Source organism: Camellia sinensis, chromosome 1 (assembly GCF_055761805.1).
Source record: "Camellia sinensis isolate YWXY chromosome 1, ASM5576180v1, whole genome shotgun sequence".
Classification (NCBI taxonomy): Eukaryota; Viridiplantae; Streptophyta; class Magnoliopsida; order Ericales; family Theaceae; genus Camellia; species Camellia sinensis.
Window position 1 is genome coordinate 243,678,447 of NC_138961.1, and position 126,406 is coordinate 243,804,852.

At 36.7% G+C, this 126,406-nt stretch overlaps 4 protein-coding genes, 1 long non-coding RNA gene, 1 other non-coding gene and 1 pseudogene across 14 annotated transcripts; all 7 read right to left on the reverse strand.

The window, feature by feature from the left end:
• Window positions 1-9,046: 9,046 nt before the first annotated feature.
• Window positions 9,047-13,378, reverse strand: LOC114293601 (WAT1-related protein At3g28050). Its single transcript, XM_082900214.1, has 7 exons — window positions 12,698-13,378; window positions 12,542-12,607; window positions 12,261-12,374; window positions 10,686-10,926; window positions 10,440-10,598; window positions 9,617-9,768; window positions 9,047-9,486 (listed from the first exon to the last, which is right to left on the reverse strand). Exons 1-7 carry the CDS (start codon window positions 12,889-12,891, stop codon window positions 9,330-9,332), a joined length of 1,083 nt encoding a protein of 360 aa, XP_082756340.1. The 5' UTR covers window positions 12,892-13,378; the 3' UTR covers window positions 9,047-9,329.
• Window positions 13,379-19,524: 6,146 nt separating this feature from the next.
• Window positions 19,525-22,004, reverse strand: LOC145804916 (uncharacterized). Of its 2 annotated transcripts, XR_014347615.1 has the most exons (3): window positions 19,956-22,004; window positions 19,802-19,866; window positions 19,525-19,712 (listed from the first exon to the last, which is right to left on the reverse strand). It is a non-coding gene; the product is annotated as an uncharacterized LOC145804916 (long non-coding RNA). The 2 variants fall into 2 exon arrangements; XR_014347613.1 differs by having other exon boundaries at window positions 19,525-19,866.
• Window positions 22,005-24,424: 2,420 nt separating this feature from the next.
• On the reverse strand, window positions 24,425-35,309 carry LOC114293603 (WAT1-related protein At3g28050). 4 transcript variants are annotated; one of them, XM_028237703.2, is made up of 10 exons: window positions 35,244-35,309; window positions 35,053-35,135; window positions 34,836-34,949; window positions 26,955-27,184; window positions 26,814-26,879; window positions 26,608-26,724; window positions 25,794-26,031; window positions 25,414-25,572; window positions 24,936-25,085; window positions 24,425-24,802 (listed from the first exon to the last, which is right to left on the reverse strand). In XM_028237703.2, exons 4-9 carry the CDS (start codon window positions 27,149-27,151, stop codon window positions 24,972-24,974), a joined length of 891 nt encoding a protein of 296 aa, XP_028093504.2. In that variant the 5' UTR covers window positions 27,152-27,184; window positions 34,836-34,949; window positions 35,053-35,135; window positions 35,244-35,309; the 3' UTR covers window positions 24,425-24,802; window positions 24,936-24,971. The 4 variants fall into 4 exon arrangements, with proteins under 4 accessions (XP_028093504.2, XP_028093503.2, XP_082756344.1 ...); XM_028237702.2 differs by having other exon boundaries at window positions 26,955-28,789; XM_082900218.1 differs by having other exon boundaries at window positions 26,814-26,876; window positions 26,955-29,261.
• LOC114286438 (mitochondrial carnitine/acylcarnitine carrier-like protein pseudogene) lies at window positions 31,158-33,164 on the reverse strand (annotated as a pseudogene). Its single transcript, XR_014347559.1, has one exon. The product of XR_014347559.1 is annotated as a mitochondrial carnitine/acylcarnitine carrier-like protein pseudogene (transcript).
• Window positions 35,310-35,603: 294 nt separating the features above from the next.
• On the reverse strand, window positions 35,604-37,628 carry LOC114293604 (uncharacterized). The gene is made up of 3 exons (XR_003640120.2): window positions 37,598-37,628; window positions 37,395-37,511; window positions 35,604-35,735 (listed from the first exon to the last, which is right to left on the reverse strand). It is a non-coding gene; the product is annotated as an uncharacterized LOC114293604 (transcript).
• A 12,835-nt stretch (window positions 37,629-50,463) lies between these two features.
• Window positions 50,464-52,979, reverse strand: LOC114293602 (WAT1-related protein At5g40240). Of its 2 annotated transcripts, none has more exons than XM_028237701.2 (7): window positions 52,688-52,979; window positions 52,539-52,601; window positions 52,327-52,443; window positions 51,794-52,025; window positions 51,436-51,594; window positions 50,948-51,099; window positions 50,464-50,818 (listed from the first exon to the last, which is right to left on the reverse strand). In XM_028237701.2, the coding sequence occupies exons 1-7, from the start codon at window positions 52,879-52,881 to the stop codon at window positions 50,674-50,676; spliced, it is 1,062 nt and encodes a 353-aa protein (XP_028093502.2). In that variant the 5' UTR covers window positions 52,882-52,979; the 3' UTR covers window positions 50,464-50,673. The 2 variants fall into 2 exon arrangements, with proteins under 2 accessions (XP_028093502.2, XP_028093498.2); XM_028237697.2 differs by having other exon boundaries at window positions 52,539-52,604; window positions 52,688-52,972.
• A 4,076-nt stretch (window positions 52,980-57,055) lies between these two features.
• Window positions 57,056-77,425, reverse strand: UVH3 (5'-3' exonuclease family protein). Of its 3 annotated transcripts, none has more exons than XM_082900220.1 (15): window positions 77,189-77,425; window positions 76,837-77,087; window positions 76,166-76,335; window positions 75,960-76,077; window positions 75,338-75,415; window positions 75,170-75,223; window positions 73,774-73,958; window positions 71,699-73,565; window positions 70,682-70,876; window positions 70,115-70,200; window positions 61,864-62,143; window positions 61,636-61,772; window positions 60,943-61,027; window positions 59,127-59,648; window positions 57,056-58,094 (listed from the first exon to the last, which is right to left on the reverse strand). In XM_082900220.1, exons 1-15 carry the CDS (start codon window positions 77,382-77,384, stop codon window positions 57,363-57,365), a joined length of 4,956 nt encoding a protein of 1,651 aa, XP_082756346.1. In that variant the 5' UTR covers window positions 77,385-77,425; the 3' UTR covers window positions 57,056-57,362. The 3 variants fall into 3 exon arrangements, with proteins under 3 accessions (XP_082756346.1, XP_082756347.1, XP_082756348.1); XM_082900221.1 differs by having other exon boundaries at window positions 76,166-76,330; window positions 77,189-77,327; XM_082900222.1 differs by lacking the exons at window positions 76,837-77,087; window positions 77,189-77,425 and having other exon boundaries at window positions 75,960-76,086; window positions 76,166-76,304.
• Between the last annotated feature and the right edge of the window lie 48,981 nt (window positions 77,426-126,406).

Consider the following 126,406-nt stretch of genomic DNA (forward strand, 5'->3'; position numbering starts at 1 on the left):
AAAATTGAGCATTTATTAACTTCTCCCAACCCCTAAGCCCTACCCTCATAATAATACTTTAATGCATTAAGAACAATCATAAAAAAAAATTTCTTTGACATCCAACACATATGAGTTCATTGAAAAGTCTCAACTCATATGATTATTTTCCCTCATAATAACACTTTAATGCATTAAGAACAAGTATAAAAAAAATTTCTTTGAAATCCAACACATATGAATTCTTTAAAAAGTTCCAACACATATGATTATTATTCCTCATAATTACACTTTAATGCATTAAGAACACGCATAAAAAAAAATTATTGAAAAGTCCAACGTATATGATTATTATCAAAATATTAAATTTTAATATAATATAATTAAAAAAAGACATTTAATTTCTTGAAAAGTCCAACACATATAATTATTATCAAAATATTAAACTTTAATATAATATAAAAAAAGAAAAAAAAAAAGACATTTAAAAATCACAATTCACATATATAGATAATTGTAAACACAATCCGTACATAGCACGAGTGATATGCTAATCTATACTATATATTAAGCAAAATGAGGTTTTTAACCGCAAGCCTTGTGAGAGCTCCAATCTCCTAATTTAAATTTCCCGATTTTTTGATTTTAAAAAAAAAAATCTTAGCATTTATTAACTTCTTCCAATTCCCAAGTCTTACCCTCATGATAACACTTTAATGCCTTAAGAACAAGCATAAAAAAATTTTTTGAAATCTAACACATATGAATTCCTTGAAAAGTCCCAACACATATGATTATTATCCCTCATAATAATACTTTAACGCATTAAGAACAAGTATAAAAAAAAATTCTTGAAAAGTCCAACACATATGATTATTATCAAAATATTAAACTTTAATATAATATAATAAAAAAAAGAAGACATTTAATTCCTTGAAAAGTCCAACACATATGATTATTATCAAAATATTAAACTTTAATATAATATAAAAAAGGAAAAAAAGAAGACATTTAAAAAAAAAAAAAAGAGGAAGAAAACATTTAAAAATCACAATTCACATATATAGATAATTGTAAACACAATATTCCTTGAAATTTTCAACATATCTATCTATCTGTATTATATTATCTATATCTATATCTATATCTATCTATATATTATATAAGAAAAATCTATATCTATCTATCTATATCTATACTATATATTAAGCAAAAGGAAATTTTTAACCCCCAAGGTCTGTGAGAGTTTCAATATCCCAATCAGAATCTAAATTTTTTATTTTAAAAAAAAAAAACTTAGCATTTATTGATTTGGTCAAAATCCTCTGATCAGCATTTATTAACTTTTTTCAATACACGTGTCTTTCCACATGCCTACATTTATTGATTTGGTCAAAATCCCTTGATCAGCATTTAAAATCCCCTCATACAAATAATTATAGATACAATCCGTGTATAGTTACTGCAGTATCCTTTTCAACTTCTCCCATACACTATGGTTAGTGATAAGATTGTTAAATTATTTTTATAAAAAATCTTAAAAAACATAATTTATATATTAAAAAAAATCTAAAACAAATATAGATATCTATAATTATCTCGTGCATAGCACGAGTGATAGGCTAGTATATATTAAGGAAAAAGGGGTTTCTAACCCCTAAGCCTTGTGAGAGTTTCAATATCTCAATCTAAATTTCTTGATTTTTTTATTTAAAAAAAAATTGAGCATTTATTAACTTCTCCCAACCCCCAAGCCTTACCGTCATAATAACACTTTAATACATTAAGAACAAGCATAAAAAAAATTCCTTAAAAAGTCCAACACATATGAATTCATTGAAAAGTCCCAACACATATGATTATTATCCCTCATAATAACACTTTAATGCATTAAGAACAAGCATAAAAAAAATTCCTTGAAAATTCCAATACATATGAATTCCTTGAAAAATCGAACACATATGATTATTATCAAAATATTAAACTTTAATATAATATAAAAAAAGAAAAAAAAGAAGAAGACATTAAAAAAAAGAAAGAAAGAGGGCATTTAAAAATCATAATTCACATATATAGGAATAATTGCGAAGGACATATGAATTTTTTGAAAAGTCCAACACATATGATTATTATCCCTCATAATAACACTTTAATGCATTGCCTTGTGGGAGCTCCAATATCCGAATCTAACTTTCCTGATTTTTTGATTTAAAAAAAAAACAATTATTAACTTCTCCCAACCCCCAAGCCTTACCCTCATAATAACACTTTAATACATTAAGAACAAGCATAAAAAATATTCCTTGAAAAGTCCCAACACATATGATTATTATCCCTCATAATAACACTTTAATGCATTAAGAACAAGTATAAAAAAAATTTCTTGAAAATTCCAACACATATGATTATTATCAAAAAATTAAACTTTAATATAATATAAAAAAAGAAAAAAAAGAAGACATTTAAAAAAGAAAAAGAAAAAAATTGCATTTAAAAATCACAATTCACATATATAGAAATAATTGTGAAGTACATATGGATTCCGAGAAAAGTCCAACACATATGATTGTTATCTCTCATAATAACACTTTAATGCGTTAAGAACAAGCATAAAAATTCGGTGGTGTTACATGCACCAATTAGTATACACATTAGTGTACCAACTAGTGTTATGATATTATTATTGAACACATTTATTATACAAGTTACAAATACCTAAAACCATACAAATGATACCACATCATCTGTTAGTACATTAGGCCTCGTTTGGAAACAGGCTATTTTAGTAATTTTTTGACTTTTTACGAAAAGATGTGCAAAAAAGTAGAGAGATGATGTGACTAGTTTTAGTTGACTTTTTGGCTAAAATAGCCACTCCCCAAACGAGGGATGTAATATAAAAGATGTGCAGAAAAGTAGAGAGATGATGCAATTAGTGTGTACATTAATTAGTACATATAGAATTATTCTAAAAAGTTTCTTAAAAAGTCCAACACATATAAATTTCTTGAAAAGTCCAGCACATATGAATTTCTTAAAAAGTCCAACACATATAATTATTATCAAAATATTAAACTTTAATATAATATAAAAAAATAAAAAGAAGAAAGAAGAAAACATTAAAAACAAAAAACAAAAAAAAGACAAAGTACTAAAACACAATTTGTACATAACACAGGTAATATGCTAGTATATAAATAAAATAAAATATTTCTTTTTTAACCTACAAAACAAAGAAATGCACAATTGAGGCATTCCTTGTCGGGATGGCAACCAGATGAGAAGACTTGTACAATCAACAGCGCTACCAACCCCCAGTGGGGGTCCGACCCCCAGTGAGCTGTCCAGCTCTCATTTGCTGGAAAAAAAAAAATTGTTTTTTTCGCCTAATCACAGGGCGCCACCTCACTGGGGTTGACCTCCAGTAGGTGTATGAGGCATTTCTGCTTGTACAATATATATATCTCATTATTATTAGTCTCCCTTTGTTAGAATCCCGAGAAAATGCTTGAGAATGTAACAATGGTGTTTCGTTTCCTTATTCTTTTACACAAATTTTATCCTTTATTCTTATACTAAAAGTTATATTCATATTACTCTCGTCTTCTTTTAAAAAATAAAAAACAAAAATTATTTTAAACTAAACATTTCACTTCATCACACTGATATATGTTATATTTACACATAACTAATTATTTTCGCATGATATATTTTTGTTCACAAATTGCATAGAATTAAGTAATTATTTTGGGATCACAACGAATTATATGCATATAATTTGTTCCACATAGATAGAATGAAATTTGTATTATTTTTTTGCAATAATTTTAAGTAATGTCTTGTTTAGGAACAAGTTATTTTAATATTTTTTTTAATTTTTTACAAAAAAAATTGTACAGAAAAATATAAAGAATTAAGTGAAAAGTCACTATAAAAGTCCAAAAGTCAAAAAAAATTCATAAAAAATTATTAAAATAATTTGTTTCCACGCTAGGCTTAATTTTTATTTTTCAATGGTCAGAAGGGTTCCGCAGTTGCCCTGTTACAAGTCAAGAACAATAATGGGTGGAGATGGCGGCAGCGTGGGAGTCCCGTGAACTCACGTTTAAGCAGACACTGTTTTAGGGCTGGGTTTTGAGACTAATGGGCTGGCCCAAGTCTTTTTTGGTGGAGCTTCAGCCTTTCTTTATGGGCTTCCTTTTGGACACAATTGCATTTTATTGCAAGTTCATGTTGCAAATCCTTCACTTTTTACCCCTTTTTATTTTGGTTTCAAGGAGTGATACACTCTCCTTTTCTTTTTTTCTTTTTTTTGGGTAAGCAGGAGTGATACACTCTGTTTAGCTTCAAGTTTTTTGAATTTTTTCAAAAAAACATTATAATGATATTTTTTAATTTTTTAAAAATTATTACGGTCTATGATGTTTTTTTTTTTTCAAAATTCCTGTTTTGTTAAGTTTTTAGAATCACTTTCTAAAAAATATTAAAAACTAATTCATTAAAAAAAAATCATTATTTTACTTTATTTTTTCCTTTTTTTTCAGGTGAAACTATTTTTTTTAAATTTAGAAATATTATTATAATTTTATATTGAGAGATTTATTTATAAATCCCTTTTAATAAATTTATATCCCAATAAACCCATATATTTATAATCATTAATACTGTACGTGGAGTGTAATTAACACAATTGAGGCATTCCTTGTTGGGATGGCAATCTGATGAGAAGACTTCTATGATGTATTTCATTATTAGCCGCCCATTGTTAGAACCCCGAGAAAATGCTTGAGAATGTAACAATGGTGTTTCGTGCCCTCATCCTTTTACACAAATTTTACTCTTTGTTCTTATATTAAAAGTTATATTCATAAGACTCGTGTTATTTTAAAAAAATAAAAAATAAAAACAAAAATTATTTTGAACTAAACATTTCACTTTTACCTCACTGATATAAGTCATATTTACACATAATTCATTATTTTAAGACAATGTATTTTTGTCCACAAATTGCATAGAATTGAATAATTATTTTCAAAACACAACGAGTTATATGCATATAATTTTTTTAGGTTTTTGTAATTGCCAATCTCATTTAACTTTCAGTTATAATTTTATTTGTTCTTTTGTTTCAGTGAGGATATGAGTATTTACATGCAAATTCAATCTAAATTATGCCTATGCAGAAGAGTTTGTGATTTTGATCCTTTCATATTTGCCACTTCGCTAACTATGTACAAGGATCGAGCTGGCCGATCAGCTCGTGGGGTTCTAGAGGGCAACGTCCTATGATAGGTCCGGGGCAATGCCCAGGCGGAGTCGAGAGGCAGCGCTCTCAAAGTCAAAGTTGTTTGACCACTTGAGCTGCGAATGGCATCATCCAATATTTTTGCAGAGAAGACTAAACTCTTTTTTGCCCTTGAGTAGTAGAGTCTTGGCTCGAGCGAGGGCACATGTTCTAGTGAGTTTGCTTGAGCGATGAGGTGGTCGCTCAAGCGGTATTCACGGCTTTATTTTTTTATAAAGTGCGCCATTTGCTATTTTTTGGTTAAGGTCATCTAAATTCTAGGAAAGCAAAGTTATCGAGGTTTTCTATATTAAAGGATATTTTTCTAAGTGTTTTTTTAATAATTTGAGAGTGATCAATGGATTTATGAATTTCATATTAACATCATCAAGTTTTTTTTTTTTTTTTAATTCACAAAAAAAAATGGTGCTTTTTGGTGAATTTCAAGAAATTTGGGCCTGAAGTTTTGGTAGATTTTGGAGTGGTTCATCGTCATGGGTTCGACATCGAAGTTGTGAATTCAGCGTTGGGTAAAATGGTTGTGAGGTGAAGACAGTGATAGAAGAAGTACATCGAGTTTGGTTCAATTCGAGCGTGGATTCGCTAGATAATTGAGAGTACTTTTATGTAATTCTTTTTTTTATTTTTTTAATGGATTATTTTGTGACTTTGGTCAATGGATTTTTATCACAATTGGAGGCACTCTAATTGTGATTTTTTTTGCGTTAAATCGTTATATCAATTTGTATTTGATTGTTCGATTAGAATTGTTATTTATTATTTAAAATTGAAACATAATCACAAATTAATATTTAAAAGATTTTAGATTTTTCAAATTTGTTCCACATGAATAAAATGTAATTTGCCATACTTTTCTGCAATAATTTAAAGTAGATTAATTTTCATTTTTCAATGGTCACAAGGGGTTCCGCATTTGCCCTGTTGAACAATAATGGCTGGGGTTGGTGGCAGCATGGGAGTCTAAAAGCAGATACTCTGTTAGGGCTGGGTTTTGAGACTACTGGGCGGGCTCAAGTCTGTATTTTGTGGAGCTCAGCTCTTCCTTATGGGCTTCGTGTTGGACACAATTGCATTTTATTGCAAATCCTTCACGTTTTACCTCTTGTGGGCCCTCAATTTTTATTTATTTTGGTTTTAAGGAAGCAATTTTATTTATACCCAAAAAAAATTATTAAGTAGTTTTAATTTCTCAGTATATTTTATTTAATTATTTAAGATTTTATGTTATTCTTACACTTTATAATTTTTCTTAAATTACCTTTTAAAGTGCATCCAAATAAAAATAAAGTTTCCGTGTTCGAACTCACAATGCCGGTTGGTTTAGATTTTCAGATACTAAACAAAGCAAATCTATTCGGATCTAAAAATCTAAACAATAACGACGTTAACCGATTCAATATGAATTGGACGATGACAAGGACGAGAATGATGTGAGCGCCAAGAATATCATATATGTTACGATCCCTACAGTGGATGATCCTGTCAAAGCTCCTCTGGTGGCCAAGGAGGTGGTCTAGGAAAGGGAGATATTGATTTGTTTTTTTGGATGGCATAAATTTTTTGGATTAAAATAGTTACAAAAATATAAAATAAATTAAAAAACTAATAAGACAAATGATTATTTTAGAAAGATAGTTAAAAGCTGATTTTTTAGCTTTTTTGGCTTTGTTTTTTTTTTAAAAAAAATATGTAAAAAATGTGAGAGATAATGTGACTTAAAATAAGTTAAAAACTGGAAGATGATTTTTATCCATCTTCCCAAAATAACTCAAAATATCACATTCAAATCATAATCATTTTAATTTTTTTCCACAAAAATTAAAAAATTTATCTCAAATGAGACTTTTTTAGTTTCAAATTTAAAAATTAAAAAAAAAAATCAAAAAACCAATTTACATCTTAAACGAAAGCTTTAGGGAATTTGTTCTTGTAAGTCTGGGCTATTAAACAAGTACTACTTTGTCTTCATCTATTAACCCCCAAATATGCTGAATATTATGTAAAAAAAAACAATATACAAAAATTAATAATTATATTTGATATTTATGTGAATATTTATCTATTTTTTATGGATTATTTTAAAAAATAATTTTTATTATTATTCTCATCCATCATTTAATTTTGTTCAAATTTTCTTCTATTCGCAAAGATAAACAAAAATGATATTGATGACAAGGACTTTTCTTAAGTGTGCAACTTACATCTTGCACTTACGCCTTTCTGTTTGCTGTCCTGTTTTATGTTTATACCTTCCACTTACACATTTTGTGTTGGTTGCATAATGTGTGCAACCTTAAGGGGTTGCACACCATAACAGCACCCTGATGACAGTGGTGAGTTTTGGTGGGGTGGTTTGGAATTGTAATGAGAAAGAAGAAGAAAAGAAAATAATTGAAACTTGGGGAAGATGAAGAATAATATATGTGATTAGGGTCTCGTTTGGAAAGTCAGCAATTTTAGTAGGATATTTTAATTTTTAGGATAAATTACAAATACACGTTTTGAGATTTGATTAAAATACGAATTATCCCTGTAGTTTTGAAAATTACATTCTACCCCTTGAGGTTTCTAATTTCGTAACAAATTGTCCATTTTATTAATAAATCATGAATTCAATTAACAATTTTTAATGATATTAGAAATATGTTTCAATTAATAATTTAGGTAATTTTATTATTGTATTAGAGAACAATTATGAATTTCATTTTTTTATTTAATTCTATTAAATAAAAAATTCTGACAATAGGGTATTTGTAATTTTCGAAATCACATGGGACAATCTGTACTTTAAGCAAACCTCATGGGGTGTATTTCTAATTTACCCTAATTTTTAGCTAATTTAGTAGGTTAAAATATTTGTGTTTGGGAAGATGGTTGAATTTTTTTTTTTGTAATTGAATGTAATGTTTGTGAGAGAAAAAAGTGAAATAATTATAAGTTTAATGTGACATTTTATCTTATTGGATATTTTAGCATATTTTATTTTTTTGTAAATTTTAGCCAAGAAAAAAGTTAATTTTTGGCTTCCCAAACATAGCCTAGGGTCGCATTTAAAAAAAAAAAAAACATAGGCTAGGGTGTGTCATGAAAAATAAATTATATATTTTATTTTGGAATTTAATATGTATTAACTTTATTAATAAATTTATATTAAGATATAACAAAAATTAAAATTTTAAAATTTTAATTGAAAATACCTAATGATGTTTTGGATATAAATGGAATGTCGTTCAAGGAGTGATGCACTTTTTTTTTTTCTTTTTTTTTGGGGGGGGGGGGGGGGGGGGGGGTAGGAGTGACACTCTGTTTAGTTTCAAGTTTTTTTTTTGTTTGAATTTTTTCAAAAAACACTATTACCGTCTATGATGCTTGTTTTTTTTTTTTAAAGTTCCTGTTTTGTTAAGTTTTTAGAATCACTTTCTAAAAAAATATTAAAAACAAATTTATTTTAAAAAAAAAACCTCATTATTTTACTATATTTTTTCCTTTTTTCTGGTGAAAAATAATTTTTTAAAATTTAGAAATATTTTTTGATATTTATTATTATCAAATTAATATATAGTTTTTTTTTTTTTTAAAAAAAAAAAGCTCTAAAAACTCAATTAAAGAAAATCATCCTTTGCAACTTTCTTCAAATGGAGGTGATTATAGAAATTAATACATAATTCTTTGTTTCCTATTCAGCACCTGAAGTTTATTTCGCATTTGAGAGTCAAAAGATGCTATGTTCTCAAAAACAACTTGCCCTAGAGACAAACAAACAAGATTGAAATTATTGAAGCAGCTCAACACAAAAATGACGTAATTTGAATTTCAGTATCTGCGAGACTGCGAGACAAATTGCTGAGAATTTCACATAATCAAGGATAAATTAAGCTATACATATATGACACATACATACACGATACATCCCCATATATACATAAAACCTTTTCTGACCGTAAATAGTGTCAGGCCGCCATTGTAGTCTGACGATCTAATGCATATTTTCCTCTTTCAATATGCGAGGATAGCTATGGCATCATTCTCATTCAACTCATCCGCTCTACATTTCTTGAGCTTTGTAACTTTGCAATAGAGGGACTTTCCGGTTAGGCGACCATTCCAAGTCGCCAGTTTCACTACCCTCGGCCATCTCTTCCTTTGCTTTTCCCCACATTACAGTATAAAACCCGACAGATATTATTGTTGCTCCAACAACACTGCAAAACAGGACAAGAAAATTTGCAAAATCAACATCTATATATATATGTACACACACGCCAACCCGTATATATGTTATTAGTCAAAATGAACACAATTGGAATAGATGGTTAGTCAGTCATGTAATACCTTCCAAGATAGAGAGTATCACTGAGGAAGATGACTCCCATGGCAACTGCAATAGCAATCGACAGTGGCTTGAACATTGCAACATAAACAGGACCCTTCACGCGTAGGACCCATGTGTGGACAGCATTGTTCAAGAACGACCCAAAGATTCCCTGAAAAAAACAGAAAAGCCTCATTTTAGAGCATCTCCAATGGAGCTCTCAAAACACTTGCCAAAGCTATAATTTAGCAATAGTGATAGAAAATGGGTCTCCAATGGCTTGCTATTTTACTTGCCAAAGACGGCATATGCCATATCTATTCTCAAATTTGGCAAGTAAAATAGCAATTGCTAAACATGCCACAACAGCAAGTATAAACATATTTGTGGCTCCAAATTTAGTTGAAAAAATAGAATTAAAACAGTAAAAAACCAAGTAATTTTTTAAATTTAATTTTTCAAATTGAATTACATTTAATTTTTTTTTCTAATTTTTTTCATTTTTTATATTTGTCTAGTCAGGAATAATATAAATATATAATTTTTTTTTACAAATAGTTAAAAAAAGGTCATAATAGACAAAAAAATAAATAAAAATAAAATCACAAAAAAACCTATATCCAAACAATACCTACAAACTTGGAGGAAAAGTTGGTTGAGAATTGCCAAATAGCAAGTGACTATTAGAGTACTATTTCTATAATTTGACAAAATAACACTATTCATTGTCAAATTATAGCAGTAGCAATAGTATTATAACAATAATCATTGGAGATGCTCTTAGACAGTATATCACCAAGGGCCCAGGATTCTCTCTCTACCCAGTGATCTCTTTCTACTTACCGAGCATATGATAGAGACCAATGCTATATCAGGTCTGATAATCCAAGCACTCATGTTTGGCTCAGCAATTACACCTACAATTGCTGCTAGGACGCTAACGCACAAGTTGTAGAAGAAGACTACAGTCAGTTCAGCTGGGTACACCTTCATGATTTGGGCCTGTTTCAATGTCACAAAATTTTAATTAAATTGAGCTTTTCTATGAGATTGATATGAAAAAAAAAAATTGTGTATAAAAGAATCTACCTGAACAATGTACCACATTGGAACCAAAATATACTCGGATGTGAGGAAAAGGCCACCAATGAGCCAGTTGGACTGCGGAGGTGATTGGAGGAGGGGCTGATTAAGTGAAATGGCAGGTGATGGATTCAATACAATAGGTGTGCCTTTGTAGAGAGTTACTAAAAATGCTCCTGAAATTGATACTACGGTGCCTATGATTTTAGCTTGACTGCTTGAGCTTCTCAGTGCTAGCTTTTCCATCCTATTTTAGGCCCACAAAAGTAAAATAACGTTTGTATAGATTTTCACATCTTAATATGTAACCACACTACAGTAATATACCTGTCACACAAAATACTATCACCTTTTCAAGATTAAAATTTTAGTACCCTTATATGAAGTGGATTATTATTATATGGTGATATCAAATGTTAATTATGATATAGTTTCACAGTTATATTAAAATTTTGATAAGTACTATATATCACTAGTTTATTGTTACTGTTTTATATTATAGCGTGCACGAAACCTAGTGATCAATTTTTTTTTCGGAGGCAAATCATTAAGAATAAAATGAAGACAAATAGGACTAGACTTTTCTTCACTTCATTAATCTATTTATAAATGGACAAGAGGGAGTTAATGGGTTGTGGACCCATTCTAGTCCCATTTTTATGATTCAAATCGTTTAATTTCTTGTGTCTATCCATTAGATTATTTATATAAAAATTTAAATTGATCAGATATTGATAACTTAATGTTTTGATTGCATTTTTTTTAATTTACAATCTATTCTCAAAATTATGCGAACCGTCTATTTTTATAAGATAAATTTGATTCAATCATACATACTGTTCTTTGATCATTTTGATTTTTTTTTTCATGATTGATTTACTTAGTAGACACCACAAAATAAACAAGATTGTGCCAGTCTCATTTTGACATAAGAAAAAGATTGGGATTTTTAAAAATCTCTTATAATTTTAGTCCCAATGACATAATAAATTACATGTCAATTTTAACTTAAATAATGCTATATATACCAATTAATATATGCATTAGTGTACTAGCAGATGATGTGACATCATTTGTATGGTTTTTAATATTTATAACTTGTATAATAAATATGGTTAAAATAATATCATAACACTAGTTGGTATACTAATGTGTACACTAATTGGTGCATGTAATATTACCGTTTTAATTTGTCATAAATTTAACGGTGGTGCTATATGCATCAATTAATGTACACACTAACTAGTATTATATCATTATTACTGACCCCACCTATTATATAAATTAAAAATACTCAAAATCTTTAAAATTATGTCTTAATATACTAATTAATACATATAGTATTAATCTAAATTTAATTACCCAAGACTCAACTATGGAATGCGAACGAGTATTTGTCGAGAAAAAATATCTTATTATTTATTATTTCTATTCCTATGATGGGAAACGACCGAAAAAAAACAGGTAGGAGCATAGCAATTAAACACATTACTGACATCACCATAATTTACTTTACAGGTTCAATTATGGAGTTGAGTTGTTCTCTAAAAAAATTGAACAAGGAGAAAGAGGAGATTAAACCTGAAAATGAGGGCAAGTATAAAAGTGAAAGCAGGGACGAGGTTGCTGATGGCTGAAGCAAGTGTGGGAGAGCTGTAATTGATCCCTGTATATCCCAATATCTGAGACGTACACCTGTACCCTCCTCCACCGAATCAAACCAAACCAAAAAATCCCTCTAATCAGAAAAATCAATGAATTGAATTGAATTGAATTGAATTTGATTAGTTTAGTTTAGATCAAAATTATTCAGTTGTATTATTATTAAGTAGTAGTATTAGTAATACATGTTCGTTTCTTACCCGATCAGCCCGAGAAGGAAGATTTTACATGCGATGGAGGAGTTGAGAGGAGGCAGCTCTGTTGATCTGCTAAAATTTAAAAGGAAAAAAACAATTAGACATTTGGATTGCCAGCGATTCTGATTTCTCAACACAATTAGCTAGAGAGAGAGAGACCTGCGAGAGAAGAAAGGGGAAGGGAGGAGGACAAGAGCAGCGACAGCATAAGCGTAGACGACGAAGACGTAACGGCTCATGCCATGGACGGTGGCTGCTTTGAATAAGGTGTTGAGACCGACGTTGATGCACTCCATCGTCACCATTGATGTAAATGGCAGCACATCCCTGTAACAATACTTTTCCCTTTCCATCTCTCTCTCTCTCTCTCCTGTTTCTTCCTCCGATTCTCTCACAATTATGTACTAAAAAATGCACTTAAATATGTCTCTGCGATCTCATCTTTTATGTGGCCTTTTACATTATGACGACATAATTTTAAAAATTTTAAATTTTTATAATTTATATAATAACAACAATGATAGAGATCACTAATTTTGGAGTTTTAAAAAGATCGCTAATCACATGGTACTCAATAAAAAAAAAAAATACAACATCAAGACCAAAATATCAAATCATTCATAATAAGGTCCACTATCACATCATTGGTGGTTCTCACTCATTTTCCATATAATAAATAGATTTGCAATTTTAAGATGATAATATTATAATATATATTAATATAATAATTATACGTATAATATCATTGTTGTATTATTGGTGTGTGCTGTTTCGTGTTTTCGACTATCAGACGGACGGCACTGTTGTTGGTGAGAGCTGAGTGCGACAACAATGCAGCGTCTCTCACTCTCTCTCTCTCTCTTACTCAACCCCTTTAATCAGAATTGGGATCCTCCCCTTGAGGCCCCTCCTTCATTCCCTCCTTGTAGGGGCCTTCGGGTCCACTTTGAGGCCTAGTTTTGATAATCTGAACCGTTCATATTTTTAGATTTATTCAGTATATCATACCTGTAAAAAATCAAGTTGATCGAATATCATAAAGTATGTGTTCGGAAAACTGTTTATTAAAAAATAGTTTGTAGTCCCAATTTTCTGAACGCATACTTTCTGATATCCAATCAACTTGATTTTTTACAGGTATAATATACTGAATAAATCTAAAAATATGAACGGTTCGGATTATCAAAACTAGGCCTCAAAGTGGACCCGAAGGCCCTTGCAAGGAGGGATCATGGTCTCCAACTTCCTTTTTCCTAAAGTCCAAAAAAAAAAAAAAAAAACTCTCCTTTTTCCGAACGTCACTATTATTAATTACACTGGCGATTCATCTCTTAAGGGTAGTACTTTAATTGTGTTCTAATAATATAAAAATAAAAAAAAAAACATATTTTAATTGAGTTCTAATAACATAAAAAAAAAAAAAAACACACCAAGTCAAAACTTCACATCAGATGGGGGTTCACACACACATTAAAGCTATTAGAACTCTTTTTTTAGAGCTCCCCAACATTGTTCTATTAATTAACACAACAATTATACATCTCCTAAACGAAGGAACTCTAATGGCATAAAAAATCAAAACAAAAAAATAAAAATAATAATACAAACATCACTATAACAGTGGGGCTTACCCCCAATTTGAGCTCCTAGAACTCTTTTATTAGAGTTCTAAAATATTTTTGTAATTAATAATCAAACAAGGAGAGGAGAGAGTTAATTTGCCAGCACCTTTGGTCATTATTATTTTTTGATCGGTAAAGAAAATCTTTACTGATGAAAGCATGCAAATAAGATATAGAATATCAATAAAGAGGAGTTTGGAGCTAATTGAAACTCCAAGTTCCAATTGGTAAGAAACCAACAAACAAAATAAGAACAAGAAAAGCATAACAGATCAGACTACACTCTGGTTCCATATAACTATAACTCAGCACCAAAACTGAACAAAACCAATCCAAACTAGCACTAAAGTTGAGAGCAGAACTGAACAGAAGCAGCCAAATAAAGCATCCAGAACAATGAATCAGCCAATGAAGCAGTCAGAACTGAAATTGAGGTCAACCAGAAACAGACCATCAAAGATGCACCCAAACAGCAGAGGAATTGTTCTACAAATCTATATGTAACAGTTGGTTAATGTAGCTGAAATCAACATCTAAGGTGCCTTTAGACTAATTGGAGCTCAAATCAACATCTAAGCACCTTTGGTCATTATGTGAATTTGTTTTCGTAATTTCTTTGGATCTCTCCCATTTTAAAACTAATTTTATATATTATATATGTAACTTGAGCCATAATTGAGGATTTGTTCTAGTACATTATAATTTTAAAATATTATTAATTAATGATACTGCATTCTTAAACTAAACTAAACTAAACTAAACACAGATAAAAATATTTATTATTTTGTAATTATTAATATGGACATCATCAAGGTAATAACATGAGTGACTCCACATAGTCCACATAAATAAATAAATAATATTATTAATTGACGATCCCATGTTTTTGAGCTAAACAAAACTTAGTTTTGAATTATGTAAGCAAACAACACAAACACAATCAAGCAAGTAATATATGGTATTGAATTATTATGTATATGTATAAATTAATATAAAGGGTGTAGGATTCACTTTATATTTACAATAATATTAGCTCCCTAAGTGTTATGTGATATATTCATAATTTAAAATCCACAATTCACTCAAATTGATATTGTGAACTAAAAATTAATAGGGGAAATTACAAAAAAAACTCCAGGGTTTCGCGTGTTTTTCAAATTAAACCCCATAGTTTTAATTTTAACAAATTAAACCCTGGAATTTCTTCCATGTTTCACTATGAACCTTCCGTCTATATCCGTTTGATTAAACTAACGGAATCTGGGCAAAATTCTCAGATTCAAGAACACATGTTTAAACATTTGTATCTCCCCCGTCGTAACTCCGTTTCACCTCATTTTTGCGTCGTTGGATTCACCTCATTACCTAATTTTCATTCCATCCTCATACACCTTGTTCCACCTCTTTTTGTGTGCCTTTGGAACTCTGAAAATTGGGGAAAAAAAAAAGATTTTTCTCTTTGGACATAACTTTCAGATTCAAACACACATATTCAAGCACTTGTATCTCCTTCGTCGTAACTCCGTTTTGCCTCATTTTTGCATCTTTGGATTCACCTCATGGCCTAGTTTTCGTTTCATCCCTCGTAAGCCTTGTTCCATCTCTTTTTGCATACTGTCGGAGCTCCGAAAGTTAGCCAAAAATAAGATTTTCTTTCTTTGGAAAAAAATTTCATATTTAAACCCACATATTCAAGCACTTGTGTCTTCCTCATCGTAACTCCGTTTCGCCTCATTTTTGCTTTGTTGGATTCACCTCATGGCCTAATTTTCATTTCACCCCTCATGCGCTTTATTCCAACTCTTTTTGTATGCCGTCAAAGCTCCAAAAGTTGGAAAAAAAAAATTTCTCTCTTCTATTTTCTATCTCCATGCTTCTTCCCTCCTACTTTCTTTCTACAATTATTCTCTTTTTTCCTTTTCCTTCATAGCCCTTCCACAGAGCTCGTGGTGGCCACCGAACCTCTGACAGTAGCGATGTCGTCGAGTATGAATGTATATGACTTACAAGAACAAAAAGAAACATAAAAGTAGGGGAAGGGCCATGAAGGAAGAGGAAAAGAGATAATAATTGTAAAAAGGAAGGAGGAAGGAAAAAGTATGGAGATATAAGATAGACCGGAAAGAAAAAAAAATCTTTTTTTTGGCCAACTTTCGGAGCTCCGACAACACTAAAAAAGAGGTGAAACAAGGCATATCAATGGTGGAAAGAAAACCAGGGTATAAGGTGAATCCAACGACGCAAAATGGAGTTAAGACGAAGGAGATACAAATGCTTGAATATGTGTGTTTGAATCTAAAAATTTTGCCCAAAGAGAAAAAAAATCTTATTTTTGACTAACTTTTGGAGTTCCAACGCACACAAAAAGAGATGGAACAAGACATATGAGGGATGGAATGAAAACTAAACAATGAGGTGAATCTAACGACGCAAAAATGAGGCGAAACGGAGTTGCGACGAAGAAGATACAAGTGTTTGAACATGTGTGCTTGAATCTGAGAATTTTGACCAGATTTCGTTAGTTCAATCAAACAGATATATACGGAGGGTTCACATTGAAACACGGAAGAAACTCCAAGATTTAATTTGTCAAAATTGAAACTATAGGGTTTAATTTGAAAAACACATAAAACCCTGGATTTTTTTTGTAATTTTCCCAAATTAATAATAAGAAAAAAACACTCATCTCTCAAAATTTTATATAATCAATTTTTTTTTTTTTTTTTTGGTTGGACCAAACTATCAATTTGACACAAACTTCTAAAATAATAATAATAATAATAATATATTATAAACAACTCAAACAAAAGCTTAGGGCTTTTTGGACTTAAAAATAAAAAAATAAAAAAAAGTATAAAAGACAAAATTGACTAAATAAGTTAATAAGATAAAATGTCACATCTAAATCATAATTATTTTACTTTTTCTTTTACAAAAGTTTAAAAAGACAATTCAAACAAACTTTTTAATTTCAAACTAAAAAAATATTAACTCAAAAGAGTCAACTAAACAAGTTTTTGGCAAACAACAACAAACTATTGCACCAAACAATCCCAATAGCATATCAATGTAATCATACCTTAGACCATCTCTAATAGTTCATCAAATAGATCATAAAAATTAAATTTGATGAAAAAGCTTACTTTTTGTTGCTCCAACTGTTCATCAAATAAATCATTAAATCTATGATTTCTCAAATCTTTCATCAAACTGAAGACAGATGTGTCTTTTGTCAAATCACTATTCATTACTAGTGGATTTTCACCACTAAATATCATCGGATGACTACCTGAAGATAAAAATTTTACACTGGCCAATCGACTGACCGAATATCCGCCCAGTCAACCGATGGCTTGATGAAACTCTATTAGAGCGCTTGATATCAAAAGAAGATTTTGCTCAAATTTAATAAAAAAAATAAACCGTTGGAAATGCCCTTACATTACATGATTAAATTTATAGGAAAATAAAAATTGAGCTTACTTTCACTCAACAATGTTATAATATCATTTTTTTGGGACTCTGAATATTTTCCCTATTCCGGTCTTTTCAGCTGGAAAAATGCTCCGACTCAGCATATGAGTTTACCTTTCACTTGAGTGCTCTCTCTCTCTCTCTCTCTCTCTCTCTCATGGAAACGTATAGCTAGGTCAAATTCCACCCAAAAAAATCATGAAAATGACTGGCATATTGAAAGCACGTTAACTTCACATAGGCATTTAGCTTAGCAACAATGGGTAACGCAAGCTAGCATAAAACGAAGGGGGCTGATTGTGACATTACAGCCACTCATGTCTCTAAGCTGAGCTAGCTTAACTCAATTATGGCATTCTTGCCCACTTCTATATTATTCTACATGACCAGTGACAATTTTCTCAGGTAACTATAACTCAGAATGTTTCTCAGTTTTCCTAATCAAATTCAAAAATTTATAATGGCAACTATAAATCAACAACCGATACAAACTCAATTCACCACATGCATAAGAAAGCTAAGATTTATTTATCTAGGAACATATAAGATTTGCCACACTGACCAAAATTGGCTGATTATGAAGTTCAAATTCAAAGTTTTGTCCCATAAACAAGCACAAGTCATCACCACGACACCTAATAAATACAACTATAGCATAAGAAAGCTAAACTTCATTTCTACCCATGGACATCACTGCATATTCTCAAATCATTGAATCTTGGTCCGTCTTGATGTCTTTGGGGCAATAGTCCCACCCTCCTCTGTCTTTCAGGAGAACTTTTAACAATCCCTCCATTCACAAACAGCTCACCTATTATATACATCATGAAAATAACAATATTCAAAATTGTCCCATTAATTGGTAACAATATTTTTCTAAGATATGGCTGCATATTAGGTGCTGAGTAGGGATGTAATCAGTTCAGGACGGTCGGTGTTTAGGTGAAATTTTGTACCGAACTAATAATGTCGGTTTTATTATATTGAAAACTGATACCGACCAAATTTTTTACCAAACTGCACCAATTATGGCTCGGCTTAATGCGGTTTAATCGGTTTAAATACTTTCAAAATTGAGTCATTTCTTAAATTTGTAATATAATAAATAATTTATATAAAATATTATATTAGTCATTTGTACACAATTTTAACCATATCTAATCCAACCATTCATAAAAATACAAACAAAAAAAATTAATAAATACTAATACTTGAAACATTTACTAAATTAGAATTAGAAACAAAATATATTCTAAGAACCAAAGTCTTGACATCAAAACAAAACCAAAACTTAAAACAATAATTTTATTATATGTAAACATCTTCGGTCGGTTTCGGTGAAAATCGGTGTACAATATGTCAAATCGGTATCAAACCGAAAACCCAAAAAAATTAATTTTCAAAACCGAACAAACCGGATCATGGAACATGTAGTTAAAACAAGTCAAAGCAATTGACAAACAATAATAAAATTTTACATAAATCAAGCAATCTATCATGATTCCTAAGCTTTTGCTTCCTAGTAAAAATTAAATTGTATATCCAAAACAAAACAACAGCACCAGCAGCAATGAATACATCACTCAGAAGTCAAAGCTAAAATAAGTCCATTAGGAACCACTCACTACCCTTTAAACACAATTTGCTATACCAAGATGGACTTGGTAAATCAAGCATGGCATCTGTACAACCCCCATGCACAGTGAAGTAGCTATTTAACAAGACCGCATGCCCTGTTGTATATGAATTCAATGTTTCTTGAAACAAAGATACAAGAAGCATCTAAAAGTTCATATGGCAGCATATAGGCCTCAAGGCAAAAATGCTATTGAACATTTTGTCTCATCTTTACTGACGCCCAAATCCATGGAGTTTAAGAAGCCCAGAAAATTTAAGAGAGAAATTTGATATAAGTCCATCATTAGCATTCAAAGGTATTCTTTGTCCTTTCAGGCTATTTGCTTTGCCAAGATGGACATGGTAAAATCCTAATACACTTGCGCAAATTAGCATTTTCTTTGCAAAATGCTAACACAAAATTTTGTGTTTAATCTTTAATGGTCTGCAACTCCACTGATCTGTTATAAATTTGGCATCAGCTCACAAGAATTGCACTTACAATCGGAAACACAAAGCAACTCAAAATAACACTTGAATGGCTACATACCACCATAATCCTTTTTCTCAGCATCAACATAAGAATCGGGAGTGAAAAACGAACACCAGGCAGACCTGTAATAAAGAAACCATCCAACATAAAAGCAGCCCTGATCACATACTTGTAAAACATGAATGTAATACAGATATTAAGTAACACAAACCTTGGAGCTTACGAGCTGTCTCGTCGACAATTTCGCATCCAAACCCAATGTACCCCTCACAAGACACTGTAAATACTTTGCTTTACTCCCTCTTCACAGGTACAAAAAACCAACAAATATCATTTCAGGATTAGAGATGCAACTGTCTCTAGTAAAATTCCACCACCCAAAAGAAAAAGGACCGAATACAGAAACCACAGAATTAAAGAACAATATCTTCCAAACATAGATAAATAAACTGTTAGAATTTCCCATCTTTACCTTCACCTACTCCACTACTCACCTACTCCACTACACACTCCACTTCACCTACCTCCACTTCACCACACTCCACTTCACCTAACCCACTATCACCTCCACTACACCTACTACCACATTTTCTTCTATATATAGATTGTATAGGAATTGTAATTAATCAATCTTGTAAGACATCAATCAATAATATTACATCATTTTTTTTTAACATGGTATCAGAGCAAGGTTAAGACCTTAGTATTTCTCGCTTCACCGGCGGGCGGTAACCTCGCCTTGGCCGCCCGCCGGACCTCAACCTAGTCTGCTAAAATTCTCTACACATACCTTGAAATTTATTCGAGTCCACCACCACTGTTAACCTTACCCTGTGAGAACCCAGCTTCCAGATCCAACTCTACCGAACACTCTGAATATACATCAACTCTGGTGGGATTTCCCCAACCAGTTGATTCAACCAAATCATCAAATCCCGGAGCTTGGCGAGGGAACCCAAGCTAGCAGGGATTTCCCCAGTGAGGAAATTGAAGCTCGGATCAAGAGTAACCAGCTGAGTACAGTTACTCAGATTCTTCGGTATCGGACCTGCTAACTTATTGTTCTGAAGATACAGAACTTTCAACATGTTGCTAGGATCTTGACAAATACCAGGAGAGTCCCAATCGGTAACTCACCAGAAAAGTTGTTATTAGAGATATCGAGATTCCATGGCAGAGCAGAGCCAGACAAATTGTTGAAAGAAAGATCCAACTTCACCAGACCATTCGAGCTCGAGCACAGAGACCCAGCAAGCTGGGATGGTATTTCGCCATAAAAATCATTCTTAGACAGATGCAAGAACTTCACAGTCCCGGCTCTTCCAGTCGGTTCTTGCCCATCGCGGCAGCCACCGCCGCCGACCTCGGCTCCGACGCCGCTGTCTCCTCCAACTTCCTCGCCTTTGCCTGCCAAACATGCGCCTTCTCGCTATACTGCGCCGCCCTCTGCGTTCCTTCGCACCGCCAGTTCGCACTCAAGTTCTCTTTCTAACAGCCGCCTCTCTGCCGAGGCTTCTCTCTTGCAGAAGAATAAAGAAGAAAAGTAAAAAAAAAAAACCAAACAGGGGGGCCTTCTTCTCTCTCTCTAATAATCACCCACACACCACCCACGTTATCTCCCACATTTTTTTTTTATTTTACTATATCTATATATTAAACTAATGCCTCATAAAACCATTAGTTTAGCTCAGTGTTTGGATGGTGGGGGCCACAGCATGCTTTTCCAGAATCAAAAATAAAATTTTAAAAAAAAAAAAAACAAAAAAGTGCCACACAACCCCTTTCTTTTCTTTTCTTTATTCTCCACTCACAAACAATTATCATTACCTTTTGCACCTCACCCGTTGCTCCACTTTCTTTCTTTTCTTTTATGTTATTTATTTATTTATTTTATTAAAAAAAAAAAAAAAAAAAAAAAAAAAAAAAAAACCAAACAAACAAACACGGAGGAAGAAGACGAACTGCGAACTCATTTTATTCATATCGGGCCTCACCCCGATCATCATTTTACACACAAAAAAAAAAAATAAAATAAAAATAAAAAAAAAATAAAAAAAAATACAAACAAAACAACCACACCCACAGTGGGATTTTTCTTTTCCCTTCTCTATTCTACTGCAGGTCTCTTCTTCTTACTTTTATCTTGGGTGTCCCGTGCCAGTCCGGTCTCCGTGTTTCCTTGTCCACTGAGCACGTTCACTCCCCCATACTCCTCCACTGCAGCATATGGAGGACCTCCAAATCGGAACATCACGGTGGCCTTTCGGTTCAGCTCCTTGTTTTCTGCCCTTAGCACGCTTATCTCTGCTCGCGCATCCTTATACATGCGTTGGAGCAGAACCAGCTGGGAGTTTAAATGCTGCACCTCATTTGTCCTACTCTGCAGCCGGTTCGACAGGTTTGTGACCGCCGTCATGCTTTCCACACATGCCTTCAAAGTATACTGATTGGCCTCCACATCCGACTGCACTGCCATTCTTTGCTCCACAGACCGCATCGGAAAGTTCAACGGAGTAAACTCCGTGGCGCTTGGTTGAGGTTCCAGTGCCACCGCACCAGTTGTCTCTCTTGTTGACTCATTGAGGTCGGGAAAGAGAGTGAGCAGACTCCGGGAAGATGAAGCCACTTTCTGGGCCACAGAGTATTACAGAGTATCTCTCTCAGAAATCTCTCTCAGACAACAGCGTGTTACGGACTATCTCTCTCAGCAAAACGAAGAAGAGTTTTTTGTTTTTTCAGAGGTTTTTCGCAGCTTTTCTCTGCCTCAGCCTCAGCCTCTGTCTTATAGCCGAGGCAGCCACGCGCATCGCGCGCCTCTTATCACCAGCCGACAAACGGGCACGCAAGCCAAGGCGCCCACGTGCCTCGCCATCATGTCCGGCACACCTTTTGATGAATTGGGCACGCCTTTTGATGGCACGCCTTTTGACAAAATTGGGCACACCTTTTGAGGATGCCACTTTTCCACGGGTCCGACAAGACTCTGTAAACTGTCCCGACATTGATTCCGGTTAGCTCCTTTATGGGTCCGACAAGACTCTGTCAACTGTCCCGACATTAATTCCGGTTAGCTCCTTTATGGGTCCGACAAGACTCTGTAAACTGTCCCGACATTGATTCCGGTTAGCTCCTTTATGGGTCCGACAAGACTCTGTAAACTGTCCCGACATTGATTCCGGTTAGTTTCTACAAGGGTCCAGCAAGACTCTGTAAACTGTCACAACAACTGTCACAACATTGTCTGCTACAACGGTCCGACATGACCCCATAAACTGTCTTCTACAACGGTCCGACATGACCCCATAAACTGTCCTCTACATGGTTATGACACCCCCATACAGTGTCTCCTATCCTTTTTTTTATGTATTTTCTTGTTTTGTTCCTCTCTTCAAACTCAAATTGGTTAGTTTCTATCCTCCTTGAGTTTGCGGGGGGCTGTTAGAATTTCCCATCTTTACCTTCACCTACTCCACTACTCACCTACTCCACTACACACTCCACTTCACCTACCTCCACTTCACCACACTCCACTTCACCACACCCACTATCACCTCCACTACACCTACTACCACATTTTCTTCTATATATAGATTGTATAGGAATTGTAATTAATCAATCTTGTAAGACATCAATCAATAATATTACATCATTTTTTTTAACATAAACCATTGGAGAGTAATCTGGGCACTGAAACAACTCATAAACCCCAATTCTCAGCCTAAGTCTGAATTTTTTTAAAAAATCCTAATTTTAGGTAAGGTAATATTGGTACTACTGTCCAGCTAATGGTTCAGACTATTTTTAGCTCACTGAAACTCTCTGCCTCTTCCCCAGAGAGCGTTTTCCAATGCTTCATCTTTTGTTTCATCAAATATTTGATGAAAAACGTACAAAACTGGTGCTCGAACGTTAATACCAAATCAGTATCAAATTAAGAATATCTCAAATTTTTCATCAAATTGAAGATGCCGGAACCTTTCACCAAATTACTGTAAATAGCCGTTAGCTTTACAGATGGTTGTTGGACAATACATGACCACTGGATGACCGGTCAAGTGTCAAGTGTCCGGCTGGTTGTCCTCCTGGTTGACCACCTCCTTGCAAAATTTGTTTCAGAATTTTGGAAAATTTACACTGGCCGGTCAACCGGCCGAACATCCCCCGGTCGACCAGTGATTTGATGAAATCCCACATTGCTCCATTGGAACGCGCGATATCAGATGAAGCTTTTACTCAAATTTGATGGGAAAAAAAAAGAGTACACCCTAAAAGGGAAATAAGTAGCTCTGCTCAAAGATTCGATTAATCAACAGCCCTAAATTTGAAAGAGAGTTTAACAGCTTTAATAATCAGATAAGAACAACAGCAATGAATATATGAGTCTCTCTCTCTCTCTCTCTCTCTCTCTCTCTCTCTCTCTCTCTCTCTCTCTCTCTCTCTCTCTCTCTCTAGCAGTTATCAAATTCAAAGTTAGCAACAATCTTGTATCCTTTCTAATAGAGAATAGTTGAAGAGGATACCATGCCCATGTATATTATTAATCTGAATCCAATTCTTTTGAATATCAAATTATTGATCCAAACTTAAGGTCATGTCCCCTTGAACATATATGTAATGCTCGGGTAGAGCCAGGAATTCTTCATTGGGTTTAGGAACACTAACAGAAATACCTATCTAAGCTTTGAGTAGAAAAAGTGTTGAGCATATTTATTAAACAAGTGACAATTTTTAAACAGTAACATACCTGGGTAAAAAATAGAAAAATGTTACGAATCTGAAATGTGTATATCATATTCGTTTTAGGTATGATTCACACTAGATATTATTCTGTTATTTTTTCTGTGTACATAGCATTTCACAATTTTCATATTCTAATTTTTCTGTGACCATTATTGTCGTTATACAAACTTGTTCTATGTCTCTTGCCCAACATTATTTTGGAGGAAAGGGGTGTTTGGGGCAGATGATTCCCATGTTGTACAGGCATTGTCCTCCTTTTTAGCTTTTCCCCACATCATAGTGTAGAATCCAAAGGCAATTTTGGTTCCACCAATAACACTGCACAGCACATCAAATTTACAGTCATAAAAAGCATGCCCTTCATCACTTTCAAAGCAAAAACAAAACTCTGCATACATTGTAATACTGTTGAGATTCAAAAACATGACTATGATGATATATGTATATATACCTGCCAAGATGAAGTGCATTGCCGAGGAAGATGAGCTCAAAGACCACTGCAATAATCATTTGTGGGCTTGAACATGGCTACATAAACGGGACCCTTCTTATGCAGGCACCATGTCAGAGCATTGGTTCGGAACACAGTACCATATATTGCCTGAAATGGACCCAATAAGTGAGGACGAGTTAATGAATAACAATCAATTAAGCCATATGTGCTTAATTTTTTGAATCTGTTTCAGAGCGTTTAGTATAGTTTCTTCGTACATGCAGAAAAGACTTATCAGTTTTTAGCTTGCCAGGGTGTTTGGAAGGTATATTTTTAGCTTCGGCATTTGGATTATCAGTTTTGTTTTTAACTTATGAGAAACTGCACCAAAGTAATGCACATTCAGAGGCATATTGTGGTAGAAGAACACAGCTAAGCTTTCCAAAACATATCCAACACAACTAAAACAAAAGCTGTTAAGTTATAGTCTTCTTACTGAAAACACAACAGAAATCATCTCGACCCCAGGTGTTAGAATCCAAGCAGTTGGATTTCTTTCAGAGACGAGAGAGAAAATTGTACACTGGATCGTGCCAAAGAAGCAGTAAAAAAAGACTACGGTGATTTCATCTGGATACTCCTTAATAGGTGCTGTCTGCAATTAGAAATCAACAACAGCTTCCTTTAGAGAAAAGTTTTGACCTAAGTAACATTGGCGGATTTTTTCTCGAGGGAGAATATTAGATAAATGGAAAAAGACAAAATAATTGCAAGAATATTAGATAAATGGAAAAAGACAAAAATAATTGCAAGTGAGTGCAAGTGTCATTTTTGCACAATTCTATAGCATCTCATAATTTTTTGGTAGTTTTTTACCTGCACAATGTTCCATATAGAAGATGAAAGGCAAGAGATTCCAAGGAAAAGCCCTCCAAGGACCCAGTTTGGTTGTTCTTGTGACAAAAGAAGCCGGTGAGGTAAATTAGAAGGCAAGATGGCCACCAGCAGTGGCGGTCCTTTATAAAGAGCCATCACAAATGCTCCTAACACTGCCACAATGGTCCCCAAGGATTTCGCTTGTCTACTTGGTTTTCTCAAATCAAATTTCTCAATCCTAAAAATTGTAAAAGTAAACGAAAATTCAAAATATACTTAAGAACCTAAATATGTTGAGAGAGAGAGAGAGAGAGAAATTGCAAGAATGGAATTTTATTTTTATTTTAATAAATACAAGAAGGGGGTTCGGGTTATTTGGCAACTTCTTGTAACTTCATGTCTAGAGACTAGAATGCAACATCCCAATTCTATACCCTAAGTGAAACAGGAACATGATGTCTTCCTTATATGGTTGTCTGACTTGGTGCATTTTTCCCGGCCTGTTTCTCTTAGGAATAAAAGATCACTCCTTTTCATAGGGAAACTAGGGAGAAAGAAAAGGAAGAATGAAGTAATAACCTTTGAATCTTTTCATGAATACAAGAACTTTTCAAACATTTCAAACATAACCTCAAAAGAGTTAAAATTAGACAGGTATGTGATCACATTAACCAACTGAAATGATATAGTCAAGAACATTTGCATTGAACATTTCAATTGCATAGCCATAACCAACAGTCAAATTAACTCGTTTTTTGTATTAATGGTAAACACAACTGGAAGTGATTTGTTTGTCTACTAAGGTCAATCCTACCTGAAAAGGACTGCAAGCAAGAATGTAAAAGCCGGAAATAGGTTACCTAGGGCAGCTGCCAGAGTTGGGGAGCTATAGTTGATTCCAGTGAATAAACATATCTGCAGCAAACAAGTCCTGCAACAGATAAAAACCCCTACTCAGTTCTTGAAAATTATCAATAAGGTGTAAAATTGGATTCCTTAATTACACATAGGCATTGTTACCCAAGTAGACCAAGGAGTGAGAATCTGCACAGGAGAGAGAAACTGAGCGGAGGCTGCTGGGTTCTGCTGAAAAAGTTTTAGGTGTTCAATGGGTTTGTTTGTTGTAAGAGAATCAGAAACCACAATATGGAAACAACAAACCTGTGCCTATGAAAGATGAAAAGAGGAAGAAGAATGAGGGTGCCAAGAGCATTATGGTATACGACGAAAACCAAGCTGTTCATCCCAGTATTCATAGCTGCTTTGGTTAGTGTTTTAGTACACACATCGCCAAACTCCAACATTACCATTACTGCAAAGGGTAATTCCTTCTTCATCCAAGATTGCAGCCCCATCATCTCTGTGAATCTCTCCCCAAGAGCACTTCTTCACTGTTGCATAAGTTTAGAAACAGAGAACACTCGAATCTCTACACAGAATATATATATGCAAGAAGTACTCTTACTTCGAATACATTCACTGGATTATGATATAAAAGGAAAGTAATGATTAAGCTAATGCAAGAAACCTTTAAAAAAAGTTCTCCCCCTATGGTCCTGCTAACCTTTTTATACATTGGGCATTCTGTTCTCTGATTATCATTATTGTGCTTAAACTAATAGTAATAACTTGAGATATTGAAAAGAATAAATATTATCAACAACAATTAGGAATCTTTCACTAACCCACATGACAATTGAGGTGTCATCTGCTGGCCCAGTCACTAAAAAATATCATTTAACATTTGCTGATAACTCAATTAATTGAACAAATGAATGGTTTGACATCAAATCCTCGTGTGTTTTTCTTTGCTTTAGATTATTTCAATTTGCAGAATCTTCCTAATTAAATCAATTCAGTTGGAGGCTCCAAGTTTGATAGTATGAAAAATAATATAGTATTCATTAGTTGCAAGATCATACATGATTGGAGTAAGGACCTTGACTTGCTAACAATAATGTATATTTAACAACCTTCATAGGAAAATTATGCTGCTCACCAACAAAAAAATATTTGGACTTTCAATACCACTTGAATTAATCACGTTTTGCTTACACATTTACTATTCCATACACAAATAAATATATATATATAAATTCCCATCCTACATCTCAATTATTAGCAATGCTAATAAAGTAGAGTTCCACATCTCAATTAGTAAACAACCTTCCCTTGTCATGGGGGGAAAAAAATTCAATGTTCCCTTAAAATGCCACGAATCAAACACACAAGTGATAGTGGTCCAATATTAGACAACTTCAACCGACCATCAAAAGATTTCAACACAAGATCTCTTCATTGAACAAATTCTGACAAATTATACATTTTCCAGCTGTTTTGTTTCAAGTACTGCTGGCTTGCTTTAAGATGCAAATCCACACACACATGGGTTGTGCTCCAGAACCGGGTGAGAAGTCTGGTTTAGTATCCTAAACTGAAATAAGTCGACTCTCATTCAGGCTACTGAAATGAACCAAAGGCTGTTGTTGACTCCAAAGACCGAGGTTTGATTTTTATTCCTGAAGAGCAACCTGCACCCTAGCTCATTGTCACAGCCCAAACCCGCCCCTATGGGTTTAGCACCGTAACCGGCCAGTAATCCGAGATTACCGAAGGCCTGCTTAACAGTAATACAGTAATACAGAGTACAGGGGCATGGCGGAAGCCAAAACAGTAAATAGACAATGTCCAATGAGTTATGACAGTCTGCATGCAAAAAAACTTTTCATATATATATATATATACAATCAGTACCAAGACAGTATGTACAATGTATACAATCATTCAGGACAGGGACTTAATCCCTATTAAACAGTACAGTACAAAAACATTCAGTCTAAACAGTAGTTACATAACAGACACAAAAAGGGGAAAACTAAAACATCCCCAAAGCCCTGGCTTGACAGGCTCGGAACCTCGCAGTGAGGCACACTGGTTGGCTTGACAAAACTAGAGTTTACCCTGACGCTTCTAGCAACAGTCTGGTGCCTGTACACCTACATATATATATATGAGCATTGAGCTAAAGCTCAGTGAATAACATAATGCGTAAAGAGGTTAAGAATGAATGTCCTTTCAGTATTGAAAACAGTCAATTGATTCAGCATAACAGTCATTCAGTCATAACAGTCATATGTGGTACATCCATTAGCAGAAACAGTACAGTAAACAGTAGGTCTTGAGAGACCGAACAGTCAATGATGGCCATCAGTAATGGTTCCAAACATGGGAACCGACAGAGATCTCTGTAACAGTAGCAGTAACAGTTCAGTAACAGTATATTGCTATGGATGCCACAATACAGTTCAGAATAGAGAACAAACATTCATTCAATTAACAGTAAACAGTTCAGAAAATAGTTCAATTGATCATTCAGAAAATATTCATTTTCGAATATATCTTTACAACATTGTTACTCACAGAGTTCTGGGCTATAGATAAGCTAGAGTGCGTCTCCGAATGCCAACCCTACACAGTTACAGAGTGAACACACACTAAGCTACATAGTTGGAAAAATAATAACTTAATCCCTATCTTGACTCGGTGTGGTTCTACATCAATATCCTCATTAAGATGCCTTAAATTAGGCCTAAGAATGCCTAGAATGAAATGAGGATGCAAAGATGCACTTGGAAAACATTTTCAGAGTTTTCAGAAAACAAGGGTCTCGCTTGAGCGTGGGATTCCCCGCTCGAGCGGACATGCAAACAAAAGACTCCGCTCGAGCGTAAACTTTCCCGCTCGAGCGTACTGAAAAAGTACTGGATGTGTGAAAATCACGCTCGATTGCGCGCTCGATACCCGCTCGAGCATGTGAAACAAGTCTTCGCTCGAGCGGACTGTAAAACAGTGCAAAGTGCTTGTAAGAATTGATGTTTAGGGAGAGAGAGAGAGATAATCAATTATGTATATATTGATGTATTATTGATTGATCATATTGTTATGTATTACAAATGGTGAGGGGCTCCTTATATAGGAGATGTAGTGGAGTAGGTGGTAGTGGTAGGTGTGTAGTAGGTGGTAGTAGGTGGTGGTAGGTGTAGTAGGTGGAGTAGGTGTAGTGGTAGGTTTTGGTACATTTTAACAGCCCCCCGCAAACTCAAGGGGGATAGGAACTAACCAACTTGAGTTTGGAGAGAGTAACAAAACAAGAAAATAGACGAATACATAAAATAAAAGAGGATAGGAGACACTGTATGGTCGTGTCAGACCGTTGTAGAAGACTGTACAGTTATGGCAGACCGATGTAGACGACAGTTTATGGGGTCATGTCAGACCGTTGTAGCAGACAATGTTGTGACAGTTGTTGTGACAGTTTACGGAGTCTTGCTGGACCCTTGTAGAAACTAACCGGAATCAATGTCGGGACAGTTTACAGAGTCTTGTCGGACCCATGAAGGAGCTAACCGGAATCAATGTCGGGACAGTTTACAGAGTCTTGTCGGACCCTTAAAAAGTCGCACCCTCAAAAGGTGTGCCCAATCTTTCAAAAGGCGTGCCATCAAAAAGCGTGCCAATCCATAAAAAGGCGTGCCATCAAAAGGCGAGCCCAAGTCATCAAAAGGCGTGCCATCAAATGGCGAGGCGCGTCACCACATTGGCTTGCGCGCCCATTTTGTCGTCTGGCGTCAAGTGGCTCGTGATGCACGTGTCTGCCTTGGCTATTTAACCAAGACGGATGCTGAGGCTGAGGCAGAGGCTAAGACAAAAAACTGGCTAAAAACCTCTGAGAAACTCTTCGTTGTCTTGAGAGAGATACTCTGTAACACTCTGTAACCAACCCTTCTCTGAAACACTCAGCAACCCATAACATGGCCTCTTCGTCCCGTAGTCTGCTCACTCTCTTTCCCGACCTCAACGAGTCCACAAGAGAGGTAACTGGTGCGGTTGCCCGTGAACCTCAACCAAGCGCCCCTGAGTTTGCTCCGTTGACCTTTCCTATGCGGTCTGTGGAGCAAAGAATGGCAGCACAATCAGATATTGAGGCTAATCAGTATACTTTGAAGTCATGTATGGAAACCATGACTGCGGTCACAAACTTGTCGTACCGGCTGCAGAGTAGGACAAATGAGGTGCAGCAGTTAAACGCCCAACTGGCTCTGCTCCAGCGCATGTATAAGGATGCGCGAGCAGAGATAAGTGTGCTAAAGGCGGAAAACAAGGAGCTGAAGCGGAAGGCCACCGTGATGTTCCGATTTGGAGGTCCGCCATATACTGCAGTGGAGGAGCAGGAAGTAGTGATCGTGCCCAGTGGAGTGGAAAACACGGAGGCAACACCGTCAAGGGCCGCTCAGGACGGAGGCAAGAAGAAGAGACCGGCAGCAGAGTAGAGAAGAAAAATCCCGCCTGTGGATGAGGAAGGTTGTTTGGCTGTTTTGTTTTGTTTTTTTTTTTTTTTTTTTTTTTTTTTGGTTGTTTTGGGTTGTGGTGTAAAATAGTGATCGGGGTTAATCCCAACAGAAATAAAACAAAGATTGTGAGATGTGGAATGTGTTTGGTGTTGTTTTTGTTTTGTTGTGTTTAATAATAATAATAAGAATAAAAAATAGATAAAGAAAAGAGAGAATATTTTTGAGTGGAGGATGTTGGGGGCGATGGTGTAATGTTCAAAAAGAAAAGATAAAAAATAAAATAATGGTTTGAAAAACCAGTGATGGTGTGTGAATCTGTGAGTGGGGTGCAAAAGGTGAAGTAAAGGGTTGGAAAGTGGACAAAGTGGTGGATGTCCTTGAGTAGAGAGAGGGAGTGGGTTGATTAAAAAAAAGGATTGTGGGTTTGAAAGTGGAAATATGAGATGAATCTGCATTTGCTGGAACACTTCGAGCCATGGCAGGTCCAAAAACCTTGTACAAGCCTTTCACTCCCTCCGAGGCCACAATCTTTCTAAAAGCATCAATCGAGCCAGAAAACTTGGGATTTTTGTAATCATCAACTTGAATTACGCTCTTGACAACATCGGTTGGGTAGACAGAAACCCAGAAGGAAGCTCCAGCCAAGCCTCCTGCTATAATCAAAGAACCTCTTCCCAACTTGGATGTGTCTTGCCCTCCTGCAAGGTACTGCTTCAGGGCTTCGTAGACGCCAAACAGTGCAGCATTTCCAGGAACCTCTCGTGCCATAGTGGGAATTAAGCCCTTGAAGAGACCTCTCATACCGCCTTCTGATCGGAGAACATGCCTTGCCACGTCCATTGGTCCTGCATACTTCACTGCCACGGCAGCTGAACCAGAATCTGCTAGAGCACTCTGTGCTTGCAACCTGCACTTGATCAATTCAGTGGGGCAAGCCAAAAAGGAGACGGCAACTCCAGCCCCAGCCCCAGCAATTATCTGCTGATTGACGGTAAGAGGCACACCAGGTTCAGATCTCAATAAAGATTCCATTTGTCCTCTAACTGTAAATAGGAGAGCATTAAAGGCTGCCACAGTGGCAAGAGGTGCCCCCATACCTTTGTACAGACCACTTGGGCCTTCTGATGCTATCGTTTTTCTGACAGCATCCATAGCACCCGAGTATTTTAGAGGTTGACCTGGGAGTGGTGTGGGTTGGCTTTGGAGTTTGACCTTGATCGTATCAAAGGGGTGTCCAACAATCAACTGCGCTGCCCCACCAACAGTCCCAGCAACTAGGTCCTTGGCTACGTCACCCATCGTAGCCGATTTTTCTTGACGCGGGTTGAAATTGCAAGGAAAAGAACAAGATCGAACCGAACTCCCTCTCTCTCTCTACCATGCAATCAGGTATTGAATCAGTGTGTCATTGTGATGGAAACCCAGAACAGAAAAGAGAGGACTTGGATGCAAATGAGGTTTGTAGAAGTGAAATGTAAGGACAACAAACACAAATATACATAAAAGATTGATGAGAGAGAAGTCGGATGCGACAAACTACAGTGGTGGTTGGTCGAGACTGAATTTCACTCAGATATATAACAGAGAGAGAGAGAGACGTGGGTGGGTGAGATGCGAACCAGAGAGCTAATCTCAACCTTTCTCTTCCCTCCAATTCGCTGGAGAGAGACAGAGCAATCAACAACTAAATGGTCTCAGATCATTGACCAAATGGAGGATCAAGTGGCTGCAATTCTCCAAGAAGAGAGGGAAGAGATGGAGTGAAGGCATGTGTAGAGGTCCGGCGGGCGGCCAAGGCGAGGCTGCCGCCCGCCGGTGAAGCAGAATTACTAGCTTCTTAACCTTACTCTGATACCATGTAATAATTGATGTTTAGGGAGAGAGAGAGAGATAATCAATTATGTATATATTGATGTATTATTGATTGATCATATTGTTATGTATTACAAATGGTGAGGGGCTCCTTATATAGGAGATGTAGTAGAGTAGGTGGTAGTAGGTGGTAGTGGTAGGTGTGTGGTAGGTGTGTAGTAGGTGGTAGTAGGTGGTGGTAGGTGTAGTAGGTGGAGTAGGTGTAGTGGTAGGTTTTGGTACATTTTAACAGTGCTAGATGCACGAATTTCACGCTCGAGCGCCAGACACTCCGCTCGAGCGTGAGTCCAAAATCTGGAATTTCCAGATTTGAACCTCAAGCTCAAAAACAAGTTGTAATGTACTAAATTCGATCCTTTTGGACTAATTTTCTGAAAAACACTTCAAAACTCATAATATAACATGTTTCAAAGGTCAATTTGAGAAATCAAAGCTCAAAGGTAGTTCAATTAAACTCAATTTCAAACCAATTTTCATGAGCAAGACTAATATGGAACATGCAAGAATTTAAACACTTTAAAGCTTCAAATGCTAGCTCAACTAAGCCAATTCTTTTCAAAACAAGATAAATTCATGGCCCTTAGCAAAAATATGAACATGCATGTGACCATTTTCCATGAAAACAACTTTAACTCCTCAATATAGGCATGTATGCATGAAATGAGCTTCAATTCAACATATAGAATCAATTCTAGACTTAGATCACTAAGGACACAAGAACCATGCATGAATCAATTGAAAAACAAGTTCAAGAAGGTGGATGTTCTACCTTAAGTCTTGTATTCAAGGTCTAGGAGCTCAATTTGCAATCTATACTTCAATTCTTCAAGTTCTTCATGCCAATTCACAAAATCAAGTTGAAATCACTCCTATTCTCTCACTCTCTCACTCTAGTCGGTTGTGGCCTCTAAAATGGCTGAGGGAGAAATGTTATGTGATCAAGTGCAAGGCTCAAATGTGTTAGGTAGTGGGCCACTAGGATGGCAATATGGTAAATAGGACAACTTATGTAATTTAGCTCATTTTAATCTAATTTAATCATACCAAATCACAATTCAGATAAATATGCCATAAAATCACATAAATTACGATTAACACCTATCACTAATCAATTTCAGATTCGGCCGCCGATAAGGCCTTCAATTTGCAGTTTAAACATAAACCATGAACAGATAATTAAACAGTCAAACAGATAGACATGAATTTAAACTAGTACGTTCAATCAGTCAGTTCAGTGTTTCAGTCGATTCAATTACTTATCATAATCAGTCACAGTTTAGCAGTAATCAGTAGGGTTATCAGGAATCAGTGGTGAGGGTTATTACACTCATAAATGTGACAAAGGTAAATCAACTAGAAGGGCGGGTTGATAAAAAGAGAACATAGCTCACCTAACGTCGTGACAAGTGGTATAAGAGCCAAAGGTTAGGCCAAGCCATGCCTAGTGGGAATAACCCGTAGGCTAGTGCCATCAAAGAGGCTCGACGGGAGCGGACTCGTGATCATGTAAAAATTCTATGAGCACATGAAGAAAAAAAAAATAATAATAATAATAACAGAAAAATGTACGAAAAAATCATGTATGGTACAGATTCATTTTGTAGTCTGTAAGAGAAACCCAAAATGATTTGAGCCACACATTGATTTTTTTGTACTTTTCTTTGTACATAACATTACTGCCTTCAGAATCTAGAAACTAAACAATCTTGTTATTTCTTATAAATACATGCATAAATCAAACAAACTTAACTCTTCCTCCACTTTCTTCTCAAAAAAGGCAAGACACGTATAGAATTTACAAGGGCTGCCACAGAATCACCTTTTATGATACTTTCTGAAGGAGACATTTGTAACCCAGAATGATCATGACTAGTTATAGGAATTGAATGGTCAAAATTCGGCTTGCTATTAAATGCGTCTGTTCTCAGCCATCCTGAAATCCATCCAAAGCTCGTGTAGGATTAGAAACCAATTGAACTGGACCAATATCAGAATAAGGAATTCTTCATTGGGTTTGGGGACACTAACAGAAATACCTGTCTAAACTTTGGGAACAAAAAGTGTGGAGCATATTTACTAAAGAAGATGAGCAAATGATAATGCTCAAACAGTAACATATCTGAGAAAGAAAATAGAAAAATGTTAAGAATTTGAAATATGCCCACACTAGATATTGTTCTGTTTATTTTTCCTATGTACATAGCAATTCAGGGTTTGTGAAATTTACCGGTCACAAAATTTACATATTCTAACTTCTCTATGACCATTATTGTGGTTATACAAGCTTGTTCTATCTCTCTTGCCCAACATTATTTTGGAGGAGAGGGGTGTTTAGGGCAGATGATTCCCATGTTGTACAGACACTGTCCTCCTCTTTAGCTTTTCCCCACATCATAGTGTAGAATCCAAAGGCAATTATGGTTCCTCCAATAACACTGAACAACACAACACATCAAATTTACATCATAAAAATTATGTCCTTCCATCACTTTCAGAGCAAAAACAAAACTCGGCATACATTGTAACATTGCTAAGATTAGAAAACATGACTATGATGATATATATACCTGCCAAGATGAAGTGCACTGCCAAGGAAGATGAGCTCAAAGACCACTGCAATAATCATTAGTGTGGGCTTGAACATGACTACATAAACTGGACCCTTCTTATGCAGGCACCATGTCAGAGCAGTGCTTCGGAACACAGTGCCATATATTGCCTGAAATGGAGCCAGTAAGTGATAACAAGTTAATAACAATCAGTTGACTATCTTGTGGACAATCTATAGAATGCCTCACCAATCAAGAAAGGCGATATGCACTTAATTTTTTTTTCAATTTGTGAGTATTTAATACAGTTTCTTTGTGCATGCAAAAATGACTGATCAGCTTTTAGCTTGCCAGGGTGTTTGAAAGGGGATAATTTTAGCTTCTGCGTTTATCAGAAGCTGTACCGAAGCTGTACCAAAGCAGTGAGCATTCAGAGGCATATTGTGGTAGAATAACACAGTTAGGCTTTCCAAAACATGTCCAACACAGCTAAAACAGAACCTATAAGTTCATAGTCATACTGAAAACACAACAGCAAACATCTCAACCCCAGGTGGTAAAGTCCAAGCAGTTCAATTTCTTTCAGCGATGATAGAGAAAATTGCACACTGGATGGTGCCAAATAAAGTGTAGACAAAAGACTACGGTCATCTGGGTACTCTCTTAACAGTTGTTGTCTGCATTTAGAAATCAACAATAGCTTCCTTCAGAGAAAAGTTTTAACCTTACTAACTAAACATTGGCAAATTTTTGCTCAAGGGGGAATATTGAGGGAGACTATTAGATAAATGGAAAACAAGAAAAATAATCGCAAGTGAGTGCAAGAGTCATTTTTTCACAATTCAGTAGCATCGCATAAAGTAATTTTTTTGGTGTTTTTTTACCTACACAATGTTACATATAGAAGCCAAAAGGCAAGAGATTCCAAGGAAAAGCCCTCCAAGGACCAAGTTTGGTTGTTGTTGTAACAAAAGAAGCGGGTGAGGTAAATTATAAGGCGAGGTGGCTATCAGCAGTGGCGGCCCTTTATAAAGAGCCATCACAAATGCTCTTGACACTGCCACAATGGTCCCCAAGGATTTTGCTTGACTTCTTGGTCTTCTCAAATCAAATTTCTCCATCCTAAAAATAGTAGAAGTTAATGAAAAATCAAAATATACTTGAAACCCTAAATATGTTGAGAGAGAGAGATTTGCAAGAATGGATTTTTCTTTTTTGTTTTTTAAAAAAAAGAATAAAAGAAGGGGGTTCGGGTTATTTGACAACTTCTTGAAACTTCATCTCTAGAATGCAACATACCAATTCTATTGGGATTTGGAAAGGGAAAGGAAAATGTAGGTAAAATGTGAACGAAATAGACTTACATTTCACACACCTTTTCCCTTTCCTCTTCCGAATCCCTACCCAGATTCATAATCCAAACACAGCGTAAGTGAAACAGGAACATGATATCTTCCTTATATGGTTGTGTGATTTGGTGCAACTTTCCTGGCTTGTTTGTCTTAGGAATAAAAGATCGTTCCATTTAATAGGGAAACTAGGGAGAAAGAAAAAGAAGAATGAAGTAATAACCTTTGAATCTTTTCATGAATACAAGAACTTGTCAAACATTTTAAACATAACCTCAAGAGTTAAAATTAGACAGGTATGTGATCATGTTAACCAACAGACCAGATGATATAGTAATCGAGTTCATTTTCCCAACAACATTATTTGCATTGAACATTTGAAATTGCAAAGCCATATCCAGCAATCAAATTAACTTGATTCTTGTATTATTGGTAAACGCAACTGGAAGTGATTTGTTTGTCTAGTAAGGTCCATCCTACCTGAAAATGATTGCAAGCAAGAATGTAAAAGCCGGTAATATGTTAGACACGGCGGCTGATAGAGTTGGGGAGCTATAGTTGATTCTGGTGAATACACATATCTGCGTTAAACAAATCCTACAACAGAAATAAATCCCCTTTCAGTACTTGCAAATCATCAACAAGGTGTAATAATCTGATTCATGAATCACAGCCATTGTTACCCAAGTAGACCAAGGAGTGAGAATCAGCACAGGAGAGAGAAACTAGGTGGAGGCTGCTGGCTTTTGCTGAAAATGTTTTATTTGTTCAATGAATTTGTTTGTTGTAAGAGAATCAGAAACTAGAATATTAGAAATGGAAACAACAAACCTATGCCTGTGAAAGATGAAAAAAGGAAGAAGAATGACGGTGCCAAGAGCATTGTGGTATACAACGAAAATCAAGCTGTTCATCCCAACATTCATAGCTGCTTTGGATAGTGTTGTACTACAGACATCGCCAAACTCCAACATTACAATTACTGCAAAAGGCAATTCCTTCTTCATACAAGATTGCAGCCCCATCATCTCTGTGACTCTCTCCCCAACCTACTCCACTGTTACATAAATTTACAAACTAAAAACTCACCAATCTCTACACAGAATATATATATATATATATAGAACTACTCTTACTTTCACTACATCACTGGGTTATGATATAAAATGAAAAATAATGATTAAGCTGATGCAAGAAAACCTTAAAAAAATGTTTTCTCCGCCCATCGGCCTTCTATCCTTCTTATATTTTGTGGTACTCTCTTCTGATTATCATTATTCTGTTATAAACTAATAGTAGTAATAACTTAAAAGATTAAAAAAATTTATTATCAACCACAATTAGGAATCTTTTGTTAACCCACATGACAAGTGAGGTGTCATCTGTTGGCCCATTCATTGAAAACGATCGTTTAACATTTGCTGATAGCAAAAGTTATCGAACAAATTAAGGGTTTGACATCAAATCCTCATGTGTTTTTCTTTGCTTTAGATTATTTCAATTTGCAGAATCTTCCTCATTAAATCAATTCCTCTGGAGGCTCCACATTTGATATTATGAAAATAATAGTATTCATTAGTTGCAAGATTGTACATGATTGGAGTGAGGACCTTGACTTGCTAATAATAATGTCTTTTACAAGTAACAATCTTCTCAAAAAAAAATACGCTGCTTACCAACAAAATAGTATTTGGTGGAATTTCAACACCACTTGAATTAAATCAGGTTTTGCTTATCCATTTAGCTATTCCATATACAATTTTTTTTTAAATAAATAAATATATTCCCACCCTACTTCTCAATTATTAGCAATGTTAACAAAGTGGAGTTCCACATCTTAAGTAGTAACCAACCTTCCCACATTAGCAGCAAAAAAATAAAAATAAAAATAACACACAAAAAGATAATGGTCCAATATTAGAGAATCTCCACCAACCCTGTCAAAATACTTCACCATAAGAGCTCTTCATTGATCAAATTCTGAAATATTATATAATTTTCAGCTGTTTTGTTTCAAGCACTGCTGGCTTGCTCTAGGATGCAAATCCACAGACAGTGGGGTTGTCCTCCAGAACAGTAATGCAACGAGCACAGGCGGGGAAAAAAATAACAGAAAAGTGTACAAAAAAATCATGTGTGGTCCAGATTCAGTCTGGAATCGGTAAGAGACCGCAATCAGAATGATCTAAGCCGCACATTGACTTTTCTGTGTACTTTTCTTTGTACACAACATTACTACCTTCAGAAACTTGAAACTAAACAATCCTGCTATTGCTTATTAATACATGCATAAATCAAACAAACTTAACTCTTCATTTTCTTCTCAAAAAAAGGCATTGCACGTAGAGATTTTATAGGGGTTGTCCCAGGATAATCGTTCCTGATACTTTCTGAAGGAGACATTGGTAACCCAGGCATCACTACTTATAGGAGTTGAATGGTCAACAAGTGCTTACTATCATATGCATCTGTTCTCCATTTATCCTGAAATCCATTCAAAGCTCTTGAAGGACTAGAAACCAATTGAACCGGGCCAACATTAGAACAATGGGCAGGGTCCGCAGCTGAATTGGAAGGACATTTATCTGTGCCCTTATTTGCTCCATATTCATCCAAGCAAAATCCACCCCCCATTTGAAGGTAATCTTCAGACAATTCTGCCTCCAAAGAAAAATCACACCATTTGGACCAAAACTTGGTTGGCGACCTGTTTCAAGTTCTGGTTCAGCACCATCCACCTGCCATTTTAAGGTAGTCCCCACTTGAGCGCTCCTCAAACAAAGAATCTCCAATTTTGTGCTGTTTCTTTTCACCAGGACCAGCACCAACAAACATGTCCAACTAAGCCATGATCCTCAGAGGGCTCATCTTGCACTGCCTCTTAATCACTGCAGTTTTCTTCATCTTCGTCTGCTTTTGACCGGTTCATCAATTTCCAAGTCATCCAAAGTGTATTTCACAGCCTTTCGAGTTCAAGTTGACTGGGAGAGTCATACAAGAGAATAGTTGGTAAATCAAACAAATGAGAAAAAGAAAATTGGGGAAAATGATAAAAGAATGAATTATACACAGTTGTCCCGCAAAAGAGAAGTTTTATGGACAGCCAATCTAAATGTGACACATTAGAAAATTTCAGAAACATTGGGCCACACGATAAAATTTTCAGCCTGTTCTATTCTGTGTTTTTCCCTTTCTTTCCATTCCACAGATGTCATGGCTGCCACCACCCATAATTGCAAACAACACCAGCCATCGTTGATGCACAAACTCGATTCTTATTGAAAATGGCAGCAACAAAACTAAAAATAACCTAAACACTGCCCAAAACACTAAAGCATTTTCCAAAAACCCAACACAAATTCCTATTTAATTATTTTTGAACTGGATTCCCTATTTGAAAAAAACCACAAGCATAACCAAATCACTCACTTGAATTCAAACATCGTCACACAAAATTTTCACCAAATCACTCACTTGAATCTGACTTATTTTCTTGAAACTGTGACGGCAATGATGGGTTCAATTGGAAGAGACGGCCATGAGTCTACTTTTTTTTTTGGCAATTTTTAATTGGCTAACCGTAAAATTGGTGTTATACAGTGTGTTCTTGCAGAATATAACCTCAAATGATTAAAAAAAAAATGGATTACTATACGTTACTTTGAGTGTGCAAATGCTAACCTAGGCATACATGGATTATTGTAGTGCAGACAAGAAAGTTGAATCTGAAAAAGCCACAATCAGTGATGATCATCATGCATCATGGTGTTGTGTGTTCAAAAACCCTTTATTATCCCAACAAGGAGTGCCCTTACAAAGGGCCATTATTATAAGCTGATCTGCTGGAAATTTGTGTTAATGCATATAATAAGATTGTGGCATATGATAGTGGTGTTGGTGGTAGATAGTGACATGTATAGAATATGATAGTGGTGTTGGTGGTAGATAGTGGCATGTATATAATATGATAGTGGTAGATAGTGGTAATATATAATATGTAAGTGGCATATAATGGGTTATAATGATGTTTGTAATATCTCCTATATAAGGAGTGTCATTTGGTCTTGTAAAATAAGAAGTTTTGAATATAACAGAAATATATTCCTTCTTCCTCATATTTTTGGAGTTCTTCTTCCTCATATTTTCTAAGTTGGTATCAGAGCTACAAAAAACACAGCAGCCCTAAAACCATCATAGCCATGTCGGAAGTCACGTCCGAAACCACTTCAACCCCTGCCGCTGCCATTCCGGTGAAAACGTCCAACTCTCACTCTGTCCAAATCACCACCATCCGCCTAAATGGTGATAATTTTCTCCGTTGGTCACAATCTGTCCGGATGTATATCCGTGGGCAAGGAAAAATCGGTTACATCACTGGTGACAAGAAGGCTCCTGCTGTTAATGATCCGCTGTTCGACAGTTGGGACGCTGAAAACTCCATGGTTATGACATGGTTGGTCAATTCCATGGAGGAGGATATAAGCTCTAATTACATGTGCTATCCTACTGCACAAGAATTGTGGGATAATGTTAATCAGATGTATTCTGACCTAGGAAATCAATCTCAAGTTTTCGAATTAACTTTGAAGTTGGGAGAGATTCGTCAAGGAGATGATTCCGTCACCAAATATTTCAATTCGTTGAAAAGGTTGTGGCAGGATCTTGACATCTTCAACACATACGAATGGAAATCGGTTGACGACTGCAACCACCACAAGAAAACTGTGGAAGACAGCCGTATTTACAAGTTTCTTGTCGGCCTCAACATTGAGTTCGATGAAGTGCGAGGAAGAATTATTGGCAGACCTCCTCTCCCATCCATTGGCGAAGTATTTGCCGAAGTCAGAAGGGAAGAGAGCCGAAGGAGCGTCATGCTTAAGAAAAAAGGTACTGGTGAATCAATTGAAATTTCTGCTTTAATTAGCGATGTTGCAGCCAACAAGGCTGCAAATTACCAGCGCAGGTTTGATGATAAGCCACGGGTCTGGTGTGATTTTTGCAACAAACCTCGCCATACACGCGAAACGTGTTGGAAGATCCATGGCAAACCTGTCAACTGAAAAAGCAGCAAACAAGGAGAGAAGAATCGTGGCTTTCCTACCGCTAATGAAGCCGATTCAGGTCCCTTCAACAAAGAGCAAATTGATCAACTCTTAAAGCTGATAAAATCCAACTCCTCATCCGGTACTCCTAGTGTTTTGTTGGCACAAACAGGTAGAAATCCTAAAGCCTTCTCTTGCCTAAACTTCTCTCCGTGGATCATAGATTCCGGTGCCTCCGATCACATGACTAGTTTTTCCCATTTATTTAGTACCTATTTCCCTTGTTCTGGTCATGACAAAATCAGAATAGCCGATGGTAGTTTTTCACCTATTGCAGGAAAAGGATTTATTAAACTAACTGAGAAAATTAATCTCAATGCTGTTCTTCACGTCCCCAACTTAGCCTGTAACCTTTTGTCTGTCAGTAAACTATCTAAGGATTCTAATTGTCGTGTTACATTTTTTGAATCCCATTGTGAATTTCAGGACCAGAACTCGGGGATGATGATTGGGCGTGCTAGGATGCTTGAAGGTCTTTACTACTTTGATGAAGTACCTGTTAGTAATAAAAAAGCTCAGAGCTTTAATAGTACTAGTTCAATCTCTGTTCGAGAAAAAATAATACTATGGCACTATAGGCTAGGACATCCTAGTTTTCTTTATCTGAAACATTTATTTCCAGAATTATTTAAAGGGATTGATTGTTCTTCTTTTCATTGTGAAAGTTGCATTTTTGCAAAATTTCATCGCTCTACTTATTTGCCAAAACCTTACCAGGCTTCCAAACCTTTTTATTTGATTCATAGTGATGTTTGGGGCCCTTCTAAAATCACTACTCTTTCTGGTAAAAGATGGTTTGTTACATTTATTGATGACCATACCCGCTTATGTTGGATTTATTTGATGAATAAAAAATCTGACGTGAAAAATTTATTCACAAATTTTTACAATATGATTGAAAATCAATTTCAAACCAAAATTGGTATTTTACATTCTGATAATGGAACAGAATATTTCAATGAGCAGTTGGGTGAGTTTTTGAAAAAAAATGGGATTTTTCATCAATCTACATGTCGGGATACCCCTCAACAAAATGGCATTGCAGAACGAAAAAATAAACATCTACTTGAAGTAGCACGTGCTATAATGTTTTACATGCATGTTCCTAAATATTTATGGGGTGAAGCAATTTTAACAGCCTCTTATTTGATAAACAGGATGCCTACAAAGGTGTTAACATACAAAACACCTTTCGATTGTCTCAAAACTTTTTTTCCTAACACGAGGTTGTTTTCTGATTTACCCGCCAAAGTTTTTGGATGTACTGCCTATGTTCATGTTCCTAGTCAATTTCGTTCAAAACTTGACCCCCGTGCTATAAAATGTGTTTTTTTGGGTTATTCCTCAAACAAAAAGGGGTATAAGTGTTTCGATCCTCAAACCAAGAAATTTCATGTGAGTATGGATGTGTCATTTGTGGAAACAAAATCCTATTTCCCCAACACTTCTCTTCAGGGGGAGACAAGTGGAGTAGAAGACCGTTTTTGGGATATTTCTATCCCGCTCCCCAATGTCATTTATCCTACACAAAAACCACATCTGTCTGATAATGATCACTTAGGAGAACCAAGTTTTATAGTGCCTAGTCAAGAAGATTCTTGTTTAGGGGGAGAAGTACTACAAAATGATCTAAATCCTGAGCTTCAGGTTTATACTAGGAAGCGATTTCATCTGAGGAATAATGACCTGAATGTCCATCCTAATGACCCGAATGTCCACCCGAGTTCTGGCATCGAAATTTTAGGTAATCCTATTCCTTCTATTTCCGACCTTGATGTTCCTATAGCAATAAGGAAAGGTGTCCGAAATTGCATTAAACATCCTATTGCAAATTACCTCTCCTATCAAAGACTGTCTAAAAACCATAGAGCTTTCACATCTAGGATTTCACACTTGTTTGTTCCAAGGAATATACAGGAAGCATTGGATGATCCGAATTGGAAATTAGCAGTCATGGAGGAGATGAATGCTTTAAGGAGAAGTGGTACTTGGGAGATAGTTGATCTACCCAAAGACAAGAAAACAGTTGGGTGTAAATGGGTGTTTACGATAAAATGTAACGCAGATGGAAGCGTTGAGAGATACAAGGCGAGACTGGTGGCTAAAGGCTTCACTCAAACTTATGGGATCGACTATCAGGAGACGTTTGCTCCTGTTGCTAAAATAAATTCCATCAGAGTACTGTTATCTCTTGCAGTAAATTCAGATTGGCCTCTACATCAACTTGACATTAAAAATGCATTTCTCAATGGTGATCTTGAAGAGGAGGTGTTCATGAGCCTACCGCCGGGATTTGAGCAGAGACTTGGAAGCGACAGAGTATGCAGATTGAACAAGTCATTATACGGACTCAAACAATCACCAAGAGCGTGGTTTGAACGCTTTGGGAAGGCAGTTATCAGTTGTGGCTTCTCGCAGAGTCAAGCAGATCACACAATATTTTATAAACATTCAAAAAACAGTAAAATTGCAATTTTGATTGTTTATGTTGATGACATCATTTTAACTGGTAATGATGGAGCAGAGTTAGCAGCCCTCAAAGAGAAACTCGCAAAAGAATTTCACATTAAGGATCTGGGAGCCCTCAAGTATTTCCTCGGAATGGAATTTGCAAGATCCAAGGAAGGTATATTCGTTAATCAGAGAAAATATGTTCTTGATCTCCTTGGAGAAACAGGTATGCTTGGTTGTAAGATGGTGGAGACTCCGATCGAGCCTAACTTGAAGTTACAAGCTGCTAAGGCTGAAGAAGTCAAAGAGAGGGAACAATATCAGCGACTTGTCGGGAAATTGATTTACTTGTCTCATACGCGGCCTGATATTGCCTTTGCAGTCAGCATGGTAAGTCAGTTCATGCACTCACCAGGGGCAGAGCACTTTGAGGCCGTTTATAAGATCTTAAGATATTTGAAAGGAACTCCAGGGAGAGGCTTACTGTTCAAGAAACATGGACATCTTCAAGTTGAAGTATACACAGATGCAGACTGGGCAGGAAGTGTTACAGATAGGAGATCAACATCCGGATACTGCTCCTTTGTAGGTGGGAACCTAGTTACATGGCGGAGTAAAAAACAGAATGTGGTAGCTAGAAGTAGTGCAGAAGCAGAGTTCAGAGCTGTTGCCCATGGAATCAGTGAAGTAATGTGGATTAAAAGAATTCTTGAAGAATTAAAGCTTTCTCACCCGACACCTATGAAGGTCTATTGTGACAACAAAGCAGCTATATCTATAGCTCATAATCCAGTTCTACATGATCGCACAAAACATATAGAAGTGGATAAACATTTCATCAAGGAGAAAATCAATGCTGGCATAATCTGTATGACCTACCTTCCAACAGGTGAACAATTAGCTGATGTGCTTACGAAGGGACTACACAAGAAGCAATTTGATAAGCTGACTAGCAAGCTGGCTATGGAAGATATCTTCAAACCAGCTTGAGGGGGAGTGCTGGAAATTTGTGTTAATGCATATAATAAGATTGTGGCATATGATAGTGGTGTTGGTGGTAGATAGTGGCATGTATAGAATATGATAGTGGTGTTGGTGGTAGATAGTGGCATGTATATAATATGATAGTGGTAGATAGTGGTAATATATAATATGTAAGTGGCATATAATGGGTTATAATGATGTTTGTAATATCTCCTATATAAGGAGTGTCATTTGGTCTTGTAAAATAAGAAGTTTTGAATATAACAGAAATATATTCCTTCTTCCTCATATTTTTGGAGTTCTTCTTCCTCATATTTTCTAAGTTGATCATACCCCATATAATAATTGCCAACAGCCCACCAAAGTTGATTATAATAATCACAAAGAACTGAATAAAGGCCAAATAGAACAGAGACAAACCAATTTAACTTATCATTTGTAAATCTAATTATTAATAATTATCAGTTTAATTAACTCAAACTAAAATATGATTTGAGATCTCTTTTACTCTATACATCTCCCTCTACATGTGGTATAGATATGTAAATGCAACAGGAAATTACCTTCTGACGACCTTAGCTGGGGTTTGGAAGTAGCAATCAATCATGTACTGCTTATTGCTTTCGTAATTGGATCCGCTGGACACTACCAACCGGTTCACCCGGCACCAGACCGGGTTTAGCCAAGCCGCACCAGGAGCCAACCATCCAGGGAATGAGAGAGATCGGAAGTGATTGGTCCATGATTATTATGAGGAGGATCAAAATTCTATAAATTTTGTAATTTTGAATTTGAACATCTCCTTAATCTCTGAGATTTAATGAGCTCTTTGGTGTGCAATTTATCACAAGAAATAATTAAAAAATCAAAATCAAAACCACTTGTCCACATACTCACATTAAAATTTAAAAAAAAAAAAAATTTCATAAGCAGTTTATATAAAGTTGTCTGAATATATTATTAGTCTCTACATTTATTTTTTTTAGCCAAGCCTGATATTATGTATTTTATTAAATTATGATCTAATTCCAAAACATCAACACAAAAGTCCACATGTGTTTGGCAAATCAAATTAGCATTCTTAGAATCAAATCATTTGCATTGTGTACAACCCCTATTTGGATTGGCCTAAGATTATAACAAAAAATTGGTAAAATCCTATTAATTTTGAAATTTAATTAATTAGTCCTAATCTCTCATTAATTATTCATTTTGTATACCACATTTCTTTTGGAATTCGATAATATAACCATATGAAAGATACTATATCTTAATGAACTATTAATCTACACTCCAACTTTCTTTGCTAATTGTAAAATTATGTATTTTATTAAATTAATAATCAAATTCCAAAAGTCACATTCCCAAACAAACAGGATTACAATTCTTTACAATAATCACCCTTGCAATAATCTTGCAATGCTAAATTATATCTAATAGAAATACCACTGTCTAAACTTTGGGTACAAAAAATCTCTATTGTGCACATGAGCAAGTAACACTTTTCAAGCAATGACATACCTAGAAAAAAAATTTGAAAAATGTTAAGGTTGAAATGCATATAATATTCATTTTAAGTATGATGCATGCGATACCAAGTTTGAAACTATGCTATAGATTCAAATTATCAATACTTTTCTTAGTATTTTGCTAGGTACCCAGCGTTTCTCATTTTCAAATGCTTGAGGGATTGTGAAATTTACCAGTCACAAAATTTCCCTCTTCAACTTTTCCATGACCATTATTATGGTTACAACCTTGTTCTATCTCTCTAGCCCAACACAATTTTGGAGAAGAGGGGTGTTTGGGGCAGATGATTCCCATGTTGCACAGACATTGTCCTCTTTAGCTTGTCCCCACATCATAGTGTAGAATCCAAAGCCAATTATGGTTCCTCCAATAACACTGCATAACACCTCAAATTTACATCATAAGAAGTATGCCCAAAGTCACTTCCACAACAACGAAAAAAATCCTCTGTACACATTCATTGCTGGGAATAAAAAATATGGCTATGATGATATACATATACCTGCCAAATTAAAGTGCATTGCTGAGGAAGATGAGCTCAAAAACCACTGCAATCACCATTATTGTGGGCTTGAACATAGCTACAAAAACGGGACCCTTCTTGTGCCGGCACCATGTCAGAGCAGTTTTTTGGAACACAGTCCCATGTATTGCCTGCAATAAATAAGTGATGACAAGTTAATTAAGAATAATCAACTAAAGCAATATGCACTTAAATTTTGAAATATGTGTCAATGTTTAGTTCAGTTCGTATAGGTAAAAAAAACTTAATCAGTTTTTTGTTTGCAAGAATGTTTGGAAGGGGATAATTTTGGCTTCGGCTTTTAAATTATCAGTTTTTAGCTTATCAAAAGCTGCACCAAAGCAATGCACATTCAGAGGCATGTTGTGGTAGAAGAACACAGTTAGGCTTTCCAAACCATGTCCAACGCAACTAAAACACAAGCTATATGTTCATAATCTTCTTACTGAAAATACAAAAGCAATCATCTCAATGCCAGGTTGTAGTATCCAAGCAGTTGGATTTGTTACAACCGATGAGAGAGAAAATTGCACACTGGACAGTGCCAAAGAAGCAGTAGAAAAAGACTACGGTGATTTGATCCGGGCACTCTTCAACATTTGTTGTCTGCAATTAGAAATCAACAACAGTTTCGTTTAAAGAAAGTTTTAACCATACTGACTAAACATTGGGGGTGTTTCACAAGTTAGGTTTTGGTTAAAATAGTTAATAAAGACAAAATAAGTTAAAATAGTTAATAAGATAAAATATCATATTCAAATCATAATCATTTTTTTTTTTCTTTCACAATATCAAATCAATTGCAAAAAAAAAACTATCATTCCAAGCACAACATTTTAAGCCAAGCTAAAACGGCGAAAAAGCGCCAAGTTCCCAAACCAACCCATTGGAAGATTTTTTTTCAAGGGAAAATATTAGATAAATGGGAAACGAGGAAAATAATCACAAGTGAGAACTGTGTCATTTTGCACAATTCTGTAGAGCATCTCATAAAGTAATTTTTTGGTGGTTTTTACCTGAGCAATGTTCCATATGGAAGACGAAATGCAAGAGACCCCAAGGAAAAACCCTCCAAGGACCCAGTTTGGTTGTTGTTGTGACAGAAGAAGCCGATGAGGTAAATTAGAAGGTGAGGAGGCCATCAGCAGTGGGGGCTTTTATAAAGAGTCATCACAAATGGTCCTGACACTGCCATAATGATCCCCACGGATTTTGCTTGACTACTTGGTCTTCTAAAATCAAATTTCTCCATCCTAAAAATTGTAGAAGTTAAATGAAAAATCAAAACATACTTGAGAACTATATATGTTGAGAGAGAGAGATTGTAAGATTTATTTATTTATTTTTAATTTTTTTTTTTTAAATGAATACAAGAATGAGGGGTTTCATGTTATTTGACAACTTCTTGCAACTTCATATTTAGAATGCCAACACACGTACCAATTCTATATACATGCATGAAAGATTTCAGAAGTGTACAGGGAGCAAATATTCCGCAGAGACCACACTCCTTTCTACCAAGTTTTTTGTCCGTCCGATCGACCTGCGAACACAACGGCGGTGAGCAACCCGGCGGTGTGTGGCCGAAAAATCCCTCTGACGGTCAAGTTAGCACACACTCAAAGATAGAGAGAGAGAGAGGAGAGACTTGAATGTATAGATTTATCTCACCAAGTTATGTTTCATCCCCAGCATGGGGGATCTGCTCCCATTAGTCTCTTGACACGTGGTGCTGCTCTCCCATCTGTCAGCACAAATCCTGCAATCACCACCTAACCAAACCGTCAGGCCATATTAGCGGAGCCCGGCAAACCGGCGGAACCACCTCGGCCTTTCACGACCGCGCTGCGCAGCGTACCCGAGTGCTCCACTCGCCGAGCTCCAGAACGACTGAGCTCGGTTGCATTCCGGCAAAGCCGAGTTCAAGATAGGTCGAGCTAGCAAACCAAAGGCCTTCCTGCCGCGCTAAACGCATGAACCGTGGAATCTAGAATGGCAGGCAATCAACCGAGCAATCAACTCAAGTAGCTCAGTATTCTACATAGACAAGCCCAAGTAGCTCGGTCCCAACATGGTCCTGGGCCTCTACTAAGCAAAACCTTATCTGGACGAACCCAAATCTATCACGGCCCAAACATGTTCGGCCCCACATTTTGCCCGGCCTTTACCATGGCCCATTCCAGCTCATAAATCTTCCTCTCAAGAAGAGATTTGAAAAGAAAAAGAAAAAAGATAAGTTAAATATAAATAAAATATACTTACATTATATTTCTTTTCCTCTCCAAATCTCTAAACCAAACACAATGATACCCCAAGTGATGACCAACCACCTGGGCCTCTGCTAAGCAAAACCTTATCTGGACGAACCCAAATCTATCACGGCCCAAACATGTTCGGCCCCACATTTTGCCCGGCCTTTACCATGGCCCATTCCAGCTCATAAATCTTCCTCTCAAGAAGAGATTTGAAAAGAAAAAGAAAAAAGATAAGTTAAATATAAATAAAATATACTTACATTATATTTCTTTTCCTCTCCAAATCTCTAAACCAAACACAATGATACCCCAAGTGATGACCAACCACCATGGTGTTGCGTGTTCAAACACTTTATTATCCCAAGAAAGAACCCGGGAAGACGTGGGGCTCTCTGGCTATGGAAGATGTGGATGAGAGAAGGCGTTTGGAGACAAAGAGGAGGTATAACACTGATGCTGAGGATCGGACGGCCAGCATAAATAGTATCTTAGTCTCACCCAAAAAAAAATCATAAATTTTGTAAGCTAAAATTTGAGACTACAGAAAAAAAGAAAACCTGAGATAAGAAGGAGAATTTTTTTAAAAATAATAATAATAAAAATTCGATGAAAAGAGTTGAAGTAATTCACATTAAATCAAGTTATTTACTTAAATTTGAAATTAAATTAAATAAATAATAATAATAATAACAAAAGGTTAGAGATGATCTTAAAATTTCATTTTTGTTATTTTTGACAAAATTCTGTAAGTTTGCAAGTCTCTTGAGAGATTCAATAGTTTCTCTGCATGGAACATATCATAAGTATACTACATTCTTCTAAACCAAACATAAAATTATGTATTTTATTGGATTATTAATCCAATTCCAATATTATGTCCCAGTCACAAACTTTATTGTGGTTACAAACTTGTTCTATTTCTCTTGCCCAACATTATTTTGGAGGAGAGGGGTGTTTGGGGTGGATGATTCCAATGTTATACAGACATTGTCCTCCTCTTTAGCTTTTCCCCACATCATAGTGTAGAATCCAAATGCAATTATGGTTCCTCCAATAACGCTGCATAACACACCAAATTTACAATCATAACAAAGTATGCTCAAAGTCACTTTTCGCAACAAGAACAAAACTCTGCATACACTGTAACATTGCTGAGATTAAGAAACAAGACTAAGATGATATATATACCTGCCAAGATACAGTGCATCTCCAAGGAATATGAGCCCAAAGACCACTGCAATAACCATTTGGGTGGGCTTGAACATGGCTACATAAACGGGACCCTTCTTGTGTAGGCACCATGTCAGAGCAACACTTCGGAACACAGTACTATGTATTGCCTGAAATGGAGCCGACAAGTGATGACAAGTTAATGAATAAAAATCAATTGATTGTCTTGTGGACAAAATCTATGGAGTGCCTCACTGATCATGAAAGGCCAAAGCCAAATGCGTTTAATTTTTGGAATCTGCTTCAAAAGTGTTTAGTGCAGTTCCTTTGTACAAGCAACAATGAAAATCAGCTTTCAGCTTGCCGGAGAGTTTGGAAACGGATAATTTTGGCTTCTGACCAAAGCAATGCGATTTCAGAGGAATATTGTGGTAAAACAAGGTTAGGATTTGCAAAACATGTCCAAGGCAGCTAAAACACAAGCTACATGTTCATAGTATTCTTACTGAAAACACAACAGCAATCATCTCAATGCCAGGTTGCAGTGTCCAAGCAGTTGGATTTCTTTCAGCGATAAGAGTGAAAATTGCACACTGGACGGAGCCAAAGAAGCAGTAGAAAAAGACTACAGTCATTTCATCTGGGTAATCTTTAACAGTTGCTGCCTGCAATTATAAATCAACATCAACTTACTTTAGAGGAAAGTTTTAACCATACTAACTAAACATTTGGGGATTTTTTTCGAGGGAAAATATCAAATAAATGGAAGATAGGAAAAATAATTGCAAGTGAGTGCAAATGAGAAGTGTCATTTTTGCTTGGTTTTGTAGATTCTCAGTAAAGTAACTTTTGGGTGGTTTTTACCTGAGCAATGCTCCATATGGAAGTCACAAAGCAAGCGGTTCCAAGGACAAGCCCTCCAAGGACCCAATTTGATTGTTGTTGTGACAAAAGAAGCCGATGATGTAAATTAGAAGCTGAGGTGGTTATCAGGGGGCCTCTATAAAGAATCATCACGAGAGCTCCTGACACTGCCACAATGGTTCCCACGGATTTCGCTTGACTGCTGGGCCTTCTCAAATCAAATTTCTCCATCCTAAGAAATTGTAAAAATTATTCTAAAAATTGAAATATGCTTGAGAAAAACCTAAATATGTCGAGAGAGAGAGAGAGAGAGATTGCAAGAATGGTTTTTAAATTTCAGAAAACAAAAAAGGGGGTTCAGATTCTAGTATTTGTCAAACATTTTAAACATAACCTCAAAAGAGCTAAAATTAGACAGATATGCGTTCACATTAACCAACAGATGATACGGTAATCGAAATCATTTTCCTAACAACATTTGAAAATGCATAACAATCAAATTAACTTGATTCGAGTAGGTCCATTAATTAGACCTGAAAATGATGGCAAGCAAGAATGTAAAAGCCGGCAACAGGTTACCCATAGCGGATGCTAGAGTTGGGGAGCTATAATTGATTCCAGTGTATCCACATATCTGCACCAAACAAATCCTACAGCAGAAAGAAACCAATTCATCAGTTGTTGAAAATCATCATCTAGTATAAAATCTGATACATGAATCATATATATATATAGACAGTGTTACCCAAGTAGACCAAGGAGTGAGAATCGGCAAAGGAGAGAGAAACTGAGTGGAGGCTGCTGGCTTCTGCTGAAAAGTTTGACATTTTCAATGGATTTGTTTGCTGTAAGAGAATCAGAAACTAGAATATTAGAGAAATAGAAACAACAAACCTGAGCCTGTGAAAGATGAAAAAAGGGAGAAGAATGAGAGTGCCCAGAGCATTATAGTACACGACGAAAACCAAGTTGTTCATCCCAATATTCAAAGCTGCTTTGCCTAGTGTCATAGCACACACATCTCCACACTCCAACATTATCATCACTGCAAAGGGCAATGCATTCTTCATACAAAATTGCAGCCTCATCTTCTCTCTCCACGGTTGCAATAAGTTGAGAAACAGAGGAACGACTACTCTTACTTCCACTATACTCGCTAGGCTATGTATAATATATATATATATATATAAAACTAAAACTAAAACTAAAAGTAAAAGTAAAAGTAAGGGTATGGGTATCTCTAAACGCTAGGTATATAATGCCTGTGAGTTAAAATATTTAATATGATTTATTTTTTTTTAATTTTAATGTACTAGACATATGATTAAGCATTTTAGTTCAACTCATATTTATTAGTTACTTGTATCTAGCTTTCAAAGTTAGGCAAAATATATTTAATCATTAAGATTATTTCTCTCTATCTTTGTTGCTGATGTGACATTCTATAAAATTAATAGTATTTGAATAAATAGCTAAAATACAGAGCATGATTGGAGTAGAAACATGAAACAGTTAATAAATAAAACAAAATGTATACTTCATAGTAATATTTAGATAGATAAAATGTCTATTACTGTTAGAAATGTTCTAACGAATCAACAGAGAGACGCATTTTTTTTTTTTTTACACATAATATTAAAAATTTTAAAAAATTTATTAAAAGTTTCGACAAATATCTTATGGGGATGTGAAATTTAGGCTATGTAAATTTCATATAGATCTTATGAATTTTACACTTATATAATATTTGATAAAATTTGGAAGTTTTTTAATATTTTTATTATACTATCGTCCATTTTTTTTAGATTGGATTATATTATTGTCCTTGAGCTGACAGCAATTGATGCGGTTATGATTTTGACATATTTAAATATTAAATATGCCCTACAACTTGAAAGATTAAAAAATATCTAATCAACAATAATAATGAATCTTTTCGTCAACCCTGCAAGACGGCCTATTTTGCCCACTGGATTAACATTTTTTGATTTTTTTAATCATATTTTTTATTTTTATTTTTCTCCGGTTCTTCAAAAAAATATTAGAAAAATTAAGAAATTAATTTTTAATCTAATTCTTAAAATAGACCAAAAATTTATTAATTAATCTTCAGACTTTACATTGTCATACCTTACATCAATTATAATTCATCATATTCTTTTATATTTTTTAATTATTTAACATAAATTTATAAATTTTATTTTTTTCGTCAATCACCGCACAATTAAAATAGGATGTAACAGACATTTCCTGCCCGACGGTTGAGGTGTCATCTGTCAGTCAAGTCACTGAAAATGATGGGTAACATTTTGCTAATATAAAAACAAAGATAATTATTACAAAATGACAGACTGCGTGAGGATGGCAATCTGAACAAATGAAGTCTAATATGCACCACGTAACATTTTGCTTATGCATAATCTTTGATAGCCCGAAATTAGGGGTTTAAAATTGTCTCAAAATCTAAAATGATGTTGTTTTGGATTTTTGAGAGGGTAATTTTTGGTAAAAATTAGGTCGAGCTATGAGATGGGCTTTGTGGCCCAAAGTGCCAAAAACTTGGTGAAAATGCCGCAATGTTACTCCGGCCCAGGGAAGGCCGCAGTGTTACTCCGGCCCAGGAGAGACAAGGCTACTCCGGCCTAAGAGAGACAAAGTTACTTCGGCACAGTGACTGTAAAAGATGCTTCGGTCCGAAAGCAACTTGGAGTTATACCGGTATTGGGGTTAGACCGGCCGAAAGTCGTTGGTTCAGTCCAAGACCGTACCATGGGTTCTACATGGAAAGCTGAGATAAGAAAGGGAAAACACAAGGACCGAACTAAGGATGAGTTCGGTTTATTCAGTGGCTCTGCATAGCCAAGCTTATTTCGGTCATATAGTAGTTCGGCCAAAGTAAAAACCATCCCACTTGGTTTAAGCAGTGGGGGAGGGTGTAAAAGGATAAGCATTATCCTTAGGAGTATGAATCCTAGGAGGACTCTGCATGGAGAAATACAAGTCCTACTAGGATTGTGCCACGGGAAACTTATAAAAGCTCACAAACATCACCTTGGAGGAGGTAATTGAACACAATTTTTTCTGAGAACATAGAGCTTTGTCTATTTGTCAAGTTTTCTGACTTAGGCATCGGAGAGGTTTCCGGCACACACCCGCCGGCTAGCTCACGTTTGTGTTTTCAGGTGACAAAGCGACGTCGTACGGAGGAGCGTGGACTTGGTCAACAGGATTATACGAGGAGAATTATTTCCTCCCCGTACAATTGGCGCCGTCTGTGGGAACAAATGAAGTCTAATATGCACCACGTAACATTTTGCTTATGCATAATCTTTGAGAGCCCGAAATTAGGGGTTTAAATTTGTCTCAAAATCTAAAATGATGTTGTTTTGGGTTTTGATTTTTTTGATTTTTATTTTTCTTTTCTTCATTTTCTTCCTTTTCTTTCTTCTTCTTCGTTGAGTTGAACAGAGGCGAGAGAGAACACAGAGGCGAGAGCGAAAACGCAGGTTGTCGTCGTCGCAGCTCGTCGGCGTCTCAGTTCGTCGGCCGATCTCGCAACTCATCCCTCGTCGCTCGTCGGCATCGCAGCCCCGCCTCTACCTCTACCTCAGCCCGCCGCCGCCGCCGTCTCTGCCTCCGCCTCCGCCTCCGCCTCCTCTTCTGCCCGATTTTGTTGGCCCCTCCAGTCGAGTTCTTCTTCTCCTTTTTCTCCTCCTCCTCCTCCTTCTTCTTCCCCCTAATTTCGAGCCAAATTCGAGCCTCTATATTTGGGCTCTGTAGCATTACTGTTTGCTTATAACCCTAAATAAATGAAGAAAAATTAGAGTAATTTATAAATTTATTTAAAATATAAATTATTTTTTATATCATCTTTAATGGTTGTTGCCATAATACCATTGCTATTGCTATAATTTAGTAATGAATAGTGTTATTTTGCCAAATTATAACAATGGTGCTCCAATGGTCACTTGCTATTTTGACAATTCTCAACCAACTTTTCTTCTAAGTTTGTAGATGTTGTTTGAATATATATTTTTTTGTAATTTTATTTTTGTTTATTTTTTGTCTTTTGTGACCTTTTTTTAACTATTTGTAAAAAAAATTATATATTTATATTATTCCGACTAGACAAATATAAAAAATTAAAAAAATTAAAAATTAGAAAAAAAAATAATAATAATTCACCCCACCAAAAAATTGATTTTGAAATTGTGAAATTTATTGTGAAATTGTGAATTTTTTTGTGAAATTTGTGAATTTGGCTGTATATTCAAATTTCGGTTTGATTTGGAAATTGGGAATTGATTCTAAAAATTACTTAGTTTTCTACTGTTTCAATTCTGTTTTTTCGACTGAATTTGAAGTTACAAATCTGTTCATATTTGCTGATGTGGCATATTTGGCAATTGCTATTCTACTTGCCAAATTTGAGAACACAAATGGCATATGTTATCTTTGGCAAGTAAAATAGCAAGCCATTGGAGACCCACTTTTTGTCACTATTGACAAATTATAGCTTTGGCAAGTATTTTGAAAGCTCCATTAGAGATGCTCTTTATGATTTAAAAAATTATAAATCCTTTCTTATCAGAATTTTTTATTTAACAAAATTAATTGAAAAAATAAATTTTCTAAATGTTCTCTTATATAATAATAAAATTATCTGAATTATTAATTGAAATAAAATTTTAACATCATTAAAAACTACTAATTAACTTGATAATTTATTAATAAAAAGACTTGTTTGTTATGAAATTAAAAATCTTAAGAAACATAATTTCCAAAATTATAGAGATGATTTGTAGTTTAAATAAACCTTAGAAGATGTGTTTGAAATTCACCCAAGAAATTATTATCAAATCCTTCGTAACAAAATGGAAACAATTAATGCACCAGGCCTTGAAGTCTACTTCAAATTAATTAACTTGTATCTCTGTTAAATCATGATTTATTTATCCATTTACCAACTCCATATCCAAAACAAAAAACGTATCCTGCTGCCCTAGATCTCAATTATTAGCAAATTTTAATAAAGTGGAGGTCCACATCTCAAGTAGCGACTTCAACATTTTCATGAGCAAATGCCAGTAGTGCAGTGAAAAGCACCAACAAGTTAAAATCAGCCAGCTCATCCGCCCGTGGTGGAGATCCTGAATTCCCTTCCCCACTACCCCGACCAAAAAAATAAACGATTCCCACAATGCTACAAATTGAAACACAAAAAAAGATAATGGTCCAATATCAGAGAACCTCCACAGACCCTGGCAAAAAAAAAATTTTTTTTTTTTAGACGAGCTCTTCATCGAACAAATTCTGACATCTTATACAAATTTCAGCTGTTTGGTTTTAGGTAATGCTGGCTTGCTCTAAGACACAAATCCACAGGAGCATAGGGGGGTTATCCTTCAAAATTGCTTCTAAATACATGCATACCTATTCAATTATGGCCCTAGAAAGAAAAAAGGAGGGAAGACAGAAGAAATGAGATATACAGCCCCATCAATTCACCCCCTCCCTCCCCCTCCCCCCCTCTCAACAACAAAACAAAGGTTCCAAAAATCAAACAACCTCAACTCTTCCTTCGCTTTCTTCTCAAGTAAGGCATGGCGCTTAGATATTTTACAGAGGCTGTCCCAGAATCATCTTTTCTGATACTTTCTGAAGGAGACATTGCTAACCTTGAATGAACATCACTAGTTACAGGAGTTGAATGTTCAACATTCTGATTGCTATCATATGCATCTGTCCTCCTTCTATCCTCAACTCCATCTAAAGCTCTTGAAGGACTGGAAACCAATTGAACTGGACCAAAATCAGGGTCAGCTTCTACCACAACATTAGAACAAAGAGCAGGTTCAGCATTGTCAGAGATGGAAGCCCCAACTGATTTGGATGGACGTTTATCTGTGCCCATATTTGTTTCATCTTCATCCAAGCAAAATCCACCCCCCATTTTAAGGTACTCTTCAGACAATTCTGCCCCAAAAGATGGATCGTCTTTCTGATCTAAACTTAGTTGACCTGTTTCAAGTTCTGGTTCAGCTTCATCCATGCAGAATCCACCAGCCATTTCAAGGTAGTCCCCACCTGATCGCTCCTCAAATGAAGAATCCCTACCTTTATGCTGGATCTTTTCACCAGATCCAGCACCATCATCTCCAACTAAGCCATGATCCTCAGAAGGCTCTTCTTGCACTGTCTCTTCATCACCGGAGTTTACCTCTTCTTGGTCTGCTTTACCCGGCTCATCAATTTCCAAGTCATCCAAAGTGTATTTCACAGCCTTTCGAGTTCGAGTTGACTGCGAGAATTAAACAGAAGAATATTGGTAAATCAAATGAATGGCAAAAGGAAAATAGGGGGAAATGATAAAAATGGATTCATATATGTTACTTTCAACGTAGAATGTTAATTTACGCACACATGCATTGTAGTGCAGACACCAGAGTTCAATCTGGAAAACCACAGTAGTGATAACCATGGTGTTCGTGTTCAAACCTTTTAGTGTCCCAAGACTCCCAACAAGGAATGCTGTGAGAAATGGCATGTTAAGCTGATCCTACTAATATAAACAATCACATTTTTGTGAAGAACTTTATAATTGTCACTATGACAGCAACTCAATGCAGGTTTGCCAAAAGCCCACCTTAGGGTTGGTTTGAGGTATCCTAAAAAAATGTACTTTTTGTCTTTTTACGAAAAGATGTGTAGAAAAGTAGAGAGGTGATGTGATGGAAAAAAGATAAAAAGATGAATTATATAGGTTATGCCAAACTAGGCCTTAATTCTAATATTCACAAAGAACTGGATGAAGGGCACATGCGGCAAGCCAAGTCAAAACGAGTTTCCAACCCATCACTGAGATTGTTTGTCGTTTGTGTCCTTGTCACTATGACATTGTTTTTATGTACCCCATGTCTCAACATTTAAAGCAAAGGGGGTTCATTAAGAAGCCCAACATGCTTATCCCAGTTCCTAAATGAAAACTGGTAGCCCAGATTCATTGATTCCCTTTATTGATATACATTTACCTGTATGTATAGAATAAATGTGTGTGTGTGTGTGTGTATAGCTCTCCAACAAACTGGAAGTTCGGATGGAAAGACTAGGCAAGCTGAACCAGCTTTGAATGACCCAAAACTGAAGCAAGTGTGTCTAGAAAGTAGAAAGCTTTGTTAGTTCTGGTCAATTTGAGTTTCAAGTTACACTACCCTGTAGAAGCACCCAATCAAGTCTTCCCGTAACTCAGGTCATTCTACATTATATAAACAACAGTGATATCACCCCAAAAAATTAACACAAAAATAAAAAGACAGGGAACAACAAAATCTACCTTCCTTACTCCATGTGGTCCTTCTAAATTTTCAACTTGAATTTCCAGTTCATAATCACTATTGCTTCCATCATTAGAACTGCTTTCAGCATATGCACGACCAGGGTTTTTCTTTCCCCTACTTCTTCCCACTGCTCGGCCTCCTCCTCTTGCACTCAACCCCTGACTGCTACTTTTCCCACCTTCCTGCATCAGTGGTCCTGGATTCCTTGCTTCAGATGGTACAGGTTCTACATGTTTCCTTTTTCTTGACCACTTGGCAGTTGATGTTTGTGTTTTGTTGCCCTTGCTGCTATTGATATAAGCCTCTGCTCCACTTAAAGGTTTTTCTGACTTGTCCTCCCTATGTTCACTGGGGCTCACTCTTCTTTTCTTTCTACTCTTGGAAGCTTCTTGCACATCATCCATTAGCTTCGAGGACAGGCTCCCTGTTATTCCTCTAACAGCTTTTTTAATCCTCTTACTGCGGATTTTTGCAAATCTCTCATTGAAAGTGTAAAATGCTTCCAACCGCAGTTGAGTCTTAATCAAGCACATGAAACAAGTCAGAAGATACCATACCAGTATCAGCTAAATAAAGGGAGAAAAAGAGAAGATTGTTTGGTGATAAACATCTCAATACTCATGAAACAATTCTAAAAAGTGTGGACACTTCTAATACACTTGTCAAACATTTGTTGGCACGTGTTTGGCACACATCCAAACATGTCATTGTTTTTAAAAGTTAATTAAAAACCAGACACCCTTTGGACACTTAGGAAAATTACAATAACACATTGTACGTTTGAAGAGAGAGGGGGGGGGGGGGGGGGGAGATGGATTAAACGACAAAATAAAATCAATTAAATATGTAGTTTATCCCTCAACCTTTCAATTATTATTTTTTAAATTGTAGGAATTTTAAAGCCAAAAGTTCGAATTTGTTTATAAATAGAGTTTTCTAAAATAGATATTTGGACTTTTGTTCACGCTTCTTTTCCAATATGTAGAATGTGAAAAAGAATTTCACTTCTATGCTCCTCTGTTGCTAATTATAATGCAAACATTATCGATGTATTCAATTATAATATACCTTGGTATAAAAATATACAATTCATGTGATATATGTAAATATATTTCTAAAATGAAGAAATAGTCATTAATACATATTTAATTGTTGAGTTTTGCTACATCACCCCTAATTACACTTCTAATGAGGTGGCAAACAATTTTGAAAGGGGAAAGAAGAGTTTGAAGAAAGTTAATTGGTTGGTATTGTTTGCCACCTCATTAGAGGTGCAATTGGGGGTGATAAAATGGGAGATGGGGCATTTCTCTTTATTGGTTATCATTTTCCTACAGTGTCATTTCTAGAATTTTTTTAAAACTTGTTGTCTCAGTGTGTTTCATAACGTGTCACATCTGTGTCCATGCTTCTTAGTGAACCATACCATATAAATTTTGAGCTAGAAAGTGTATTGCTATAAGATCAGGGGGAAAAAATGATGTCTCCCACATCAATTGTCTGGTCCATCCAAGTGGACCTTGTTAGTCTCTAATACTCTATCACCCATCCAAAAATCACTTCCTGTTAGTGCATGGTGTGTCGGTTTGGAGTTCATTCGCTCTCGGTGTGGTTGTGTGCGCATGTAATTCTACAAAACCCACACACACACACACACAAAAGTAGAAAACTTTTATAAAAAAATCTTAAATCCTACATAACTCGCTCCTTAAACTTCATTAGCTAAAGGCGTTAAGGTTTATGGGCTGGTTGTGTGTGAGGGTGTGTTGGTATGGGTGTGCATTTGAGAGAGAGAGAAAGAGAGAGACTAACCTCGCGTTTGTTGTACTCCTTCAGAACAGGTTGGAGCAATTCATCAGCCTTCTGTGTACTCCACCCAAACTTTTCCCAACATAATCTGTGTGAAAAGACACTTGGTAAATCCAGCATTTGATTTCTTTCGTAAAGCACTCTAGTGACTGTTTTGCTGGGAGTTGACTGGTATCAATGTAGGCAAGAGCTATTAATCAATTTTGAAAGCAATTTTTTCCTCTTAAGAGTCAGATGAATTAGTCACAGCTGAGTATGTGAATTCAGTTGTTGTAAGGTGAAGGAAAGTCATTGACAGTTTTCTGCAGCTGTTTTTTTAGTGTTACAACCTCCAAATTCAGCAAGTTTTTTGACAGGTAAAACTTCATACACAACTGTGAATTTTGGACAAAGCTAAACAAAATTCCATCATGTTTAATTGATCAAGTCACTGCATGTTGACTGAAAGGATCAAATAAAACAGAAATCAGTATTAGTGTGGGGAAATGGATATGCATTTTGACGGAAAGGATCGAGTAAAATATAAATTAGTAATAGCATGGGGAAATTGGTTGAGCCAAAATTAGAAGTGGAAAATAATCTTGATTTTATCACATCATGTGCTCCACCAGGTAACCAAAATACTATACAACTAAAAAATCATTCACAAGTTTTCCCAAAGGGGAATTGCAAGCTACATATTTATAAAAGACTCACTTGCGAAGAACAAAAAGATCTGGCTTTCCCCATGAGAAAAGCTCGGTTGACTTGTCCACTTGTGGAGAAACATATGCAGAAATTACTGCTTCATTTGGAAAAGTACAGGGAATGTGCCAGTTTTTGCTCACATTTCTCTGTATAAATAAAATTTAGTGATATTCAATGAAGAAATGACAAAAGTAAACACTAAATAGAAAAATAGAACAGCTTGACAGATGATATTACATGCTTATCCATGAAGACCTGCTTCGTGTTATCAATATAATCCATAGACTGTGAAACAGTTTGGTCAGATGCAGAGAGTCCTTCCAGATTGCTATTCGAGCAATCAACATCACTGTCACTGACTTTTGACCCTCTTTTCCTCGAACTAGATCCTGGTTTCACATCAAACGTCCCCAGAATCGTTGGATCTGGTGATTCAATCCACTCCCGGAATTTACTGAGTCCATCTTCCTCAGGAAATGCATTAACAACTTCAATAGCATTAACAATGCCAATCCCACTGCAACACAAACCCATACCAAAAACAAAATTAAAAAGAGGTCACTCATGTAAATCCCATGCTTCTGAGTAGGCTCAGACTGCTACACCTATAAAGAATAAATAGCAAAACAAATCTCAAATGAGTAGGCCAAAATAAAAAGGTTGCATAACTGCCAAACAGTTCTACAACGATAAGAAATAAATAGCAAAACAAATCCCAAATGACTAGGCCAACAGAACAAGTTCGTATAACTGCCAAACAGATGGGGACCTTGGGATGTAATTGTAAGATTTCTGAATAGTTTTCTGTATCTCATATATTCAATGTGTATCAAAGATTACAATCAGACCTAAGATTATATAGCCCTAAATCCTAAACCAAAAAGGAAAATACAAATACAATTATAATTATGCCTCTAACAGGACTCTAACACAATCATGCCTCTAATAGGACTCTAGTTTGTACAAAACACACAATAATATATTCCATATTCTCACACCCCCGCTCAAACTCAAGGTGTTTTAGCAGAAAATACTAAGAGTTTGCTACGAAGAAACTGAAACCGAGCGGTAGTGTGAGTCTTGGTGAAGAAGTCCGCAAGTTGCAAAGCCGCGATACTCAGCTTCGGCAGTAGAGCGAGCAACGACTGACTGTTACTTACTTTTCTAAGAGATCAAGGAATTTTCAAGAAACATACAGAAACCAGACGTAGACTTACGATCAGTAACATCACCGGCCCAATCAGAATCAGCATAAGCCACCAAGTCCAAAGAGGAAATAAAGGACAACAATAAGCCCTGAAAGAAAGTATCCCTGAGATAGCAAAGAACGCGAACCAAAGCAGCCCAATGGGTAGAGCGAGGAGCAGAAACGAACTGACTAACCACATGAACAACATAAACAAGATCAGGGCGAGTGACAATCAAATAAACTAAACAACCCACAAACTCGCGATATAAAGTGGGATCATCCAGAGGGACACCATCAATAGAGTTAAGCTTCACATTAAGCTCAATAGGTGTATTAGAAACCTTAGTATCAGTAAGACCAGCACGATGAATGACTTCATTAGCATACTTGGCCTGAGACAGGAAATAGCATTTGGGAGAAGAAGCAACCTTAATACCAAGAAAATACTGTAATGGACCCAGATCCTTCATTTCGAAAGTGCGGAAGAGATGTTGCTTGACCTCAGAGATAGCAGAAGAGTTCGAGCCAGTGATGATCATATCATCCACATAGAGTAAGAGAGCAACAAAACCAGATGAGGTATGTCGCAGAAATAAAGCAAAGTCGGAAGCAGAAGGATAAAACCCGAGCTCGATAAAACCCGAGCTCGGTAACAGCAGTATGAAATCGATCATACCAAGCACGAGGAGACTGCTTTAAACCATACAGAGTATGCCGAAGATGACAAACCTGACCAGAGGGATGGTGAAGGCCAGGTGGAGGACGCATGTAAACCTCCTTAGTGAGATGGCCATTAAGAAAAGCATTCTTAACATCCATCTGATAAAGAGGCCAAGAATGAACAGCAGCAACAGAGATCAAAGTACGGACAGTAGTCATTTTGGCAACAGGAGCAAATATCTTCTCATAATCAATACCATACTCTTGAGAGAAACCTTTGGCAACCAGACGAGCTTTGTAACGCTCAAGAGAACCATCAGAATGAGTCTTGACTTTGTAGACCCATTTGCAACCAACCAGGTTCTTATCAGCAGGCAAAGGAACCAACTCCCAAGTACCAATTTTTTGTAAAGCAGACAACTCATCCTCCATAGCTTGAACCCAATGAGGATCCTGACAGGCCTCCTTGTAAGACTGAGGTTCTACAAAAGAGTGAATAGCAGACAAAAAGGTACGATAGTAAGTAGAAAAACAAATATTGGACCAACCCAACATGTTGGAGGATGACGTGCTCGAGAAGGATATCGGTGTGCAGTAGGATCAGAGTCGTCAGAAGCAGAGGGAGCAGCAGCAAGGGTAGAGACAACCGGTGGAGGAGGAGCCTTACGACGAGAATAAACTAACAACGGAGGAGGAGAAGAAGCCAAAGGAAGAGAAGAAGCCGAAGAAGGAGAAGTAGCTAGAGGTATAAGAGGAGAAGATGGAACAAGCTCAGGGGGAACAATAGAGATGTACTCATCAGACGAGACCTCAGAAGAAAATGGGTCAATGTGAACCAAATCCTCTTTGGAAACTGGAACAGTGAGAGGGGGAAGCTGGGAGTAAGATAGACGTTCAAGAAAGGCAACATGACGGGAGACATAAAGACGACGGGAAATAGGGTCATAACACCGATAACATTTCTGAGTAGGACTATAACCCAAAAAAACACAAAGGACAGACCAGGCACTAAGTTTGGTCCTATCTTTGTGGGAAAGAAGAACAAAACAGGCAGACCCAAACACACGAAGGAGGGAATAGTTAGGAATTTGGGAAAACAAAGCCTCATAAGGAGACCGACCAGAAAGAAGGGGAGTAGGCATGCGGTTGAGAAGAAAAGCAGCAGTAAGAACTGCCTCCCCCCAGAATGGAGCCAGAACTGAGGCAGAGAGAAGAAGAGACCTAGCGGTCTTAAGAAGATGACGGTGTTTATGCTCGGCTCGACCATTTTGGGCAGGTGTATCTGTACAGGAAGTTTGGTGAATGCTACCCAAATTGGCCAAATACTCACAGAACTCATTTTTAAAATATTCCCCACCCAAGTCAGACCGTAACACTTTAATTGTAGACCCAAATTGAGTAGTAATCATAGACTGAAAAGTATGGTATATCTGATAGAAATCGGACTTATGAGTCATAAGATAAACCCAAGTGTAACGGGTGCAGTCATCAACAAATGACACATAGTATGCAGAACCCCCTTTGGTGAGAACAGGAGAAGGGCCCCAAACATCAGTATGAACTAAAGAAAATAGGGTATCAGATATAGAAGTACTTTTACAAAAAGGTAAGGCTATCATTTTGGCAAATTTACACTCCCGACATTCAATAAATTCACTAGGAGAAACTTTACCCAAAATACCTGACTGAGCTAAAGATCGTAAGCGGTCAGCGGACAAATGCCCTAATCGATAATGCCATTAGGAGAAAGGACTAGACAGAGAATCTAACTGAAAAGAGGAAAAGGCAGTCAAAGAGGTTGCTATAGGCAGATGCAAGCTCTCCACTATATAGAGGTCTCCAATTCTACGGCCAGTCCCAATCTGCTGCATAGACATTCGATCCTGTACAGAACAAATAGCAGAAGAAAAGATAACATCAAAACTAGCGGCATCAAGTTGACTGATAGATAATAAACTGACAGATAACTAAAGAACATAAAGGATAGATGGAATAGAGACAGCAGACATAGCAGACGGTAAGACAGACCCAACAAATACAACAAACATACCAGATCCATTAGCAGCATTGACAGTAATAGGAAAGGAAGGAAGAGTACAATTTTGAAGTAAGGAGAGATGGGGAGTCATATGATGAGAAGCACCAGAGTCAAAAATCCAAACAGACGAAGAAATACCTGAAGAAGAACCAAGCAAACCTGAATGAAGAGAGGAAACAATGGAGGCAAATGAGGATGGCTGAGAGGTAGACAATATATGCTAAAGCTGACTAATTTGAGCAGTTAAGGAAGCCAAGTTAGGATCAGGAGCTGGAGCGGATGTAGTGTACGCAGCGAGAGAAGCCCAGAATTGATTTTGAGACTGCTGAAAAGATGTGGCAGACAGACATCCCTTCTTGGGACAATGGTACTTCCAATGGCCTTTCTGATGGCAGAAAGCACACTCATCAGAAGCCAGAGACATCACAGTAATCAGAAAACTGAGAGATTCAAGTATAATCAAACAAAATAGCCAAACCAAGAGTTTAAGTGTAATACTCAAAATTTGAGGGGGCAAAGTGTAATAACTCAAAATATAGCACAGCTGGGTCAAAGACTTGGTGGGTTGAAATTAGATATCAAACATAAAGAGAGAGATCACCGTTAAAAGACCAAAGCAAACTAGCAAACTAGCAAACTCAGAAAGAGGGAGACCACTGACTGAAGTCGAGAAGACGAGAGAGACAAATGGAAGTCGAGAGAACCAGAAGGAGAGAGGTAGACTGAGCTGTGAGGAGTCGAAGCACGGCAACCACGTCAAACAGATGGGTCGACCAGATGGGTCACCCAAGTTAACCAGAAAGAAGAGGAACCACGTCAAAGGTCGAGAGAGCAAAGAGACGAACCAGAGGTCAACTAGATGGGTCACGAGAGGAACCAGACCTAGACGTGGTAAAGAGACGAACAAACGACCCACGAAGCAAGGTGCTTCGATTGACAACCAGGTCTGTGAGAGAGATGGATCGCGAACCAGTTTGAACCAACGACGCGCGATTCTGGTGACAGAAGACAGTGATTCCGACGATTACCCAACAAAGCCCAAATCAGACGACTGGATTAGAGAGGATCTCTGACACTCTTCAACAGGCGATGTAGGGTTTCGTGACCTGCTCTGATACCATGTAAGATTTCTGAATAGCTTTTTGAATCTCATATATTCAATGTGTATCAAAGATTACAATCAGACCTTAGATTATATAGCCCTAAATCCTAAACCAAAAAGGAATATACAAATACAATTATAATTATGTCTCTAACAGGACTCTAACACAATCATGCCTCTAATAGGACTTGTTAAAATTGATGTATTATTGATTGATGTATGTTGTATATTACAAATGGTGATGGACTCCTTATATAGGAGATGTAGTGGAGTAGGTGGTAGTAGGTGGTAGTGGTAGGTGTGTAGTAGGTGGTAGTAGGTGGTAGTGGTAGGTGTGTAGTAGGTGGTAGTAGGTGGTGGTAGGTGTGTATGTGGAGTAGGTGATGGTAGATTTTAACAGCCCCCCGCAAACTCAAGGGGGATAGGAACTAACCAACTTGAGTTTGGAGAGAGTAACAAAACAAGAAAATAATCTGAAAAATAAAAAATGGATAGGAGACACTGTATGGTCATGTCAGACCGTTGTAGAAGACTGTATGGTTATGGCAGACCGATGTAGAAGACACTGGCTCGTGTTGGACCGATGTAGAAGACAGTTTATGGGGTCATGTCGGACCGTTGTAGCAGACAATGTTGTGACAGTTGTTGTGACAGTTTACGGAGTCTTGCTGGACCCTTGTAGAAACTAACCGGAATCAATGTCAGGACAGTTTACAGAGTCTTGTCGGACCCATGAAGGAGCTAACCGGAATCAATGTCGGGACAGTTTACAGAGTCTTGTCGGACCCCTAAAAAGTCGCACCCTCAAAAGGTGTGCCTAATCTTTCAAAAGGCGTGCCATCAAAAGGCGTGCCCAATCCATAAGAAGGCGTGCCATCAAAAGACGTGCCATCAAAAGGCGCGCCCAAGTTGTCGGCGAGCACCGAGAGGCGCATGATGCGCGTGTCTGTCTCTTCATCATGGTCTTTATAAACCGAAGCGGAGGCTGAGGCTTGGAAGCATAACAAACCAGTTGAAACCGTTTCGTTCTCTGAGAGCTTGTCGCTAAGAGCTGCAAATCTTGAAACACTCTGTAAACACTCTGTAACCAACCCTTCTCTGAAACACTCAGCAACCCATAACATGGCCTCATCTTCCCGTTCAGCGACCCAGAATATGGCCTCTTCGTCCCGTGGTCTGCTCACTCTCTTTCCCGACCTCAACGAGTCAACAAGAGAGATAACTGGTGCGGTGGCCAGTGAACCTCAACCAAGCGCCTCTGGTTTTGCGCCGTTGAACTTCCCTATGCGGTCGGTGGAGCAAAAAATGGCAGTGCAAACAGATATTGAGGCCAATCAGTATACTTTGAAGTCATGTGTGGAGACCATGACGGCGGTCACAAACTTGTCGCACCGGCTGCAGAGTAGGACAAATGAGGTGCAGCAGTTAAACGCCCAACTGGCTCTGCTCCAACGCATGTATAAGGATGCGCGAGCAGAGATAAGTGTGCTAAAGGCGGAAAATAAGGAGCTGAAGCGGAAGGCAACCGTTATGTTCCGATTTGGAGGTCCGCCATATGCTGTAGTGGAGGAGCAGGGTGGAGTGATCGTGCCCAGTGGAGTGGGAAACACGGAGGCAACAACGGCAAGGGCCGTCCAGGACGGAGGCAAGAAGAAGAGACCTGCAGCAGAGTAGAGAAGAAAAAATCCCACTGTGGGTGTGGGTGTGTTGTGGTGGTTTGTTTGTTTGTTTGATTTTTTTTTTTTTTTTTTTTTTTTTTGGTGTGTAAAATTGTGATCGGGGTTGATCCCTGACATGAATAAAATGAGTTTGGTGTGCAGTTTTGCTTCTTCTTCTTCTTCCTCTTTTTTTTTTTTTTTTTAGAGTGGATATTTGAAAGAGATGAAAAGTGAGTTGGAGAAAATAAATAAAAAAATAATGAAGTTGGAATCAAACGGAGGAGAGAGGGGACAAGCCCACATGGATGTCTTGGGAATGAAAATTCAAAGGTGAGTGGAGTTGATTTTTTTTTTTTTTTTTTGGTCGAATATATATAAATATATATATAATATCAACTAGTGACATACCTCATCACAAAACACGTCCCACCAATAAGCTTTACAGCTGCTCAAGCACTAACCCATAATACATGGCAAAAAAACCATGTGCTGGTGCACAAAAAGGCAGATAGTGGGTCAAAGATTTGATGTTTCGATTTGTCAGAAAGGCAGATAGTGGGTCAAAGATTGTTGGTTCTGTGAAGGCTGATTCTGTTGAAAGTGGTGATAAAACCAGTAACATGAACATTTTACCTCAGGAGAACAGTGCCCATCCTTCTCTTTCTTGCAATGCAGTGGTATGTTCTGGTTATGAAGCATCCAAAGAAGAAGTGACTCAGGGTGGCTTTATTAAAAAAAAAAATGAGAGGTGATTGTTGGAGTGGCTGAAGTCAAAAGTCAATGGAGCAAGTAGATCTCGATGAAGCCGAACCAAACCTTGATGTTGAGAGCCAAACAAGACCTTGATATAGCCGAAGGTGTAGATCTCAACGGAGTCGGCGTAGATTTCGTGTGCTCTGATCTTGCGATCCAAGCCAAGAGAAAGAGATAGGTGGGTTTCTTTTTTTTTTTTTTTTTTTTTTTTTTTTTGGAGAGAGAGAGAGAGAGGCCGTGTGTGTGTGATGACAGCGGTGGTGTGGTTGAGTGTCTTCTCTCTCCCAACCGAGAGTGAAAGAGAGAGAGAGAAAGTCAGAGCCCTCCACTGCTGTTCAGTTCGGAGACCACGAAACTGTTGAGAATCTGTTACAGAGAGACCCAACTCTCATCAACCAGACCACAGTCTACGATCGCCACTCTTCTCTTCACATCGCTGCTGCCAATGGCCAGATCGAGATTGTTTCTATGTTTTTGGATAGATCTGTTAAACCAGATTTGTTGAATCGTCATAAGCAGACTCCGCTTATGCTGGCTGCGATGCATGGGAAGATCTCTTGTGTGCAAAAGCTTATTGAAGCTGGAGCTAATATTTTGATGTTTGATTCAATTCATGGAAGAACCTGCTTGCACTATGCTGCTTACTATGGTCATTCCGAGAGCAAGCTCGAGTGGGTGTTGCTGGGTTGCCTCCGAGAGAGAGAGGATTTGGGCAATGATGGGAAGGTATGTGCAGAAAATAAGCGGAATAGGTGGAGGACCGGCGGACGGCTAAGGTGAGGTTGCCGCCCGCCGGTGAAGCGAAAAATACCAGGTTCTAAACCTGCTCTGATACCATGTTAAAATTGATGTATTATTGATTGATGTATGTTGTATATTACAAATGGTGATGGACTCCTTATATAGGAGATGTAGTGGAGTAGGTGGTAGTGGTAGGTGGTAGTGGTAGGTGGTAGGTGTGTATGTGGAGTAGGTGATGGTAGATTTTAACAGGACTCTAATTTGTACAAAACACACAATAATATATTCTATATTCTCACAATAATTATGGCAAAACACAGAAGGATATGATCACTAGTGTAGTGTACCTTACACCTTCAGTATAATCACTCCCAAGAAGCAGTGCCATACGGATTAGTTTTTCTCGTGTTAGGCCAAGATCATTCTCAATATCCTGATAAATGACATCAATAGGGCATTAAACAAGCTGCTGTGAGTGCACCCCACCTTCCCCAGCAAACAAGGGAGTGAGATTAACTATCATTTCCCAAAAACATCAAAGCCGATATGAGACTCAATAAGAACAAGCTAAACACCACAAAACTGAAAGAAATAAAATTTTAAAAAATAAATAAATCAAATAGAATTAATTTTCACCGACAAACCATTATAAGCAAGTGCTCCCATAGTACCAATCAAATCGAACCTACTACCCTGAGCTCCAACTGAGCCTTGCAAAATAAACTAGGGGCAGTACAAGTTCACTATATACTGTAGACTCAGTAACAGAAAATGGACTGAGAAAAATAACAAACTCTGAAAAATATTATGGGTTAAACAAAACAATTATAGAGTTGTGGCAGTATAATAACAAGTTCATTATAAAATGTAACATAACAGGAGGTAGGAAGAACAACTCTATGCCAGATACAAACCTTCATAAAGTACGTCTCAACATATTTGCGGTCATCGAATATATTCTTGTAAACACTTTGTGCCCCAAACAAGAACACATCAGAGTCATCAGTAATCACACCGTCTACAAGGCTTTCCAGTTCCATGTATGCACACTGAGCTTCAGCTTCCATTGGTGCAATAATATATGGCAAGCCAAACATTTGAAGAAGCTCCTGAAATCATATCAAATATTAGGACCAACTGAACTCGGACGGTTTCTCTCTCTTTGTTTCCTTTCAGAAAGCAATTAAATCTACTGACAAAAGTGGTACCAACAAAAAAGGATAAATGAAGAGAAAGACCACCTCCCAAGTGCCCAAACAAGTATTCAACCCCAACACACCACACCACACCATAAAAAGAAAAATAAAAAAAAGATGTTTTTGCTGCCATACATCGTTTAAATGATAATCTAAAAGCAAAGATTTCTGAGTTAGCATCACCATAACAAATTACTATGGAGAGTACTGTTTATGCTGCATAAAAAGTTGCAACATAGTATCGTTAAGCACTTGAGCTCCAAACCAATATAAAAACTAATATAAAAACTAGTTGTGCATTGGCCCCAAGTGGTTGGAGAAATTGAGGACTTGGAAGCCCTTCTTAGGATTCTCTTCAAGTCACATCAAAATAAATGACAAAATTAGTTTGAGTCAATTGGCCATATATCTTCAGAAGTTAGTGAACATTAAATTGGAAAGCAGCAGCGTTGAACATATATAGATCTAACTATTATAAAAGAGAAAATATATAAGTTCACTACAACAGCTAATTGACACAACACTTGATCCTTACACAAATACTTCGTCTCGAGAATGGAATGGAAAACTAACTTTCGACAAAGCTTCAACAAACATGACAAAGGCTGTGTTCTTAAAAAGGTAACAAGCAAGGTATTTGTTTCCAATAAAAAGTAATATACGTGCCACTCATGTGAAAGCTATTAAACATAAACACATGCCTTTCAATGATGCAAATCAAAATTGAGCACACACCTGGCATTCTGCAAACATTTCACTGCTAACAGACTCCGCATTGCGCTCGAGCTTTCTCTGCTCATCTCCTAAATCTATGCGTTCTTTGCTTAAATTTAGCATTTCCTCCTCCAAACTAGCCTCTGTAACTTCAATTGGCTGCTCTGTGGCATCCTTATATGTAAATTCATGCATCTCATCCCCTCTCTGCCCAGCAACATTATCATGATTTTTTTCATTGGGCAATTTTTGTGCAACATCATGGTTGGCTGTTGATTCTTTAACAGAAGATTCTCTGTGTTCTGTTTTCTCTATTAAACAGTAATTTGCAGCAGCTTCAAAGACATTTTGTTGAGCATTAGCAACAATGACATGAGGTGTCTCACCCAACACCATATCAGAAATCTGAGAACTAACCCCAGAACAACTATTGCCACAGGTGACCTGACCACCAACATTAGATGTATCCAAGAGCTGCTCCACAATCAAGTGAACCCCCTTTCCTTCAACAGTAGTTACTTCCTTACGTTCAATTTCTCCAAGTAAAATTTCAGCTTCACTATTACCTTGCAGAAAACGTTCACCATGCGGATCTGGGTACCTTTCACATGGTTTATCTATCGGTTCTTCTGTGATATCAGGACAAACTGCCATTGATGTTGCCAACTGTCCCCCAGGAGAATCATCAGTATTTAACATATTAATTCTAGCCTCACTGTCCACCCTTTCAACTCTACTGATAACCTCGTAAGATGATTCATCTGTTAGCATAGCATTATCTGGTGGCATATTAGGCTCAGCCTTGTCATTTTCCGGACGAACAGAACCAACACTTGTAGCCTGACGAGGCATTTCTATGGCGTCTTTTAATTTCTCAGCTGCAAGCGATGCACTAGATTTCTGTCCCTTTAAATCCTCCAGACTTCTCCTTACTGCTTCTTGGAAATCAGCTTCCTCTTCAAAAACACCTTTTGAGGCAGTTTTACTGGGTTCAGCAGGAGATGGAGAAGCATACTTACGAACATCAGAATCTCCGTCCTCCCATTCCACTTCACTGTCATTATTATTACTGTCACCTTCAGCAAGAGCAAGCCTACTTTCCTTTTTAATATCATGAATCAAACTATTACCTTTCTCTTCAATCACTCCTTCTTCCCAGTCACAATCTGAATCAGAATCAAGAGAATGTTTCTTTGAGGGACTATTATCAGCTGAAGAAATCATTACTGGATCTCCTGCCACTAAACGAGCAAATATATCATCATCATCCAAACATTTGTGGCCACCATCATCCTCAAACGATATCTCCATCAAATTATCATTTTTAAATGTAGACTCATCATTCCTATCATCTAAGTGAACAGATCCATCACTACCTTGATACGAAGTTTCTATAAGCTGGATTTTATCAGGAAGTCTTCTTGAGACACCACCTGAATTTTTATCAAGGATAGACTCATTATTTGCAATCTCAATTGTGTGCACTTGGTCTTGCTCGATCTCTTTCATCAAATCCAAATTTCTTTGTAAATCTCGGGTCATGCGAATTCCCATAGCCCTCACCCTACTGACTCGAACACGTCCCCTCTCATCCAGATATGTCTCAATATCATTATCAAAAACCCTTCCAGAGTCATCTGCAACTGATCCAGTTTCAGCATTGGACTTCTTGGTAGATGATGCAATGCTTCCCAGAGACTCTGAAGGAGGAGGTTTCTCAATATTATTATCAAATACCCTTCGACGGTCATCTGCTACTGATCGAGTTTTAGCATTGGACTTCTTGGTAGATGCAATGCTCCCCAGAGATTCTGGAGGAGGGTCAGATGGTGTCTGATGTAGCTTTTTATTCTCAACATGTCTGTCTACTCCAGCAGATGTAAGAACTCTAAAATATTTGAGCATATAATAGACAAATAAAAATCATTCCATCAAGCAAAAAAGATATACCAACAAACAAATCAAGTTCATCAGAAATGTTTTAGTGTTTAACAGCAAGATATGCATAGGCTCCATCTCATGTATTAATATTGTAAAGAAGAGAATCTTATTGACATCAGAACTCAAAGAGAAGAAAATGTAGATATTCTACTCACTGTTTATCCCCAGTAAAAGATGATGAGAAAATAAACTCTCTATTGGCTTCAGAGGCTATCCGCGAAGTCTGGACACCACCTACTCCCTTCCCAGCAGCAGATTTCTGAACTTCATCTATCTCCCGACGAAAAGCCACAGTTTTGAGATAGGACTGTATTTGTAATTCTGAAAACTTTGCAGGGGCCTAGATGTGCACATATAAAAACTACTTCAGTTATAATCAGTGAGTTCAAAAAAGAGATGTCTTTCCACAGAATTCAAACGTGCACTGGGATTGACATGGTGGAAAGAATAAATGTTTGAATCACTAAGCCCATGTGGATACTTCTGCAGATGATTAAAAACTAACCAAATAAAGTTCCTTAACATGAATAACCAAGGCCATTGCTAACCATACCATCACCATTGGACTTCTTGGCGCCTGCCCTAGCTATATGAGCAACTCATACAAAAGAGATGGGGCTGTGTGTCTTAAGAGAGGAATAATGCATCAGACCAACTTTACCTTGCTGTATATCCCACATGTTCCCCAAGCAAATACACCCTACCATCATGGCATCACTGACAATTAGAGATAATGAAGCTTTCTACTATTTCCTCCTCTCCCCTCTTTTTTACTCTCATCCATCAATCATATCTTTCTGGTCTTTCTGACAGAGTACATAAACTCCTTATCTACAGAAGGAAACCTAAAACTCTTGGCTTGCCATCATAAACCGGGAAAGCTGATTATCATCCAGTTATACTCAAGAATTCATGACAAAATGATACATTTAAAAGTTCCATATATTACCACGTGAACCAAAAAACATTATTGCTAATATAACCCTGTAAAATGGAAATAAACATTTTTGCCATGTTTGATTTGTATTTGTGAAACAATTTCAAAAAATAATTTTTTTGAAAAAGTTTACAAAACTTGAAAATTTGTTTGGTTGTATATTTTGAAAATAGTTTTGGAATTTTGGATTTTTTTTTTTTTTTTTTTTTTTTTTGTAGTTGAATAGATGGGTGTGATAGCAAATGTGATTGATTGATGTATAGTAAAGAGAAAAGTGATTTGAATTTTTTTTCAAAAATTTTCAACCAAACAAAGTTTTAAAATTTTTTCCCACAAATTGTCACTCAAGAGACAAACCGAACAAGGCATTTTTTTTCAGTTTTTTCCAAATCAATTACTTCATATTATTCTAGACAAACTGGTACTTTCATGGAAAAGTAAACACCCACTGTAATACCTATTCTCTTTGTTCTATCATTTTGTACTCTTACCAACCTTTCCTAAATTTCATACATTTTGACAAGCTTGAAACAAATGGATAATTGGATAGATCCTAAAGAGTCTTGACCAAGATAATAGTGAAGAATTTATTTGATTTCAATCGCATATATTACCTTTTTGACCTTTTGATATTTCTGTCTGTTCTCTGCCATCAATCTCTCTCTCATCTACAAAACAGAAGAGTCATACCTCAGACAAGAGCTTAGAAAAAGGGGGGGGAAAAAAAAGAGTTAGCTTAATTCCCCCCCTTCTCTTCCAGATTAGAATGTTAGTTCACTTACCTGAACAAGAAGATCAAGTTGCATTGATGGAGGTAAAGCAGCTAACACAGCAGGATCAACTTTTCCATTCATTGCTGGCTGCAAGATCAATTAGAAACAACGTGAACGGAAACATCACTAATTTCTTGAATCCTTTAATGTCAAGTATAACCTATATAGAATCCTAGAGGCACTTCTAAAAAGTAAAAATAAAAAAGAGAAATAAATACTAACAGCATCAAGTTCTATTATTCGCTAACACAAATAAAAATAAAAATAAAACAAAAACCAAAGGAGGTAATGAGATAGAAACAATAGAACTTTTAGGATGCATGCACATCATTCTTTCCAACAACCACCAAAACCCATAGCACCCTTACCAATGTCAATTTTTTCCTCTTTCCAAGTCATCTACAATATCACATTCACCGGCCTCAACCCCCAAAAATAAAGCAGCCCCGTGATCTAATTTCAATTGCAAATTAGTGTTATTATATTTTGTGACTTTTCATGGCTTTGTGTTTCAAAACATAGTTAATCTATCAGAAGAACAACCCAATTATATCATTAATAACCAGATCTGCATTATGGGTAAAGGTCAGAAAATGAGACATCTAACTTGAATCATATGACAAATACTTACAAGTATCATCTCTTCATCGTCACTGTCATTATCTTCTTCTGTAGGAATCCCCATGCCAGAGGTTGATGCATTGCCGGTAAAACTTTCATCTTCCTCTGCCGCAAGGGATGCTGCCAACCTTAATCAACTTGGCATAAAGAACAATCAGAATTCTTGGCATCCATATTTAATGATAAATTAGAAGTGCAATCAAGTATGAAGCTTACATTTCATCTAGTTCTTCCTGGTTTAAACTAAATGATGCAGTATTATTTCCTTCTGCATTGTCATCTGCCATTTCTTTCTGATCAGTGATAACCTTTTTACCCTTAGCACCATTCTTCTGTCGTTGGCTTTCGAGATCGTTGGCCAGTTCTTTCAACCGCATTGCCCTGAGCTATTAATAAAAACCAAAAACAAAAACAAAAACCATAACTCAAAAAGTATTAATTGATTTAATCACTGTGATTTCCCCAACTTCAAACAAATAGATAGTGAATTCCCACCCAAATTCGGTTGGTGAGAATATTGACTAAAAAACAGATATTTATAATTTTAATCATAAATTTAAGAATTGTTTGAATGACATAAATGTAAAACTCACCAAATATAGGCCAAAAAGTTAAGCCATACTCAGTTTTAAAAAATCTATAAAAATAAAAAATAAAAAAATGACAAATCAACCACTCAAAACAACAGTCCCTTTTCTTCTCCCGTACGAAAACTTCAAAAAGTCAATTATATTTTACAGAGCCCGCTGAAGATTAGAGAAACAGTAAGCATGAGCTGAACAAAAACGATAGAGATTGCAAGAACCAGCTTCAAATCTAAACCAAAATAAATTTTGCAAATTCAACTGAACATAATAGCAGAAACACAAACACTTGAAGAAACTCACGTGGTTGAGGAGCAATTTCTCAGCAGTTTTTCGGATCTTAGCCTGAGCATTCTCGCGCTGTCTGCGACGAGCGATGACAGTCCGGCGCTTGAGAGCGGGAGTGCCACCATCAAAGACGAAGACTGGCTTGGTACGGAGGAACAATAGCTTGCAGATTCGGCGAAAGAATCCCAAAATATGAGCGTTCTTCACCATTTCGCCTTTATCGTCCCTCATCGCCTTCATGAATTGGATCATCCATATACTCGCATCTGCAAAACAAAATTGAGATATAGCATTAAATAATATACGATCGTTCTATTGCTTTGATCGGGAATGGAATTAGGGCTAGGGTTTGAAAGGGAGAGAAGACCGATTGCGAGTTTCTTTCCGGCTAGGGTTTCGACGGAGACGCGGCGGCCGACGGGGGCAAGCAGTTCCCAGAGACCGTGAACGCCCATCGTGGCTTGTTGACAACGTTTCTCCTTTCTTCGGTTATTGCTGCCGCCAATGCGCTTCTTCACTTGGGTGTTATTTATGCTACGGCATGCTGTTGAGGCCGTGGACATAAAAACGACGCCGTAGTGTCTCGTCAGTAAATTGTTTCTCCTCCTCCGTTAAATTACAGTCACCACCGCCTTCATAATTTATTTTAGGATAAATTACAAATACACTCTTCAAATTTGATTAATTTATTTAAGAATAAATTATAAATACATTCTTAAAATTTTATTAAAATAATTTATTTAAGGATAAATTATAAATACATTCTTAAAATTTGATTAAAATATAAATTATTTTTTGTGATTTTAAAAATTATATTTTATTCTTTGAAACTTCTAGTTTCATAACAAATTATCCCTTTTATTAATAAATTATCAAGTTCATGAACAGTTTTTAATGATATTAGAAATATATTTTAATTAATAATTTAGGTAATTTTGTTATTGTATGGGAGAGTAATTATGAATTTTATTTTTTTAATTAATTTTATTAAATAAAAAATTTTAATAAGAGAATATTTGTAATTTTTCAAACCACATAGAGCAATCTACACTTTAAGCAAATCTCAAGAAGTATATTTGTAATTTATCCTTTATTTAATTAATTAAATTAAACAAATTTTGAAAATTTAGAATAATTATGCCATCATTTCTTACAATTTAATTCGCACCATACAAGTAAAACACAAAAGAATTAAAAAATACAAATTATTTGTCACTAAATTTAATGTACTAATTAATATATTTTTAATATTTCATATATATTTAAGACACTTCTGCCTACTTTTCAACGTTAAACAATGCCTAACAGGCATTTGTTAGCATCTGTCATAAAATAATTTTATGCTAAAATATGTATTTTTTGTAATAACAATGCTACTTTCATCTAATTTATCCCCCTTAAATGACTTATAATGTTGTGACATTGAGGTTATATCTAGGGATGACAATGAGATAGATATTAATTTCACATCTCCATTCCCCTATCATAATTTTTTCCCATTTATCATCTACCATTCCTTATGGGGATTACATTTCCTATCCCTCAATGAGTTTGGGTTTTTTCCAAAAGTAATACTAGAAACCTCAAAATTTCTATTCAATGTCTCGCATGGATATAGAACCCATACAATGTAGGTCATTTGTAAGTCTCACACCCAAGCGAGGCATTTGATAAAATTTTTGATAGAATTTTTGAGATCTCTACCATTTTTTGTTTTTCCAACCCAACTTGACTCCTTTTTTTTTTTTTCAATGTTCACAGTCAAAGCCAAATACACATTCAATTATTATTATTTTCTGTTGTTCAACAACAAAATCAAATACACTTTAATTAATTAATAAAGAAGCTTATTTTAAAATAATAAAATTTAAAATGTTTTTTCGAGAATAAAATGTAAAATATTGATAAAGTATTTAATAAATTTTTAAAAAAACATACATGGGGAGATATAAATAGAGAAACACAGAAAAGCAAGAAAGAAAGGAACCATGGCAGCAGCAGTGACTAGAGATGGATTGTGGGGCTAAGGCAAACAACGTAAATAGAAAACTTATCAGAGTCCCAAACGATAAAGCTATTGCGAGCTCTACTCCACGAGACCACGAAATCGCAATGAGGGTCTTCTACCATTTCAAACGTCTTGTTCAAAAACGGAGGCAAACTCACATCGTGAAGCCCCTCCATAGGCCTCAGCAATGAAGAGGACAATAAGTTCTTTCGTATGGAGAAATGGGTGGGTATCCAACCCCGATAGATATTTAAATTATACCGCCTACCCAACCAGACAAGTAAGAACATGGGAAAAACCCATGGCTGTGTTTGGTTGTATTCTCAAAATATATTTCCACTCGTATATTTGCGCTTCACGTTTGGATACAATTTTCAAATCGTAATTCCACCATACAATTCAAAACATATCTCCACTTCCCGTTTGGCAGATTTCTCCCTTCGTTTCACCACTGTAAAAAGCTTTCAACGGTACATACTATGTGTCTTCGATATTCTCCATTCCTGAAAAGCTTCACGTGAAATAAATTTAAAGCTGAACTTCTGAAAAGCTTCACTTGGAAAGAAATTTAAAGCTAAACTTCACGAGTGGTCTTCCTCTTTTTCAACGATCACAGCTCAAGATTCTTCACGGGTCATGTTGTTCTCTATGAACTGAGACCTTCAAATCTAAACTATGTCTGTAAACCCCCTCTCCACCCATAAAATCGCATCTACCAGCTCCCACAAATCAAGTGAGTTGCAGTCTGTGTGTTACGGAAGATTCACTCTCCGAGCAACAAAACAACAACAAGACCGAAGTCAACTAAATCACAAAATTCTCTTAAATTTTAAATTACAACTCACTGATTTCCTCAAACATCCCCAAATTCATTCCCAATTTATGTGTGTCAGGCCAAATTTGTAAAGCGTATTCTCGAATCAGATGCCTACCGAAGAAGCGCGCATCTACCCACTGTACCCACTCTGTCACCGATGACAACTATTTCACTCATACTGCTCTAATACGTATATCCTTCAATCAATCTGCTAGTCGTATATCCTTCAATCCTTCAATCAATCTGCTATGTAATAGATGAGAAGCAGAAATGGTTATGATCTGTCAAACCGGTCAACCATTAGGACAACTAGCCGGTTGTCCCGCCGGTCTTCCGGTCGGTCCATCGCCAACCCAACTCCCTCTCCTCTGGGTCAACTGCCACTTACCCCATTTGATGCTTCTCTTCTTCTTTTGCTCTCCTTCTACTTATTTCTGCTTATTGTCTACTGTGTACACTTCTTTCACAAACTTTTTATATGCAATATTCTGTTTATGCTTGTTGTATCTATTTTTTCCAACACTGTTAACAATTTCAATTGATGAATTTTTTTCCTAGCAATATTCTAATTTTTCTTGTTGTGTCTGTTTTTCCCAACACTGTTAACATCTTCAGTTGATGAACTTTTTTTCCTACCAAAACATAATTGGAGATGATTCTTGCATTTTTATTTTTTAATATCCAATTCAGATTTGTTTAGATATAAATTATGTGTTATTAGATGAATGGCAACAATTCTGATAACAATCAGGACACAAGAATGTGGAGTTCCATAATTGAAATGAAGTTAATAAACATGTTAAGAGACGAGGTAAAAAAATCAAATAACAAGTCGTAATACTATGTAGACAGTTAGGCATTGGAATCATTTTGCAACTAAGTTGCAAAATTTATATGGGTTTCGATACATACCAAAACAGGTGAGACAAAAATATCGGCGATTGAAAGCTGATTACCAAACCTTCAAGCTATTGTAGGTACAGACCGGTCTAGAATAAGATCCCATTTTAGGAACGGTTGTTACACCCGATGAATTTTGGGATAAGGTATTGAATTAACCTGCACCCTTTTCAAAAAAAATTTGTAACATTTGATCACACGTATAGAACTCTTATTTTTAATATTTTCAATTGCTGTAGGCAGCAAAAAAATGTTAAGAAATTTAGGACAAAAGGATTTGACTATTTTCAAGAAAGGGCCGAAATTGTTGAAAACTGTTGTGCCACAGGGGCCTTGGCTCGTGCATCCACACAAGGAGTCCCTGACTCTAATGAAGATGATGAAATGCTTAATAAATTTTGGTCGCCTGGAGCTGGTAGGAGTAATGCGGCTGAACCTATTACTGTTGACTTATTTGGCGATGAGTACATAGAACCATCGAAAGGCAAAAGTCACAAGAGAGGCCCTAAACATAGCCAAACTGTTAGTGATTGTTCTAAAAGGTCACAGCCAAGTGGCTTTGATGATGTCTACGCAGCTCTCACTACCTATGTACAAGCAAAAACGGAACATTCTCATACCCGATCAACAAACACAGATGCTGTAAGTGCAGATGGTGATGACTATTCCCTTGATGCATGGCAAGATGCCCTGTTAGAGCTTGGAGACATACCACCGGTCCAGTACATTAAAGCACTGACACTATTCAAAGACAAGGAATGACAGAGATTTTTTATGCGTACTCCTGCCCATATGCCCCTAGCTATGATCCTAGCCTTGCAATGAACGGAGAAGTTGTGGCTTGGTCGAGCTTGCAATTCTCTTTGTGGTTTTCCAACATGATTTGATGATATCTATGTTGTTCTTATTAAAAAAAAATTTCACCTGATGACATGCTCTTTTTTATTCTTCTTTCTCTATTTATTTCTATATTTTTTAAAATTGTTTATGCTTTACATTTAGATGTGATTTTATTCTTCTGCGTTATTTCATATCTGTTTTCTTATTTCTACTTCAACTTTCAATTTTACACACAGCATACAATATGAAAAGGTAGTAATGACAATATGATTAAATATTAATAGGTTTTTTCTTCGCATGTATGTTTCTATTTAGTTCGATAAATGACTAAGGTTGACAAATTGTACGCAGTGGTTTATTTTAGTTTCACCAATAAGGATAATAATTAGCATGTTGTTAAATTATGCGTTATTGTCATGTAACCGAAACAATATGTCATCCAACACAGAAAACAATACAATTAAGAGATCATCAGAGAAGGATGAGGTTATTGAAGATTTTATGGACTTTTTTATGATTGTTTTTATGAATGAGCATATGAATACGTCAACCAGTAGACGACCGTAGCAAACTTATCTATTCAAAGGTAATGATTATATCTTCAGTTTATTAAATGGCCATCCAGAAACAATGATAGACATCATGCAAATTGATGCCCAAACATTCATTTTATTGAAAGACACTTTACTTCAAAATGACTTTGTCGAAGCTGAACATATACATATCAGTGTCGAGGAATCGCTTGGCATTTTTTTGTACACTTTCGCACAAAATGACCGGCATAGACTACAAGCTGATAGATTTCAACACTCCGCTGAGACTATTGTCAGCATATCAAAATCATTATGTAGGCACTATGCACGCTTGCATCAACGATTATCAAACCACGTAACCAAGATAAGATAACGGCAAAAATTTTAACTGATAGGACCTTTTTTCCCTAGTTCAAGGTATGACTACATGTTTGTCTTGTAAGTTTTCAATAACAGTAATGAATTAATTTTTATTTTATTTTTATTTTTATGTTTTACAAGTAATATCTAGGTTTGTTTCACGTTTAATGTCAAACTAATATATTTCAAGTAGAATTGTGTCGGTGCTATCGATGGCACATTGGTGGATGCGTGGGTCCCAACCTCAAGACAGAATACATTTCGTGGTCGCAAAACTACGGTACCGCGAAATGTACTCGCAGCTTTCGACTTCTACATGTTGTTCACACTTATCAATTATGGATGGGAAGGTAGTGCCCACAGTAACACAATTTTAGTTGACTCAATTACAAGAGCTGATCTATATTTCCCACACCCACCCCATGGTGAGTGTCACCAAATAACACAATGTACTGTCTTAAATGTTGATTTTTGTGTACATGTATTTGACAGAGCATTGCCTACATTATTTACATGTAGGCAAGTATTATTTAGTGGATGTCGACTTCCCGAACATGCTTGGATTTCTTGCCCCATTTCGTTCCCTACGCTATCACTTGCAAGAGTTTCATGGCCGTCATTATTCTGGACCAAAGGAATTGTTTAACCATCGACATTTGTTGTTACACAATGTCATAGAAAGAACATTTGGTTTCTGAAGAAGCGCTTTCCAATATTACGGTCCATGCCAAATTACAAGTCCACAAGACAAGGATCCATCGTGATTGCATGTTGTGTAGTGCACAACTGAATCTGTTTGCATGCAGCTATGGACCCATTCTCATGGAAACTGATAATGAAATGGCGGCAGGAGCGAGAGCAGATGGGTTTGTTCAAGGCTAAGCTGACTATGTTGACATGTTACAACATGGGTTGACGTACCAATCGAACTTCAGGGATGCAATTGCTACTGCTATGTGGCAAAATCATATTGGCCATGGGTAGATTTGTGATGTGAAGAAATAATGTGAATTTCGTAGTATCATATGTATTATTACATTTGAATTTTTTTTTAATGTGTAAAATATTTGAAAATATTAAAAAAAAATCAACCATAATTTTTTTTTAAAAAATATTTTAAAAAAATTGTTGTAAATTTTTTTAGTAAAACAAAAATATTAAAAAAAATATTTTAAAATTCATCTACCGCGTTGCTGTTCTAAAAAATCAATCATAATTTTAAAAAAAATATATTTACAAAATTATTTTTGTTGTAACATATTATAATATTTCAGTAAAACAAAATTATTAAAAATTAAAAATCATTTTAAAATTCATCTACCCCTTTGGCGTTCTACAAAAGCAACCATAATTTTTAAAAAAATATTAAAAACATTATTTTTGTTGTAACATATTATAATATTTCAGTAAAACAAAAATAATAAAAAAAAAGCATTTTAAAATTCATCTACCACGTTGGTGTTTTGCAAAATCAACCATAATTTTAAAAAAAATATTACAAAAATTATTGTTGTAACATATTAAAATATTTCAGTAAAACAAAAATAATTAAAAAAAAATTATTTTAAAATTCATCTACTCTGTTGGTGTTCTACAAAAGCAACCAAAATTTTTAAAAAAATATTAAAAAAATTTATTTTTGTTGTAACATATTATAATATTCCAATAAAACAAAAATAATAAAAAAAGAACATTTTAAAATTCATCTACCCCGTTTGTGTTCTACAAAATCAACCATAAATTTTAAAAAGATATTAAAAATAATAATTTTGTTGTAAAATATTAAAATATTTCAGTAAAACAAAATTATTAAAGAAAAACCATTTTAAAATTCATCTACCCCGTTGGTATTCTACAAAATCAACCATGATTTTGTAAAAAATATAAAAAAAAATAATTTTGTTGTAAGATATTAAAATATTTCAGTAAAACAAAATTATTATATAAAAAAAAAATTAGTTTGGTTAACAGTGTTTTTTCAATTAACTGTTATTAAAAAAAAAATCAGTTTGGTTATAATTGTTATTTTCTTTTTGTTAATAATTAATTTTTTCAATTAAATTTTAAGAACAGTTTGGTTAACAGTCTTTTTTTTGTTAATAAATATTTTTTGAATTGAAATTTGAAAAGAGTTTGGTTATGAAAAAAAAATGAAAATAAAAAAAAAACAAAAAAAAACAAAAAAAAAACAGATAGGTGCATCATTTAAAAATAAAAACAGACAACAGTAAATTATACGGGGAAAAAAATACACAAAAAAAATACAATGACAAATGGTGCTTACATCCATGAACCAAAAAATTAAGAAAGAAATAAAAGGAAACAAACAAATAAAAACAAAAAGTACGAGTACATCTGTAACACAACTAAGCGTCATTGTCAGGTGGTTGTGGTGGTGGTAGAGGTGGAGGGAAGTAGTGATGGTAGACCTGAGTCACTCGATGGTCAATCTGATTAATGCGATTGCTTGTAACTTCATCACGCCTTTCAGTGTCTACACGAAACTCTCCAAATTGTTGAATTGGTGAGTTCTAAGCAGCCCAAATGCATCAAACCGATTACCCAATGCATTGAATTGATTCTCCATTTGTTATTGTACGCGCTGATTGTGTCGTTCTTGTTCCAACGCCAAATAATCAATCTAGTATTGAGGTTGTTGATTTGGTGGCATGGCATTGTCATTGGGGTCTTCGAGATCATCAGCTATTGGTGCATTTACAACATTAATAGATCCCAATAAGTTGTCAGTGCCACCAACTCAAGTCAATGTATACTCTGAAATTGGTGAAGAGATTTTCATATATGCTTCACCTACAAGGCTGACATGATGAGCTTTGAAATTTTGGTTAGCAGAGCTCCAAAAGATAATGACTGGCCACTGAGAGTACTAAGATTTGCAATTACCATTTCCTTCAGTAGTATGTAGTATAAATATAATGTTTGTCAAACTTCAAAACAACATAACAAATAAATATTATAAAACAGTATCAAAATGTCCTTTTTTGGGAATGACATTTTCGACTATTCATCGATAAAGAATATGAAGGTGGGGTTTCAAATGTCGTGCTTGTAAATTAGTGCCGGTAAATCAATTCTCACAAATTGTAGTATAAACCTCACTTACTTCACCAACCATTCTACCTCACTTTGAAAATCACTTTGCAAATCCCCTGACTGAACTCCAATAATTTGTGCCAAAGTGTGGTGGTTTAGTGTGATTAGGTTACCTTTGACGTAAGATGTCAAACTATTCTCTCAAACTGCTCCCTCAGTAGGTCTTAAGTGAAGGTAAAATAAATACATAAGACATGGATATACCTTTTAGGGTAAATTGGTTAAAGATAGCCATCTCATTGTCTCTAGTTTGCCAATCAACAAAGGATCATATTGAGAAGGTAGATTTACCTTTCTCCCGATAACAATTGGCTAGTTGGCAAAATTTGGATAAGCTTGTTCATGATTGTACATGAGAAAATCAATAGTTGGATAAGTTTGCTATTGTTGGCGTGGTAGAAGGTTAGAGGTTTGGCCACATTCTAGTCTGGTTTTTTTGTTCTCGACATGACTTATGAATGTAAGCAAAATGATAGCAAAAGGTAACAAAAATGTATGAAAAATGTATAGCAAAATGTATGAAAACGGTGTACAAAAGGTAAGCAACATATAGCCAAAGCTTAGCCTTGGGTTGAGACTTGTTGAAAACTGAAACAGCCTTGGGTTGAGACTTGCTGGAAGCTGCAACAGGCGAGGCCAGTTGACCTGCCGAATGACCCACTGGTTGTCCGTCTAGATAACCCATCGGTTGACCGCCTGGTCGACCTGTTTGCTGAACTGTTCGGCTTACTTTTACAGCTTTGAAATTGTGAACAGATCTGAAAGAACCTTTGATCAAAGCTCTTTGTCTTGTATTTTGCACGGATATGAATTGAAAAAATATAAACTGAATTTTTGAAATTAATTGAGGTAGGTGGTGGAGGAGGTGGTTGTATCGTTCAAGTATTAATACTATTTGAATAATGAATGTCAATGAAAATGGTGAAGAAGTTGGTGAAAGTTGTAAAGTAATGAAGTTCTTGGAATGAATATGGTGCTGCTGAAAGTTGTGAAGTGAAATTGTTGGTTAGCAGAGTGATATAAAGAGCCTCGGTTAAACAAATGGTCAAAAACATACTGCTGAGTTTGGGCTTCTTTATTTTCTTCTTTTTTTATTTTTTTATTTTTTTACTTTGATCGAAAGTTGACCAACTATTTTGGCTTTTCTTTTTCTTTTTCTTTTTTTCTCCTTTTATCAAAGCTAACCAATTGAGGTTTTGCAAAGGGCTAATGGCTGTGCCGAATATGTTAAATTACCATGTTGTCCTTTTTATTTTTTTTCTAACATATGAATTTAGTATTCACTGAAAGAGGGGTTATGTGGTCATTTCAATCTCAAATACATCACACACTAATATTATTGATGGTACGTTTACTTCACGGGTGAGACCTTCACGGGTGCAATTGACAGTGAAATGGACAGGTGATGTACAATAATGAAGGTGAAGACAACGGTATAGATTCAAATTTTTCATAGAAGTGATAAAATTTAACAAATGAAAAAAATGTTTAGATAGTGTTTAGTAACGTTTATATTTTTGGTTTCTATTTACAAAAATTTTATTAATTAGTTTTTATTTATTTTTTAAAAAATATAAATTACAAATGCGTTTGGTTTGAACATAATATTTATTGTCTAATTTTAACACACATAAACAAAAAAAATATATTTAATGAGGTCTAAAATATTTATATTTATTATTTATTATTTTATGACAATGGGATCATATACATTATAATTGAAAAAAATTAATTATAAAAATAAATTGGGATAAAATTAATTTTAAAAAAATAATTGCATAAATAAATAAATAAATTGAAAAACACTAATTAAAAAAATAAATTAATTGAAAATAAATAATTTCAATAAAAATTATTTCAAAAAAAAGTAATTGAAAAAAAATTGAAATAAAAATTAATCGAAAAAATAATAATTTCTTAAAAAAATTATTTGAAAAACAAATTAATTGAAAAAAAATTATTTAAAAAAAATTATTAATTCATTTTTTGAATTTAATTTTAAAAAGAGTTTGGTTATGAATGTTGATCAAAAATTTCAATCGAGTTTTGAGTTGTGTGTTTGATTATGATTTATAACTTTTTGAAAACTCATAACCAAACAAATTTTTTTACTTCACATGTCACATTAAACTTTCAAAACTCAATTTCACACTCAATTCAAAACTCAATTCAACACTCTATTCAAAAACTATAACCTAACAAATTTTTTGCACTCAACTCATAATTTCAAAACTTATAAACTCAAAATACAACTCTATTCTCAAATCATATTTAGAAAACTCTACCAAACGCTATTGTTGGCTACATATTTTGTAAAAGCCAGTTACAGTTTGACACGTGGCAGAGTAAGGGTAATAAAGGAAGGTTATTCAAGCCTTCAATCCTGATCGTACACGTGGCAATAAATATTGGTTCTCACATGATCTGAGTAACACTAGATCAATAACGGGATGCAAGATGACATAGCTTCAACGGTTACTCATATTTAAATTCAAATACAAGAGGGAAGCTCAACTGCTAGTAATGGCATAATGGAGCTACTTGTAAGGAAGCATGATCAGCGATCATGGAGGAGCAGTTCGACGGTTCGAAGTGCAGTTCGAAGGTCATCACTGACGAGTATAAATAGCAGGGCAGCCGCCAGAAAAAAAGGAGGACTCAGATCATACAAATCAGTCATTTACTTCATATATTTTCTTCTCCAGTCTTTTACAGTCTTTAAATACCTGTTCTTTAAATACCTGCACTTTAAATACCCGTACTGCACTTCGATTCATAGGAGTAGTTTCAAGTAGATTCAAGTGGATTGCTATTGTAAACCTCTCCGAGGCTGAGTTTGGACCATTGTAAGTGTTCATTTTAATGAAATACTTCAATTGTTTTTCATATTACTGTTATTCCTTTTAATTTCTCCTAAGTCAAGCCACCAGTAAAAGTCCTCTTCATTGAGGCTGAAAGAACTAAAACACAATCGTCTGGCAATTGGTTGGCAATCACAATTTCTGTAAGGACTGATTGATCCTTGCTGGCACGCTCACATTTACAAAAATACCCTTCGAAAAGCCAAAAAGCCAACATATATTTTTGGCACGCCCAGTGGGACCTAATTAAAAATGGCTAGAAGAAGACGACAAGGAGAAAATGAACGCATGGAAGAAGGCGTGGAAGGAGAGGTAGAAATACCAAATCTAGAGGATAATGTGGTAACACATCCTGTGGAAACTCCTATATTGTCAGAACCTATGGTCGAACAGACCAGTACTTCTGGACAAGAACCATATGTTCATATTATTGGACGAAACCAAGGAATTGGACCATCCACTGTGCCATTTACTCAACCAACAAATCCATGGGATGGTTTAGTAGATGCCATGGGACAACAATTAATGAACACAATGGAAAGGTGGGCAACATCCTTTTTGGATCGAATGAATAACCACCAACCAACAAACACAAGACACACGGAGGAAGTTGTAAATGTCCCCCAACAAAGATTGGCTAGAGAAAAACAGCCTATGCAAGTTAATAGACATTCTAATGGTCAAACTAGTACCCAAAACTTTGAAAGACCATCACCTCAGTCTTGGTATGAACCCATTTCAAGGCCTATAGCAGGCCAAAATGCCTCAGTACTTAATAATGAAGCCACACAGGTTGGTGGATCTGGCCAAGTACAAGAAACCGGCATGAGAATGGTTACAAATCCCATGTTCGAAGCCATACCTGGCACAAGGGGGTACACTAATCCCTTATTCGAATTTACACCCGGGGGGTTGGAAGGTTTTCCTACAAATGGCAGAGACACAACACCTGTTCCAGCACCTTTTGCAGGTCCTTTCGCAGGTCATGCTCAAAGAGGTTACCCATACCCTCAACAGCAACCTGCACCGCAAGGACAACCAGCCCCAAATTTACCACCGTATGGACCAAGAGGACCACAAGCACAAGTTTGTCCACCAAATCCTGTGTTTGCCCCTCCAGTAGTGGTTCAGCAGGCACAAAATATGGTCCCTAGAGACCAGATTGCTGATATTGTTAGGGAGATATGTGGACCAATGGCTCGGGGGGTCCAGACTCCTATATACAGAAAACCATACCCAGAATGGGTAGATAGGGTACATGAATACCCAAGGGGATTTAGGATACCAGATTTTACCCTTTTTTATGGGACTGGAAATCAATCAACGATAGAACATATTGCTAGGTTTGCTGCTCAATGCGGTGAATTTACTAACCATGGCTATATGAAACTGAGATTATTTCCAAATTCCCTAACGGGGGGAGCATTTGTATGGTACATCAACCTTACACCTGGCTCCATTCAAAATTGGCAACAAATGGAAGAGGCATTTCATGCCCAATTCTTCCAATCAGAGCCAGAAGTATCTATGGCAGATTTGGCTAGATTGAGTCAAAGGCCTGAAGAAAAGGCTACTCAGTTTGTTGCCAGATTTAAAAGGGCTCGAAATAAATGTAGAGTCATCCTGCCAGAGCCAGAATTCGTCAGATTGGCTCAAAATGGTTTAGAATTCAGGCTTCGAAAGAAGTTTGATTCAACTGAGTTCAGAGATTTGGTCGAACTGACCTATAAGGTGTCTCGATATGAAGCATTATTAGAAGAGGAACAAGATCGAAATAATGTATCATATAAGACATATTATAGAGATCCTAATTATGAAATAGATGCAGCAGAGATTGTAGGCAAAGAACCTGTAATCTGTGAAGCATTAATTCATAAGGATACAACTATAGACCAGCAGTTTAAAAAGAAAGACTTTCACAGAAAATACTCTTTCGATTTAACAAAAGCAGATGACATCTTTGATCATTTGCTCGCGGCTAATTTCCTTAAGTTACCTAAAGGAGTAAAACTACCATCTCCAGATGAACTAAAAGGAAAAGTATACTGTAAATGGCATAATTCTTGGTCTCACTCGACTAAAAACTGCATTGTTTTTCGAGACAGGATCCAAGAACAGATTCGAAAAGGAAGTTTGAAGTTCTCAGCTAAAACAGAAAAAGCCATGGGAATTGACAGTGATCCCTTTCCAGAAGTTGGAGAGGCAGCAGCCAATGTCATTACATCAGACTTCCAGAACTTGTCCTTGACAGAATTGGAGGAAGTCAATGTGCAGATGCATGTTGCTAATCAAACCAACATCAAGAAGAATACTAGAAGCCCACCAGTTATTGAACAAGGTTTCTTGCACCAGAGGGAACACTCTGATGAAGAATCACTAGATGATGATTCTTTAGAAGTAGCGGTGATGCAGAGAATGTGCCCCAGGTGCAGACTCAGTTACAAGTGGTTGAAGGGGCTTCCAACTGATGGGAAGCAATACTACAGGGATGTTCAGAGACATCCTAAGTCAACCAATGCTTACAACAAAAGGCCATATCCGGCTAGTGATAGGCAGAGACCACCAGTGGTTGAGCCTGTGGTGAACAGAATGCATGACAAAGGCAAGAAGCTCTTGCATGAATCCAGGCCACATAACTATTATAGAATGGAGAGTAGCCATTCTGAAAGAAAACTGGAGAGAGGTTCAGTTCATGGAATCAAAGCCAGAGATTGGCCCCCTAGACCAGTTTCACGCAGGACAGAAAATGGTCACCCTTATCGAAGGTCTGAATCAGATTCAAAACATGAGGACAAAACCAAGCACTTACTTTCACGGCCAGTTTCGAAGATGGCTTCGAAGGTGGAAAAGGGCAGATCAGCGTCTGAATCAGCAAGTTCATGGGTACCTGGAGTCCCAGACTGGTTTGTAATGCAAAACAAACCTAGAGAATTGCCTGTTCGATGAGATGTTGTAAACCAAGGCAGGATGATCAGGCCTCCTATGGTGGCTCCGAATAACTGGGTGCTGCTTAAACACCCAAAGACAAGGGAACCAGACATGGTCCCAGTCATCTCAAGATCATAGAGAAGAAAAATTCAGCGCAGGTACACCCAGTATCAGAAAGATCTGAAGGAAAGTGGAGGAAATTCTTCACCAGTCAAAACGGAAGGAAGAAAGAACCCAAAGTCAGGCTATGCTCCAAAGCCAGTTCCACAGAGCAAAGTGGTCTGCAGCCGAGAACAGTTGGTCAAGGTTCATTCTGAACTAAAAACCAGAGAGAATGCTAGTTTGGTAGGGTTGGAGAAAGCTCTGATGGAGACAGATAGCGAGACCAAAGAAGAAATTAGCATAAGCCAGAAGAAAGAGGTCGTGGAGGAAGAGATGTTCGAAGCCTTCATGGCTGAGCAAACGTTTCTGACTGAAGAGCCAGTTGAGAAAGATCCTTCGAAGGGATCAGTTAGCAATGAAATACCAGAATGCATCATGCAGGATGTTTCTGAGGGAGTCGACCAAAGTAACCAAGAGAGGGAACAAGTACAGACAGCCATCCAGTTTGGCTCGTTTCCCCCAGTATCAGTGAACATGGTACACATACTACCACAGGAATTCCAAGCTGGAGATGAAAAACAAAAGGGGCAGGAAGCTGATCCAGTTCAGATCTCTAGTGAAGACTCGCAAGCAAGTATGGTGCAAGATAATTTCGAAATGGTTACCCCGATGGAAGATGAATATGAAAGTGAGGAAGTGGTAAGCATCAATCCATCGTATCCATTTGAGTACCCCTCGGATTCGATGACGCAGCACGTCAGGCCTTTGTACATCAAGGCTTTCTTTGATGGGATACAGCTGAACCGAGTCCTGATAGACAATGGGGCAGCAGTAAACCTACTCCCGAAATCTTCTTTGAAGAAACTAGGAAAAAAGAATCCCAGGTTGATACCAACCAGCACAACCATTGCTGGTTTTGCTGGAGATAAGCAAATGGCTCAGGGGATTCTACCCATTAATTTAAGTGTGGGAACCAGGGATTGCATGACAGCATTCTTCGTAATCGACAGTAATGCTAAATATAATGCTTTGCTTGGAAGGGATTGGATCCACACTAACAAATGTGTGCCTTCTTCTTTACATCAGAAAATCATGATGGCTGTAGGCAATGGAGAGACAGAGGAAATCGATGCAGATCCTCAACCCTTCATAGCCTGTGCAGACTTTGCGGAGGCTAAATTGTATATTGAGGGAGTGACACCGCTCAGTATACTGATGAAATATGACAGTTCAGCCGAAGTGACGGCTGATGAGGAGGTGACACACCTGAAGCACTTAGTCCAAGAAAGTGCTGATGAAGAGGTTGTCCTTAAAGATGACAATGATGCCTGGTTATAGGCAAAGAGAGGAACCACAAGAAGCCAAGTCCTTGGCTTTGATTAAATTTTCAGCATTGGATATAAAAGCAATAGTCCAGAAAGTTCAGGAGCAAGAAAGAGAGGCCATGATAATTGGCTGCAAACAGCAGCAGCAACAGGCTAGAGTCTTGGCTCTTGGTAAGTACTGTGCCTTGGACATTGAAACAAAAGTCCAGGAGATACAGGAAGAGGAAGCCTTGTGGACAGATTTTGTCTATGAGGAGGAGGGCAGAGATATTGAATTGAAGAACTTGGGGGCAGAACCAAGCTTGAAGATCACTTCAAAGGTAGAAGAAACCAGAGGGAGTTCTCATGCACAAGACCCTTTAGAAGAAGTAAATCTAGAGGAAGGTTCTGTACAACAGCCCACTTATATAAGTGCTTGTTTGAATGCTCTGGACAGAAACCAACTATTGGTTGTTCTGAAGAAATACAAAGATTGCTTTGCATGGTCTTATAATGAACTACCAGGATTGGATAGGTCATTAGTGGAACATAGGCTCCCCATGAAGCCTAATTTCAAGCCTTACAAGCAGAAACCAAGGAGGATGAGTCCAGAAGTAATTCAGAAGGTTAAGGAAGAGATCCTTAGACTCCTCAAGGCAGGTTTTATTAGAACAGCCAGGTATGTCGAGTGGCTATCTAATATTGTGCCTGTAGTCAAGAAGAATGGCAAAATGAGGGTATGTATCGATTTCAGAAACTTAAATCTGGCGACCCCCAAAGATGAGTACCCTATGCCTATAGTGGACTTGCTGGTAGACAGTTCAGCAGGTCACCAAGTCTTGTCAATGATGGATGGGCATTCCGGCTATAACCAAATCTACATTGCAGAGGAAGATATCCACAAGACAGCATTCAGATGTCCTGGGAATATTGACACCTTTGAATGGGTTAAAATGCCATTTGGTCTAAAGAATGCTGGAGCTACATATCAAAGAGCCATGAACACTATCTTTCATGACCTCATTGGAGGGTATTTAGAATGTTATATTGATGACATTGTGGTTAAATCCCAATCCATGGAAGAGCACCTGTTTCACTTAGAAGCAGCCTTTGAAAGAATGAGAAGGTTCAAATTAAAGCTCAACCCTCTTAAATGTGCCTTTGGCGTATCATCTGGAAACTTCTTGGGTTATGTGGTACACAAGAAAGGAATACAGATTGACCATAACAAAGCCAAAGCCATCATTGCAGCCAGGCCTCCATCAAGTAAGAAAGAATTGCAGAAGTTCCTTGGACAGGTTAACTTTCTTCGAAGGTTTATTTCTAACACTGCAGGGAAAACTAAAGTATTTTCTTCCTTGTTAAGGCTGAAAGCTGAAGAAGAATTCGTGTGGTCAGCAGAGCATCAAATTGCTTTCGAAGGTATCAAAGCCTACTTGGCTAACCCTCCAGTGCTGATGCCACCAAAGGGGAACAAGCCCTTGAAGTTGTACATAGCTGCAGCAGAGGATTCATTGGGAGCCTTCTTGGCTCAAGACAACGAAGAAGGCAAAGAGCAAGCTATTTATTACCTTAGTAGGTTTTTAAATTCTTGTGAATGTAAATATTCAGCTGTTGAAAAGCTATGTCTTGCTTTATATTTTGCTGCAATAAAATTGAGATATTATCTTTTGCCTACAACTGTCCTGGTGATTGCAACCACAGATTTGGTTAAATATATGTTATCTAGACCAATGTTGAGGGGAAGAATTGGCAAATGGATACTTGCCTTGTCAGAATTTCATTTAGAATATGTCCCTCAAAGGGCAGTAAAAGGGCAGGTTTTAGCCAATTTTTTGGCAGATCATCCATCTCACACAGAGAGCCAGGAGATAATGGAGCTTGGTATGGCTAATGTTGAGCCATGGCAGATGTGGTTTGATGGGTCGAAAGCCAATGGTTTAATTGGAATTGGTGTTGTAATAAGATCTCCACAAGGGGTAGAAACCACACATGGTTTCAGAGTAGATGAAACTACATGTTCCAATAACCAGGCTGAATATAAAGCCTTAATTGTGGGACTAGAGATTCTTATTGAATTACAAGTACATGCAGTTGACATATTTGGAGATTCTCAATTGGTGGTTAACTAAGTGAAAGGAATTTTCAAGTGTCAAAGCATAAGTATCTTGCCATATTATGTTGTTGCATTACATTTGCTTTCTCAGTTTCAAATAGCAAATGTAACCCATGTTCCAAGATTCTTGAACAATAGAGCCAATGATGTGGCTCAGAAAGCTTCGAACTTCAAGAGAAGGGATAATACCCAAAGGGACATAAGCCAAACAACATATCAGAGATTAATACAACCTTTGAATAAAAGGAACGTGATCTTGGAAGTCAATCATAATGACTTACAAGAACAAGATTGGAGGCATCCAATAATGCAGTACTTGGCTGGTCCATCTTCGAAGGCCAGTAGAAAAGTCAAATTGCAGTCTATGCAATATATGATATATGGTAATGCTCTCTACAAAAGGGGGGGAGATGGCTTATTGTTAGAATGCCTAGGCCCGAAAGAAGCATTAACAGCCATGGCTGAGGTTCATGAAGGCATCTGTGGTGCTCATCAACCTGGTGTAAAAATGAGGTGGTTGCTTCGAAGGCATTCCTATTATTGGCCAACCATCCTTAAAGACTGCATAGAATATGCAAAGGGGTGTCAGGCATGTCAAAAGCATGGCACAATAAGGCACGTGCCCATAACTGACCTACATGCAGTAGTGAAGCCTTGGCCATTCAGAGGGTGGGCCATGGATATGATGGGAAAAATACACCCACCTTCTTCGAAACATCATTGTTTCATTCTAGTGGCTACTGATTACTTCACTAAATGGGTCGAAGCTAAGCCATACAAGGCTGTAGACCAAACAGAGGTTATTGGTTTTATTAAAGATTTGATCCATAGATTTAGCATCCTGCAAACCATAACAGTTGATAATGGAACTGTGTTTGATGGGAAGATGGTGAAGTCTTTTGTGGCAGAATTTGGAATTAGTCTTATTAATTCCACACCCTATTATGTACAAGCTAATGGTCAAGCTGAGTCATCCAATAAGTCTTTGAAAAAAGGAATACAAAAGGTTATGGATGACAATCCCAGGGATTGGCATAACCTATTGTTGGATGTTCTGTGGGCATATAGAACCTCACCGAGGTCAAGCACAGGAGTCACTCCCTATGCCTTAGTGTATAGACATGATGCAGTCTTACCAGTAGAGATTAATGTTAAATCTTTGAGAGTAAGATGTCAAGATCAATTGAATCCTGAACAATACCATCAAAGTATGTGCTTAGAATTAGAAGGCATAGATGAAGCCAGAATTTTGGCATTAAATAGCATTCTTTTTCAAAAGAAGAAAGCAGCCAAGAATTATAATAAGAAAGTCAAACACATTAGCTTTGATGAAGGTGATTTGGTATGGAAAACAATACTCCCAATTGGGATTAAAAGCCATAAGTTTGGCAAATGGTCACCTAATTGGGAAGGACCATATCAAATTCATAGGGTTCTGCCTTTTGGAGCATACCATTTAAGAAATTTGAATGGTTATGTACATCCCAAAAAGATTAATGGCAGATATTTAAAACCTTATTTTCCAACCATTTGGGAAACACAAGGGATAGAGTGAACACCATATGCAAAAACACAAGCTTGCTCAAATGATATACAAAATATTGTGCTTTCATAAAGAATCAAGTACATTGTGCCACAAATTGGCCCAAAAATCATTACAATGCTTTAATTGGTTTTGTACAATAGCTTTCCTATTGCTAAGAGAAGGAAATAATTGAATAGCCACAGCCATGTCTTCTTTTCGATCAGCCAGCCCTTGATTGGTGATGTGCAGTTTCTTATCAGTTCGAACCAAGGCTTGGTTTACTGCGGCTAACTCCTCCTCAAGCTGAGCTTTCTTCTCCAGAAGTTGGACTCGAAAGTGGGAGGCAAAAGAGTGTTGTTCTTTCAGAGTTGATACTTCAGTATGCACTTGAGAAACAAAACTCTGGTCCTTAGCCAGCTTCTCATCCGCAGTCTTAGCAGCATGGCAAATGTTGAGATAAAAATCAATAGTAGCTGCAGCCTGAGATAGATGACTTGAGACACTCATGGCAGACTGCTCAGCAATATTACAGCATTGAAGGAACCCATTCCTGATGATAGGCCTTTGTAAAGCCTCGAAGGGGATCCTTGAAAAAGAAGTCAACAGTTGCAAACATGTGTCCAAATCTACTGAAGGTGCAAAAGGCTTGTTGCTGGAGGAAGGAGAACTCTTGAAGATTTCCAGTAGGGAGTCAGCCAAGGCTAATGGCTCAGCTTCAGCAGTAGAGGTGGGAGAGGTAGAAGGTATGTCAAAGAGACTAGCTAGTCTTCCTTCAAAAATGTCTACCTCGTCCCTTGACATGAAGGGCATAGAGAGTGTTATGGTGGAGGACACAAAGGGTTGCATAGGGATGGGAGAAACGGATGAAGCATCTTTGGCAGCCTCTATGGTCTTGGCCACCAGCAAATCAAGTGAAGAGGGGCTGGAAGTGGGCATTGGTGATGAGCCATGAATTGAAGAGCTACTAGTGTCCTCTATGGGAGAATCAACTGCCACTGGGGATGGAGCAGCAGTTGGAGTTTCTGTAAAGGACGGAAAAAGAGCAAGGCTCGAAGGAAAAGTAGACTGAGGTAGGTCACGAGCCAAAAAAGGGAGGTATGGCTTTAATCCAAGAAGAAGAGATGCAGGAATACTGGGACTTAAGGAAGGTACGTCAAATATAGGCTTTGGAAGTGGAAGTACGATTCGAATAACCCTGACATTCTGCATTTGATCAACCTCAACCGAAATTGAGGAAGGCCTCATTGGAAAGGTGAGTGCAGTAGTTGTCGCTGCAAAAGGAAGAAATGCAGAACAATGTTAAACTTCAATACCACAAGCTGACAAAGTAAAAAACAGTAGAGGTATGAAAGAAATTACTTGTTCCAGAGGCACTGGTACTGATGGGAGAACTGCGGAGAGAATAGTGTCCAGCAGTCCGTTGTTTTCCGGCTAGTTCCCTTTGCAATGCATCAGCAGCAGCAGCTCTCTCTCTTAAAATTTGTTGCTGCCGTCTTTTCTCAGCCCTTTCAAAGACGACTATGGCTTTGGAATGTTCTCGTTCCACGGCCTTGGTGGCTGCTTCATGAAGGGGATCTTCAATCAAGGCAGTAGCTGAAGCAGTCATTTTCCTTCTCTTTCCTATTGCTTGGGCAATTGTCTCAGAATCAGAATCCTCATCAAAGTTGGAAGGGGAGATATCAAACTCAGAAGAAGAGACAGTAATCTTTCTTCTCTTTTTTCTTTGAATTGGCATTGTCTGCTCCTCAATTGTTTTCTCAGCTCCTTCAGCCTGAGGTTCGGATTCCTTAAAAATAACCTCCTCCTCTACTTCCCTAATGGTTGTCTCTTCTTGGGACAAATCAATCATCCTTTTCCTCCTCATCAAGGGTGACTCATGCTCTTGATCTTTTGCATCTTCTTTTCCTTCTTCTTGCACCTCAATTGTTTTCTTCTCAGGCTCAAGCAGTCTCTGCTTCTTTTGTTTCTGATCACCTTCAACTAAATAAACTTCCATATTACTCACCCACCAACTCTGATATCTCTTCAAAAAGGTGCCTTGAGGAATGAAAGGGATGTACTCAAAAGTGGCTAGATCATCCATAAACTTGAAGGTTGCCTCTTCTAGCCTTGACTTTCGAACCTTCAAATCTCTCTTGGTCAGAGTTAGGTTGGTGTTGCTGCAGAGAGGTATTGGAACTCCTTGTGTGAGGCCAAATTGTCTAGCAAATTGAGCAGGACAATAAGGCTCAGCTATGCATTTATAGGCTCTGGGGTTGGTGGTCCCAATAAACAGTTCTCTAGGGATCAGTAGGGAAGCCCACATATCTTTGTGAATAGGCAAGGCACAGAGCCTGTCACTGAGGAAGTGGTTCAACCAGGCTGGACCTATGCTAGCTTCGAAGGGACGGAAACGGTGATCAGGTAGAGCAGCTGGTAGTTGATGAAAGAAGGAGAAATAAAAGGCAAAAGTAGCTGGATAAAGTGAAGCATTGGCTAGTTTTATGCCATGAGTAAGAGAGTGTAGCCCAGAAAATTTAAGACATTTGGATTGTAGTTCAGTAAAATAGGCAAAGAGCCAAAGCTGAAGGATCCAAAATGGTCCCCCTTGATTAGCATCTAAGGGTTTCTCACAAAAGAGAGAACAAACTCTATATACATGACCCAAAATGTATGGGGCTAAGGCTACTCTTCTCTGCAAAACCAAGGCTTTGGCAAGAGGAGCAAATTCAGGCATGATTCTTTGGGAGGAGGTGCATAAAAGAAATTTGCAAAGCCAATATAATAAAAAGGAAAAGAATTCCCTATCAGTTACTGGACCTACTCTTTTGTTCTCGGCTCTAACAAAATCACTGTAAGATGAATTAAGAGAGGGGAGGGAGAAAGGAACTGCTAAGTCAGGAAAATCTGGTGTGATGGGGGTACCAATGGGGGATACTCCTAATAGATGGCAAATATCAAGAACAGTGGGGGCCATCATCCCACATCTGAATTGAAAGAAATTGAAGACGGGGTTCCAAAAGTACAAAGCAGTAGGAACTAGGAAAGGGTCCTCTGAGATAGTTACCCTAGATAGTCGAAGGGCATCGAGGAGGCAGAGCTCTTGGAGATCCAGTGTCTTAGCAGGAATGATCCGATCATACCATTCTTGCCATTCCGGTCTTATCGTGGGCCAGCATCGATGAGGATGATTGCTTTTCCAGTTCTTCCAGTCAAGGCCACCTTCATAAAGGAGACGTTGGTCCACCAGACGCGGATAAAAGGTTGGGAGCTCAGTAAGGACTTCCTTAAAAATTGGTCCGAGCACGTAGTTCTGCTGCTCATGATGACGAGGGACGAAGATACGCCCATCGATAGCGCTTTTCTCTCCAGCCTTGTACTTCTCACATTCTGCGTCAATAAGCCTCTTCAAAGCTAAAGATGAGCCCACACGCTCTGGGGCTGGCACTTTTGGTGAAGAAGAAGCCATTGATGATACACTCTTCAGAAGATGAAGACCGAAGCAAAGAGGAACCAGTAGAGAGAAGGGTTTGTAAAAGGCAAGAGATTTCGGAACATGAAACGAGAGGGTTTTTGTGTCCGAAATTATACCCCGCGAGTCGTTAAGTACTAAAAGTACGAATGCGAGGAATCTCTTCCAATATTGATAGTTTTGGAGGGAAGAGCTTATTCCGGGATTGGGGCCAGCTTCGAAATGAAATATTTGGCTTCGAAGACAAGATGTTGGCGCCAAAAAAATTAAATAACAACGGCTTCGAAATACATAAGCCGGCTTCGAAGCCTATTATATGCGTAAAGGTGCTAAATTGCTTGATTATTGGTCTATTTCAAAGGGTTTAAAGACCTGTTTAGGGATTATGAATCAAAGTAACGACCTTCGGAGCAAACCCTAATATTCTCTGAGTATGAGAAACACTGTTCAAAGCATCAAAACCAATTGTTGGTTTTTTATACATATTACTCTTCGAGAGAAAAAAAAATGGTCAATTTGAAATTGATTGATTATATTAACCATGACCATATGTTGGTTGTAATTGGTTTTGAGGAGTATTATTGTTAAAATTTAAAGCATTAATTCCAGACGATATCGGCCAGAATTGTCAATTTTACTCCATAAATTGGAATAAGACATGTTGGTTCTTTTAGTACTTCATTAAACAATTGACTCGAAGGATGAGATTGTTCAATTCGAAGTTATGAGTTAGCTTTTAGAGATAAAAGGAAACAGAGTCAAACAGTGTTAAGTACAGAAAGACTTTGTTTATATTAAAGCCAAGACGATTACATTAAGTGACCCTATCTGGGTACAAATTCAAGTTCATAAAAATAAGGAATAGAATAAATAACAAGGTCATGAAATTTTGTCCAGCAATGGTCAATAAATTTCTGTTCTTTCTTTATTATTTCTTCTATCTCTTTTAAATGGCTGCATAAGCTGATGAGCTCTCACTTCATAATAGAGTTCTTCAGCCTTTGTTTCGAAAGCCTCTTCCCTCGATTTTTGTTCCAATTCATCCATAACCAAATTGTCCCAGTACGCAGAATCTTTATTCTTGAAGTCATCGAACTCTTCGATAAAATTTTCTGCTTCATACTGGGCATGAATTCAGAGAGATAAAAGTTGATCCAGAGATTGGATGGTGATCTTAGAATTCCGATGCCAGTAGAGGAGCACCGGAAGTTGATCTAGGAACATGTGAAGCTCTGCTTGGGCAAGAGGGTTGAGGACACAACCCCTAGTCAGGACATCACAAGCCCATTGAAAGTTCTTAAGAGGAATGTCATCCTCAAGAACATTGAAGGGCAGGTGGGAGAAAGCCGCGAGCAGAAGTTGAGCTTGCTTTCGCTCGGCTGGAGAAGGGGGTGACGGAGGTTGGTAAGGTGGAAAAACTTTGTCCATTGGAAGGGCAAGTCTTAGTTTCTCTGTCCAGGAAAGAATGAGAGAAGGAGGAGGAGAAGATGGTCTTGCTTCGGAAGATGGAAAGGGAATAGATGGCTCTGCTTCAGAAGATAAAGGGGAGGGAGCAGATGTTTCTATCTCAGAAGATGCAGAAGAAGGTGTGGATGCCTCTATCATGGGAGATGGCACGGGAGCAGAAGGAACAAAGGCATTAATATAATCAAGCCAATCAGAAGAACAAATCTTCGCCTTCTTGGCTAAGAATGAAGGGCTGTACCCTTGTGCTTCTTCTGGGCGCTGGGCAGGGTGCATTATCTTTGTAGGCATGGAAGAAGTATACCAAGCCACAAGCAGAGTCTCTTCCAAGCTACGTCGAAGGTCAATGGGCACGTAAGGATAGACCACTGAGCTTCGAGCGTAGGAGGGAAACTCCAAGGGGTCAGTAAACTCAACAAAATGGTGATTGATTCGCTCCCTTAGATCATAAGTCTCAAGAGTTGACCAGCTTGTCCAGCCAGAAGCCCCAGAGGGTGAAGAGGTTACAGCTTCATCCCATGCAGAGGTCGGTGAAGAAGAGGTTCCTAAGTTCATATTTGCAACTTGTCGAAGCAAAGGCTTGAGAGTAGTTCGGTCAAAATACAAAGGGAGCTTAGGGGAAGAACTCCTTGTATCTGTAAGTTTGTAAACCAAGGGATCAAAGGCAATGTGTTCGTAGTCCAAAGGTTTATAATCTGCAAAAGCCTCCATTACCTGAATAGAGAAGGGCGGGTAAAGGTGGCTAATGAATGCGTTGAGGTTCTTTCGAGGGGGAACAACATCACTCAAAGGCTCTTCATATGCTTGATCAGTAGAAAGGGAAGTTGATGCAGCCATGGCCTGTTCGAATACTAAGGTATTGGGATGTTCGACGAGTTAATGCAGATGATCACCAAATGGATGACGGTTGTGTTTCCAGAATTTGGACTCCATACACGTTCTAGAGGCGCGGGAAAACTGTAATCCACTAATATCGCCAAGTATTGGGTATATTAGTGCGGGGGGTAATGTTGGCTACATATTTTGTAAAAGCCAGTTACAGTTTGACACGTGGCAGAGTAAGGGTAATAAAGGAACGTTATTCAAGCCTTCAATCCTGATCGTACACGTGGCAATAAATATTGGTTCTCACATGATCTGAGTAACACTAGATCAATAACGGGATGCAAGATGACATAGCTTCAACGGTTACTCATATTTAAATTCAAATACAAGAGGGAAGCTCAACTGCCAGTAATGGCATAATGGAGCTACTTGTAAGGAAGCATGATCAGCGATCATGGAGGAGCAGTTCGACGGTTCGAAGTGCAGTTCGAAGGTCATCACTGACGAGTATAAATAGCAGGGCAGCCCCCAGAAAAAAAGGAGGACTCAGATCATACAAATCAGTCATTTACTTCATATATTTTCTTCTCCAGTCTTTTACATTTCCAGTCTTTAAATACTTGTTCTTTAAATACCTGCACTTTAAATACCCGTACTGCACTTCGATTCATAGGAGTAGTTTCAAGTAGATTCAAGTGGATTGCTATTGTAAACCTCTCCGAGGCTGAGTTTGGACCATTGTAAGTGTTCATTTTAATGAAATACTTCAATTGTTCTTCATATTACTGTTATTCCTTTTAATTTCTCCTAAGTTAAGCCACCAGTAAAAGTCCTCTTCATTGAGGCTGAAAGAACTAAAACACAATCGTCTGGCAATTGGTTGGCAATCACAATTTCTGTAAGGACTGATTGATCCTTGCTGGCACGCTCACATTTACAAAAATACCCTTCGAAAAGCCAAAAAGCCAACAGCTATCCATGTATTTCAAATCGAGTCTCCATGGATACCCATTGGGTAAAGTATCCATTGTCGTTCCTAGTTGTATCCAATATAATGAAATATTTGACAAATCAAAATTCGACATTTGTTAGACACATCATTAAGAGTAGTATTTAAAAGTGATAAATTAGATGTCTAAAGTATTTTTATTTTTCTAATTAGTAAAGGGAAAGTGAAAGGATTATAAGTGTATTTATACCATTAAGGGATCCTATGTGCATTTCAAATTAAGGTATTGAAGACATATATATAGTGGTGTTTTGGGAAGTTAGTAAAAAATTAATTTTTCGATTTTTTGGCTTTTTGGTGGCTTTTTTGGCTTAAAAAGTTGATTTTTGTATTTTTTTGTGTAAAAAAACTAAAAAGCCAAAAAACTTGTTTTTTTAGCAAGTTCCCATATTAGTTAATTATTATATATAGAGAAAAATAAAAAAAAAATATAAGTTGAGATACAAATTACTAAGGCCTCGTTTGACAATCTTCAATTTTAGTAAAAAAGTCAAAAAAGTTATTATAAGTTGTCGCATTACTTTTTCTATTTTTTTGCACATTTTTTCAAAAAAAGTCAAAAAATTACTAAAATAACTTGTTCCCAGCCTAAATATAGTTGAGATAGACGATATGTATTTAGGACTGGTTTGACATCCATAAAAAAAAGACAAAAAGTTAAAAAATTATTTAAAAAATTAAAAAGTTGTTACTATTCACAAAAAAATATTAAAAAAACAAATTAAAAAAAAGTACAAGTCAAGTTTTGGCATAGTAATGATAGTGATGTCTGGTGCTGTCAGAACATACATGTATATATATACATATATGTGCATAAATATTATTGGGGTAAATTACACTGATCTCTCCTGAGGTTTCTAATAAATACAATGACTTCCCTTATAGTTTTAATAATTACAGTAACCTCTCATACTTTGCCTAATATTCTCCAGATTCCCCCATTCTGTCAAATTGGAACAAACGGAATTACTTTTTTTATAGTATAATGACCTTATTGCCCTTCCTTTTAAAATATTAAAAAAATGTTTTTGGATTGGAGGATGTGTTTGGAACAATATTTTTGGATTTATTTTTATAAAATATTAAAAAACGTTTAAGAAAATTTTATTTTTTAATTTTAAATATATAATTTTTATTTAAATATTTATAAGTTTTTTATTTTAAATATTTTATTTTATTTTGTAAATATTTTTATTTTCTTAATTTTAATATTTTAAACTCAAAACACGACTCCACACTAAAATCGTAACCAAACACATAACTCAAAATTCAATTCAAAAATTATTTTCAAACCTCATAACCAAACACATAATTCTAAACTCTACACTACTTTCAAAACTCTACACAGATTGCACTCAAATCGTAACCAAACATATAACCAAAAAATTAAAATATTTAAAAATATATTTGTAAAATAAAATAAAAATCAAATATTTAAAATAAAAATTATATATTTAAAATAAAAATACATTTTTTAAAATTTTTAAATATTTTAAAAAATATAGTACATAAATGTATGAAATATACTACACATTAAAATAAATAAATAAATATTTAAAATATAAAATATTTACCCTAAAAAAATAAATTTCAAAACATAACACAAAACTCTTTTCAAAACTTATAACCAAACTATTTTTTTTTTCTTCAAAACTCATAACTTAAAATATGACTTTACACTCAAATCATGATTCTAAAAATAGTTTTAATTTTTTTTCTTTTAAAATAGAGTTTTGGAAAAAGTTTGGTTTTGATGTTTGCAAAGAGTTTTAAATTGAGTTTTAAGTTTGTGTTTGGTTATGAGTTTTGAAAATAATTTTTAAATTAAGTTTTGAGTATAAACATGTTCCGAAAGAAGATTTTTTTTAGAAACATGTTTGGTTCTCTTTTAGAATCACAATTTCAATTTAAGTGTGGAGTCGTATTTTGAATTATGTATTTTGAATTGAGTTTTGAAAAGAAAAAATTTGCTTGGTTATAAGTTTTGAAAAAAGTTTTGAGTTATATTTTGAAATTTTTTGAAATTATTTCTTTAGGGTAAATATTTTATATTTTAAATATACATTTATTTATTTTAATATGCAGCTATTGGCTACATATTTTGTACAAGCCAATTACAATTCGACGCGTGGCAGAATAAGAGTAATACAGGAAGACTATTCAAGTCTTTGATCCTGATCGTACACGTGGCAGTTAGTATTGGTCATTACGAGATATGAGTAGCAGTGGATTAATAAAGAGATGCAAGTTTATGTGGCTTCAACGGTTACTCACATTTAAATTCAAATTTATGAGGGAAGCCTAACTGCAAGTGATGGCACAGTGGAGCTAATTATAAGGCAACATGATCAGCGATCATGGAGGAGCAGTTCGACGGTTGGAAATACAGTTTGATGGTCATTCTTGAGAAGTATATATAGCAGAGAAGGCCCCAGAAAAAGTCCCAGACTCAGATCCAAAAAATCAATCTTATTCCACTTATTTTCCTTTTGAGTTTTACATTTCCAGTCTTACATTTCCTGCTCTTTATATTCCTGTACTTTAAATTCCTGCACTGCAATTCGTTCATAGGAGTAATTTCAAGTAGTAGATTGTCGCTGTAAACCTCTACGAGGCTGAGTTTGGATCATTGTAAGTTTTTCATTTTAATGAAATGTTTCAATTGTTCTTTATTTAATTGTTATCTTGTTTAATTCTCCAAAATCAAGCCACCAGTAAAAGTCGTCTTCATTAAGGCTAAAAGAACTAAAACACAATCATCTGATAATTGGTTGACAATTAATTTTCTGTAAGGACTAATTGATCATTACTGGCACGCTCGCAATTGCAAAAATAACCTTCGAAAGTCAAAAAGTCAACATATATTTTTGGCACGCCCAGTGGTACCCCAATTGAAATGGCTAGACATAGGAGATAATGAGGAATTGAACGCTTGGAAGAAAGCGTGGAAGGAGAGGTAGAGATACCTAATCCAGAGGATAATGTGATAACACATCCTGTGGAAACTCCCATTTTATCAGAACCTATGGTCGAACAGACTAGTACTTCAGAACAAGTACCATATGTTCAAAATATTGGACGAAACCAAGGAATTGGACCATCCACTGTTCCATCTACTTAGCCAATAAATCTATGGGGTGGCCTAGTAGATGCCATGGAACAGCAATTAATGAACACGATGGAAATGTGGGCAACATCTTTTTTGGATCGAATGAATAACCACCAACCAACAAACGCAAGACACATGGAGGAAGTTTTAACTGTCCCTCAACAAAGATTGGCTAGAGATAAACAGCCTATGCAAGTTAATGGACATTCTAATGGTCAAACTAGTAATCAGAACTATGAAAGACCATTACCTCAGTCTTGGTACGAACCTATTTCGAGGTCTATGGCAGGTCAAAATGCCTCAGTACTTAACAGTGAAGCCATGCAAATTGGTGGATCTGGCCCAGTACAAGAAAATGGTATAAGAATGATTCCAAATCCCATGTTCGAAGCCATACCTGGCACGAGGGGGTTCACTAATCCCTTATTCGAATTTATACCTGGGGGGTTGGAAGGTTTTCCTACAAATGGAAGAGACACAACACTTGTTCCAACACCTTTCGTAGGTCATTTCGCAGGACAGACTCAAAGGGGTTACCCACACCCCCAACAGCAACCTATACCACAGGGACAACCAGTCCCAAATATACCACCTTATGGACCAAGAGGACCACAGGCACAAGGTTGTCCACCATATCCTGTGTTTGTCCCTCCAATAGTGGTTCAGCAGGCACAAAATATGGTCCCTAGGGACCAAATTGCTGACATTGTTAGAGAGATGTGTGGACCGATGGCTCGGGGGATCCAGACTCCTGTATACAGGAAACCATACACAGAATGGGTAGATAGGGTACATGAATACCCAAGAGGTTTCAGGAAATCAGATTTTTCCCTTTTTTATGGGAATGGAAACAATCAACAGTAAAGCATATTGCTAGGTTTACTGCTCAATGCGGTGAATTTACTATTACTGACTATATGAAGTTAAGGTTATTCCCAAATTCCTTGACTGAGGGAGCATTTGTATGGTATATTAACCTGACACCTGGCTCTATCCAAACGTGGCAACAAATGGAAGAGGCATTTCATGCCAATTATTCCAATCGGAGCCAAAGGTTTCTATGGCAGATTTGGCAAGATTGAGTCAAAGGCCTGATGAAAAGGCTACCTAGTTTATTGCCAGATTTATAAGGGCTCGAAACAAATGTAGGGTCATCCTACCAGAGCTAGAATTCGTGAGATTGGCTCAAAATGGTTTAGAGTTTAGGCTTCGAAAGAAGTTTGACTCAATTGAATTCGGAAACTTAATGGAACTGACGTATAAGGTGTCTAGGTACGAAGCATTACTAGAGGAGGAACAAGATCAAAATAATGCATCGTACAAGACATATTACAGAAATCCTAATTATGAGATTGATGCAGCAGAGATTGTGCGGAAAGAACCTGTGATCTGTGAAGCATTAATTCATAAGGATACGACAATTGACCAGCAGTTTAAAAAGAAAGACCTTCACAGGAAATACTCTTTCGATTTAACTAAGGCAAATGACATTTTTAATCATTTTCTTGCGGCCAACTTCCTTAAGTTACCAAAAGGAGTTAAAATTCTATCTCCAGATGAACTTAAAGGAAAAATATATTGTAAGTGGCATAATTTTTGGTCTCACTCGACTAAAAAGTGTATTGTTTTTCGAGACAGGATCCAAGAACAAATTCGGAAAGGAAGTTTGAAATTCCCAGCCAAAGCAGAAAAGGCCATGGGGATCGACAGTAATCCATTTGCAGAAATTGGAGAGGTAGCAGCCAATGTCATAATGCCAGACTTTCGAAGCTTGTCCTTTAAAGAATTTGGAGAAGTCAATGTGCAGATGCATGTTGTCAACCAGACAACTATTAGGAAGGACATTGGAAATCTGCCAGCTATTGGACAAGGTTTCTCACACCAAAGGGAAGACTCTGATGAAGAAGCACTGGATGACGATTCTTTAAAGGCAGCTGTAATGCAAAGGATGTGTCCCAAGTGCAGACTGAGCTACAAATGGTTGAAAGGGCTTCCAATTGATGGGAAACAATATTATAAGGATGTGCAGAGGCGTCATAAACCAACTAATGCTTTTAATAAAAGGGTATATCCATCTGGTGTTAGGCCGCAACCATTGATGGTTGAACCAGCAGCTGATAGAATGCATTCCAAATGCAAGAGGCCTTTATATGAGTCCAAGCCACCCAATTATCACAGAATGGAGAGCAATCATTCTAAAAGAAGACTGGAGAGAGGTTCAGTTTATGGGATCAAAGCCAGAGATTGGCCTCCTAGACCAACCTCATGCAGGACAGAAAGTAGACACCTTCATCAAAGGCCTGAGTTAGGCCCAAAACATGAAGTCAGGACCAAGCAGTGGCCTTCACAGCCACCTTCGAAGATGGATTTGAAGGAAGAAAGGAGCAGTTCAACAGCTGGGTCAGTAGGTTCGTGGGTACCTAGAGTTCCAGACTGGTTTGTGATACAGAACAAACCTAGGGAAGTGTCTACCCAGAGAGATATTGTTGGAAACCAAGGTAGGATGGTCAAACCTTCTTTGGTGGCTCCAAACAATTGGGTATTGCTTAAACACCCAAAAATAAAGGAACCAGATATGGTCCCTGTGACTTCTAGATCACAAATAAGGAAGATTCAGCGTAGGTACACTCAGTACCAAAAGGACTTGAAAGAAAGTGAAGAGAGTTCTTCATGGGTCCAGACAGAAAGAAAGAAGAATCCAAAGTCAGACCATACTCCAAAACCAACTCTACAAGGCAAAAAGGTTTGCAGCAGAGAACAGTTGGTCAAAGTTCACTCTGAACTAAAAGCCACAGAGAGGTCTAGTTTAGCAGGATTGGAGAAGGCATTGATGGAGAGTGATAGCGAAACAGAGAAAGAAGTTGGCTTAGGCTAAAAGAAAGAAATAGTTAAGGAAAAAATGTTCGAAGCCTTCATGGCTGAACAAACATTTTTGGTTGAAAAGCCAGTCATAAAAGACCATTCGAAGGAGTTTGTTAGTAATGAAGTGCCAGAGTGCAACATGGAGGATGCTTCTGGAGTAACTGAATAAGGTGGCCAACAAGAGAAACAGACACAGCCAGCCATCCGATTTAGCTCATTGTCAGTGAATATGGTACACATACTACCGCATGAATTCCAAGCTGGAGATGAGAACCAAGAGGGGCAAGAAATTGACCCAATTCCAGTCTCTAGTAAAGACTCACAAGTGAGTATGGTGCAAGATAATTCCGGAATGACTACCTCAATGGAAACTGAATATGAGAGTGAAGAAGATGTGAGTATTAACCTCTCATATCCTTTTGAGTATCCCTCGAATTCTATGACACAGCATGTCAAGCCTTTGTATATCAAGGCCTTCTTCGATGGGATACAATTGAACCGAGTCTTGGTGGATAATGGGGCAGCAGTGAACTTACTACCGAAATCTTCCTTGAAGAAATTAGGGAAGAGAAACCCCAGGTTAATCCCAACCAACACAACCATTGCTGGTTTCGCTGGAGAAAAACAGGTGGCTCAAGGAATTCTGCCCATCAACTTGAGTGTGGGAACCAGGGACTGCATGACGGCATTCTTTGTGATCGACAGTAATGCTAAGTACAATGCTTTACTTGGCAGAGATTGGATCCACACTAACAAATGTGTGCCTTCCTCTTTGCATCAGAAAATAATAATGGCCTTGGGCAATGGAGAGACAGAGGAAATTGATGCAGATCCTCAACTTTTCATAGCCTGCGTAGACTTCGCAGAGGCCAAGTTGTATATTGAGAGAGTGACACTGCTCAGTATACTGAGGAAACCTGATGGCTGAGCCGAAGTGACGGCTGATGAGGAAGTGACACACCTGAAGCACTTAGTCTAGGAAAGTGCTGATGAAGAGGTTGTCGTTAAGGATGACAATGATGCCTGGTTGTAGGCAAAAAGATGAAGCACCAGAAGCTAAGTCTTTGGCTCTAATTAAGTTTTCAATATTGGATGTAAAATCAATAGTCCAGAAAATGCAGGAGCAAAAGAAAGAATCCATGACTGCAAGCAGAAGCAGCAACAGGCCTGAGTTTTGGCCCTTGATAAATACTGTGCATTGGACATTGAAACAAAAGTCCAGGAGATACATGAAGAAGAAGCCTTGTGGACAGACTTTGTCTATAAGGATGAGGGTAAAGATGTTGAATCAAAGAACTTGGGAGCAGAACACAGCAAGGAGATTGCTTCGAAGCCAGAAAAAATCAAAGAAGGAGCTTCAGTAAGTTCTCAAATACAAGACCCCTTAGAAAAAATAAATTTAGGGGAAGGTTCTGTACAATAGCCCATTTATATAAGTGCTTGGTTGAATGCTTTTGACAGGAACCAGTTGTTGGTTATTCTAAGGAGATATAAAAATTATTTTGCATGGTCTTATAATGAACTACCAGGATTTGATAGGTCATTAGTGGAATATAGGCTCCCTATGAAGCCTAATTGCAAGCCATACAAGCAAAAACCAAGAAGAATGAGTCCAGAAGTGATTCAGAAAGTTAAGGAGGAAATTCTTAAACTACTCAAGGCAGGCTTTATTAGGACAGCCAGGTATGTTGAATGGCTATCTAATATTGTGCCTGTAGTTAAGAAGAATGGTAAAATGAGGGTATGTATTGATTTCAGAAACTTAAATCTAGCAACTCCAAAAGATGAGTATCCTATGCCTATAGTAGATTTGTTGGTAGACAGTTCAGCAGGGTATCAAATTTTATCAATGATGGATAGGCACTCTGGTTATAACCAAATCTGCATTGCAGAGGAGGATGTTCACAAAATAGCATTCAGATGTCCTGGGAATATTGGCACCTTCGAATGGGTTAAAATGTCATTTGGTCTAAAGAATGGTGGGGCTACATATTAGAGGGCTATGAACACTATCTTTCACGATCTCATTGGAGGGTATTTAGAGTGTTATATTGACGATATTGTAGTTAAATCCCAATCCATGGAGGAGCATCTGTTTCACTTAGAAGCAACTTTCGAAAGAATGAGAAAGTTCAAGTTGAAACTCAATCCTCTTAAGTGTGCTTTTGGTGTATCATCTGAAAATTTCTTGGGCTATGTAGTACACAAGAAAGGAATACAGATTGACCAGAATAAAGCCAAAGCCATCATTGAAGCCAGACCTCCATCAAGTAAGAAGGAATTACAAAAGTTCCTTGGACAGGTTAATTTTCTTCGAAAATTCATTTCTAACACTGCAGGGAAAACTAAAGCATTTTCTTCCTTGTTAAGGTTAAGAGATGAAGAGGAATTTGTGTGGACAACAGAGCATCAAATTACTTTCGAAGGAATCAAAGCCTACTTGGCCAACCCTCCAGTGCTAATGCCACCAAAGGGGGAAAAGCCCTTGAAGTTATACATAGCAACAACAGAGGATTCATTAGGAGCTTTCTTAGCCCAAGACAATGAAGAAGGCAAGCAACAAGCTGTTTATTACCTTACTAGGTTTTTAAATTCTTGTGAATGTAAATACTCAGTTGTAGAAAAACTGTGCCTTGCATTGTATTTTGCTGCAATGAAATTAAGATATTATCTTGTACCTACAACTGTCTTGGTAATTGCAACCACAGATTTGGTTAAGTATATGTTATCTAGACCTATGTTAAGGGGAAGAATTGGCAAATAGATACTAGCCTTATCAGAATTTCATTTAGAATATGTTCCCCAAAAGGCAGTAAAAGGATAAGTTTTAGCTAATTTTTTGGCAGACCATCCATCTCAAATAGAAAGCCAAGAGATAATGGAACTTTATATGGCTAGTGTTGAGCCATGGCAAATGTGATTCGATGGATCAAAAGCCAATGGCCTAACTAAAATTGGTATAGTGATTAAGTCACCATAAGAGGTAGAAACCACACATGGTTTCAGAGTGGATGAAATTACTTGTTCTAATAATCAAGCTGAGTATGATGCCTTAATAGTGGGACTGGAAATTCTTATTGGATTACAAGTTCATGTAGTTGACATATTTGAAAATTCTCAATTGGTGGTTAACCAAGTAAAAGGAATTTTCAAGTGTCAAAGTACAAGCATTTTGCCATACTATGTTGTTGCATTACATCTGCTTTCTCAATTTCAAGTAACAAATGTAACTCATGTCCCAAGATTCTTGAATAATAGAGCTAATGATGTGGCATAAAAAACCTCAAATTTCAAGAGAAGGGATAATGCTCAAAGGGACATAAGCCAAACAACATATCAGAAATTAATACCACCCTTAGGTAAAAGGAATGTGGTCCTGGAAGTCAACCAGAATGACTTACAAGAACAACATTGGAGGCATCCAATAATGCAGTACTTGACTGGCCCATCTTCGAAGGCCAGTAAAAAAATTAAATTGCAATCTATGCAATACGTGATGTATTGTAATGCTCTCTACAAAAGAGGGAGAGATGATTTATTACTGGAATGTTTAGACCTAAAAGAAGCATTAACAGCTATGGCTGAGGTTCATGAAGGCATCTGTGGTGCTCATCAGCCTGGGGTGAAAATGAGATGGTTACTTCGAAGGCATTCCTACTATTAACCAACTATCCTTAAAGACTGCATAGAATATGCAAAAGGTTGTTAAGCATGTCAAAAGCATGGCACAATAAGGCATGTGCGCATAACTGACCTGCATACAGTAGTGAAGCCTTGGCTATTTAGAGGATGGGCCATGGACATGATGGGGAAAATACACCCACCTTCTTCGAAGCATCATTGTTTCATTCTGGTGGCCACTAATTACTTCACTAAGTGGGTCGAAGCTAAGCCATACAAAACTGTAGACCAAACTGAGGTCATTGGATTCATTAAGGATTTCATCCATGGATTTGGTATCTCACAGACTATAACTGTTGATAATGGGACGGTATTCGATGGGAAAATGGTGAAGTCTTTTGTGGCAGAATTTGGAATTAGCCTTGTTAATTCTACTCCCTATTATGCACAAGTCAATGGTCAAGCTGAATCATCCAATAAATTGATGTTTGTGGGCTTATAGGACTTCCCCAAGGTCAAGCACATGAGTCACTCCTTATGCCTTAGTATATGGGCATGATGCAGTGTTACCTGTGGAAATTAATGTTAAGTCATTAAGGGTAAGATGCCAAGACTAGTTAGATCTCGAGCAATACCATCAGAGTATGTGCTTGGAATTAGAAAGTATAGATGAAGTTAGGATTTTAGCATTAAATAGCATTCTTTTTCAAAAGAAGAAAGCAGTCAAAAACTATAATAAAAAAGTCAAATACATTGGCTTTGATGAAGGTGATTTGGTATGGAAAACAATACTCCCAATAGGGATTAAAAGCCATAAGTTTGGCAAATGGTCACCTAATTGGGAAGGACCATATCAAATTCATAGAGTTCTGCCTTTTGGAGCATACCATTTGAGAAATTTAAATGGATACATACATCTCAAAAAGATTAATGGCAGATATTTGAAGCCTTATTTTCCAACCATTTGGGAAACACAAGGAATAAAGTAAATATTAAGTACAAGAACACGAGAATACTCAAATAATAAATAAGAATTTGTTCTTCATAAAAAGTTGAATACATTCTGCCATAAATTGGCCCAGAAATCATTACAATGTCTCAGTTGTTCTTTTACAATGGATGTTCTATTCTTAAAAGATGAGAGTAACTGGATGGCTATAGTCATTTCTTGCTTTCGGTCAGCCAGTCCTTGGTTGGTGATCTGTAGTTTGGTGTCAGTTCGGATTAAGGCCTGGTTCACTGCAGATAGCTCCTCCTCAAGTTGAGTTTTCCTCTCCAGTAGTTGAGTTCGAAAGTGGGAGACAGAAAAATGTTGTTTCTTTAATTCTGATACCTCAGTATGCACTGTGGAAACAAAGCTCTGATCTTCAACCAATTTCTCCTCTGCAGCCTTGGTAGCATGGCAAATGTTGATATAAAAGTCAATGGTAGCTGCTGCCTGAGATAAATGACTTGAGACAGTCATGCCAGATTGCTCAACAATCTTGCAGCACTGAAGGAAGCCATTTCTTATTATAGGTCTCTCTAAGGCCTCGAAGGGAATCCTCGAAAAAGATATTAATAGCTCCAAGCAGTTATCCAAGTCTATCAGAGGTAAAGAAGGCTTACTACTGGAGAAAGAGCTCTAAAAAATTTCTAGTAAAGAATCAGCCAAAACTAATGGCTCAGTCTCATCACTGGCCATTGGAGAGGTAAAAGACAAGTCAAAGAGACTAGTTAATCTTGCTTCAAAATGTCTATCTTATCTGTGGACATGAAGAGGGTAGAAAGGGCTTTGGTGGGAGGCACAAAGGACTCCATAGAGATAGGAGAAATGGGTGGAGCATCTTTAGCAGTCTTTATGGTTCTAGCCACCAATAAATCAAGGGAAGAAGGGCTGGAACTAGGAAAAAGTAATAAACTACGAGTTGGAGAGCTGCCAGCACCCTCTTTAGGAGAATCAGCTACCGTCGAAGAGAAGGTAATAGCTGGAGCTTCCTTTGGAGAAGAAGGAAAAGCAAGACTTGAAAGAGAATTAAATTGAGATAGGTCAAAAGATAAGTAAGGAAGATATGGAGTTAAGCCAAAAGAAAGTGATGCAAGAATACTTGGCCTTAGGAAGGGTATAGAAAATATAGGGCCTGGAAGTGGCAGAATTATTTGAATGTTCTCCATATCTTGAGTTTGTTCCACTTCAACTGAAACTGAGGTAGTTCTTATTGGAAGAACAGGCTCAGTAGTTGTTGCTGCAAAAGAATAAGTACAAAGTAATATCAAGCCTCAGTACCTAAAATCTGACAAGGGAAAAATAGTAGAGGCTTGAAAGAAGTTACTTGTTTCAGAAGTGATAACAACAATAGGAGAGCTACGAATGGAATAGTGCTCAGCAATATATTGCCTTCTTACAGTTTCCCTTTGGATTGCGTCAGCAGCAGTAGCTTCATCTCTTAAGAATTGATGCTGTCGTCTCTTCTCAGCTCTCTCAAAAACAATTATGGCCTTAGAATGTTCCTGCTCCACTGCCTTGGCAGCTGCTTCATGAATAAGGTCTTCGACCAAATCAAAAGGGGAGACAGTTATCTTTTTTCTCTTTTTACTTTGTATTGGTGCTACCTGTTCCTTCTCAATTTCTCTTTCTTCAATCTGGGATTCAGATTCCTCATAAATGAGTTCCTCTGCTACTACTCTGGCAGTTGTCTCATGAGTAGGATCTTGAGCCAAATCAGAAGAAGAGACAGTTGCTCTCTTTTTTCTTTGTAAGAGTGTCTCTTGCTCTTGAGCTTATTCTTTTTCTTCTTCTGCCAATTGAACTTCAGGTGCTTCCTTGACAGGGTCAGGCAAGAGTTTTCTTTTCTTCTTTTGTTGTTTGCTCCTGAGGAGATGTAAAGCTTGGGTCTTCTGAGGAGAGTCTCCTTGTGAAGCACTCGCACCACCTTCACAAAAGAAGAACAAAGGATAAGGATAAATTATAAAAAAACAAAAGGAGAAGAAACAAGGGTATCTACCTTTCTTAGAAGCAGCCCGAGTAACTCTAGGAGGAGTGGAAGCAGTAGGAGTACACTATGTGGTGACAGGCATAGGAACTGAAGTGGTAAGAGCAGTGAAAGAAGTGGCAACTCCAGCTCCTTTGGGTTTGGATTGGGGCACATCTAGCACCATTAATAAGTCTTGAGGAGCAATGGCCAAGTATACTTCCATGTTGGTCACCCATCAGTTTTGGTACCTCTTCAATGGGTTACCTTGAGGGATGAAAGGGATGTATTCAAAATTGATCAAGTCCTGTATAAACTTCGAAGTTGCCTCTTCTAGTCTAAACCTTCGAACCTTTAAATCTATACTAGTAAGACTCAGATTGGTATTACTGCAGAGAGGTATTGGGACCCCTTGTGAGAAGCCAAATTGTCTAGCAAATTGAGCAGGACAATAAGGCTCAGCAATGCATTTGTAGGCTCTGGGGTTCATAGTCCCAATAAATAGCTCTTTGGGAATCAAAATAGAAGCCCATATATCTTTATGAGGAGGTGAAGCACAGAGCCTATCACTTAGAAAATTCTTCAGCCAAGATGGGCCAATAGTAATGGGTTCGAAGGGACGAAAGCCGTAAGAAGAAAGGGAAGCTGGAAGTTGGTAGAAGAAAGAGAAGTAAAAAGCAAAGGTAGAAGAATAAAGTGAAGCATTGGCTAGTCTCATGCCATGAGTAAGAGGGTTTGGCTCATAAAATTTAAGGCATTTAGACTGTAGCTCAACAAAATAAGCAAAAAACCAAAGCTGAAGTATCCAAAATGGACCTCCTTGATTGGTGTCTAAGGGTTTCTCACAGAAAAGAGAACAAACTCTGTACACATAACCTAGAACATATGGGGCTAAGGCCACCTTTTTCTGTAGGGCAAGAGCTTTGGCAAGAGGGACAAATTCAGGCATAATTCTTTAAGAAGAAGTGCAAAAAAGAAATTTGCAAAGCCAATATAATATGAAAGAAAAGAATTCCCTATCAGTTATAAGGCCCTCCCTTCTATTCTCGGCCTTGACAAAGTCACTGTAGGATGAGTTAAGGGATGAGAGGGAAAAAGGGACTGGTGAGTCAGGATAATCTGGTCCAATGGGGGTACCAATGGGAGACAATCCTAGTAGATGACAAATATCAAGAACAGTAGGGGCCATCATCCCACATCTGAATTGAAAAAAATTAAAAACAGAATTCCAGATGCAAAGGGCAGCAGGAATTAGGAAAGGGTCCTTTGAGATGGTAAACCTGGATAGTCGAAGGGCATCGAGAAGGGAGAGCTCTTGAAGGTCCAAAGTCCTAGCAGGGACAACCCGATCGTACCATTCTTGCCACTCTGGTCTCACCGTGGGCCAGTATCGGTGGGAACGGTTCATCCTCCAGGTACCCCAGTCGAGACCACCTTCGTAAAAAAGACAATGGTCTTCTAAACGTGGATATAACGCTGGGAGCTCAGTAAGAATCTCCTTGAAGATGGGCCCAAGCACATAGTCATGTTGCTCATAACGTCGAGGGATGAAGATACGTCCATTGATGGCGTTTTTCTCACCGGCCTTATACTTTTCACATTCTGCCTCAATGATCCTTTTTAGGGTTACAGACGGGCTCGCGCGCTCTACAACTGGTACTTTCAATGAAGAAGAAGCCATTGATTGAAAGCTTTCTTAAAGGATGAAGTTGGGAAAGAGAGTAGAGAGTCAGTAGAAATAAAGGGTTTGTGTGTTAGACGAGCGAGTGATTTCAAAACACGAAATAAAAGGGTTTTAACAAAACCTTTGTGTCTGAAAAATGTATCGCGTAATTCGTTAAGTATTAAAAGTACAAATACGAAGAGTTTCCTTTAATATTGATACTTTTGGAGGGAAAAACACATCCCGATGTTGAGGCCAGCTTCGAAGTATAGTATTTGGCTTCGAAACCAGACTTTGGTGCCAAAAGTCAAATAATAAACGGCTTCGAAACTGAGAAGCCAGCTTCGAAGTACATTTCATACCTGTGGATGTAAGAATGCTCAAGTATTTGTTTATTTCAAAGGGATTAAAGACCTGTTTTAGGTTTCTTAAATGAGAGTGATGTCCTTCAAAGCAAAACTTGAGACTCCTTAAGAATGGGAATTGGTATTCGAAACATCAAAATCATTAGTTGGTTTATACATATATACAAAAAGAGATTGTCTTTTCGAACTAAAACAATACAACCCTCAAAAGGAGCTTCCATATTTTTGAAAGTATGGACTATTGTTCGAAAGAAAGAAAGACAATTTAAAGTTGATTGATCGTACTAAGCATGGCCATATGTTGGTTATGATGAAAACAAGCGTTAAAGGGTAAGATTGTTAAAATTCGAAGCACTGATTCCAAATAAAATCAGCAAAAATTGTCAACTTTATTCCATAAATTAGAAAAGTTCATGTTGGTTTTTGTAAGTGTTTCGTTTAAAACGATTAAGTCCAGATTCGAAGGATAAGATTGTCCAGTTCGAAGCCCTAAATTTGCTTTTAAAGACAAATGGAGACAAGATGAAACAATACCGAACAAAGAGAAGTCTTAGTTGTATTAAAGCAAAAGCAATTACATTGAATGACCCTCTTTGGGTACAAATTCAAGCTCATAAAAGTAGGGAATAGAATAAATAACAAGATCATGAAATTTGGTCCAACTATGATCAATGAATTTCTGTTCTTTCTTTATTCTATTCTCTATTTCTTCTAGGATTGGCTGCATAAGTTGATGTGCTCTCACTTCATAAAAGAGCTCTTCAGCTTTTATTTCGAATGCTGTTTTTCTCAATCCTTGTTCCAATTCGTCTATATCGAAGTCATCGCAGTACGCAGAATCTTTATTCTTGAAGCTTTCAAATTCTTCAACGAAGTTCTTTGCTTCGTACTGGGCATGAACTCGAAGGGATGAGAGCTGGTCCAAAGATTGAGTAGTGGCCATAGAGGTCCGATGCCAGTGGAGAAGCAATGGAAGTTGGTCCAAAAACATATGAAGCTCTACTTGGGCAAGAGGGTTGAGGACATGACCCCGAGTCAGAATGTCACAAGCCCATCGAAGGATCGTGAGAGGGATGTCATCCTCAAGGACATTAAAAGGCAAGTAAAAGAAGGCCGCAAGCAAAAGTTGGGCTTGCTTCCGCTCAGTTGGAGTAAGAGAAGGTGGAGGCTTATAGGGAGGAAAGACCTTATCATCAGAGAGGGCAAGCTTCAGTCTCTCTGTCCAGTAAGGAGTTAGCGGAGGAGAAGGTATGGAAGTCTCCACTTTAAGAGGAGGAGTAAGAGCAGAAGGAACGAGGGCATTAATCTAATCAAGCCAGTCAAAAGAGCAATGCTTCGCCTTCTGGGCTAAGAACGACGGATTATACCCTTGTGCCTCTTCGGAGCGTCGGGCAGTGTGTACTATCTTTGTAGGCATGGAAGATGTGTACCATGCTACAAGTAGATTCTCCTCCAAACTGCGTCGACGGTCGATAGACACGTAAGGATAGACCACCGAGCTTTGCACGTAAGAAGGGAATTCTAATGGGTCAGTAAACTCGACAAAATGATGGTGGATTCGCTCCCTTAAATCGCAGACCTCAGGTTTTGGCCAACTTGTCCAGTTAGAAGCCCCAGAGGAAGAAGAAGCTGCAGCCTAATCCCATGCAGAGGGTTGTGAAGAAGAACTTCTCATGTCCATGTTGACGATTTTTTGAATCAAAGGATTAAGAGCAGTTTTTTCGTAGTCCAAGGGTGAATCAGAAAAAGAACTTCCCATGTCCATATTTGTAAGTTTCTGAATCAAAAGATTAAGGGCAATGTGTTCGTAGTCCAAGGGTTGATAATTTGCAAAGGCATCCATGACCTGAATATAGAAATGTGGGTGGCTAATTAATGCATGGAGGTTCTTTCGAGGAGGAACAGTATCATCAAATGACTCTTCATGTGCTCGATCAATGGAGGAGAAAGTTGATTCGGCCATAGAAAGTGTATCAGTCTGTTCGAATACTAAGGTGGTGGGAGTGTTCAAAAGATTAAAAGAGAGTTTAATGCAGGTGATGAATGACAGTTACATTTCTGGGAGAATGCAAAGCCCATGCACGTTCTAAGACGTGGATAAAAGACCTTGATCCACTAATATCACAAAGCATTGGGTATATTAGTGCAGGGGGTAATGTTGGCTACATATTTTGTACAAGCCAATTACAATTCGACGCGTAGCAGAATAAGGGTAATACAAGAAGACTATTCAAGTCTTTGATCCTGATCTTATACGTGGCAGTTAGTATTGGTCATTACAAGATCTGAGTAGTAGTGGATTAACAAAGAGATGCAAGGTGATGTGGCTTCAACGGTTACTCACATTTAAATTCAAATTTATGAGGGAAGCCTAACTGCAAGTGATGGCACAGTGGAGCTAATTATAAGGCAACATGATTAGCGATCATGGAGGAGCAGTTCGACGGTTGGAAATACAGTTTGATGGTCATTCTCGAGAAGTATAAATAGCAGAGAAGGCCCCAGAAAAAGCTCCAGACTCAGATCCAAAAAACCAATCTTATTCCATTTATTTTTCTTTTCGGTTTTACATTTCCAGACTTACATTTCCTGTTCTTTATATTCTTGTACTTTAAATTCTTGCACTGCACTTCGTTCATAGGAGTAGTTTCAGGTAGTAGATTATCGCTGTAAACCTCTACGAGACTGAGTTTGGATCATTGTAAGTTTTTCATTTTAATGAAATGCTTCAATTGTTCTTCATTTAATTGTTATCTTGTTTAATTCTCCTAAATCAAGCCACCAGTAAAAGTCCTCTTCATTGAGGCTGAAAGAACTAAAATACAATCGTCTGATAATTGGTTGGCAATTAATTTTCTGTAATGACTAATTGATCCTTGCTGGCACGCTCGCAATTACAAAAATAACCTTCGAAAGCCAAAAAGCCAACAGCAGCATATTTTATACATTTATGTGCTGTATTTTTTAAAATATTTTTAAAATATTTTTATTTTAAATATTTTATTTTATTTTATAAATATATTTTTAAATATTTAATTTTTTTGTTATGTGTTTGGTTACCATTTGAGTGTAGTCTTTGTAGAGTTTTGAAAGTAGTGTGGAGTTTAGAATTATGTGTTTGGTTATGAGGTTTGAAAATGATTTTTTAATTGAGTTTTGAGTTATGTGTTTGGTTACAATTTTAGTGTGGAGTTCTGTTTTGAGTTTAAAATATTAAAATTAAAAAAATTAAAATATTTACGAAATAAAATAAAATATTTAAAATATAAAAAAAACTTAGAAATATTTAAATAAAAATTATATATTTAAAATAAAAAATAAAATTTTCTTAAACGTTTTTTAATATTTAAAAAAATAAATCCAAAAATACTGTTTGAAACATTGTTTGTTTCTTCCAAACACGTCCTCCAATCAAAAAATATTTTTAAAATTTTTTAAAATGAAGGGCAATAAGGTCATTGTACTATAGAAAAGTAACTCCGTTTGTTCCAATTTGACAGAATGGGAAAATCTGGAGAATATTAGGTAAAGTGAGGGAGATTACTGTAATTATTGAAATTATAGGGGAGATCCCTACATTTGTCAGAAACCCCATGGGAGGTCAGTGTAATTTACTCATTGGAATGATGAGTTGTCAGAACATATATATATATATATATATGGTGAGGTGTCACAGGTACTGTTTGGCTAGTGGGAGCCCACCACGGGTTCCGTTTTGATGATCGAAACCGTTCAATATGTAGAACTCATCGAGTACTATATGTCCATAAAAAATTATATTGATTGGATATTGATAACTATATGATCAAATCAATTTTGTATAAAAAAAGGACGGTGCACAAAATAACAGTTGACAAAAAAACTAATCTGATCAAATAGCTATCGACATCCAATCAACGTGATTTTTACACTTGTAAAGTACTCGACGAGTTCTACATATTCAACTGTTTCGATTATTAAAACGGGACTCATGGTGAGTCCCCACAGGTCGAAAAACACTGTCCAGTCTGAACAGCACTGTCCAGTCCGAACAACACTGTAGGCAATTTGGTCCTAGTTGCCTACCGTATGCATGACGGTACCATCACTGTCAGTAGGCATTTATATACGTAGGGATAATATAGTAATTTTGTTATTTTATACAATATTTTAATACATTTTTTTTCCATAAAAAAGTCAAAAAGTTATCTCAAATAATTATATTTTTTTCTTCTAACTTTTAGGGTTGGTTTGGCATATTCTAAAAAATTTAAAAAGTTAAAAAGTTACTAAAAAGTTAAAAAGTTATCACTATTCACAAAAAAAATATAAAAAATTAATTTTACACAAAATTATTACAAACAACTCCGACGTCCCCACAGACACAGAGCTGACTTTTTTGGAAAATTTTCACAGGCGGAGTGCACAAACAACAAGGTGTTGTTCGGCTCGTGGGGGCCCATTACGGGTCCCGTTTTGATAATCTGAACCGTTCAATATGTAGAACTCGTCGAGTACTATATGCCTATAAAATATCACGTTAATCGGATATCGCTAACTACATGATCAAATCAGTTTTGTATAAAAAAAGGATGGTGTTATAGTTAACGGTTGAAAAAAACTAATCTAATCAAATAGCTATCGATATCCGATCAACGTGATTTTTTATAAGTATATAGTATTCGACGAGTTCTACACATTGCACCGTTCCGATTAGCAAAATGGAACTTGTGGTGGGCCTACACGGGCTGAATACTTTGCACACGCTGCCCTTAGGACATCCCACCGTACTGCCTATTCTATCCCAATCTTCTCCTATATACTAATTTATATAATTTTTTAATACACATATTTTCGTAAAAAGTCAAAAAGTTATCTCAAACAATCATATTTTTTTCCTTAACTTTTTAGTCCAAAATCAAAAAATACACTTATTTAAAAATCCCAAACTGCCCTTTAGTATGATCTTTAGATAGAATTAATTTCATTTTCAAATTCACAAGTAAACTAGCAAATTTAAAGCTGAGTTATTTTTTTATATAATGACCCTGTTTGGTAGGACTTATTTTCAGCTTATTTAAGTTTTTAGCTTAATTTAAGCTATTTTGATGTGTTTGGTTCAGCTTAACAATACAGCTTATAGCTTTTTATAAGTCAAAAATCAACTTATTCTTTGAGTGGGGGAGGAGAAATTTAATTTATAAGTAAAAAATTAGCTTATGTTCACAGTTATAAAGTATAAGCTGTTAAGGTATAAGGTATAATCACTTTCCCACAGCTCTACCAAACGGGGCCAATGTATTTAAAGAGTTCGTTTTGGAAGTGGGTTGTTTTTTTTGACTTTTTTGCTATTTTAACATGTGATTAAAAAAACTCGTTTGGAATGAGTTTTTTTGACTTTTGTGATTTTTGTGAGAGAAATAATATAATAATTATAGGTTGGATGTGATATTTTATTTTATTAGATTAAAAAACTTATTTTATCTTTATATAGCTAAAATAACCACAAACTCAACCCTACCCAACCCAGCTTGGCAAACGAAAGCAAAATCTACAGCCATCCAAGATATGTTATATAGTTTGTTATTTTTAATTCAAATCTCAATAAAAATTAATGTAATTTAGAATAAGGTACGTCTACTTTAAAAGATAAATGGATATTAAATAACACAATAACATTTAATTTTGAAAGATAAAATCGTTGTCTGAGAATAAAAAAACTATTTTCAACGAATAATGTTTAAACATTTAGTATGAATCAATATCTTTTTTTTTTTTTTAAACTAAATTTTTTATTTTAGTCAATTTTAAATTCAAGCAAAAAATTATTAGGCAATATTGAATACACACGTCACAAATCTCAAATCATCTATCAAATTAAAATTTTTAAAAATATATATTAATAGCGATATCTAATAATTTTATTAAACTTGTATCAAATTAAGAGAAAAAAGTCCTTTGGAAAAATTAAGGATAACTAAATTAGTTATAATTTTTACTTCAATTTGATGATTTTTTTTGGAATCGAGGTTTAACATGTCTTTTAATAAAAATAAATAAGTTAAAAAAGTTTTGATTAAAAAATACGAATAATAATTCATATCAAATTAAACTTCTAAAAGCATCTCTAACGTTTATTTATTTATTTATTTTCCCATTAAATTTGAGTAAAAGTTTCATTTGATATCAAGTGTTCAAACAAAAAATTTTGAATTTTTATCAAATCACCGGCCGATTAAGGGATGTTCAGCCAGTCGACCAATCAGTTTAAATTGTCAAAATTTTGAAACAGACTTTCTACAGTAAATTGCAAGGAAGTGAATGTTTAGGAGATAAATCGGCCGGACAACCGACTAGTTGTTCAATGCTCTGTATACTTACAAAGCTAATGATTATGTACAGTAATTTGATGAAAAACTCTAATCATTCTCAATTTGATAAAAAATTTAAGACATTCTTAATTTAATATTGATTTGATATTAACATTAGAGTATTAAAACTGAATTTTTTTATGGAAAAAAGAGTCAATAAAATTGAATAGTAATGGTTACAAAAGCAGGGGGCACGGTTAGAAAATAGAGTCAAAGAAGGGGGGTAGGGCTAGAAAATAAATGAGAAATTTGAATGATTCTGCAATTGGTAGAAGTAAAGGGTCTAATGTGCAGCCACCGAAGAAAATATTTCATGGAGTAATCGGGTCATCACCACCACCACAAGCATCGGGCACAGCACAGGCGTGCTATACTCGAAGCAGACTCTTCTCTGCCACTCTTTCTGGCGTATGGAAAAGATGGGAACTACCAATCCAGAACTGGACGAACTGTTTCAAGGAAAGAAGCGAGTCAAAAACCCTCTCGTCCCCATTGGTATCTCCTTAATCTCCCTTCTATACATACGAACACACACACGTGTATCGTGTAAATTTATTGTATGGATTTGTAGAAATGAAGTCTCTGTTAATCTTATGGATCTATTTACAAAATGTGGGTGTTTATGAGTTGAATTTCTTGATATTGTATTGAGTTTCTTTAATAAATTTGAAAACCTAGTGGTTTGGGTCTCCTTGTCAAACATTCTGCTTATTTCTTCTTATTTTACTTTTATTTTTGTGAAATCACTCTGAAAACTGTATTGCTTGCATGAATTTACTCTAAATATTCTACAGTAATCAATTGTTCTTAGTTTTTTTTTTTTTTTATTGGTGGGGGGGGGGGGGGGGATCTCATTTTTTACAAGTTTGCAACAAACTAATCTGGTAGAACTATGTGGTTTGAATGTATTGGATTTAATTGCAGCCTATACCTAGGCTTAATGGAAGAAAACATGGTGTATGTCTTTGTCATCGGAGTGATGAGCCCGTCCATGAATGTATATGTATGGTTGGGATATTAGAGTTTGTGTGAACAAGAGAACATGGAATTGGTTTGATGTTTAGTAACCAAAACAAACCAAGTTCCAAATTAGATGGGATGAGCTACATGAATCTTTATGTGTCATTCTGCTCTATCAAGGCTATATGTGCTCAGTCGCATTTTTGTTCATTAGGTTTAGCGCCGAACATAATTTGAGTTCCTTTTTATATCAAACTTTGTTGAAACAAAAATTTTGGTTGTTTTGTCCAAGTATAATAAATCTGGTGTTTTGGTGACGGTGAAGAAGGTTGTACTCGAGGTGTGTTTGGTGATTCGGTGATCATGGCATTATGAGAGGTGGTGATGGAACATTTGGCAGTGGTGGTGAGGAGAGGTGGTTGTGGCAGTGATAGAGTTCATTTTCTAGAGGACTTGGTCTGGTTTGTAGCAGATGCATGGAGTTATTATACATGTGCAGTAGTTGCAAAAGCGTTGTCTTGTGTTGCGGTTATGATGATGCTAGTTGGGTAATAGCGATTTTTATGTTTGCACCCCTTTATTATGTAAGTACTTCAAGAAATCTGAAGTTTCTATGCTGGACACTGTATGGCATACATAATAGGCATGGAAATGGGCATGAATATGGTATATGTGTGGGGAAAACTTAGGTTAATATTCTGTTAAAACCTATCACCTACTTCACCCACTTAAACCTACTCCACTAAACCTAACCCACTACACCACTACCACCTCACCTACACCTACTCCTTACCTACTACACACTCACCCTCTTCTATATATAGGAATCATGAATCATTGTAATAGATATAACATTATATCAATCAATAATACATAAATTCTTACATGGTATCAGAGAAAGGTTAAGAAATTAATATTTTTCGCTTCACCGGCGGGCGGCAACCTCGCCTTGACCGCCCGCCGGACCTCAACCTATTCCGCTTGAATTTTCTACACATACCTTGATCACTCTGCATGTCCTTCCTCCTCCTGCTGCTGAATATTGGTTTGTAACTTTGCTCGGTCAGTTCAATTTACACAAGTTCCTATCATCTGTCAAAGAGAATGGATTGATGCAACCCTCCGAATCTTCATGGCTGAAAAACCTTGGACCTCCGGATTGCCCACCTTTCCAACCTCAGGAAGCTCTCTCTCCGCCAGACCCTCTTCCACGACGCCGGACAACTCCTCGATCAACATCGTTGCCGGTATCGATCCCAACCAAGGCGACATCGCCGGGTACCTCCCGGAGGAGCTCGGACTCCTCATAGATCTCGCATTGTTTCACGTCAACTCGAATCGATTCTGCGGCACAGGCCCTTACACGATCAAGAACTTGAAGCTTCTCTTCAAGCTCGATCTCAGCAACAACAGGTGCGCCACCAGCACCACCGGCGTCTTCCAAATCAACATGGGACTTGTCTACAGTTTCCATTTGCAAGACCCAGAGACAGATTCCTCCTGTAAAGGCAATGCGACACTGAGATCATTAATTCCCCCACAAAATA

Bases quoted from the DNA above. Each gene is read 5' to 3' on its own strand.
- LOC114293601 (XM_082900214.1), bottom strand. From the start codon at position 12,891: ATGGAAAGGGAAAAGTATTGTTACAGGGATGTGCTGCCATTTACATCA. The intron at 12,608-12,697 runs GTCTCTCTCTCT...AAATTTTAGCAG, and splicing joins TCCCCTTTCTTCTCTCGCAG to ATCAACAGAGCTGCCTCCTC. The intron at 12,375-12,541 runs GTAAGAAACGAA...AGGAGGGTACAG, and splicing joins TTCCTTCTCGGGCTGATCGG to GTGTACGTCTCAGATATTGG.
- LOC114293603 (XM_028237703.2), bottom strand. From the start codon at position 27,151: ATGATGGGGCTGCAATCTTGGATGAAGAAGGAATTACCCTTTGCAGTA. The intron at 26,725-26,813 runs GTAACAATGCCT...TATCTGTTGCAG, and splicing joins TCACTCCTTGGTCTACTTGG to GACTTGTTTGCTGCAGATAT. The intron at 25,573-25,793 runs GTAAAAAACTAC...TTCTAATTGCAG, and splicing joins CTATATGGAACATTGTGCAG to ACAGCACCTATTAAGGAGTA.
- LOC114293602 (XM_028237697.2), bottom strand. From the start codon at position 52,881: ATGAGGCTGCAATTTTGTATGAAGAATGCATTGCCCTTTGCAGTGATG. The intron at 51,100-51,435 runs GTAAGAATACTA...GCTCCATTTCAG, and splicing joins TGATTGCTGTTGTGTTTTCA to GCAATACATAGTACTGTGTT. The intron at 50,819-50,947 runs GTATATATATCA...TGTGTTATGCAG, and splicing joins GATGCACTGTATCTTGGCAG to CGTTATTGGAGGAACCATAA.
- UVH3 (XM_082900220.1), bottom strand. From the start codon at position 77,384: ATGTCCACGGCCTCAACAGCATGCCGTAGCATAAATAACACCCAAGTG. The intron at 70,877-71,698 runs GTGTGTGCTCAA...ATATGATTTCAG, and splicing joins AAATGTTTGCAGAATGCCAG to GAGCTTCTTCAAATGTTTGG. The intron at 61,028-61,635 runs GTGAGTCTTTTA...CTTTTCACACAG, and splicing joins GATCTTTTTGTTCTTCGCAA to ATTATGTTGGGAAAAGTTTG.